The following is a 144,179-nucleotide window of genomic DNA, read 5'->3' as shown; positions in this document are numbered from 1 at the left end:
TTACTGTTGGATAGAAGCTTTTAACAAAGAGTGATGGTATTTTTCGCATTGTAAAACCTTTCGTAAAAAATTAATTTTCAGACAAGAAGCTCCAAATATTTCATAAGTGATAAGAGATTCCATTTGATAGAAGTGGGGGGGGGGGGGGCTAGTATAATGTAAAAGATGTGTGTGTATATAAAATGCGGGTACTTGATTACTGGAGATAACTAGTGACAACGAAATTTTTATTAAGTTCAGTTTTGTTATGTAAGTAAAAACTATTGATATTAAAGGGGGATGTATATAAAAGGGAAATGGGTTTTTTAATAAAAGGTTGTCTGTCCGATAATCAGGAACAATTACTCGTGAAATTAAAATATCTTTTTTTGTCTCAAATTGAAGCTCGGGATTAAAATCTGCTACAATTTTCATTTTATGTGAGGTACCGGTAATGAGAAGTCTTTGAAACGATCTTGCAAATAGTTGATATATATGTGCTTCCTATAAATGTACAAAAATTCAGATTTTTATTGGAAGCAAATTTTCTTTAAACCCGCAATATATACGCTGATAGTACTTTGTCTGTTGCTTCTTACCAAGATTAAAATTAAGAGTGTTGTATTTTGCAAAGATATCACAAGCTTAAAAAATATATGAATACTTAGTCATGACATAAAAAAATAAAATACATTGTACCACATAACCTTTATCTTAATTTATTCTGAAATAGATTTTGACGAATATTCAAGGAAAAAAAAACCCACAGAATTCATGTTTTCTTTCACATCACTACAAACAATCAACAAAATAGAAATCCTTTAATTTTCACCATATAAAATTATTGACTATGATAGGGAACTTTGAAAATTGCATGAGTAGATCTATACAGATTACTTTGTGAATTCAGTGAAATGTTTATTAGCATTATAAGTTTTTTTGTCTGTCGATTTTCAGAACTTAATTGTGGGATAGACTATCTTATAACAAAACTAAACAGAATCTCTTTCTGTATAAAAGCCAGCCAACGCTATTCTGTGTTTGATTGAAGTATCTTATAAGTATATACATGTTATCACCAAACCCACTGGCTTCAATAGAAACTAATCAAAACAGATCGCAAATTTTCTCAAGGGTTTCTAAAAAAGAAACCATAACCTGCCACTGCCGAATATTGAACGGTTATTGACCAATGTATTGTTTATTGATGGGAAGATAATTTCCATCCTGAGAAAATTAACAAGGCTAAGCCTGTTTAGAATCAGAGAAGTTCTGGAAATTGTCTTCTCTGACTTGGAGGGCCGGGGTAGAGGTGTCAGGCTAGAAAAACGGGCTATGAAAATCACATAGCTGACGGACGGAATTTCTCGCTCGTTGCTGATATAGTAGAGCCACATGTTTCAATGTAATAAAATGTTAATCACAAGTTGAGATATATATACTTAATAAACCATTTTGGGGATCCTACAAAAAAATCCCACGCCTCCTTAGTAGAAAATAACACAATTTCTTAGATAGGATTGATACATTATTAAGATTTACAAGGATGATAATTTTTTTTCAGTCGTTGCAAAAAAATCTTAATGTGAAAGTTAACTTATGGGGTTCATTGACAATATAATGTAGATGGTTCATTTTCTCGTGCGAATTGCTTTCCCCCGTTATTTTGAGGCTACATGTGGACATTTTATAGGGTTCGAGATATCAAATTATTGGTCATTAAGAACTCTTTTTAGTCTAAAGTTTAATTTATAGCATCCATACTTCAAAAGCCTAAAATAACTGTTAGGGTCAAGTTAAATTATCAGCGAATGATTTGAACCAGTTTTCTAAATCTATATACCGGCTATTTTATGAAAAAACCCTAGTTTCAGAGGAAAACTTCGGAGTCTTGTCATATTTTTGTTAAAAGAAAGTTTTAAAACCACACTTGCAGACCACTCCTATAATTAGATATGCCGTTAATTGTTCGCATTTTACGTGACATAATTAAAGACCTCACTTTTATTAAAATAGACCTAATGCTAACTGTTAGTCATAGAAACTTGTTTATCATTTTGTCCTAATAGTATTTGCCGTAAGATAATAGATAGTATGCGGTAATATTTCAGCGTAACAAATAAATGTGTTTTAAATATTAATGTCTTTTTATTTAATATTGCATTCCTTTTTTAAAACTTATATCCGGTATGTAAGCTAAATTCCAACAGAGAAAGGAAACGTTCACCAAATAAACTTGGTTTTACCATAATCAGTATGTTAAGGGCATGGGGACAAATCTTCTGCATTTTCATGTATGTACTTTAAAAGAAATTAAAATAGATCTGTATTCACGGGTTCAATCCAATCAGATGTCACAGACAAAATTTCTCCCGAGGTAAAGCATCCCCTTGGAAGATGTACCACATATATAGACACCCTTCCCCTGTGGAAAAGGATTAACTATAGTATTTCTCTTGAAAAGTAAACCATAAATCGACGTCTCTCTATGAGTGAAAAATTCTAAAATGGGGCTTGAAACAACATAAAATCAATCAATTACATTTGTATATTCAATTGGGAATACATCCAGAGAATTGTAAAATAAATAGATTTGAAATTTGGTACATATTTTGCCTGAAACAACTGACTTTTGAAAAATATCATGGTTACCGATCTCGTAACCCTTGAATTTGACTTTTAACCTATACTTTAAAAAAAATAGGTAACACATAGTGTCAATATACAAAAATATTTATGACATTTAGGAGGCAGGTCCGTGATATTTAGCATGATATTCAATTGTACCTGGAAACTTCATGATAAAAGTTACCTCACAAACTGAAAGGCTCCTCGTGGCACAGAGGTTGTGCTGGCGCGAAAGAGGTCACAACTGAAAGGTCATGCAATTGTCCAGTTTTGGTCTTAATTTGCAGCCCTCCATCCTCGAGTGGCGGCATCTCAATATGAACGAAAACAGATCAGGGCCAGTATTCTAAAATGGATCTTTATAAAGAATCAAAGGATAATGAAATATAGTGGTCAATGACTTTAAACAACGTAGTTGAAATCCCTGTGACATAAACTTATCTGTCAGTATTCTGCCTCGGCTTAAAAGTGCTCGTATACTCAGAGCAGTAAATCCTAACAACATGTAATCTTATTGTCGGATAGTTTGGAAAAGGGTGTTAATTTTACAATAACTACTACGATTTCTATTATTCATTTTCTCTAGACTTTATTCTATTTCGCTTTTAGCATTTCATTTCCTTTTGTCAAAGGAAAAAAGAATCTGCTCCAAGACGAGGAGGTCGTGTTGCAGATTTCATTTGATAAAAGGAAATCTGTCCAGAAGGATAGTTTGCTATGTGAAAGGTTAATTATACGACAGTGGTGTTTATTTTGTCTCTTTTTAAAAGCGAAAACAAGTATACAAAGTGACTGTCGTGCATGGAAAATGCTGAAGAACACATGTCGGTAATCAGTTAAAAACGAACTCTTATTAGAACACAAGGAAATATCTTTAATCATTTTGTCTTTCACCAATTAACAATTTTCAATTGCCAATGACTACATGACTAATTAGTCTCTGCGACCTTGACCTTTTCTAAATGACAAGGTCGGGACCTTGACCTCTTCTAGAGTCGATGTTCAAGGTCATGAAACCTGATAATGTGCGGTATTGACTCAATATGTTGAGGATATACAAGCATATCTCCATCCTTTATGAACTAATAAAACGTTAGCAAGAGGGCACAGTAAAACGGCCTTAATATGTTATATATGCAACTTAAACTCGCAAGATAAAGTGACTGGAAACTAACGTTTATATTCTTAAGACTTTACAGATAGATTACTCTCTTTGAAGCGTTGAATCCGAAGAAGTGAAAAGGTCAAACATAAGTATAAACAAAAACATCTAAAGAATTAGATTGGGATAATAAGAGTTATTTCTCACTAATCAGATAATCGTTAATGAGGGAAATTAACATCGGTCAGTTACTTTTTTTGCAACAGGAGGGACTTCAGAACCTGTCAGAACCTGCCCTATCAATTTCCATGCCAATCGGTCGATAGCTTACCCCTGGTGCCATGTTTGGTCTCGGGTTCCATGATCGTAAACAAACGCTGCAAAGACAATACCTATTTCAAGGCTACTCACCTCAAAAGTTGTCAACAAACAAAACAATTATATATAAAAGTTCCAAAAATGCACTCTTTCTATGCATTTGTGAAATAATAATAACGTATATACCGGTATTTCTTTCAAAGTTTTAAAGTCTTGGATCAAATCACCTTTTGCTTGCTTCTCTGTGTCGTCGAGTGGGTGTGTCCCCTAAACTTTTAAACTCCTTCTTTAAACAAAGAAAAACTTAACTTGTTTATATGAGGACGATTAGTTTAGATACAACACTGTGCACAGTCGCAGCAATTCAATTATGCAAATAATTACATACAGAACACCATTTTGCCGTTTTATTGCACATTCTTATATTGGAAATGCCCGATATCTTTGAAAGTGTTTTTTTTTTGTTGTAAATTTTGCAAATTTAGGAAAACGTAACGAAAGACCCCTGCCCAGATTGTCAAGTTCCTTATCTACAGGACTGTGTGGTTCAGAGTCGGGAGTAGAGCCACAGGTACTTGTTTCGTATACGGGACACCCCCGTACTTAATTTTACCACATTAAGGTATCTAACTCAATTTTATTGTGTAAGACTCGGTTCCAAGGTTGGCATGTATATCATTGAAATTCTAATTCAGCTTACTGTTTGCATGGTTATATTGAGCAGTCAGCATGCATTGTTCTCCTATTGTGAAAACTGATCTTATATTTAACCGACCAAGGATAGCCTGATCATAAGAGAAAGGAAAAATAAAATCATTTTTTTAGAACCTAGCGGACAAAAGCTGTGTGTATGATTGTACTGAAAATAATTTGCTATCGTTAATATTACTACATGTATTTTATTCATGACCTCTGATTTATTATAAGCAATGTGCCCTTTACCAGAGTTGTGATACTAGTATACATGTATATACCCAAGCCCTATCAAAATGGTCAGACCCAGTGGTGGGCTAACTTGCCCCCAACTGTTTTCTAAAATACATGTAATCTTTCTCTCCCAGAAGTTTTCTATCATTTTGTGGAATTTGTTCATACATTCTGCAAATAAAATTTAAGTCCTAAAAATTATAATTATATTACTCACCAGTCGGCTTTTCACAAATTTGACTGAGACACGGAGAAACATTTGAGGCTCAAACTACGTGAATAAATGTTTATGACTCAAGGGTCTGTCGCAAGAATGATTCAAAGCCATATGGAGAAAATTAACGTCTCTGCAAGGGAAAAAACTGAAATGCTTTTTTTTATTGGGCTATAATTTAGAAGTAGAGGAAGATAAGACATTCTTTGTTTTCAAAAAGTTAGTTATTGGGTCGACGTTTGTGCGAGAGCAACAATTGGACCCTGCACATGACAGGGTACTTGCTTGTTGGATACACTCTTGATTACTCAGGTGAACATCAAGGCCCATGGGCCTGCGTGAAATGGTCAGCAAGTGGTATTTTTCGTAAGTTCACTGCTAGTTTCCAATACAGTATATGGAAAAATGATTTTCCTATTGGAAATATCGGTAAATTCAAAGGCAATACCTTACGGAACTTAGTCAAAAGGCATTACAACAAACTTCTTTTTTGATAAACTTATAACATTTCATTTCTTCGTGTAAAATTATCTTGAGCTTTTTGTCATTTATGATTAAACCATAAAGCACAGACTCAATAATTTACTAACCAACAGATGTTAAAAATGCTGTAAAAATCTTCATCATTTAGCACTTTTTGTTTAACAATCGCTCTCGTCTTGAAGGTAGTTAACTGAACAAGAATTCACAGATTTAACTGTAATGAGTAATGGATTTCTGTATAGATCTAATCAAAGCAGCCAGATGTGTATTAATCAAATAAATATAAACATCATTAAAATATCAATTGTTAGAATGGAGTATCGCACTGTCAGAGAAAATAAACGCCAAAAAGTGAAATGTGCAAAACCACAGCAAAAACAGGCAAAGAAACCGTCAAAAAGTATAATTACGGGTAATTAAAGGAAGGGGATTCCCGAAATCTCCAGCAGCAGGGATCTATCATTTTAAGCATGTTTTTGATTGTCTTCATCACTGGATGCTGACTATCAAAGACGGTGTGATTCACACTAATACAGTGTGAACTGTGAAATATACAGATTCACACACAGCTATTTACAATACAATATACAACTGTAAAATGTATATTTTGACAACAAAACAATTAAGATAACTGTGAAAAATAGCACTGGAAATTGATGGATTTCATGTGTGGGAACGAAAAGTTATTACTATTAAATTTACGATTTTGCAAAAGATGCATAGAAAGAATTATTATTACTTATGATAGTGCTTTACATATCAATATGTTCATCACTGATGGTTCATAGATTAGGTACATTTTTCTTTAATTCAATATTTAAATAAAAAATTTCAGTTTTAAATTTAATATTTAAGGAATACAACAATCTATCGGCACACGACGTACAAAAATGAACGAGATTTATATCAGTGCTAAAGACGATGCATGCTTTTACAAGATAAAATAAAAGTTACCTATATGCAACATTTACTGCTATATTAAACAAAAAAATATAAAGTTTTATTCAGATCAAGCTGTTTTACATCATATATCGGTCGGGCGGACACAAAGTTACGTGTGAATTCCCTTTGAACAAACACTCTACGCTAAAAGATGCACTGTCGATGATCGCATACTTTTTGCTCCGCTATATAAAAAGGAACAAATGTCATTGAGCGCAAGGTTCTGTTTATAATCGCTAATCATATTTGGTTCATATTTCCTTCCCCATGGAATACGACCATTGAAGAAAACACACCTCTCTGGTTTCAGAAACATGTGGGGACAGCTCAGCCCTGTTTATTTATAAAAGGGAACCTTGCCTTGAACCCATCAATTCGTAAATCTGTTATGAAATTCAATCTATAAAAATCTACAGGCATTACGAAACATGATATCAAACTTTTTATTCGTTTTAATAGATTAATCGACATCTGTGGACTCAAGATTTGGATTGTAAAGCATCCCAAGAGAGATAACTCTAACTCTGTCAGATAGACAGAACAAAAGACATCCAAGTCTCAGAGCGAGTTCACTGCCCTTTAGTGCATATTAATATTTACCATTTACCATGGTTATAAACTCGATAAACCTACAGTTTGCGTTAAAATATTTTTTAAAACCTGTTTATTTTCCTTTCCGCATGTTACATTAGAAAGACATATATATTACAATAAGCATTGTTATAAAGAAATCTATTGCTGCTGGATATCAACTTGATACAAAACAATTTGGATAGGTTGAATTATTCATTTCATCCTCTGATTCCATGAATGTGTGCATTATTTGTTCACCATCTGAATGTTCACATTTATCACTGAGGATTTTATAAATAAAACCCAACAATCTGCATTTGTATTGATCCAAAAGAATTTCTTGAAATGCATTAGTTTTTAGGAATGGATTCCTTTTCTCGTTTGCAACTGTCAATGGTGACTTTTTCTTCAGAAAAGACCTTATTGTCTGTAATATTTCCAAAATACTGGATTCTGATAATGGTAACATTGTTTCTGAGTTCAGAGAAAAGTTTTCATCAGCTACTAGAGAAAGCTGTGATAAAACATCTGCGACCTCCAATTCCCTCCTCACATCACCATTTCCAATGGTGTCGACCTGTTCATCTGTATCACTGTGAGTTTTTGAGTTGTCTCCCTTTTTTGAATGAGGTCTGCTAACCTGAGCCATACCAAGACAGTACTTCAGTAGAATTTGGTAAAATAAAACATCCTCTCTAAAGACATTCATTTCACTTTTGTCAAACAGCCTCTCTGCTCCCTCCTGAAAAAGAAAAAAATTATTAGTAATAGAAAGTGCTCACCCTAGTAACCACTCTCTCCCATGTGCACATGTAGATAAGATCAGCTATTCCATAGAAAAAGCTTTCCAAAGAATTTTGTCTAAACATTAATATTTTTAACATGAATTTCCAGATAGAAGTTTGACCCACTATTGTGGCACCTTCCAGTATCTATCTCCTAGTGTCTGTTTATATGACTACCGGGGTTTGAAAAATAAAATTGGTGATTAATTCCTGCTTTGCTTGAGAGAATTTGGTGACTTTTTAAAAAATTGAATAAAAAGAAATCTCGAGAAATACAAAAAATACTCAAAATGTCAATACCCCCACTTTGATTTGAATATATGCTGTCATGTCAGTAATGGGAAGACACACAGAAATAACTAAGACTGTGCTAAAATTTCAAGATGTCAAGCACGTGTGAAGAGTAGTTGCTGAGAAAACTGCGATGAAAATTTGTCACAGACAAACACACGTCTTTTGAGAACTTTGAACTTGAAAAGCCCAGAGCTCCAGGGACTATGATTTCAACAAACTAGTTTCTACACTACTTAGAACTGATTATATACTAATGACTAGTCGTGTTTATTCTTTTCCTCAGAATTAGATTTTAAAGTATTTTCCTTATGTAATGATTCAATGAAAATATGACTTTCAGCTGCGACTCTATCAGAGCACATAACGTCTTTAGAGATGATCTTGAACTGAAAAGAAACTTGTAACAAAATTACAAGTAGAACTGATTATATACAATATCAGGAATTCTTTTCCCAGAATTAGATTTTTAAGTATTTTTCTTGTATAAATCTTTTAAATGACCTGACCATTGTTTTTCTTGCTGAATTACAAGTAGGCTTGCATATCAATTCAACCCCCCCCATAAAAGGAATAGTTGTTTATGATCTAACTTGAGTTCCCCTCAACCAAGGATGTATTGGGCCAAAACTGATTAAATTAAAATATGGGACCAGTGAGTTCTGGTGGAACATCAGAAAATAACAGAGAAATACTTTTTGGGTTCAGGTGAGCTAAAAAGGTATCAGTTTCAAAAGCCAGAATAACTGAAAATAAAATGAGTTCACTCTACAGTAGGTCTTCAGTGATCAATAAGACCATAAACTGATTCATGAAATTATAATACATATATATCAGTTTTAAAATTCAGCATGAATTTAAAATTAACCGAGTTCCCTTTAAAGTAGGTCTTAACCAATCAATAACACAATAAATTGATTCATGATATGATATTGACATTCACACCTAACATAAACTGATAAAGTACACTGCTATGACTCAAACTATCTTCAGTAACAGTATATTATTGCATTTCATTACAAGTAGTCAACACCATGGCCTTGATCTTTGTAAACCCATGGTGGAGTGTCTTGATTACTACTGCAGTATTTTGGTGAACACAAGTATTTTGGATGTCTTTATTAGGAAATTAGGGCCCTCCATTTGGAGGACTTTGTGCTCTACTTTTATTAAGCTTACATACATCATCTTCCCCAGGAGAACAATAACTGAAAAAGTTTAACAATATCACTGAGCAATGATATGTTATACCCCCCAGCCATAACTTTGAAGTCCTTGTCTAGATTGAATATACACTTGACATGCTGTTGCTTAGGGCTTTCAAGTGCAAGAAGATCTTTAGCAATAACAAAATTTTTGGTTTTGTGATGTGAGTTTGTTGATGACATTCAATTATTAATTTTTTTTAACAGTTGTGACATTACTTTTAGGCTAAACCTTGTAGATAAAGCAAAAAAGAAGTAAAGTTTAATACATACACTTGAGGATTCATTGTTAATGATCCATGATATCAGAGTTAAGAAGCAGTTAACTCCCTTGGTTCCAGCATGGATGTCCACAAAGGACCTCACCAAGTAATCTAAGGTCAACGAAGGCTGGACAGCTAAAAAATCAAAAGGAGAGCTCTACACATTGTATCATATTTTTACTTGCTACCTCTTTTTAATTTTTTTTGAAATGATAAAAAACAATATGTAATTCAGTATAAATAAACTTCTTTTCATGTAACGCAGAACGTTACTCCAAACTTAGTTCTTTGAAGCATGTGGAATAAATCAGAATTACCTGTTTCAATTAAATGCACATATATTTCAAAAGGTTATGACTTGTCTGCTTTATCATTAGTGACTATTAACTGATTTTTAACCTCTGTCATTTCCCAGAAGCTGCAGTGTCTTGCTGATGACCTCTCTGACCTCAGGGTCATCCTCCTGTTGTAAGCTGGTCAACATTTCCCAGAACTCAAACATTCTCTTAGTTCCTGAGGTAAATTAAAAAATATTTTTAAAAGGATCCCCTAATTTTAACACAACAGTATCTCTATTACATTTATTTACACATTAAAATGTTCAAGATATGATGTACGGGGGCATACCTAGAAAGGAATGAGAGTTTCTGAGGAGACAGAGGGCATTACACTGAATCACCATGACAACTGCGAGTTGAAGGTCAGTGATTTTCTCTGCTCCTACACTATCTCTGAGAATGGCCATCCAGGAATCCACAGGTTCCATGCAGTCTTCTGTCTGTAAACAACACAGGAGTCTTCAAACATCTCACAAAAGAGTATCTGAACCATATACACAATATGTATTGAAAATTATGACATGAAAATTTGCAAGATGTGAATGTTGCTTATCATCAAACTACATTCTAGAAACACATTTTCCTTACCCAGTTTTTTAAAACATCTGCTATTATCCAACGAGTAAATCGTATCACAGCTGCCTTTACTTCATCCCTAGTTAACAGAAATTCCTTATATGGATGAAAATTTATTCTAACATTTCTTTCCTTCATAATTCAAAAAATGAACAACATGAACTTTTCTTCCAATAAATTGAATTAACTTCAAAAAAACAACAGATGTTTGTAAAACACTTATGTCCCCCCCCCCTCCCCCCAAATTGGGATTTTTCCAAGGGGCATAACTCTGTCAAAAATGGCGTTATCGTACACAAAACAGAACTTGACCTAGATATTATCTGATAAATCTGTATACTAAATTTCATTTCAGTATGTGCAACCTCTGCGAAGAAAATGAACGGAAACTGCAAATAAGTGAAATTTTTCTAAGTCCAAGGGGCATAACTCTGTCAAAAATGGCCCAATTGTACCCAAAACAGAACTTGACCTGGATATTCATCTGATATGTCTGCATACTAAATCTCATTTTAGTACATGCATCGGTTGTTAAGAAAATGAATGGAAACTAAGTGGACCGACAGACAAGAGCAAAGCAAGATGCCCTCCCTTCTTTGAAGGGGGGCATAAAAATCTTTAAATGTGAATAATAGAAATAATATCATTCATACCTCGAAGATGATTCTATCACAGTCAAGCATTGCTTTAAGACCTTAAGAAATGAAAAAATTGTGATGAATACATGTAAATGTACAAGGATAAATAATAGGTATTATCAAAAAGTTTGTGGATGGGTACCATCAAATTAAAACTGCTTAAGGTACATCAGTGAATTATCACAATCTTTTCTAGTTATACAGGCATTGACCCAGGAAAAGGCAAACTTTTTAAAATCTTTCATAAACTACTGGGAAATCATTTTAATTCATGATATGGTGTGAAAACTGATTTAAGATTGTGAATTTTCTTTGTGATGGTAGAATTTGACAATTGTAAACCACTGACAAGACATATTTCTCTTACCAAAATAAGTCAGTTTCTGATTATGTTTGATGTCAATAAATATTTGGTGTATATAAAGATTAAGAATACCTGTCTTGAATTTTCCTTGATGCTTATATCTTTCCAATCTTTTTTTTTCAACAAGGGATGTAAATCTAGAGCCTCAAATACCTGAAAAGTCAAAAATATCATTTCATTAAATCTTTCATCTGATACTTATTAATGCTAAATAAATTTACTCTTGTCTTCATTTCATCTAAAGTTCATCTGTGTATTAATCAAGTGTAGGTTTACATTTGAAGTCTGTATCATCAAGTTCATTCTGTGGTCTACTCTTTTAAAATATCATTGAGAAATTACTCCCAAATCCTACTCCTACCTTAATTTGACATTCAAAGTGCTGCTCCTTGTACAAAGCCATGTGATACAGAAAAGGCAGTAATGACATCAAACTCTCTGTGGCAACAGATGACAGGCAGTGGGAGAGCACCTGCTTCACGGGCTCCTCCTCTCGGAACAAGGATATCAGAATATCCAGCACCACCAGTCTAACCTCGTACAGTTCAGAGGCTAACAATGTCTGGAATTTACTCAGAATTTCAGCTGACGACGTGCAGTTTCTGAGTGTTAATTGGAGGTCCATTTTTGCAATCACAGTGAGGTACTCTATAAATCCTGGACTGGAACACAACTCTTTTTTATTGTATATTCCTGATAGAAATTCTTCTGATAAGGCTCCACACAGCTTGTTACTAATGTCTGTGGTGACTTCCTGAATCTTTTGCTCTGGAAACTGCCTCAGAACTAACAGGACTTTCTCTGACACCTCAAAGGCTGCTTGTTTTGTTATGTAACATGGATTTTGTCTGTAAAATAAAAAGTTCATTCCTTTATCTAATTAAAGTATTTCATATTTACTTCAAATGATTTTTCCCTGTGTTTTTATCAATCAAAAAAATTAAAACCAGTCAAATTTTCTCAGGCTTTTTGCTTCTGAAAATTTCATAAATTACACGTACAGTAGAACTTCAGTATCATGAACACTGATCTCAACTACCATGTCAAAGTCCCAATCACTTTTTCTTTCTGTATTTCAACCTAGATATCTCAGATCTTCAGATTTCTCTTGCTTTTCCTCAGTTCCTTACAGTTTGAGATAATGAGGTTAAACTGTATCTCTTCATTAGACTACTTGCTGATGCAGTGTTAAAAAACAATATACGGTAAAAGAGATTAGACTACAATGAATAGAACATTGTCCCAGTATCGGATCTCTACTTACACTTTTGATAAATCCTAAATCTTATAGCCTACCTGCTGAGCAGCCACATTTTTTCTTTCCATAAAGACAATCCAGACTCTGAGCAGTTTATTCCACCAGGCATTGTTAATACCATGTCAAGCAGATTTGAAATCTATTAAAGAAATGAAGGCTTCATTATTCACCTGAGTATCATGCTGCAACTTATACAAGACAAATCCGTATACATTAGCCCTCTCCCAATGTCTCATTTTCAATTTATCTCAACATATAAAAGTGTAAACTTTACTCTGAAACTTATAATACATATATATTATTATAACACCTAAGGCCATATAAAATTGAAATCTTGGTTCTCAAGCATAATGATAAATTTATTATACGCCCCCTTATAACTAGCTAAATATAGCAAAATAAAACTTTAAAGATCGATTGCATAATTTTAATCCATAAAACAACGCATAATAACAAGGGACTTTTTAATGCGCAAGAAAAATAACGTCATGTTTCTGTGTATTAAAGAAAATATATCTGTGGTCTGTTGGATCATGAGACAAGATTCGAGTAAATTAAAATTGAGTGATAAAATATAATAAAGACCTAATTTTGGTAGAGGACTCATTGTTTAAATCATCAAAAGCGTATGCATGTATATTTACATCATTAATAGATCTCTGCCACAAGATCAATACAGCCCATAGGATTCAACTCTCTAGGAATGTCACAATTTTGGTCTATCAAGGGGTATAAAACTGAACCCTAACCAGTGAAATTCTTAAAATTTGATAAAGTGAAAATGACACATCCTAATCATGGAAGCAATTGTTTGCTATACGACTTTCAAATTTTGGAGATAAAGTTTTTATGCAGAAGCAGCAACACTCTAAGTACACACCTCTACCAAAGCCCCGTGTATATGGCTGTGCCTAGCCTCTTCTTGAGATCCAGGGATCAAGTTCAACAGCTGAGACATCACAGAACATAGGTGACCTTTCTGCACTAATGGCTGTAAGGCTATTTACAGGACTAGAACTACATCTCCATTCTTACTAATTCATTAAAAGAAAATAAATTAATATGTAAAAGATTAAGTTTTAGACTCATTATTGCACAAAATCTTGTCATTGTTCCTGTTTCAGCTAATAAGGTAGGATTCTTCTCATATTTCTAATATTTAACCAGAAGTCTCTGTCGAGACTGAAGCTCTACTGGTTTGTACTTATAGGAAAGGAAGAGAAAAGTACTTAAGCAGTTGGAAATTGAAACTTTTCAAAAATTTAATGATATTAAGTCTCTTTAAAATGCAGTCTACTTGCATGCAACATTTATATTATAATCAGACTAAAATTGTATTTGGAGTAGCATTTTGAAAGAATTTCACAGAAATTTCTATTTTTAGTAACCACGGCAACACCGTTCATCGAAATCAAAAACCGATATATAGAATTATGTATCTTACTGTAGTCTACTTGTGTGCCAAGTTATATTGAAATCAGACTAAAACTGTAGAAGGAGTAGCATTTTGAGAGAATTTCACAGAAATTTCTATTTTTAGTAACCACACATCGTTCATCGAAATCAAAAACTGATACACAGAATTGTGTATCTTAGTGTAGTCTACTTGTGTGCCAAGTTATATTGAAATCAGACTAAAACTGTAGAAGGAGTAGCATTTTGAGAGAATTTCACAGAAATTTCTATTTTTAGTAACCACGGCAACACCGTTCATCGAAATCAAAAACTGATACACAGAATTGTGTATCTTAGTGTAGTCTACTTGTGTGCCAAGTTATATTGAAATCAGACTAAAACTATGGGAGGTGTAGCATTTTGAAAGAATTTCACAGAAATTTCTATTTTTAGGCTTCATCGAAATAAAAAACCGATACACAGAATTATGTATCTTAGTGTAGTCTACTTGTGTGCCAAGTTATATTGAAATCAGACCAAAACTGTAGAAGGAGTAGCATTTTGAAAGAATTTCACAGAAATTTCTATTTTTAGTAACCACGGCAACACCGTTCATCGAAATCAAAAACCGATAAATAGAATTATGTATCTTAGTGTAGTCTACTTGTGTGCCAAGTTATATTGAAATCAGACTAAAACTGTAGGAGGAGTAGCATTTTGAAAGAATTTCACAGAAATTTCTATTTTTAGTAACCACGGCAACACCGTTCATCGAAATCAAAAACCGATATACAGAATTATGTATTTAGTGTAGTCTACTTGTGTGCCAAGTTATATTGAAATCAGACTAAAACTATAGCATTTTGAAAAATTGTTTACAGACAGACAGACAGACGGACAGACAGACAGACAGACAGACAGACGGACGGACGACTTACTCTCGCATAATACCTAAGCTAAAAATTAATGAAATTTTCACAGAATCAAGTAGACAATATCAGTAAGTGATAGTATCAGTGAAATTAAATTTGACCGTTTTATATTAGAGGCAAGGTCAGGTCAAGGTCATGATCTTTTTCCTTGACATTAAGAATAAAAAATAACTGTTGCCAATCATGTGATACCTACTTCTATTTCAAAAGTTTAATGATTGTTCTTTTTGCATAAAAACATATTACTATATTGGGTCTATAGCATGATATTACCAAATTTACATGAATAATTTAACTTAACTGGATATTGGCTAATCCAAATTTTCTCTGTTTTTCTTAATTTTTTAGGATATATTAGTCATTTTCATATGCTTCCTATATTTAACTTTTTCTTATTTTCACATATAATAAAGTAGTCTTATAAATGTACAAAATGATACAAAAACAAAAAGTTTTGATCGTTTACTAAGAGAGAGAAAATACTTTTTAAGGTTTTTGGCTCAAATCTGCACTTTGATAGGAAGTGTTTAAAAGCTAACAAAGTTCTAGTTTATTTGAAAAATCATATTTATTTGATATATTTTGAAAGTTTAGTCCCTCATTATTAATTTAACTTACATTTGAAAATTTCTCCAAGTCTTTGATTGTGTAAAAATAATAACTAAATTCATTTTTCTATTATAATTTTGAGAGGCAAAAAGAAGATATTTTCAAGTTCCGCCAACAATATAGTCCCTGCTAGTTTTCAAAAGCAGTTTACCATTTCTATTTAAAGTTGTACAGTTGTGATGAGGAGAAAAATACAAATTCACACCTCAATATATAAGACATATAAGCAAATATACTTTGAATGTTTCATCTAGTCAGAAACCAGAGAAGAATCCTACCTTAACTGACAAATAGTTTCATATCTCGACATACCTAATTACATAAGGGATAAACGCTGCCAGGTTGAGAGAAGTACTAGTGGTGACTGATTTCATTTACGGGGTACAGCCCAGGGTGGAGGTGGAGCTGGTCTGTATCACTTTAACAGTTAGACAATTAGTCAATAAAGTCTACTGACTCCTTTTTTTAAGAACAATCACAAATTTATTACGTGGTAATGTACCGGAAATTACATACAGGTAGTATATATTTAGATTCACAAGGATTCTTTATTCTTGAGTCCTCTTTTGTACATATATTCTCCAATTACATGTATTATTTATTCTTAGGAATAAAATGTGATCTACAGAATAAATGTGTGGTAGATCTCGACTACAAAATATCTAAACAAGTACCTTATATTTCTAGTTGCTATTTCTAACTGGTTCAGAAGGAATGGGTAAAGAACTGGATATTGATGGAAAAACTGACGGCCTGTCTGGCTGTAAATATATTGAAACAATTGATGATTTATACTGACAATCTTTTTACCAGTTGTAGAGCCTAGATATCCAGTAAAGTTTGAGTTATATCCTTGACTTACCAGTTTTTCTTTGACATATTTGACTCATCTTTGCTTCTTTTAACTCCAAAAATTCTGGTCATCATAGTGCTCAGTAAAAGAGTGGAGGAATTCCTCACCTACATATTCAAAACTATGCATTAAATCTAAGCTTATTTACCCTGCCAGTTTGAGGAAGAGCAGAGTATTCACAGAATGGGAAAACTGAATTGATCTAAAATAATTAAAACACAGCTTATATCAAAACTGTTTATATGAAAACACACACTTACAGCCCAAAATGGCGACTGAAATCCCAAAATGGCTGCCCTCAATCCATCAGCAACAAAAGTGGTGACCACCTCCCCCAGTCTGGAGTCCTTGTACAGAGCTCTCAGGATGTTAAGGGCATGGACCTAGCATAAAAGAGAAGCAGTTTCTATTTAGATACATGTATTAGTATTTTATTTTTTCCTAAGACAACATCCCGATCAAAAGTATAATTTCAGATTTATCAAATTTATCAAATTATGCTTCCTTTTTCTGCCTTATGTCTTCAGAGAGGGCCAACTGCCATTAAACCATCAAAAAATGCATTTAATTTTTTAAGGAATTTTTTCACTTAATTAAAACGAATTTAACAAAATTAAAAAAAATCAGGCTAAAAAATTTAATGAAAATTTTATATAACTGATTTTTCAACTGATAGGTAGATTAACATTGTAATGGTCCGTTTTGGACGCTATGATACCGTGAAGTTCTTAAAGAAGGGGTAATAAAAATATTATTAAAGAAAAAGTAATAAACATATGCTCCTGAAATTTAAAACACAAAAATGTTAGAATCTGTCGAACACTTTTACAATTTTTTGTATAAAACATTTGTTTCCGTCATATTTTACGGTACTCTGTAAAGTCAGGAGAATTCGTTAATTTTTGGCATTTTGAGATGCCCCCTCTGGAAACAAGCTGATAGAATTTTGTGTTTCTTACACATAATGTACAATATAGTATTATTCATCATATATTATAGTTTGAGCAAGTCTATTGTAGTATTTGTATAATTTGCTTTTAAGTTACACATATAATCTCCAGTAAATGTATGTATTTTGATACATTATTATACAAAAATACCTGGGCTAATTTTCTTCAAACTTGGCATGTGCACTTAAGTCAATGTAAGTTATAAATGGTATAAAAATAAAGAGTTTTGCTATTGTAGTTTTCATACAATAAACCACAGTTGGCCCCCTTAAGAGAGGATTCTCATCAAAACATTTTAATTGTTCCAAGATCAGCTTCATAAAATGCCTTTATATGTTACAAACCTTGGAATTAGACAATTCTTTAGTGTCCTCCTTTAGAGCCAGTTGTAGCAGTTCCCTCATGGTCAGCTTAAAACATGGCCGCCCAGTACTGTTGGGTTCTGTACTAACTAAAGTCTGGAGAAAAGGTATAGCTGTTTCAGTAACTATGCAAAGTGTATAGCAACGCACATTAAAAACAAAATCTGCATAAAGACAGTTGAAAATAATATTAAAAGGCTACACAATGATCTTCAGTAAATTAGTTGTATATTGGTCCATCATTATAGACATGGTCTGAAATATGAGGTAGGAGAGACTTGCTGCAGTAAATTCTACCTGTACAAAGAATGGGATGCCTGCACTTCTTCTGGTAGCACACAGCTTGTTATTCTCATCATCATTTTTAATGTCAGCCATCACTTGTTCTAACCAGAGCTTGGGTAACTGGTGGAGGGTCTTAATGTTACATCTAGTCAAACATATATGGATATTTTTATCAATGAAGAAGTCAAAGAAAAATGTACACTAATTCTTTTAATGATAAGATCTATAGTAATTAAAAAATTGGTGAAAACTGATGACTCCTATGGAAAGTAATTTTACCTCCACAGCATTTCACACTGTTTGACAAACCCAGCACATGCCAACTCAAATGCTCCCCTGTGTATAGACTCCATTAACTGCTTTTTGAAATACTCTCCAATGACCTTATTCTGTAAAAATTAAAGAAATTTAATCAAGGACATAGAAGTAGTGTAAAATAATTACTACATAACTGACATTGACTGTCCTCAGAATCTACAAGTGCCCTCCTCTTACCATTGTTCACTTCTGTAGCTTTAACATAATTGTAGCTACTGTACTGCCTGAAGTAATTGAGTTACAAATTCTGTTCTCAGCATTGATCAATACAAAAATTGTAATATTTTCCTTCTGGAAAATCTCTATTTCCATACTTGTATAGTAAACTCCTTTTCTTAATGATAACACTAGCTCCATACAGTGTGCACGTTATGAAGAGAATTGATTTTAAAAAAAAATTATTATTTGTCAGTAAGATTTTCCCCTCCTCTTCTTTTTGCCCTTAATCTACTTTAACCACTTGTTTCTCACTGCATTACACAATACACAAACCCCTTGTATCTCTTTCTGCTTAGTAGTACCTGCTGAACAGTGAGAAGTCCTATGACTGAAGTCTGTGGTGATGTTATTGGAGCATCAAATGTCAGCTGTCCCAGTAACAATGACACTTCCTTGACATTCCTCCAACAACAGACGACGAGGTACTCTGGCATCAGTGTGACAGTCTCCACACAGCGCTCGGCTTCAGAGCTACCCAGCTTTCCCTCCTTGGCAAAGATGGACTCTACACCTAAATATAAATTTAATAAATTACAACAAAAGTGATACATGGCTCCACAGCATGTGATTATTTATAGGCTTAATCTCAAGACCATATAAGCTAGTGACTTCAAGACTAAAGCTGTCTCTTGTAGAAATCTTGGCCTATCAGATAAATTCTAAACAATATCTGACATAGAAGACTTTAATTGAAGAAACAAGGCAAGATATCAGCAGAATAAGATAAAAACTTTCTCAAAACCTTTGAAATGAGATTACACAAAGCAAACCATAAATCAGAAATGAGACATTTGTGACATCTTACCTTTGATGGCTTCCTCAGGGACGTTCCCCTCAGGTGAGCTATTCTGTACAACAGGAGAAACGATATCTGATATCTCCAGACAACACGACAGAAGCTTCTCCATCAGAGGATGCCACAGCAACAATTCCTCTGTAGTCAGCTTTCTGAAATAGAATTTCACCAGCATAACATCAAGGTCTTGTCTTCCTATGAAAAACAGTAGCTGGTTATCTTATGTAAACAGCAAAAATTGAATATCATTGAACAATCTGTGTATACTATTATCAATCAATATTATCAATGGAGATTAAAAAATATGCGTGTTTGACTACCTATAAAATTAAGTCTTACTTCAGATTGACATCAAACAGGATGTATCTGATGCAGTGTAATGTGGGATACATTGGTTTTGTTGCTGCTGCAATAAACAATCCAGTCTTGGCAACCTTCAGCTGATCCTCTAAGTACAGTAACAAAATCCACAGCAACAGCACAGTCCCCCCTGATGAATTACTATTTTGGAGGGACAATTTCTGGAGAGCTGAGCTCAGACTCTGTGTTCCGTCCAGTATCTCCTTCCACTGTGTCAGGGCAGCAGGAGTTAGGTACTTAGTGAGGGTCTCCTGGGAACTGAGCAGGAAGTCCTGAATCCTAGGCTGTAGGAGTAGGATTCGTAGGAGGTAGGCTCCTGTGGTACAGTCCTGTGGGCGGTTACTGCCAGCTAATTCTAGACCTATGTCTAACAGCTCAGACTCATTCATATTGATCAGCTTCTTCGAAACAAAACAAACAAATGTATCAAACACGACCATGTCAAACTGTTTACAATTCAATGCATTGAAAAGAAATGTACTTTATCTTGAGTAGATTGAATTCTGATAAAGTTTCTTATTCTGCACTTTGTATATCGCAGTACAGCAGATCTGTGTCTGAATTAAAATACCTTGAGATGAAGTCCCTGGTTGAAGCATTGCTTCAGTATATTGAAGGCCTCTTTCTTGTTGTCTTCAAATGTGTCCGTCATACATTCCATCAGTGTTTGGATGTGACAACCTTTCCACTCCTCCCAAATGATATAACCTTAAAACATTTATATACCCTTTCAATTAGAATACTTGCTTAAAAACAAACAGGCGAATTCAAAGAATTATGTTCCTCTTTCTTCAGGGTTTTATTGGTTTAACTGTAATGAAATATTGCATACCGTAATTAAATTTTCTGAAATAGAACTCTTCAGCTAACAGTGTTTACAGCTTCCTCAAGTTATAGAAAAATGATCAAATCTAGACTTACCTCCCTTGTTAGGAGGCTGGAGAAGATGAACCATGATTGACAGAACAGATAGGGCTGTGGTACGTCTGGCAAACGCTGACCCCGGGTAGAGGGAGTGAAGTAAGAACTGGAACAGCCAGGAACCAAAGGTCTGTAAAATAAATGTTACAACTAAGTAACAAGGTACCACCAGGAATTTTATGTACTAACAGAGAATATCATCATACCTTATATGATACCAAAATACTGCTGACTTCTGGATGTGTTTTTCTGGACTGAAGTTTCCTGCACAATGCACCTTCACTCTCTTTAAATCTGATAAACAGCTACAAAGTACATGTAAAATATCTGCTGAAGTTTTTCAACTAAGGTCATCCTCAGTACACAAATATATTTAGTTAGGTCAAATTTTCTGTACAAGCCTTGATACCTTTTTAACATGAGCCACCATGTGTTGTCTAAAGGATGGGGATTGATTCTTCATATTCCACTGGATGAAGTATTTCAGTAATCTGAACTCTGATTGGTAGATTGGTTCTGATGTCTTGTGGTTTTCACAGAGTAAGGCAAATGCATCCAATCTAGCCTAAATACAAGAACATTAATTACATATGTTCAACATTTCAAGCACTTATTCTTATTTCTTCTTAAGGGTACAGTGTGGCAAGCCGTTAATCTAGTCCCCATGACTCTCTCAGGTTAATGTTTTTTTTGTTGATATTCTCTTTATCCCAAAATAGATTCGGTCCAAACTTTTCAGGCACAATAACTACTGTAAATGTATTATATGTAGCATGTACAATATTTGGCAGAAATTGATTTTTGAACAAGTTAGCGTATATTTGATTTAGTGCATTTCTTAACGTTTTTATTAATGTACAGTGGCGTGCCAAAAGTGAAGATAATTTTATTTTTTCTCTATATATTTCATTGAAAACAACATTTTGTAAAATCATAGGTAAATGGTCAATTTTTGTCCAATTTAATTCTTTATTTCAGTACTTAAACCAGAAAATGTGTAGTTATCTTTCTTTAAAAGGTCATTACACGTTTAATATGTAGTAAAATATAGTTCATCACTAAACATCAGTTCTAAAATTCAAGATCAATGTTGACTATATAATTCATTGTGAGTATATGACTTAAAAAATCATGTCACACTTAAATTACAATATTTTTAAATTATCAATGCTTAACAGATAAAAATTATTGTTTTTTTTAACTACAACAATTTCTTGGATTATCAAGAAATTTTTGATAAAATCTGTCAAGAAATGTTGTCATACCAGCGATTTTACAAAATATTGTTTTCAATGAAATATATAAAGAAAAAATAAAATTATCTTCACTTTTGGCACACAACTGTATATACCTGGTATGTTTTTAAAAGACATTTAGCATTGTACTTGAATTAGCGGAAGTTTCTTTCCGCCAAAAAACGCTACAAAAAATACACTGCCAAATGTAATACTTTTACAGTGTGTTGAATTTAATTAAAAGAAAAACAAAAATTTCAAAAATATTACGAATGACGGCATACATGAACTAAATTGAAGAGTTTGATAAATCAGTATCCATTTTTTGGTTTCTACATTTATAATGCCGAAGGACTAGATTTATCGCTAGCCTAGAAGTTTGTTGTAAAATTTACCTGATCATCTGTGTGGCTAAGGGCTTGTTTGACAAGTTCTATCTTCACTACTCCATACAAACAGTGTGACGACTCAGTTGTAGAATTGTCTAACAGCCCCATGACTCGAGCTCTCCTCAAACACATGATTAGGGCACCTAGCTGGTCATCTGAAACTGCAACATTGATAAACTGATACATGCCTGATTATCCATATATAGATAATACATTACTAAAATGTAAACAACTCAAAGCTAATGACCTATAGGAATACACACTATATTAGTTTTGCATCTGGAATTAACAGTAATTGTCCCTATATACCCAGTAAATGATACCTGACTGATTGTCATTACACAGAGATGAAATCATGTACTCCAAGGTGTCTTTTCCTGTTTTCAGAAGTTTGGGGAGGACATACTGTAAATCAGAAACAAATCACCCACTGAGGAACAATTACATTGATAACTGAAATAGAAAAGGATTTGAGAATTACAGTATAAAGTTGTCACCTCAATGACATATGTTCTCTGTTGTGAGTTGTTTCCCATCATGCACTGCAGCATGGGCCACACCCAAATCTTTTGCCACTGCTTCCTGTCTTGTTTAGAAATTTCTTTGAGATGCTCAGTTAAAAGCTTGTCATACAAATCACTAGCCTGGAAAATAGTTACAGACAAGAAATTATAAGGACAGGAATTTAACATCTTATATAAATGACTACTAGTATGAACTGGATAAAATGACATGGTTCAAACTAGGTCAAGACACATCTTCACATAGAAAGCAATCTTTGTATGAAGTATGTACTTTCAACTTATTTCTAGAATAAAGCTGTGAACTGGATGAGAATCTTAGGCAGATGGACAAGGTGTTCCCATCATGTACATTATGTAAATACCATATCATTGTGTTTTGTTAAATAGTGAAAAGAAATTACATAACAAGCCACAGTCTGTTCTTTAAGGTTGTTCAGAATGTCCTGTGCGAGGTCTGGACTGAGCTGAAGTAGTGTTGAGACTTTAAAATTCTCGGCCAGTATTCGGAGTGTTCCATACTTCCCCTTGCTTGACCAGCTGACGTCTAGCAGGAGAGATCTGGTCAGGTCCAGCAGGAACCGGTCCTCTGAAGCTAATTATAGAAACAATTAAATGGACTCAACATTCAAAAAAATTCACGGACTGCACACACTAAGCCCCCCTCCTCCACCCGTGCCACGCTGTTTTAGTGCCATATGCCACTTTTCAGATTATCTGTTGTCACTTGTTGAAGATGTCCTTGTGTTTAACCTTATGTGTGAAGGCATACAGTTAAAATGCAAACTCTGAAAACTTATTATAACAATTCAAGTCTTTAGGAATTTGTATATTAGGCCTGGGAATTCATGTGTAATGGGAGAGGAGAAAAATGCATCAGACCAGACTGGGATTTGAACCCGGGCCCCCTGAATCTCCGGTCAAGTGCTCTACTAACTGAGCTGTTCAGCCACTGGCGATCGAACCCGGCTGACCGCCACACATGAATACAAATCAGATGATTCTTAGTGACACTATGAACTAAATTGTCACTGTAATGATTCACATTGAATTAGTTTCTTTCTGATAGATTTTTGTGTGTGTTCTTTCCTTCCACAAAAAAAGTTTACAGCGAGCAATTACTATTTTTCAAAATGTTTGCAATTTTAGATTTAAAATATTGCAAGCTCCCCACGTATTGCTCTTCCTTAGTAATAGTTAGATCATATTAAGTAAAATTTTAGTGGTTAAGAAGGGGCGGAGGGAGCAATTTTAGATTTAAAATATTTTCATTGGCTAATAAGTCAGCGCGCGGAGTTACTGCATAGACATAAAATCTTAACAATTAAGTGATCAACTTAATAGCTGCTTCCTTAATGGGTATTAAAAAATATAACATCATATTGTACACACAAGTAGGGGGGTACCTCATTCCTTGTTAATTTCAGTATTATAAACACAACAAGAATTTCTCAAAGGTAACAATAATTTATGAACAGATCTCAGAATCAACAAGGTATAAAACATGAGTTGTTGGGCATTGCACAACATGAGTTTTATCGTACACTGGGGTACAGAGCCAAACAAGTTTGACATTAACAAAGAATTAATTATTTAAACATGCTGTGTTTTTAAAAAAATACACATGGATTAAATTATAGGAACATTCTGGATGTTATTCTAAACTGTAAGTAAATATTTTGTTCCTAGAAATATATGTATGTATATCTGTCACAAAAATATCAATTGGTATAGCAGACAAACTGTCACAATGTTAAGCTAATAAACGTACAAATAACTCCCTGAATATGAAAAAAAGTTTGCAACAATTGTTCTATCAATAATCCAGGTATAAGGGTTTCAAGGTGGTAGAAAATTAAATTTCATGTACATTATTTATAGGTCTTACAATAGTTACAACAAGTACCGGTACATTTTGACTATCTAAAAATAATCCTGGTATAATGTAAGGCCAAGAGAAGCCAACACAAGTGAATGGAATGACCAAGAGAATAAGTGAAGAAGCCTTAAGGACTTACACCAATAGGTTAGAAAACAAATCTTTGCTGGCCATGAATTTTTGTGATTTACTGTATTCATGTTTATTTTGACCTAATAGTTTCACATTCTTGATTTTATTATACCTTTTGCATGAGTTGCAGCCTTGTGTACCTTAATGACAGATTCAAAGATGTCCTTGGCAGTAAACCTTATTACCTGTCAAAAATATTGTATTGCAATTACAAAAAAACGTCAATAGGTATTAAAACCTTCAGATACTTGAAAAAAATGAACTGTATAAATTCACTATTTGCATCAACTTTAATTTCCAATTTGTCAGTCTGAAATTGAACATTCTATATTAATACAAAATAAGTTTTTATACAAAGAATGAAAGAAAGTATTGATGGTCATATCTATTTACTCCTTCCTTATTTTATTTGCGAGATATACATGTAACTAATCTGTATGTTATTTACAGTTCAGTGTAACAGAGCCCTTACGTCTGTTGTATCCTCCCATATCATCCACACAAACTTCAGTACCCTCTGCAGCAGCTCCCCAGAACCAACTAACCTCCCCACCACCTCAGGCCCACAGCTATCTGACTTCAAACATGCCCTAGTTTATAAATAACAAATACACATGTACAGTTCAATTTCTCAAAAATAAGTAAATCATGTAAAACAAAAACATTCAGGATGACATACAGAGATCTATTGGTCCACATGAGGACAGTCCGTGCCATCTGAAGTTTCCCACTCGTGTCAAGATTTCTGAAAACAAATTAAATAAGGAACTGAGTTTCTGACATCAAAATATGTACAAATGCAATTTACTCACTTCAGTTTAGGATAAACATTAAACTTGATTTCTTGTACATTGTCACATCAGAGCATTATTTTTCACAAACTTTAAAAGGGTTGTAGAAAAGCATCCAACCTTGAACCAATTGATAATATTTTGTTCAGCATGAGATCCACCAGTAAACTCTTGCTGTCTTTGTTGTGATTTAGTAAGTCTGAAACATCCAACTGAGCCAGAATGCCAAACCACAAGCACAAACAGGAAGTAGGGGAGAACTGGGATAGAACACTCCTACAGAAAGATGTCCTTAACAACCAGTCGGGAATAGGAGTACTTTTCATATCCTCACCAAATACAATGTCCAAGATCTGAAATCCATATACAGTAAAACTCTTTTAGTAAAAACACAGATATTGTGATTCCACAGATGTAGCGAAGATGTCCCAGTGACTTCATTATAACCGAGTTTTACTGTATAGTACAAGGCTATCATACATTTCTGAATCTACACTGTATTTATTTTTATGTTTCAAATTTTTCTCACAAATGATTATCTTATATTGTTTTTATACCAGATCTGCGGTATTCTGTCCTATGGTGAGCTTTAGCAGGAGGGTCAGGCACATGCTGCCACTGGTTTTACAATCCAACAGGAAATTATCTAACAAAGAACAATATTAAAGTTACCTAGGTGATAAGAAAACAACTTCAATTGAATCATTTAAGGGGCCAATGAAATGCCCCCCCCCCCAAAATGTCTCTCTCTCTCGCATTCGTTTTGGAAAAAAATTGGCATGAGAACCAGAGAATTAAATTCATGTAGCCCTCAGTATCAGCATTTCATAACCTAATTTACATTTAGTGCTTCATAAAATAAACAACCTAAATATAGGCATCCTACACACCTGATTTGAGTATCAGCATTATATTTTCAATAAACGTCTGTGCGACAGATTGGAGGTCTGTCTGTGTGTAAGGCCCTGCCCCTCCAATGTTCCCCGTACATTTCTGGACCAGTTTACTGGAGGCTTGTAAGGTGGCCAGACAGTGATGCATGACTTCATTATCCTCCACAGGAGACAGGTCAGTACTAATGATAAAGGTTTACTTTACATTACATGTACAATGAATATATCACATAACTTAAACTATTGTAAAATCACATATTTTCAGGGGGGAGGGGCAAATTTGTCATGGTTTGAGGAAAAAATATTGGCTGTTTGTGGGATTTTGATTTCGTGGATGATGAATTGCTGAGTAATTATGTATGTAACATTTTACATTTCATGATGGACATGACTTTGTGGGTCATACCTCAAAAATAAAAAAATTATTAAAGACCCCATGAAAGTTTGTGATATCACAGTATCAAATGATATTTTACATCCTAAAAAATTGAATTTATATTCGTTATTTTAAAACATTTGTAAATGCTGCACAAAGGTGTACAAAATTTGAAAACTATACCTCTTAGTAGCTAAAAACTTTGTCAGAGCTCTGGTTAAATATTTTAGGACTGAAAAAAAAGATGGACAAACATGGTGATACTGTGGTAGTATAGCCATCTGTTTTGATGGCCATCTAATTTTGGCTTATTTCATTGCTAAATCTTTGTCTCAAATTTTTCAAATAGCCACTAATAAAGATTGATATTTGCACTGTTTGTATCATTCAAAGTCAACTATCCTTTTCTTATACTTTGAAGCATATGAAACCATAGTTTTATAACAACCAAAATAATACACTACACAGTAACTTAGGGAATATATTGAAGAAAATTCTTATACTAATTTTTACCTGGTAGAAAGATCAAAGTAAGACACTGCTCCCCTGCAAAGAGGAAAAACTATGTATCAATATTTATCACATATTTTCACCTTTATCCCGTTGATATAGCTCATGTGATATCGTTTTCGTATCAACACTATGTATTCCTACGCTGCATGACGTAATGTAAATAAACAAATACATGAACATGAAGAAGAGAATGACTTAGTTTGTCAATTTTCACTTTATTTGATATATTTTAACAAATTTTCATTCATGTATTTAAAAAAATAAGTGCTAAAATACTTTTAATTCTTTCATTTTTGTACGAACTATTTCATACAGCGTAATATTATTTAGTACGTTATTTGGTCCGAGGTAACCAAAAGGGAACTTTGAATTAGATATAAAGACAAAATACCCATTTATAGTGAAAAAAAATGTGATAAAAAGAATCTCCCATGGTTTGTGGTTAGATATGATTTTTTATCCAACTCGTTGTGTGTTTTCTATCCCCTCGCCAAGGCTCGGGGATAAAAAAAACACACAACTCGTTGGATAAAAATCATATCAAACCACAAACCATGGGAGATCCTATATATATTAATAACGCTAAGGGAGAGATGGAGAGGAAGAGTTTTAAGTCATTATGTCTATTAAATTAAAAACTTGCATCACCTTTTTGTATACATATCTAAGGCATATAAAGTTTTCCATAACTCTATAAGTAAATATGTATTTATAAATTTAGTTAAGGAAGGGGCAAAAAGGAGAGGGAGAGAGTTTTTAAATTTGTATATATGACATATCAAAAACTTGCATCCCCTTTTTGAGTACACACCTAATGTAAAGTTTTCCATGAGACAGTATATCATGTTCACATTTTGTCGAGCAGCTAGGAGATCTCCCACCTCACCAGTTATCTTCATTAGGACTTCTTCTTTCATCCGTTCACACAGTAAGGTTTTGAATTCATTGTTAAAATTCTGGAATGTACTACAATTAAACTGTACATGCAATACATATATAAGGAATCAAAAGAACTCCAATATGCTCTCTTGGAATAAAACAGGAAAAATCTTACCAGGATAGCTAAGTATCAGCTAAATTGGATTTGTTTACAATTTCAATCATAATATACACTGTTAAATCATAGTTCCAAGATATTTGTGTACCTTGCCAACAGCCTTTTTGCTGTGTGTTTAGGAGGACAATTCAGGTAGATGTTGACTAAGATTGTGACAGATGAAAGTATCTTTGACCCTATGCCTTCTCCCAGAAAACATTCCTGGGTTTCTTTGCATAGCTGGAATGTTAATTTAATTAAAGTGATTATACATAAATTGTATAGGCATAATCTCATTTCATAATAAAAACCTATAGTAGTAGTACATAGAGTTGTGGGTTTTTTTCACCTTGGTATTTTATTTTAATTCTATTTGATAAAATTAAATTAGATTTGTTATGATAGGGTGCAGACACACTGTTAATCTCTCCAAGAGCATTCCTTCAGATTTCAAATACAGCCAGTAGATATATGTATAAATATGTATATACCCTGTCAATTTCTTCAAATCTTATTGTCTCAGATAAAAGATAGTTATTATTACCTAATATCATGTTACTATAAATTCAAATAAAATCTTACCTCCTTAAGAATAACAATTTGTTGTTTTATGTCTTTTGATTCAAATAACTTTTGAAACTCTTTGTTTAATAAATTTTCTTCCTCTGGAACATTTTCGTCTGAAATAAATGTTATGTTTTTAAGTGTTTCCATGAGTAAAATTATATCTACAATGATAATTACTAAAAGGTCATTTTTAGACTGTTTTAAAGTTTTCAGTTTGCACCGACAGTCTGGACTACAAGTTTTCCCTTCAGAAAAGTAAACCGATATAGACTACATCCAGAGGCATGGATATAAGCTATACCTGTCCACCTCCCTGCAAATATTAGTGCTGAAGAAACTAATATATAGTTCATTGTTTCGGGCAGTATTCCAATGGATCAGGACTAAAATCATCATCATAATGTAAAACTGAGCAGGAAGATTTTGCAAAATTTTTTTTTATTTTCAAATACAGTCAATCCTTGTTATCTCAAACTCAATGGGCTGAGAAAAAAATTGAGATACCCGAAGATTGGAGATATTGATGGTAAAATACTTAAAGACTAGGCTGGGTATTGGCCAGAGATTTTGTATTGCGATATATTGTGATATTTATAACTGTATTGCGATGTGTATTGCAATATTTTCAACATAATTAAAATGGCATTTTCTCATATTAACTTCAATTTACCGTAGAATGTACATACCTAAATAAGTAACCAAAGGGGAAAAGAATCAAGTTGCCTTAATTACACATATATACTGAAATACACCCATGCAACAGATTAGAACTGTCTTAATGTTTTGCTTAAACAAAAAAAAACTTTCTGACAACTTTTCTTAATATTTTTAATGATAGAATTCCTGAGTCAAAACATTTTGGTATTACAAAAACGTATTGAAATACAATATTTTTTGTGATTGTATTGCAATATACTGAAATATCGATATTTTTTGCCCAGCACTATTAAAGACCGAGGTTTTCAAACAGTCCTCAGGTAAGTTTGCTGTGGGGTGGAGCTTAATTGAAGCGGGTGAGAAGCCCAGAGGGAACAACGCTAGGTTGTGTATACCTACCAAAATATACAGGATGTTACTTGAATGTATTACCTATTTCCTACGACATAATAAAACAAAGTTAGGCCCCTATTGGTTTTTCTTCTGTAGGTCAAATGTTGACCGTAAAATTCGGAAATAAAGCGGGCAAAATATTTTTTGTTATGGACAGAATACTACTGAAATTCTTTCTTTTATAATTAATAGTTTTTTTTAGATAATGTGACAATTTCAATTATACTGTATTTCAAATGGGACCAAAATCTTTTATTGAAAGCAGGCGATGACAAACGGAAGCAATTCGAATTGGAAGTCTTGTATGCAAAACAAAAGAAGAAAGAGGGTCATAAATAAATCTTTCAATGTAAAACAAACAAAAAAATACTCTGCAATGACTTTTGTCAAAAATTGCACTATGTCTGTATAGTTTCAAACTACACGCTCAACTGTCTCTGTAAGCTCCGACGAAATCTATGCTCACAGCTAGTCGAGATGTCTTGTGCGACTTTTCTTTGAAGTGGCTGATCAGTGTGTCGACTATGATTTTTGATACAGCTGAGCTCACCCCAACAGTCACATTGAAAAACATATTGTTTGGTTTGTTATAAATTTGAGTTATTTTCAGTATAATCTCAGCGAGATGTCGTAGGGACTAAAATATTTGGTCGGACGTCCATGTCGTAGTGGACGTCCGACCAAATATTTTAGTCCCTACGACATCTCACTGAGATTATTTTCAGTACAACTCCTTTCATATTCTTCAAAATCATTTTGAAGGGGGCTGCATTAGAACTATAAGGGATGTACTCAACCTTTATCTGTGGTGGTGAGAGCTTGTCCACAGACACAGAGTGTTTTAGCTAAGTACTGTTTTTAAGGAATGATCCTTTACATCATGGGTTTGAATAAACTGTTGAGCACCAGTAAAAAATGCTGCCCTCTACAAGCGGCTGATGGCTTCACAATATAAGTGAAAAAGCCGTAAGAACAAAAGCAACGAACAAATTGAAGATGGGGAGACTAAATTACCTTTGACTTTGTATACATCTTGCAACAGATTATCTCTGACCAGATCAAGACAATCCAGATATTCCTTTTTCTCTAGTGCCGACATTTTCAACAAATAGCCTAAAATGTTTATTAAGAAAGTTGCTTGTGGTATTCTCTTTTGGTAAGTATCATGTTGACCGATTCAGCGATGTTTTCCACCAAATGGCAAATGTAGTCTGACAGCAGCATTTTCACTCATGTGGGCCGCTGTACCAGTGAAAACTGTCGCTAGTGCTCAGTGTCGCTCTGAAAAAAGCGGTAGCCGTGCAATTCGACACTCGTATAATTAGACCCCGAGAAAGTTGTAATCGCCTTATATAGACGCAATTAGTGTTTAAAATGAAGTAAAATCGAAGTAATAAAGTTCCAAGACTGTTAAAGAATTCTGGTTTTTTGAATATTTTCAGCAAAATCTTGAAAAATAAGTGTTTGACATTCGACGCTATTGCATCGCGATCGGCATCTGATCTGGGCTTTCATGTGATACTTCATCTCTAAAATTACATAAGAAGAAGTGCAATATATGACTAATTTAATTAGATATTTATTAATTGACTGAAAAAAAAAACTATTTGGGAAAAGAAAGCGACAGCAGAAGTGTACTATAAACTGTTTAATGTTTTTAAACATCGAGATCGGCATCCAACTTAATCAGCTGTTTGCACTCGAGAGAACAATATTATGATTAGTAAACTCGCAATCAAAACCGATCTATTGTAAGTAAGACAGTATTTTAACAAGATAAAATAAAAATAATTATCGTTTGTTTTGCCGATAAATGTAATGTTAGACACAAGTAAGGTTAAATTATGGTCTCGCCACTTGCAACCAGTATAAAGTTGCGACGCGAATTTCCTCTATTTATTGTGGTTTTAATGTGTCTATAATGCTGAAAAGTTTTTTTTTTTTCTTGTACACAAAGACTAATGTGGATTTTCCCTATGAATGTTTAGGTGTTAACATTCTCTGTCATAAATTAAAAACTGAGCAGTTTTCAATCATTTTTCATCATATAGTTTTTGGTTAGATGAGTTCTGTTCACATTGATTCATTTATACAGTGTATATGTTCAATGATGATCCATGATAGGTGACATTCAGTAAATTGCGTCGATTTAAGCAAAGGGACTTAATTATGATAAAATAGTAATATCATTTATAGTGATGTAGCATCTTTTTTTTGAAAGTGTGTGTGGTGGAGGGGGGCTTTCAATGAACATTTTTAATACAGTAAAACTAAAAGTTATGTCTGGAAAATAGAGGTGGAGCAAGCCCCCGGCCCCCTGTTGCTACGTACTGATTTACTAAAAAAGAATATAACTTTGTGAAATTTTCTGATTGGTAAACTCATATATTTTAAAATAATTTACTTAATTGTAATGAATAATTTTTTTTTTTTAATACAATAATTTGAATGTTTGTCATAAACACAAAACACATTTATTTCAATAGCCATTATTCTGAATATTCAACAATATAAATATCTAAATGCAAAAATAAATAATTATTTTTATATATATATACACTGTAGATGCATTTTATTTTTGATATAAAGTCTACAGAAGTCCATTTGAGTCATCTTTGGCTCCATTTGGGTAAATCGACACACCGTTCAGTAAGATGCAATGTCACTGAAATATTGTTAATGTTGGGATAGACAGTTCATTTTCATTACAGTGATGATAAACTTAGATTTATAACTTCAAACATCTATCAGCATGATCTGAGTCTAGAGTCCACACACAATATAAAATTATATATCATACAAAGAGATGAAACCAGATAGTAAAGTGAAAAAAAAAACATCTTGCATATGCACTACAATGCTAGACAAGCTACCAGTAAGACAACTATAAAAGAACTTGCCCAGTATTTGACGACAAAATCGCTTAGTTTGGTAGATATTTTATGCGCTACTTAAGCAAAAATTGACATATTTTGTGGGGAAAAAAATCAGAGAATTCTATATACATGTATCGGTCACTTGGTAGCTTACATTTTAGAATGGCTTAATGCTGTTTAAATGCAGTACAGACTGTAAGTCTGTTACGAAATGCAGTGTAACTTATGTTCCATATATAGTAGAGGGCTGATATTTGGACACATATATTACGAGATGTTTAATGTACCGTAAAGGTCAATGTCATATCAAGAGGTTAAAGATAAAAAGTATTAAAGATAAAATATTGTGATGAAATATCTAACACTATCAGTTCAATTTTCCTTAATCTGACACAATTTTGGGACCCATTGGAATCATTCTGTTGATTTTTTTTTTGTAAAAATTGAATTATACAATTTCTCATGAGATAACTTTATGTGTAGCATAGTTACTTGTGAATTATTTTCAATTCTGACACTTATATGTATGCTCTATTTTTACATAATATCTTAATATTCAAATTTACCAGTATCATTATAACTAAACTTATTGAATTCAAGTACCAGTAACAAAAATATTGTCTTTATAAACAGCATCATGCAAGTTTTCAATAAATTAATTGATAATGTTGAAAAACGTTGAATGTCTGATTTCACAACTTTCTTACAGACCATATTTCAAACTATGTGGACAAAAATGTGTGATCGAATTTCTTTCATATCATATAAAGAAGAGATTTTGTATCTTAGAGCAAAAGATCAAAGTATCAGAGAAAATGAATTTGGGGAAAAATTGACCTATCTATTTTTTACACTTTAAATTAAATTTGAAATCCATTTAAAAATTACTATAAAATCCAAATAATTCATTAGTTTGTACACATGTTGTAAGTGTTTAATGACAGATTGACAATTGTTTAAGATATTCAAGAAATTACATTTTAACCTGAAATTCAATTGAACGGCTTGATCAAATAAAATTTCTCTTAACATACATTTTTTCTTACTGTACTAACATTTATTATACTTTTTGCTAAACATTATTCTATAAAAAAGTGAAGACAATATAAGTATAAGAAAATGAGTATTGTTAATAGACATGATAGAGCTATGCTGAGAGTAGGAGTAATTTCACTCTAATGATCTGATGTCCCCTTCGGATCTTTTCCTTTTATGGGAGAGGAGAAAAACAATGCTGACCAGACTGAGATTCAAACCGTGGCCCCCTGAATCTCTGGTCAGGTCTCAAATAACCAACTGATCTATCCGGTCACTGGCGATCTAACTGGGCTGACTGCCACATTAAGGTTCTTAAAGGTCTTGGTTTAAAGACCCCAACCCAGGATCATCCCTGGCAGGCTCTCACTTTTAGTTCCAGGGTATATGGCACATCACCAAATGTGACTAAGCCCCACCACTTGCCGTACAACAAACTTTCATTGTATTATCTCTAAACTTGTTGATGTTTGCCGAAATCTATATTTCAGCCATGAATGAAAAGCTGTGTAAGTTTCAGACGCTAATTAGGTTACATCACCTGACTGAAAGACCAAGGTTGGCTGAGAATCTTACTATTATGACCAAATTTAAAGTTTTTGTGATGGACAGAACTACAGATTGACAGAAGTACAGACGGATGAGATTTATATTGTCCCCCCCCCCACTTTTGCAATGGCAGGGACAATAATATACATGTATTTGAAAGGTTTATAGAATAAGAGAACTGCACAAGAACACTTTTTTATTACACAAATAGAACTTTCATTGATTTAATGATAGGTAGACTTGTAAATAATAGATGATTAAAAATGAGCAAAAAATACCTTTTTTAATGTTCTTCAAAGGCCAAGATAGGCCTGTATGAGAGGTATAGTATAGAGTATGAAATGCATGTAAAGTATATTTTATTGTTAATAGTTTCATGATAATTATGATAAATAGACAGATACTAGACCAATTATTTTGATGGTCCTAGTGATACCATTTTCTTGCTTTTGGGCAACAATTTAAGTTTTTTTGAGTCAGTTTATGGATCTTCTAAATTGCTGTGCTGTCGCATGCATGGTGCAGTGGTTAGAAATTTTCTAGAGTTGCCAAGTAAGGGGTTGGTTCTTATGTTGTGGTTTCAAATCCCACTGTTGGACGTGGAGACTGCTCCTTTGGATGAAACAGCATGCATTGAGGTCTTGTGTTGCAATAGGGTAGTTCATAGTCAAGGTGGAGTCTACAGTCAAGGTTCATGGGGTAGTTCATAGTCAAGGTGGAGTCTACAGTCAAGGTTCAAGGGGTAGTTCATAGTCAAGGTGGAGTCTACAGTCAGCGGGTAGTTCACAATAAAGGTGGAATTTACAGTAAAGGTTCAAAGGGTAGTTCATAGTCAAGGTGGTGTCTACAGTCAGGGGAAGTTCATAGTCAAGGTGGAGTCTACAGTCAAGGTTCAAGGGGTAGTTCATAGTCAAGGTGGAGTCTATAGTCAAAGGGAAGTTCATAGTCAAGGAATAGTTCACAATTAAGGAAGTCTACAGTTTGGAGTGTACAGTCAGGGGTAGTTCATAGTCAAGGTGGAGTCTACAGTCAGTGGGTAGTTCACAATAAAGGTGGAATTTACAGTAAAGGTACAAAGGGTAGTTCATAGTCAAGGTGGAGTCTATGGTCAGGGGTAGTTCATAGTCAAGGTGGAGTCTATAGTCAAAGGTAGTTCATAGTCAAGGGATAGTTCACAATTAAGGAATTCTACAGTTTGGAGTGTACAGTCAGGGGTAGTTCATAGTCAAGGTGGAGTCTATAGTCAAAGGGTAGTTCATAGTCAAGGGATAGTTCACAATTAAGGAAGTCTACAGTTTGGAGTGTACAGTCAGGGGTAGTTCATAGTGTACAGTCAAGGTTCAAGGGGAAGCTCATAGTCAAGGTGGCGTCTATGGAGTCTACAGTCAGGGAAAGTTCATAATCAAGGTGGAGTCTACAGTCAAGGTTCATGGGGTAGTTCATAGTCAAGGTGGAGTCTACAGTCAAGGTTCAAGGGGTAGTTCATAGTCAAGGTGGAGTCTACAGTCAGCGGGTAGTTCACAATAAAGGTGGAATTTACAGTAAAGGTTCAAAGGGTAGTTCATAGTCAAGGGATAGTTCACAATTAAGGAAGTCTACAGTTTGGAGTGTACAGTCAGGGGTAGTTCATAGTCAAGGTGGAGTGTACAGTCAAGGTTCAAGGGGTAGCTCATAGTCAAGGTGGCGTCTATGGAGTCTACAGTCAGGGAAAGTTCATAATCAAGGTGGAGTCTACAGTCAGGGGTAGTTCATAGTCAAGGTGGAGTGTACAGTCAGTGGGTAGTTCACAGTCAAGTTTAAATCTACAGTCAGAGGGCACTGTATATAATAAAAACTTCACAGTCAAGATGGAGTCTACAGTCAGGGGGTTGTTCACAGTTAATGTGGAGTTTACAGTCAGGGGGTAGTTCACAGTCAAGTTGAAATCTACAGTCAGAGGGCACTGTGTGTAATAAAAACTTCACACTCAAGATGGAGTCTACAGTCAGGTGTTATTTCACAGTCAAGGTGGAGTCTGCAGTCATGGGGTTGTTCATAGTGAAGGTGGAGACTACAGTCAGGGGGTTGTTCATAGTCAAGGTGGAGTGTGTAGTCAGGGGGTATTTCACAGTCAAATTGGAGTCTACAGTTTGGGGATACAGTTAAACTCGGTTATAGCGAAGACACTGGGACCTATGAAATAACTTCATTATATCCGTAATTCGTTATATCTGTATAAGGAATTCGTTAAATTTATATAGCTGGGGATCCAAGATAACTTTGCTGTATCTGTGAATTCGCAATCTCCGTGTTCGTACTAATCGAGTTTTACTGCACTTCATAGTTAAGGTGGAGTCTACAGTAAAGGGTTAGTTCATAGTCAAGGTAGAGTCTACAATCAGTGGGTAGTTCACAGTCAAGGGGTAGTTCACAATCAAGGTGGAGTCTACAGTCAGTGGGTAGTTCACAGTCAAATTGGAGTCTACAGTTTGAGGATACTTCATAATTAAGGTGGAGTCTCAGTCAAGGGGTGATTCATAGTCAATGTGGAAACTACAGTCAGTGGGTAGTTCATAGTAAAGGAATAGTTCACAATCGAGTCTACAGGTTGGAGTTGTTTATAGTCAAGTTGGATTGTACAGTCAGGGGGGTAGTTCACAGTCAGGGGTAGTTCACAGTCAAGGTGGAGTCTACATTTGGGGATACTTCATAGTTAAGGTGGCGTCTCCAGTTTGGGGTTGTTCATAGTCAAGGTGGAGTCTACAGTCAGGGGGAAGTTCACGGTCAGGGGGTAGTTCACAGTCAAGGGATAGTTCATAGTCAAGGTCAAAGTTCATAGTCAGGGGGGTTCTTTATAGTCAAAATGGAGTCTGCAGTCAGGGGGTAGTTCACAGGCAAGTTGAAATCTACAGTCAAAGGGTAATGTGTGTTATAAAAACTCTATAGGAATACTCTCCCACTCCAAATGTAGAGCTTTAGTCAGCTGTTGCAGGGTCTAGGGATGTGATTGTCTTTGGCAAATGGATCATGTCAATCCCTTTTGTCTAATGCTGCTTAGTTAGGCTTAACTCTCGAGGTGACAATTGCAGAATCAGGTTTCTGTTGTTTTGCAAGAATGAGGTTGTCATTGCAAAATTGAATAGGCGTGTTCAGGTAGAACATAGTTAGAGTACCTTTTACCATCAAAGACCTTTAAATACGAACCAAATCAGTCTTACTCTTGTGTAATACCGTTTTTCATTCCACTAAACTACCACCACCACCTTTTTTAACGTCCTGGAGGCAGTTTTCTGTCTAATGTTCATTACGAAACCCTAGCACTTCAATAACAGGCTCTCTGATAAACATTCTGGACTAGCTACACCAAAATGTTCAATGGTGATGCTTTGGTCATACTCCATTGATCTGAGATCTTTGAAGTAGATATTTGCATGGAGTGCTGTGGGACCAGAACACTGGCATGGGTAATCCTTTTGCAATAAGTCTTAGTCAGTTGAAAAGGGTATTGCTAGATGATCTTTGCAGTTTAGGGATAATTCATGCTGTAGATGATGTCACTGTTTACATTCACTTTTACGTACTAGTAATTCTCTGAAGTGATTCTTTGCTGCTGATATTACACGTGGTATCTCGTATTTTTGCGAACATTTAATTTGGTGTTGCATTTTTATATTTTATAAATGCTGTGCGTAACATATGGTGCTGTGCGTAACATTAAAACCTCTTGCAATTGAAGACTGGGGTACACCTGCTTTACCGGTAGCCCATTTTTCTTCTTATGCTACTAGTGTGCAAGATTCAGATGCAGCATATTTGGAAAGCGTCAATTTTTAGAGGAACACAGATTCAAAATAAAAATAACGCATTTTACTGGAATGCATCATATCTATCTAAAAATAATCTTCAGGCCGTACATGTATAGGGAATTGCTATGTAAAATGTCAGCACAAGTTCGAAAGAAAGTGTAACAGATGGGCAGAAATGCAAAATGACACAAGGGTGTCCAGTCTCAACACTGCTCCTTTTATTTATAGTGGAAACAATGTCGAAAAAGATTCACAATTCGCCAGAATTAATAGGCTTTACTAAAGAACTCGTGCTTAGAGAATAAAAAATTCTGACTGGGAAAAATATAAGAAATGCAGGAATAAGTTTAACAATATGAAAAAAATCGCCATTGAAAATTATCATAATAACATAGAGCATCATATTACAGACGCAAGTAAAAATAATTCCAAACTTTACTGGAAGTTATTGAGAGATATATTTAAAGTAAAATCTACTACCGATATTCCTCCTCTACAGTATACCTCTGTTAATGGTGACGCACGTGTGGCTTTTACAAATGAAGAGAAAATAGATGTTTTAAATGATTATTTTGCTTCTATCTCTTGTATTGACGAAAACGACGCTATTTTACCTAATTTATATTCTGTGTGCAATAACCTATTTGATACAGTCTGTATTGATGAACAAGAGATTATAGATATTATTTCAATTATTCCTGTTAACAAAGCAATAGGTCCAGATAATATTAGTCACAAGATGTTGAAATCTACCATATATACTATTGTAAAACCATTATGTTTATTGTTTAATAGGTCATTAGTTGATTGTATTTTTCCTTGCAAATGGAAAGTTGCCAATGTTCTCCCTTTATTTAAAAAAGATGATCCATCTGTTATGTCTAATTATAGACCTGTGTCACTGTTAAGTTGTATTGGTAAAATAATGGAACGAATCATATTCAAATACTTGTATAATCACTTTCGTGACAACAATCTTTTTTATAAATACCAGGCTGGATTTTTACCAGGTCATTCCACTGTATATCAACTAATAGAAACATATGATACTATTGTTAAAGCCATCGATGATGGTGAAAATTGTTGTATGATATTCTGTGATCTTTCTAAAGCATTTGATCGTGTGTGGCACAAGGGTCTCTTGTTCAAACTTAGAACTTATGGTATAGAGGGAAATATGTTTCATTGGTTAAAGAGTTACATAGAAGGTAGATCACAAAGAGTTTTATACAGAAACTTGCTATCTGACGAAAAACCTATACACGCCGGTGTCCCTCAAGGCTCAGTGTTAGGACCTTTATTATTTCTTATATATGTTAATGATGTTGCTGAAGAAATGACAAGTTTTTGTAGATTATTTGCAGACGATAACTCCCTACAACAGTCATCTAAAAATGTTAATACTATTGAAAACAAACTGAATTCTGATCTTAACAAGCTAGAAATCTGGTCGAAAAAATGGCTTCTTAAATTCAATCCTACTAAAACTAAAGCAATATTTTTTAGCCTGAAAAAAAGTGTTATTTATCCTAAACTTTTCTTCCAGCAAAGTCAGCTAGAATTTGTTTCTTTTCATAAACATTTAGGAATTTTTTTCTCGCAAGATCTTAGTTGGTCTACACATATTGATACTATTCTAGCCAATGCATATAAAAAATTGGGCTTGTTAAAAAAACTTAAATTTGTTGTCAACCGAAAAACTCTTTCACTCATGTACACAACCTTCATTAGACCACAGTTAGAATACGCTTCCTTGGTGTGGGGTGGATGTAATATAGGTGACAGCGAAAAATTAGAAAAATTACAATTATGTGCTGCTAGAATTGTCACAGGATTAACTCTGTTAGCTTCTAAAGATGCACTTTACATTGAAACTGGATGGGAACCATTACATGAAAGAAGGAAAAAGACCAGACTAACTACAATGTATAAAATTGATAAAAACCAAGTTCCTGAATATCTCGCAGATATAATCCCTAACTTACGATGTAATTCATCAAGTTACAGTACGAGAAACTCGCAGAACTATAACATACCCAAATGCAGATTGCAAGCTTACAAATCAACTTTCGTTCCCCTTGTTATTGAAGAATGGAACTCATTACCTCTTAATGTAAGAAATTCTCCCTCGTTATCTATTTTTAAAAAGTCTATTTCTTTCGATAAACAAATGCCACCCTCTTACTTCAGTTATGGAAATCGACGCTTAAATATAATACACACGAGGCTCAGACATAACTGTGTGCTTAATAGCGATCTTTTTCGATGTAATGTAATCTTGAGTCCACTATGTTCTTGTGGAAGAGTGGAGGATACTCATCATTATTTCTTCTCATGCAAAAAATATACAGAAGCCAGGAAAGAATTTTTTGACAAATTTTTGCGAATGGGTAAATTACACACTGTCGATACTCACACTTTACTCTGGGGAGACAAATCGTTAAATGATTTTGAAAATGAATACCTATTTTCTATTGTACAAACTTTTATTAAAAAGTCAGGACGATTTGGTTGATACAATAATTATTTCTAATTGTAAATCTTATACAGCATGTCTATGACATATGAAATGTATTCTACTGAATGTGTTTTACTCTGATTATTATATATTATTATTATATTATTATTATTGTTATTTCATTTTAAGCTGAAACCCATGTATGTAAATATGTTTGACACAATGCATATGTAGGGAGAGGGCGTAATAAGTTTTTAGAACTTTTGCCCAATCCCATTTGTAAAGTATAATCAATAAAATATGTTCAAATCAGAGAATAAAAATCCTACAACACGCTGCAGACGATACACCGTTCCTTTTACAAGGTATTAAATTTATACCATATTCAATAAAAATAACCGATATCAATATAGTAAGATATATATCAGGAATGCAACTCAATAAATGAAACGGGAAGAATACCGAGTATGAAATGATATGACATTAAATTATATAATACAAGTATCAATAATTCACATGCCTAACAATACCAGTATGTTGTGTACTTAGTACATCCCACTAATTATTTTTAGAATCGGTAGGAGAAGAAAGTAGTGCAGAAAAATTACAAGTTCCCTAATTTGCAGATTTGCATAAAAAATTGTGCAGATTTACTAAACTGGGCCTCAAATCTGTTGATAAGGAATATATCTGTCCTTCCAAGAAAGCTTGGGAAATGTAATTTATCAAGATGATCAGCTGAATTATTTTGTGTATTATAACGCCGGTGTGCAAAGTCTGAAATTCCCCTAAATATGAAACTGCCATTTTGAAGAGCGACACTTATCCCTGATGCTCATAACTAATTCAGAATAATTATTTCCTACGATTTTTTCCTCTAGAATTATTGACTTATACCTAAACGATGTATATCAAGTAAGACTGGCTTGAAATTTTACTGTATACCTGTTTTACAGACGATATATAAGTCAGGTGTGAGAAAATAGGAAACTGCCATTTTGAAGAGCGACACTCAGCACTGATGCTCATAACTATTTCAAAATAATTATTTTCGACAATTTTATCTTCTAGAATTATTAAATTATACTTAAATCATCTATATCAACTGAAACCGGCTTGAAGTTTTACTGTATACCTGTTTTACAGACGATATATAAGTCAGGTGTGAGAAAATAGGAAACTGCCATTTTGAAGAGCGACACTCAGCACTGATGCTCATAACTATTTCAAAATAATTATTTTCGACAATTTTTTCTTCTAGAATTATTAAATTATACTTAAATCATCTATATCAACTGAAACCGGCTTGAAATTTTACTGTATACCTGTTTTACAGACGATATATAAGTCAGGTGTGAGAAAATAGGAAACTGCCATTTTGGAGAGCGACACTCAGCACTGATGCTCATAACTATTTCAAAATAATTATTTTCGACAATTTTATCTTCTAGAATTATTAAATTATACTTAAATCATCTATATCAACTGAAACCGGCTTGAAGTTTTACTGTATACCTGTTTTACAGACGATATATAAGTCAGGTGTGAGAAAATAGGAAACTGTCATTTTGAAGAGCGACACTCAGCACTGATGCTCATAACTATTTCAAAATAATTATTTTCGACAATTTTATCTTCTAGAATTATTAAATTATACTTAATTCATCTATATCAACTGAAACCGGCTTGAAATTTTACTGTATACCTGTTTTACAGACGATATATAAGTCAGGTGTGAGAAAATAGGAAACTGCCATTTTGAAGAGCGACACTCAGCACTGATGCTCATAACTATTTCAAAATAATTATTTTCGACAATTTTATCTTCTAGAATTATTAAATTATACTTAAATCATCTATATCAACTGAAACCGGCTTGAAGTTTTACTGTATACCTGTTTTACAGACGATATATAAGTCAGGTGTGAGAAAATAGGAAACTGCCATTTTGAAGAGCGACACTCAGCACTGATGCTCATAACTATTTCAAAATAATTATTTTCGACAATTTTTTCTTCTAGAATTATTAAATTATACTTAAATCATCTATATCAACTGAAACCGGCTTGAAATTTTACTGTATACCTGTTTTACAGACGATATATAAGTCAGGTGTGAGAAAATAGGAAACTGCCATTTTGGAGAGCGACACTCAGCACTGATGCTCATAACTATTTCAAAATAATTATTTTCGACAATTTTATCTTCTAGAATTATTAAATTATACTTAAATCATCTATATCAACTGAAACCGGCTTGAAGTTTTACTGTATACCTGTTTTACAGACGATATATAAGTCAGGTGTGAGAAAATAGGAAACTGCCATTTTGAAGAGCGACACTCAGCACTGATGCTCATAACTATTTCAAAATAATTATTTTCGACAATTTTATCTTCTAGAATTATTAAATTATACTTAAATCATCTATATCAACTGAAACCGGCTTGAAGTTTTACTGTATACCTGTTTTACAGACGATATATAAGTCAGGTGTGAGAAAATAGGAAACTGCCATTTTGAAGAGCGACACTCAGCACTGATGCTCATAACTATTTCAAAATAATTATTTTCGACAATTTTATCTTCTAGAATTATTAAATTATACTTAAATCATCTATATCAACTGAAACCGGCTTGAAGTTTTACTGTATACCTGTTTTACAGACGATATATAAGTCAGGTGTGAGAAAATAGGAAACTGCCATTTTGAAGAGCGACACTCAGCACTGATGCTCATAACTATTTCAAAATAATTATTTTCGACAATTTTTTCTTCTAGAATTATTAAATTATACTTAAATCATCTATATCAACTGAAACCGGCTTGAAATTTTACTGTATACCTGTTTTACAGACGATATATAAGTCAGGTGTGAGAAAATAGGAAACTGCCATTTTGGAGAGCGACACTCAGCACTGATGCTCATAACTATTTCAAAATAATTATTTTCGACAATTTTATCTTCTAGAATTATTAAATTATACTTAAATCATCTATATCAACTGAAACCGGCTTGAAGTTTTACTGTATACCTGTTTTACAGACGATATATAAGTCAGGTGTGAGAAAATAGGAAACTGTCATTTTGAAGAGCGACACTCAGCACTGATGCTCATAACTATATCAAAATAATTATTTTCGACAATGTTTTCTTGTAGAATTATTAAATTATACTTAAATCATCTATATCAACTGAAACCGGCTTGAAATTTTACTGTATACCTGTTTTACAGACGATATATAAGTCAGGTGTGAGAAAATAGGAAACTGTCATTTTGAAGAGCGACACTCAGCACTGATGCTCATAACTATTTCAAAATAATTATTTTCGACAATTTTATCTTCTAGAATTATTAAATTATACTTAAATCATCTATATCAACTGAAACCGGCTTGAAGTTTTACTGTATACCTGTTTTACAGACGATATATAAGTCAGGTGTGAGAAAATAGGAAACTGCCATTTTGAAGAGCGACACTCAGCACTGATGCTCATAACTATTTCAAAATAATTATTTTCGACAATTTTATCTTCTAGAATTATTAAATTATACTTAAATCATCTATATCAACTGAAACCGGCTTGAAGTTTTACTGTATACCTGTTTTACAGACGATATATAAGTCAGGTGTGAGAAAATAGGAAACTGCCATTTTGGAGAGCGACACTCAGCACTGATGCTCATAACTATTTCAAAATAATTATTTTCGACAATTTTATCTTCTAGAATTATTAAATTATACTTAAATCATCTATATCAACTGAAACCGGCTTGAAATTTTACTGTATACCTGTTTTACAGACGATATATAAGTCAGGTGTGAGAAAATAGGAAACTGCCATTTTGAAGAGCCACACTTTTCACTGATACTCATTCTTCATAATTATGCGTGTTTCTCGTTATTTATCTGTTAAATAAAAACTGGTTGATAGAACTTATATACATTTTCAACTTATATTTTGATAAATTACAGATATTTAAGGTTCGTTACTAGATTTCAGTTCTCGGTTCAAAAACAAGCCCTACGGCATCCAGGAGCAATTACCAGCTGATATGAGCGAGCGAAGGAGACATCTACTTCCGGTTATGCACCGTCTTCGTGCCGAAGGTAAGCGCGTGAAACTCGTTAGAGACAAACTTATTGTAGACGGCAAGCCTTATATCCCAGACGAGTCTGAGAAGCACCCAGAGGAGATGGAATTCAGAACTGACGAGCAACCACCTGACCCAACTGCAAGTGGCAACGCTTAGGGACGCGTTGAGAGTGACCGCAGTGAAATTTCAGTACTATCTTGGAATATAGCAAGATCTCTATCCGAAAAACTGTCTCATTTTGAATTTGTTTCATTCATTACTAGTTACGACGTTATCTGTCTTTGTGAATGCTGGATTAATCCAGACGATGAATTTCATTTGGTAGGTTACGAACATTTCATTGTTCCCAGAAAAATAAAAGGTGGAGGAATTGTAATTTTTTATAGAAGTTTTTTATGTTCAAGGATAAAATTAGTTAAAAACTTGTTTGATAGTGTAATTTGCTTAAAAGTCGAATGTGAAACCCCAATATTTTTATTTTTTTGTTACATTCCTTCCGAAAATAGTTCTTTTTATGAAAAGGTTGATGTTAATTTTTTTCAATTACTAGAGGAATTGTATAGTGAATTTAAAAATGAAGGTCAGGTATATATTTTTGGAGACTTTAATGCTAGAACAGCGGAGCAAGATGACTATATCAAACACGATAAACTTCTACGAGACGGCTCTTATTCAGATTTTTTAAAAGATAATTACGTCGAAGATAATGTTCCGATAAAGCGTAATAATATGGATAAATGTGTAAATGGTTTGGGTAGAAAACTTTTAGATTTTTGTAAATCTACTGGCTTTCGAATAGTTAATGGCAGAATAAATGGTGATGAAGTAGGTAATTTGACTTTTTATAGTAAAAGAGGTTTTAGTTTGATAGATTACGTATTGGTTGAAAGTACTCAATTATCCAGTATAAGTAAGTTCAAATCAGGTAATTTTACAGTTTTTTCTGACCATTCACCTGTTTCCTTTAGTGTTTCATTGAGATATTCGACCATTCAGAATAACGAACACGTAGTAAACAATTGTCACGGTAGAGTGAATGCGAGGTCAGTTAAGTGGAAGGACGAAAATTCTTGCCTTGTTAAAGATTGTTTGAACAATAAAATACACGAGCTTCAAAGTATTGTAGATGTAGAGTTTACTTCTATCGAGAATGTTAATTCTTGTGTTGATAGCTTCTGTGAATTATTAAATACTTGCGTACTCCCTTTCTGTGATGTTCGTGAATCTAACCCACAGCAAGGCATTAATACAATAAAAATATTTAAAGAATATGAGGATAAACCATGGTTTAACGATAAGTGTAAACATCTTTATAATGAGTACAAACAAAAACTAAATGTGTTTAATGTAAATAAAGCATCAGAAAATAGAGAGGTTCTTTCAAACGCTAAACAAACTTACAAAAAATTTGAAAATAAACTTAAACGACAGTACAAACGCCATGAGGGCGATATGCTTACTTTTTTGAAGAAACAGAACCCAAAACAATTCTTTAAACTTTTTAAAACGAAAAAGACAAAGCATGTTGATTGTAATTTAAATTTAGAAGATTTCTTCACTCATTTTAAAAATCTCGGTTCTAACACGGGCGACAACTTGAAAAAAGAATTCTATTCGGATGCTGTATACGACGAGTTGGATACAGAGATTAGTTACGAAGAAATATGCACAGCAATTAAAAAGTTAAAAACAAATAAAAGTTGTGGAGAAGATTGTATTGTTAACGAACTGTTTATGAAATGCCGCGACGAATTGCTCCCGCTGCTACATAAACTCTTTAATAATATTTTTAACTCTGGTTTTTACCCTGAATCATGGTCAAAATGTTTCATATATTACTCCATTGTTTAAAAAAGGAGATAAGAATGATGTTAACAATTATCGTGGTATATCTATTGTAAGCTGTTTTGGTAAATTATTTACAAGTGTTCTAAACAATAGGATACTGGAATGGGAGCACTCCTATGATATATTGACGGATGCACAATTTGGGTTTCGTAAAGGAATGTCAACAACTGATGCTATTTTTGTTCTGCAATCGCTTATAAATAAGTACCTTTCTATAAAGAAAAGATTATATTGCTGTTTTGTTGACTTTCGAAAAGCATTCGATTCTGTTGATAGGATAAAATTATGGCAAAAATTATTTCATTTAGGCATCCAAGGTAAAATGTTAAAGATAATCAAATCCTTATACAATAATGTTAAAAGTTGTGTTAAATACAATGGTTTCCTCAGTGATTACTTCCACAATGATATAGGTTTAATGCAAGGGGAAACATTATCACCAATATTATTTTCATTATATGTAAATGATTTCGAGGTTGGTTTTATATCAGATAACTGTCCATATATTGATTTACAGATGTTAAATTTATTCATACTTATGTATGCAGACGACATGGTTATTTTTGCTGAATCTCCAGAAGGCTTACAAAAAATGTTAAACACACTGTACAATTATACTGAAGAATGGAGCCTTTCTGTTAATGTAACAAAAACAAAGATTGTTGTCTTTAGAAATGGTGGTAAATTACGCAATAACGAATCCTGGTTCTATAATAATGCTGAATTAGAAATTGTGAATGAATTTAAATATCTAGGTATGTTATTTAACTTTAATGGGAAATTTTTAAAAACGCAGAAGCATGCTGCTGAACAAGGAAGAAAAGCTATGTTTGCTATTTCAAGTAAATTAAAGAGGTATGAATTTAATGTAGAAACTCTATGTTCAATTTTTGATACATATGTATGTAGCGTGTTACTTTATGGAACTGAGATATGGGGTTTTCATAGATGTTCTGACGTAGAAAAGGTACATTTAAATTTCTGTAAAAATACTCTAGGTGTGGGGAAGAAAACCTCAAACAGTTTGATTTATTCAGAGCTCGGGCGTTTTCCATTAGCAGTTACAATGAAATTAAGAATTTTCAAATATTGGATCAAACTGAGAACAACTGAAAATTGCATTCTTAAGTCCTGTTATGAAAGCATGGTATTACATAATGACAAATGGATTTTACAAATTAAAAAAGAATTGTCCCTCTTAGGTCTAGGTCAACTTTGGACAGAAGATAATTTAAATGATAGATCTTATCTCATTATAAAACAACGACTGTTAGATGTTTCCAGGCAAGCTATATTAGAAAATATATCAAACTCTTCAAAGTGTAATTTATATCAACATTTATTTGACAATTTCTGTTTGCAATGGTATTTAACAAAACCTATTGACAAAAAATTAAGACAGCTATTAACAAAATTCAGGTTATCCAATCACACGTTGAATATTGAAACAGGTCGACACCATAACGTACCTAAAAATAACAGATTATGTACATGTTGTAATCTCCATGATATAGAAGATGAATTTCATTTTATTTTGAAATGTCCATTGTATATTGATATAAGAAAGAAATTTTTGAAAAAGTATTATTATACTAGGCCTAGTGTCTTTAAATTAATTCAGCTGTTAAGTTCTCACAATATTAAAGATCTCGTAAATTTGGGCAAATTTTTGAACGAAGCAACAATGTTAAGAAAAAAATAAAATTGATGTATAGAATTATTCCCATGTATGTGTTCTTTACGTTCACTCTCTCTGTATGTTTTTTCTTTTTGTTATTATCATGTTTGTTGTATAACTCTGATGGGCCAGTTGGCTTAAAGAAATAAAGAAACTGAAACTGAAACCTCCGTTCACACCTTTAATTGGTATCAAATTATCAATCGACCATGGGGAGCTATGTTTGTTAGTTATTAACAAACAGGTAATTTTTGACACCTGTCTGAGATAACGCCCACGGCGCGGTTCACACCTATTAAGAAATGACTGAGGGACTGTGGCATGTTTTTTCTTTTTTTTTTAAATACAAGTATCTGTTCAATTTACCGCGATTAAATGTGTAGCCGTTTATTCTCTATAATATAGAAATTTAAAAGATCGTTTAATAATTCTATACGAGGTAAAAAAAAAATATGAAAAGTTCTAAAATTTTAAAATTTTATTTGTCTTGCCTTCTTTTAAGATTAAAATAAACAAAGAAAACATAAAAATCTACGACTTTGGATACTATTACCATGGAATTAAATTCAGTGGGACACCGCTTCGATTTGAAGCGACCGAAATCCCTAGGCATGCGCAGAAGCCAGTGCTCAGTGTCGCTCTTTCCCCTATATATTCTATTAAGAGCGACACTGAGCACTAGCGACAGTTTTCACGGTTACACCGCCATCTTGTCAGTACCGGGGATATTATTTTTATTTAAAAAAATACATTAAAAAAAAGAAAAGAAGAATCGATTTATTTACTTCAGTGTCAAATACGCAAAAAATTATTATTTTCCACTGTACTTAACTCAGCTTGAAAAAATAATAACAAAATCTTCTCTGCTGAAAACTACAACAAACACACTTCCGGTTTGAAGAAAGTGATCGTCTGTCAACGTGCAGGGAAAAGATGTAAGAAATTAAGTTTTTTTCACCAGAATTTGTGAAAAAGAATCTTCGGTACAGTACATGTGTTTATCTTGACTAGCTTTACACAAAACCTAGCACTTTATCCAATAAACAGTTTAGAATTACGAAGCAAAGAAAATCGAAAAGGGGGAGGTGCATAGGTGGTGTAATAAGAGCATGACTGAAGTAGCTTCAACACTAAGTGCAGTCATGAGTGCTACTAGTAATTTAATAGAACTCTTAACAATTGAAATGGAATGAATTTTTTAAACCTTTGCTGAAAACATCAATACAAAAGTATGTCATCAGTGATAGGCCTAAGGGGAAAGCAGTTAAAGACGGAATTTCAAAATGTTGTTTAAAATATCAGAGACATAATTTTATATGTCTCTTTTGAAATATAAAAGTCCCTTTTAAGTTGTCAAAAATGTAACACGTTAGAAAGACTTCACTGTCAATAACATGCAGTTGATTGGGAATTTTTAGTCAAAAAACTGGGAAAAATTAACCTTCTACTTTTACTTCTTCCACACTGCGGCCACCATCATTCACTGATGACACTGCCACTTCGGTGCACATGCCAATTTTAAAAAAGTAAAAAATGGTGCTTTACAGTTCAAAAGTGCTTTTTATGGGAATAGTACCATTTACTGGTACCAGTTATTTAAAGAAAAAAAAAAGCACAGCTGATTCTCCTCTTTTGAAGAACAAGGTATAGATCGTAACTGTGGTACTCTCTTTTGCAGGGCAAAATGATATAGTTTGATGAAATATGACGTAAAAGTAATTGTTAAAGATACGTCATTTAATTATCTGTCAACAAAAATTTCGCCAAACGTTATTATTTTGCCCTGCAAAAGTGTACACTGCAGTTACCGTGAAGGGGCTAATGGTTTCCATACAAATTCTGCCCTGTAATTTTATAAAAAATAAAACTGGTGTAAAAGTTGAACACTCTTGCTTCCTGAATAGTTGAAATTCAATGCAGAAAAATCATACAATTCATTTTCCTCACAGTGTTGTAAAATGCTGATTGTGACATCATAAACATGTGCATTTTCCCGTATTTTCTTAAAAAGTTGCAGAAGACACCAATTTTCAATGGAATTTTCTTTCAGTTAATATTGTACACAGGCATCGCCCACTAAGATTTTGAGATATGTGATATTTTATTGACTTTTGCACAACATATACTAAAAAATTAACTGTGCATGGACACTATTTTCTAAAGGAAAATTACCCTTGAAATGGGCTATTTTAAGGCTTTTTCTGTTTAAAACAGAGAAATGCATTACATTTAATGACGTCATATATGCAGAATGGTAAACTCTCATGCCATACTCTTTCCTGATTTGTCACAGTCATAAACTTAACTAATATTTAAGCCAGTTTCAAAACTTTTTGATGACATAACATTTTTAGGGCTCAATAAAGCTAAAAACTGTACCTTCTTCTTACATACTGGTAATACATGTATTTTAATTTTCACAATTACATATCTCACAAAGATTGTATTATTCATCTTTAAAATAGCTTATATATGGTGGCATATTTCTGCCTCCTACATGCAAGATAATATATTAATGCAAGAAAAATATTATGCTCCTCCTTTATATTTTAATAAAATATAGTCGAGCAACTGAGACAATAGATCTGTGATAACAGAAAACAAAGATATTTTTTTAGTGATTTCAGAACAATGGACATCTCTTCCAGATAATTCTGAATATTCAGCTTTTGAAGTGTAATGGTTACAAATACATGTATGTAAATGTGTAGCACAAGATGTAAGAAAGTAGGCCTGTTGCAAACCTTATGGTGCATTTTTATAATGAAAGTGCATCAGTTTTTATGCTCCATAATCAAAGATTCTGGGGTGTGCAGTTTTTTTTCCCTGTCCATCAGTCTGTTTGTCTGTCCAGAAAAACTTTAACCTTTGCCATAACTTTTGAGTGGGTGGGGGTATGGCTTTCATATTTCACAGGTGTATTTCTTGTGACATGACATTTCTTTGGGTACCACCAAATTTGACCTCTTGTCCTTGGAGTATAACCCACTTACAAAAAATAACAAACTTTAAGTATTGGCCATAACTTTTGAACGCTTGGTACTAGGGCTTTCATACTTTACATGTGTGTTCATTGTGACAAGACCTTTTAAGGGTATAAATATTTTTTACCTTGACCTTAGAGTTTGACCCACTTAAAAAAAAAAAGTTGAACCAACTTTTGAACAGGTAGTTCATGTACTAACGCTTTCATATTTCACATGTGTATTCCATGGGGCAAGACTTTCCTTTGGATACACATGTACCAACAATTTTGATCTATTCACCGTGACCTTGAAATTTTATTTGCATTTGAGAAACTTTAACCTTTGACATACATGGGCATTAGTGTTTGACAAACACATCTTGTTTTTCTTTAAAATAGAAGTCTTAAATCTTTTGGTTTTCAGTTGACACATAAATCAACTAGTGCATTTTGATAAAATTTTTATGTGTTGTAAGCTGCTCAAGAGAAAAAATATATCATTGATGTATTAATGCATTGATGCAAGGCCCTTTAAAACAGTATTGTCTTTGCTATAGTGTCATTTACTTTTGGTCCTATATTAGCTTTAGGTGCAGTGAATTTTTCAACCCTGTTTAACGCCTGCAGCAGAAAGTCTCTTTGAACATGAGCTATGTGAATAAGAGGACCTATTGATCTTGGTAAGGATATATATGAAGCAGACTTACAGAATACCACCAACAGTTGCTTGTGGTATTGATATAGTGGAAGTGCATCTGTGCTTTTTGTTAATTGTCTGAAATTCCTCTTCACCAGAAATAGTTGCTGGCTAATTAATATGCACTGGCTTTTGCATGAGAAGAGGCCATATGATAGATGTATGTGTAATTATTTCTGGTGGAGCATGAAGTGTTACATGTAATTGATTTTTGGCTTGGGGGATAGCTGGTTTATTGATGAGCATCCAGGTAGAGCATGTGTATGATGAATAATATTAATATTCCCCAACATAATTTCTTAATTAACCATACTAATTTGAGTATCTTAGCCTTTAAACATTAAAAAAATAAAATTATTCACAAATGTTTTTTTTTTTTTTTTTTAAATTGATTTTCCATTATAATTAAAAGGAAAACTGAATGAATTTTAAATTGACGATTCCTTAAGGGTCCAGATTTGTTTTGGGTCAGCTAGGACTTTCTAATCACGTCTTCTAAAACCTTGTTTTTTTTTTAAAATTGGTCAGTAGAGATGACAGAAATCTGCTTTATGGTCAATCTTTTGTATGAAAGTGACCAACCATAATTAATGCTGTCTTTGCTTTATGGGGTAAACACATTATTATGATTTAAAGTGTCAGTGAAAAGATTGACCTGCCAGCTACTATCAGGAACAAAGACAAATATGACAATAGCACCTTTAAAGATATTATCTGAAATTTTTAGAATTCCTTATCCTTGCTGATACAGCCTAGCACTTTCTCATTTTAAAATACATTTTATACAAAGCATTAAGGTTAAGTGGAAAAAATAAAGCTATTAAGAGGTATATATTAAGACTAATAAGATATGTTTTATAAAAAGAGATATTATTTTCTCAGTTGAAAATTTCCTCTGATGCATCATTTGATGCATGAGTTTAAATACTTTTCATGTTGTTAATGAATGGTTTTCTCATCATAAAAAAAATCATTTTTTAAAGGAACAGGACAGCAGAGCCATAGCAGAATCACTATAAGGTAAGACAAAGAATACCCATTTTATTCATATGTTTAATATCAATAAATCCGGGCAAATTTATTGCATAACATTGCTAATGGAACAATATGTTTTGAAGTTTGTTTTTCTGCATGCCACTGAATAGTTGATATCAATTATATCTTAATTGTGATAAATTACTCTTAACATTCCATTATTTTCATTATTTGGATGCAATCAATAATTTCATTAGGTACAAACTGCTGATTTTTACAGTTCCTAGGTGATTTGTTATTGGTGTATTGTAGCTTGCTATATAGGAAGTCTTCCTTCTATTGTCAGTGGCAGGTTTCTCTTTGGCTCCAGTGTTCTTCAGTTGGCCAGCTAAATGAGTTTGTTTGGTATCTTTGCCGGGAAGACAGTGAACTGCTTCTCCATCTCTACGATGATATTTAATGGTTGAATGGGTTACACCGGGAATCAGATCCCACAGATTGGGAGATAGATCCCACCAGGATAAGGTGCTCCTACCGAGATTAAAATTGTATGAATTACAAATTATTCTGATACAATCTGTCTTGGGGCACTTTCTTTGAAGTGGACTAGACATTGACTAATTTGCACTTTGGTCTGGATTTTTTTTATGTGGACTTATCCTTTTTTGCAGCCATTTGCATACAAATAAAATTGATAAACACACTACCATTATAAGTTCAAAAGTTTTATCAGGGACACAGCATTTAATTGAATGAAGGAACCATTTAATTCTAGGAATCCTTTTGTCTGTCTGTCTGTCCTTCTTGCTGTCCATCTTTCTGTCAGCACTTTTGTTAAGGCATGATAATTTTAGCAGTTTTCAATGAAATGATGTAAATTTCACTATAACACCAAGACACCCACCTATAATGTCAAATCACTTTGTCTGTTTGTCTGTACAAATGTTCTTCCATTTACCATGCTTAATATTTTAAAAAGTTTATAACAGATGTTTTTAATTGTTGAAGCAGGAACTCTGAGTATTTTTTAGCAAATAAATGAGATTTGAAGAGGTTGACAGTGAATGCTGAGAATCAATACCTATTGCATTCAATATTCCATGTATGTATTGTAGTGATTATTTGAATTAGTTTTAAGTGCATTGGCAGAAGACAATAATTTGTTTTATTAGTCCATATTTTTACATAAATACTGCAGAAGCACATATTTCCTGGGGATAAAATTTTGTAGATTTGTACAATCAAAAAGTATAATGGGCATTGAATTTTTGTTGCTTCGAAAATAAATATTCAATTTATAGTCATATAAAAATTTTGTGTGGGATTTCATTTCTTTGTTAAAAGTTAACAAAGGAATAAACAAAAATGTAATCCCGGTGTATATTTCTGCTTTTACAAGTAGAACCAGGATTCCGTACATACTGTAAAGGTTATGACCATATATCACTAGGCAAAGAAAACTCTTTCAATATCAAAAAGTACAGCTAGGCCACCAGATGATGAGGTTACACATGTTTTCATCACCTTTGAGATTTAATGAGGAAGTTCATAGCATTTTGTTGGATAAAACATAAATGAGGCTGTAGGTCTTAGAATGTTAATTGTAAAATCTTTTGATAGCTTCATAGTATATCATTTAATTCTAAGATCCAAAGTCGGTATATGCTAGCAGTTTCAGATCTTGTGGTTCATGGTTGAGAGAATAGTTTAGAAGATCAATGGAAATGGAAGCAATTATTGTGAGAGGGCAAGAAATTACCAAAACCTTAAAAATATCATTTTGTGGTTTCTTTTTTTTTTTACCCACAGTGGTTTTGAGAGAGAGCTGTTATGGGGAGTAGTAAGGAACACATTGTATATAGATTATTATGGGGCTGGCGGTCAGTGCCCCCCTAAAAATACCGAGGGATCTTTATGTATTGATGAATTATATGCAATCCAGACCTGTGTGTGTTGTGTGTAAGAAGTGGAATTAATAGGCAAGGGTTGGTGTTCAGAAAGACCAGTGGACATTGATTTTGCCTTAGTCAAGATGTGGTGATCTATCACAGATTACTCTTTTAGTGTATCAATAAGACAGTTTGTCAGTTTAATTGTTCCTGGGATAACACATTCAAGTTTGATTCTAGTGAAGGAGATTTGTCAATCATTAATTCGCCCTGCATGTATTAATACCCAGAAGACTCTAGCCAGTTAGAAATAGAATGCCAGTGTGTTTATATCAGCCAATTTTAGTGACTTTTAGAAGTTTTGGATAATTTTCAATATATGCTCTGCTGCCAAAGAGAATCGTAAGCATTGTGTAAGAGTTTTGAATAGAATATTTTTCTTTGTATATATATATACTGTGAAAAAAATTCTGCAGCTTTGTGGGAGAGATGGATAAAGTGATTCAGTGCTGGGAGGTAATCTCCAGAAGGGACTGAGATTCTGAGGACATCATGTCAAAGGACAAACCGAAGGAGATGGCGTCCCCCCAGGCCCTGGACGGGGTGGAGTGGAGGGAGCGGTGCCTGTCCCTAGAAGCCTCCTTACAACAGTTCAAACATCAGGTGGCCCGTATCAGGGAAACCCTCGGAGAAAAGGTGAGACAGTCATTTTTTTTCTCAACAGCCTATTTTTACATGTCTGGCTTTGAAATTATCAATTAATTTGTGTACATATACTTCTTTTATGAAAATTTCATTGAAATTTCAATGTATAAGGTTCTATTACCTGTCCAAAAAAAGAAGGGGGCTCAATGAACTGGACTCAGTAATGAATTTTTCCCAAGATGTGTAGACTTGAAAAGTACCCAAGCATTCTTTTACTGAGATCTTGGGTTATTGTACGAAGAAATTAAGCTGCGATATTTTTGTTTTTTTTTTTTAAATAAAAAAGAAATTTCATATGCACCCCTTTGTGTACAGAATTAAAGTTAATAGTTATAATGAAACAGGAAAGAATATTTCAGATAGATATTGTAATCTTTTGGTATTCACTAATCCTTTGAAATGTGGCAATTGTTTGTACATGATTTATACCCCAATTACTTTTGATTTAGAACATAATCTTAGTGGTATGAAAAAGAAGAGATTATATTGCCTTTATTCTGTTGCTTCTCTATTCAATGAGAATAAGTGCATCTGATCAGAGTATCAATTATCTCTTCAGTTTATTGATATGAGCATTTCCCTGATTGGTCATTACATCTACTGGAGTCCATCTGTATGCTCCTCATACCCACCAATAGAGTTCAAAAGTACAAAATGTTGTCAATCTCCAATATCTGTTATTTCATTTACCAAAAATAACAAAATCAATGTGAAAGAAAAATGAGCTGACTTCAGGGAAGAGATATTAATACAATACTTGCTTAATGAATTTAAATTACTGATAATAAAATAAATCTCTCCTCCATTAGCTGAATTAAAGTTTATAAATAGTTTATGATACAGATTAAATATAAAATATTTTGACATATATAATGAAAGATACTTCCACAATATGTGAATAGTTCATATTGTAATTCTAATATATATGATTCTTTAGATAATGTTCCTTCTCTCTCTCCTCTGTAAATTGCTTTCTCTCTCCCTCTCTCTCTCAATTGTTCTCACTCAGATTAGCTGTTTGAACTGCCTCCCTAGAGCCCCTGGATTATTTGTCTTTAGACAGATGGTATAATGGGGTTCTGTGAAATCATAACTTTGTAGTCTTACAGTTGTCATAGCACTGCATATAATGTATTGAACCCTACTCTCCTATATTTCCCTATGCATGCACAGAAACCTGACATGTAATGAGAATGCAGAAATAACATTTTGACAATGTTATCAGCTAAAGGGATTACTCCTACTGATAATGTTTACACATGGAAGGATTTCAATCAACATTTCCTCTCTATTCCATGACTCAGTTCAAAAAAGGTCAAGCTGACCAAAGAAGACGGCATTCTTTCATAGCCTGCAGCTTGATAATAGAGGATCTCCTTTTAATAATTCCATCAATATTCTGTTATTAGCTTCATAGCAGGCCAGCTATAGTGTTATTGGAAATATTTTTCATGCCTTTCATCTTTAGGTCCTATCTTCTGTATCTGTCATGGAAAGAGATTAATTTGGTGTTACGGCAGTGTTTGGAGATGTGTTGTCTAGTTGATATTTCTAATTATGCCCATCACACTGGTTAGATAATGAAAAACGTAAATCATTCTGGTGAGGGTTGCTGCTGTGACAGTCTGCATTATTTTATGATGGTGTAGATATTTTCTGTGTTATTAGTAGGTTTTTTGTCTTTCAACGGGATAAAAAGAAGAAAATGTATGCTCACCAGATTGGCCTCAGTGGGAATCTTGACAAAATAAGATAACGCTTAGTGAGAAATTTTCCCACGAGACAATTATAAAGAAGATTAAACGGGTTCATTTAGCTGGTTTTTTTAGTATTAATAAATAAAATAATATTTAAACATTTTTTTTATTACTCTCCTGAGCCAAAGGCTCAATTAAGTGAGCTTTTCTGATCACATTTTGTCCGTCCATCCGTCCGTCTAGCTGTCTGTCTATTATCAGAAAAGCTGAAACATGTGGAAGCATCGTGGGGTAGTGTAGATTTTAAGTTGTTCAAATCATGACCCCGGGGGTAGGGCGGGGCCACAATAGGTAGTACAAGGGGGAATTTTTGGTACTGTAGATTCCTAATTAAACATGGGAAATTAAATTCCGCACAATCTCGCGAGAAGCATCGCTCGCGAAATAATATTACTTGCTTTTATATGGTGTTGAACTCCATGTAAATACTGTTGATTAACTGTCAATTCGCGAAATATTATTCTCGCGATTTGACGTTAAAGAGACAGTTTGCGATAAAAAGTACTCGCGAAAAATAAGGAATCTACAGTAAAGAACAGCATAGTCAAAGCTTCTCAGGTGAGCGATATGGCCCATGGGCCTCTTGTTTTTGTTTTTTTTAAAAATCAAATTTGACATCATTGAAAATTTTCAAAATCATAATAAATCAATAGAACAAAGAGTCACATGTACAAGCTTTTATGACTAAGGTATTAAAACATGATGTAAAATCTTGAAAAAATTTCAAGAACAGCAAAGACATGAGCTGTCATATCTATGTGGAAGTACATACAGTTAGTATAGATAGACTCTTTTACTCTCACCTCCTAATCATGAATCTACTGATGAAGAAAAAGAAGCACCCTAGTTACTTAGGTGACTGAGCATTGTGGCCCATGAGCATTTTGTTTTTAATCATTTCCTTCTGCTTAATTTTTAGCTGTACTTGTCAGAGTTTAGAAAAGTTTTTGTGATAGTAAGACTTTGAGCTGTCTGTCTGTCTCTCTGTCTATCTGTAAAGAATTTTCAAAATGCTGCTTCTTCATTTTTGGTCTGATTTCGATATAACTTAGCACACAAGTAGACTACTTTAAGATATATAATTTTTTTTGGTCAGTTTTTAGCTATACTATTGCTATCCTTTTTCGTCCGTCGTTGTTTGTTAACATATGAACATTTTCAGCTTCTTCTCTGAAACCACTGAACCAATTTCAACCAAATTTGATATACAGCATCTATGGGTGAAGGGGAACAAAAATCTTGAATTTCATGGTCCCTGCCTCCCTGGGGCATGAGGGGTGGGGCCAAACCACTAAAATTTATGAAATCTTTAAAAATCTTTGTTCTTTACTCCTGGACATCAAGCAAGCAAACTGTTAGCATGAATGTAATAAGCAGTGAGTCCTCTACCAAAATTGTGAAAATTATGGCCCCAGGGTCAGGGTTTTAGGGTGGGGCTATATAGATTATATTGTGAAAATGCATTATTTCTTTCAAAATCTTCTCTGCTCCTGGGTATAAAATAAACTAACTAAGTACATAGTTATGATGAGCAAGAGTGCCTCTTCCAAAATTGTGAATTTCATGGCTCCAGGATTAGTGGTTCCTTTGCAGTGGGGTGCACAACTGGTTATAAAGTGGAAGTGCATTTTCTCTTTTATTCTGATCTACCTATGGGTATTTAGTAAATTGAGTGAGCATGCTAAGTTTATAATTATGATAAGCAATGGTGCCTCTTTCAAAATTGTGAATTTCATGGCCTCTGGTTTAAAACAGAACCAAATTCAATTGTTGGAAAGTTGTTACATGATACTCAGGTGACCTATAAGGCCCGTGGGCCTCTTGTTTATTTCATTGAATGGCTACTAAAGACAGCAATTTCTGTCAAATAATTTCAGATCACTACTCATACAGTTTTGGTCTGATTTTAGTATACTTGACATGCAAGAACACAATAGCGAGATGCATAAATCTCTATGTATTTTTTTTTACTTTGATGAAGGGATGAAAAATGGAGATTATAAAGAGTATAAAAGCTCATTAATAGTCCATTTAAATGACACAAATCAGAAGAAAGCAAAGTCTGTAAAATTCTTTCAAAAGACTACTTTTCCTACAGTTAACCTATTAATTGTAATTAATCTTGCCACAAAAAGAAACTAAATCAAGGATCATTAATAGTATTCTATTTATTGCTGTTGGATTGTTTCAAGTCGAAGTGCTACTTTTCTCTTCTTTTGTTCCAAGTAAAAACCAGAAGAGCAACAGTCTTATCAGAGACTTCTGGTTTCTACTCACTTTAAAAATAATGATACCTGAATTTGTTTTTTTTTTCAACCATGAAATATATGTATAATGAGTTTAACAGTGACAGGAAACAGGGTGTATATGACAAAGCTGTCACAATCCTGGAGTCTTATCTTGTTTTTGTGGCGCATTACATCTGTTTGTTACAGAAGCAATAATGGTGAGGAGCCAGATGAAAGTCATCCCCTATTATCTTACAACATGTAGTTCTTGGAGTAAGGAGTTTGGTCTTTGATGTTTTCTTAAATATTTTCTCCAAGCACTTTGTATGTGAATAAATTTTTACATGCAAGTAAATAAAAGCTTAGAAAAATGTCCCTTTCACATATAGTTTATTACACCATGAAGATCACTAATATATTAAAGATTCCTCTTTTAGATAAAGTAATTTGATGTAAAGTTTTGTAATATGTATTTTCTGTGTATAGTGGGAACTCAGTTTGAAGAACATTTTTCTCAATATCAAGAATATCTTTATGATGCTTTGAAGAAAATATACTGATATAGTAGATATGTCTTCAATTCGAAAGATAACATTCTTTTTAAATCGGTCATGGGAAACACCACATGATGTGTGCACAAAACTTGATGTATCATCACGGAACAATAACAAAAAACAAATTCATTATTGTCTACTAGGGCAAAAAAAGTAAACAATAATGAGGAGCCCTCTGATACGGAATTTTGTTTGCCGTGGTCTGGCCCAAAGCCAGATTAAACCAAACGGCATAAAGGCTGCCTGTCTTGGTGTGGCACTGGAAGAGATTGGTCTGCCTCAGGATGCTGCAAGGTTTTCGATTTCTGTAACCTTAGAACTTGCTTTTTTCTAACTGTGTGGCATTCACAACGACACCGAAATAATGGCTCAGTTTCCTAGAATTCCCCGTGGGCATTATGTGTGGGTATGTTACTTTTGATGTTGGAGTCAACAAGCTTTGCTATCATCATTGTTGAGTATCACAGTTTAATTGGTTGTTGATATAATTGTAATTGAAAGATCCTTTTATTTTAAAAATGTTTATTGGTTAATTGTGTCTTTTGGGATATAATAAATGCAATGTTTGCTGCAAATTACTATAACCTTCATTGGCACATAAAAATTGAATTTTTCATGCAACTTAGAATTGCTGTCAACCAGCTAATTTTTTTTAACCATGCAGTTTTGGCTTGAATAGACAATTTTTACTGTATCATGATGTCATATTGAGCTACACAGTATTGGTTTGTGTGTGTGTCGTGCAATAAAAATGTGCAATGCCAGATAGTTTTGAAGAATTTTAGCAGAGTAAAGGAAGCAAAATGTTCCATAAAGTTTACTCGTTTATTCCAAGTTTTTTCTCATTCTTTCACTTTTTTAATTATTTAAGACACGTACTCTGACAAACTTGAATGCATTGCAATTGGCAGGCAAAATGTTTAATACCGGTATATATATGTTTAAATAACTGCATGGGTCATTTCTATCTGTTTTTCAGTGATAGACAGCGTAATGGGCGGGTAACATTCAACATTACCTTTGTCATTGAAATTGCAGCAAATTCATTTTCAATCCACCTCAGCTACGCTACAATTCGACACGGACGTTTGGAAAACATCGGATTGAAATTGCAGATCGAAATTCTTTTTCAATCCACCTCAGCTACGCTCGAAGGCACATTACTGATTGACCCAAAAGACAGTATAATTTCTCTTTTTGTCTAGTTTGAAGATAATTAATATAAATCAGAATTTTCTGTCAAGTGTTTCAAAGAAATATATGAAGGGACAAATATTTTATTTCTGCTTGGTAAATATACGTGTTCTTAAATTTAAATAAAGTTTTCCAACATTTTTCAGTGAGAATAAGTATAAAACTCATGCACTCTAATAATCCTAGAAATAAAATCTGTTGTCATGTAAACATTACATGTAAGTAATGACCTGACTCGACAATTTTTACCCCCCCCCAGCTTAGAATCAAATATCTCCTGAAAAATAATCTTTGTCCTCTATCATCTTTCGTCCCTAAAAATTATAAGCTAAAACTCGTATTAATGTGAACTTCAAACAAAATGTATTGCAGTTGAAAATAGTTGATTTTTGGACATATATTCACTCAGCTTTGAAAACAGTTCAGGTGGATTGAAAAAGAATTTCGATCTGCAATTTCAATCCGATGTTTTCCAAACGTCCGCGTCGAATTGTAGCGTAGCTTGGGTGGATGCAATTTCAATCCGATGTTTTCCAGATTACGCTGTCTATCACTGAATGTTTTGATTGTAACAGATAGAAATGACGTAAGCTGTATATTTCCAATTTTGCCAGTTAATGTTCCGCGGTCTTATATGTTTAAATAACTGCATGGGTCATTTTTATGTCGACATTCAACATTACTTGGTCATTGAAAGCAGCAACCCTGATATGAGGCCATGATATTTTATTAAATAATTTCATCATGGATGAAGGAGCAGGTTTTTTTTATATTTTGGGCTAAACAATGATTTTTTTTTTGAGACTGGAAAGATACTGGAATTTATAGAAACATCCCCCAGTAATTAATGTTCTTAAAAGCAAATAAGCACTTTGACAAAGTCGAGATGAGCTTATGCTATAGCATATTGGTGTCCCAGTTAAAGTTTTAGGAGAAAGTCCATTCCCAAGGAACCATAAGCCCTTTCTGGACTATACTTGCATTGACATTGCATGTAAGGATGGACACAACCACACTTGCTTCGGATGCTAGATCTGACCTGCATTTCCAGATGAGTTGTCAAGTTAAAGTTCTTGGAGCAGGTCTTGGACCAGATTAAATTTTTTGGAGCAGGTCCTTTCCCAAGTAGCTGTAAGTCCTACCTGGACAAAACTTGCTTGGATGATATATATTAGGATGGACACTAACCGGACTTGCTTCGGATGCTGCATCTGACATACATATTCCAGATGAGTGACAGGGTTATTTTTTTTAACAGTCAACTGCCATTTAACTATATAGCTGTAAAACCTACCCAGATCAAACTTGCCTGTATGATGCAGGTAGGGATGGACATTACCCAATCTGCTTCGGATGCTGAATCTGACCTACATTTCCAGATGAGTGAATTTTAGCCATGCTTTAACCAAATTAGCATGGATGATGTATCTATTGATGGACACTTCCAGACAAGCTTAGGATGCTGATTTTGACCTATGTTTTCCAGATGAGTGACTAGGATAATGTTTTTGGACTAGCTCTGTAATTATATGGCCTGACCAGGCCTGTTATGATTAGACCAGCATGAATGATGAACCTTAGAATTGTCGACACTTCCAGACTTGCTCCAGATGTTTGAACTGACAGACATTTTCTTTGATAAGTGAATAAGTTAATTTTTTTAATCATGTCCATTTCCAAGTAACTATAAGTCCTAATCAAACCAAACTTGCATGGAAATTTATCCCAGGATGCACACTGGCTAGAAAAAAATATATGATGCGAGATTTGCCTTGCTTATAGATAACATTCGTGGAGGTGAGCTTTGTAATCTTTGATTACATATGTTTATTGATGAGATACTTGGAGAAAACAAACAGTATTCAAGCTCAAAAGTCCATGAAGCAATACAAATTAAGCAGAGCAAACACAGACCTCCAAAACATCAGAGGTGGGATCAGGTGCATGGAGGAGTGGGCATCCCCTGCTGACCGGTCACCTCTGCTGTGTGCTCCTTGTCATGATCAAGGAAAAGCGGAAAAATCCATCATTAATTCAGTGTATAAATTATGGATTAACAATTAATGTGAAAAACGTCAGTCAGCATTTAGTTAATATTAATAAACATGAAAAACAAAGCAATGTAATTTCAAAGTGTATCTTAAAGATTAACACAATTATAGTGCTAATGTTAATGAATTATATTAGTAGAAATTAAGCACTTTTGGGTATTAAATTTTCACAGGTACTTCTGTGCTAGAAATAGAACAAACATCTATTTTCCATACTTCAACCCTGGTTGTCTTTAAACAAAATTGATGCCAGCCTTCCAATTAAAAATAAATACTGAGCAGACAAGTTCAATGTTGTTGAAAACAAAAACTTTAGAAATACATTTTGGCTCCTAGTGTTAATGCTGTGATAATCCCCTGAATTACAGAGATGCTGCTGCTTGTGTCAAAAAGTGTCTTAGTCAATTCTTTTTTAAGCTAATTTTTGACTGAATTACATTGTGTAAGGTAATTATGTTGAAAAATTTGCTTTGAGTTGTCAGCTGGAATTTACCATGTGGTGTGTGAGAGGTGGGAAACAGGTGGCATGGAGGGGTTTATCAACCAACTTTCTGAACTCTAGTTCTGAGTTGAGATTATAGGATCTATATGAAGATGATTTATATTAGTATAGTTTTATTATGTTTATTTATGCAATAATTGAGAATACAATAAAAGATGCCAAAATACTAGTATGCTGAAGGGAATAAAGTGGCATTAAGAAATATTTTGGAAATTTTAAAAGTTCAATAACAAAGGATCACTGCACTTAACTCTGGGTTTAAGGTACTTTTCTTGATACCTTCTGTTGCTTTCATATTTTGGTCAATTTGGAACCAAAGTTGAAGGTCTAAATGGTTTAAGTCTGTGACTTAATAAAGAAATGGAAATACGGACATTTTTGTTTGTTTGTTTTTTTTGCCCTTCCTGCTTTTTCAAGTTAAAAAAAAATAAAATTTACCTGTCATTGATTGAAGATTAGGTTGACAAATGTGCATGAGAGGTGAAAGTAATGAAAAAAAAAAAAAAACGATCAAAATGAGCTTGTACAAGTCAGTTTCAGAAATTCATAAAAATGAGCTCGTACAAATCAATTGTAGGAAAAGATGATTTATTTATATGTAATTTAAATTTTTTTTTCTTGTAGATGAAAGAGCTAGAGTTTAAGAAAAGGGAGGCAGAAAGCCGAGCCGAGTCAGCAGAACAAAAGGTAAAAACTAGAAATGGGCAAAAATAGTCATGCAGACATTATAATAAGTTTGATGGGGTGTGGATGTTGATTGTTCTTGAAAAATAGAATATCTGTTTGGAAAGTTATGTTGACTTTGCAGAAAAAAGAAAAGACTTTTATCAGATGGGGCAGCAGCATGCTAAATCTACAGAATAAAAGTTATGCAGGATGAAAAATTGAAACAAAACAAACTAGAAAGGAATTAATTTAGACTACAGACCAAAAATTGATAATTTTAAAATAAATTCTTATGACTAGATAGACCCCCCCCTGAAAACTGATAAAAGGAATCAGTGTTTTTGACTAGGCAGAAAAAAGGTAAGAGTGGTACATTATTAAAAAAAATGAAGAATTTTAGAATTTTAAAAGGGTTACAGAGTCTTAAATTGCTTTTTATTGAGCTTTGAGAGCTAGAAATGTCAAGCTGAAACTAAGGAACAGTAGGTTAGACATTTAAAACTGAAGATGACTAAGCTGTATAAAAATGGAGACAATTCATAAAGGAAGCTGAGTTGGTTCAGCAGCATGAGACCAATAAAGAAAAGCAGATTATTGCTGACTCAGCACTCAGCAGACCAAAAGCCATGACTTACAAAAGGTATGCAGAGTCAAGCTGATGCAGTATAACTAAAGGTAATCCATGTACCTTGAAAGAAGAAGCGAGTCATGTTATATGCATAGTCATGCGGTGGAACATAAGGTAATACCTTCAAAAAAGAAGCTGTCTTGCATGCTCCACAGAACAATATAATTAGGTTTAAGATTTTGAAAGAGAAATCAAAGTAAAGTGGATTCACCAGATATTAAGATATTAATAAGGTACGCTGAGTCATGCCATCCATTAGAACAAGGGTTAACCCTTTAAGTAGGAAGCAGAGCCATGCTGACTCAGCAGAACAAAACATAAAACCTTAAAAGAGGAAGCAAGTCATGCTGATTCGGCAGAATAAAAGTTATTACCTTTTAAGAAGAAACAAGTAATGCTGACTCAGCAAAACAAAGGGTAATACATTAAAGAAGAAGCAAGTCATGCTGACTCAATAGAACATAAGGTATTACATGTACGTTTAAAGAAGGAACAGAACAAAGGGTTATACCTTTAAAGAAGAAACAAGATATGCTGACTTAGCAGAACAAAAGGTATTACCTTTAAAGGAACAAGTCATGCTGACTTAGCAGAACAAAAAACATGTATTACCTTTAAAGAAGAAGCAAACTATGCTAACTCAACAGCATAAAGGGTAATACCTTTAAAAAGAAGCAAGTCATGCTGACTCAGCAGAACAAAAGTTAAGACTTTTAAAGGCTATTTTAAAAGGAATCATGTAATGCAGCAACAAATGGTGATCATACATTTTAATGAGGATGCAGACTCATGCTGATTCAGCAGAACAAAAGGTAACACTTTAAAATGTCATAGAATCGTGTTAACCTGACAGACAAAAGGCAAGACTTTTTCTTCAAACAGGAGGCATGAGGACTTAGCAAAAGAAAGGACAAGAAATCAAATTTAAATAAAACCAATTCTGATATCTAATGGTAGGTAAGAAATCAACCATGGAGACACAATAAGTCTATCAGAGAAAATTGTAAGGCATCGAGAACAGAGAACAAGAGTGCAGTTAGAACAAAGGCAAAGGAATTCAAAGAATCTGATTGTTTACAGAAGAATCAGTGAAAACCAAGAGGGCTACATGATTATTATAGCTTAGATTATCTCCCCAACTGAACAGATGATCCTTAAGAAAATCTATTTCTCTGTCATACCTTGGATTGAGTAAGAATTAGATTGATGGCTCATCATCACATTCTTTGAAAATGGCACTTTCTCCCAGAAGCAATACCTGGTACCTGTGTGGTCTACTAATGTATTAGTGTTGGAGCTTTTCTTTTTTACTGGCAGATGGAGAGAAAGGCATTGCATAGGGTGAAAATGTGACCATTAGCTTGGCTGATGGATTCCATGGAAACCAAACTATTTGAAATATTTTGTGAGTGCAGTGAATGATTTTGGTATATAGTTCAGCACATGTTGAAGTTTAACTGAGGCTTGCGCCAGGCAGTGTCAGTTTTGCTTAATGTAATTAAACAAAAACACATTTTCTGTACTGGTTTTTAACTGATCATGTTTCATTATCACCTCATCAAAGCTTTGGATTTATTTTATAACAGTAAAAGCTAAATCTGACAGTTAAATGCTACTTTAAAATGCTCTGTCTGATAATTTATCAGTGGAAACTGCAAATGTTGACTCTATTAGAATAAAAAAGCACTTTTCATGATTAAAATTAATGATACTTGACAAAAAAATTATCAGGAGATCAGTAATATATGCAAAAACTGTCAGAAACCCCAAGTTTTTTTTATCAACTGATTATTAGCTTAAGGCTAGTATGACACAAAGGACAATCATCATCTGATTTAGGGGGCCTTGACTTACATGGTAAGGACTGAGGTTCATTGATTCCGATTATTGGGTGATTTACATTATCACACAGAATGCAGTAATCATCACACATCCACGGGACCCTGAATAAACCCGGTCAGTGTCAGAGGAATTGATTGGTAGGATCAATTCCATCCAAATTACACACTCCGTCCAATATCCAGTTCCCATTGATTAGCATCATTTCCCTTCATTTCTTGTGTGATAATTTTATTCTTATCAAGGGACTGCATTTATCTAATTTCAGTTGGGGGTTTCTTTTGAATGATACTTTCATTGGATGTTTTATATGAGATTAACACTGAATAAATCTGTGTTACCTAGCCTATGTTCAAAACTTTTTGCACAAGCTATGTACATTGTAATTTGGGTTACTGCATGGTAAATTTTCCAAGAGATTTAATAGAGTCAGATTCTTTGTCAAAGCACTACGGATTATTAAAATTGATTTTAACTCTATAAAATAAAGATTAAAAGTGCTATTATTGTAAAAACCATTTTATTACTGTTTATGATTTTAGCTCACAAGAACCAAAGGTTCCGATGAGTTTTTCCTAAATCACCTGTTGTCCATTTGTCAATCTTTTAAGTAATGGATATATGCCGAATACTGTTCTATATGTAAAATTATCAGACTGTTTGAAGCCTGTTAGGGCCGAAAACAATCTGATAATTTTACATATAGAATAGTATTCGGCATATATCTTACTTTAAACTTTGCCATTTAACATGTATTGATAATATTTTAAAGGGTGATTGAAAAGGAATATTTTTTGAATTTTTAAAAAATGACCTATAAAACAACAGTCTTTTCAGAGATACATTTTTTTTTAACATGTTGCACTGTGTCTTGAACAATAAGTGAAAAACTATTTTGAATTTGCATTATGAAATTTAGGGAATCAAATAATGTATCTGTCAAAATTATTTCATGAAAGATAAAATGAATATTTTTTACTAAGGAATATATAATCTAGCTGGTTCATTGTACAGTTTTCTTAAGTTCAAATGAGAACAATGTAAACAGGTTGTAAAATGATACACGTAGAAGTATTTCCCATTTGTCACTTCTTAATAAATACATTTGAAGAAAAGGATTTCATGGCAGCAAAGATTCTTTTCCATTAGCACTTTTATGGAGAAAGCACTTTTAAGGCTTTTACAGTTATCCATTTACTAAAAGCTGTCTTAATTTACATATGCAAGGCTTTCGGAAGGTTTCTTCACAAAGGATTCACATTAGATATATAATTCCATATTCAGAAATACCTTTCAGTGTACAAGTATATATTTAGCACTGTCTGACATTATTTTTGGCTTATGTTAATTTGACCTTGTCACTCTGTACTTGTGTATCAGATTATCCAAGTATATGTCTGCCCTGAAAAGAGAGCATCTATATAAAAAAGAAAAAAAATACTGTCTGGGCTCCTAATCTGCCGAATTGTGAAAAAAAATTATCATTCACCATCTGGGATGCGATTCTTTAACCCCCCTAAAATTTGACTATACAGTAGTTTGATAGTTCTGCAATATTTGGTTAATTTACCATGGATATCTTGAAAAGAGATCTCTGATATTCAGGTTACCTAATTCATATTATTTGTATATATTTATATGGTGCTATTGTATAGCCGAGTCAAATGAACCGAAAGAGACGCATTAAAAAATGTGTGTGTGTGTGCAATTTATATGCATTCTGTGTGTGCAGTCACAGTGTGGTTAAAGGTACATTTACATAGACACATCAACTCATTAATTCTTCATTGTTAATTGGACTTCTACAGTACTCATCATGTTTTGTTGTAATGCACAAGAAGCTTTCATTATCCGAATTCAGAAGGTAATGAAATTTTCACATTGATTTTTCAGTTAGAGTTTTGTAAATTTATATTGTTAAATTAAATTATAAAATGTTTATTATTTTATTTGTTTACTTAATTTTTTGATATGTGGATATTGAAAGGATATTTATAGTTACTGTAATTGACTGTTCCAATTCCAGTTAGAATTGTTGAAAGTGAAATGATTTTCAACTTGGGGTAAATTTCATTTTAGCCACATGGTATGAATTTTTTGGTTTTCAATGGTTAGAAAAAGAAAAGTTCATAGATATTGATGAAGGATTCTACAATATGCACTTTTCAGTTTGAAATAATGAGATATCTGGTAATTCCTTAATTACCAGATAATATAAAAATTATTTGATTAGATGAAGAATTTTTGAATAATATACATGTAATCCTTTATTCATGCCCTGGTCATTACTTGCATGTATACATTTGTACTTAATAATTTGAAAGCAAATTTTAAACAGTTGAAATAGTGCAGGAAAGTGACATTATTATGCAGAAAACAAAAATAGAATATGTCAAAGAATCAAAAGTTATTTTCATATCTCATTAATAACTATTGTAAATTACCAGAAAAGATAAATCATTCAGTTTATTTCATGACATTTTATAATAAGAGAATTAATAGAATTCTCTCCTTTTTTCAACAGAATTTTTTTTTTTTTTTAGATATATATTTTGTAATTTTGAACTGTTAATGATTTTCCCCCTCTTTCCTCTGTTCAGTGTATGATTTGATATTACGTGGATTTTTTGCATGTATTAATTTTAATACATTAATACATACATCTGTATAAAAATTTAAAGTCTGCAAACATACTGTTGAAGAATAATGATAATAGGATGACTTTCATCGCAGGCTTTATGATGCACTTCTACAGTGGTTGCAAAATAACAAGATTTGATTACTGGCCTTCATTAAGTTTGGAAGAACTTTTGCCAGCATTATTATTGTCTGTAGACTTGGAAGAAATATTTAATAATATATATTACAGTAACTTGTTAGCCATGGGCAACAACCTACGCTGTCAGAAAGTGTGACCACGGTTATATTTTACTTTGGCTAAACAATATATTATCAATATTATTAAGTTTGGAAAGAGCAAGGTTCATTCTGGGTCTCATTTGATCCTTTTTAAGTCTAAAAATAAATCAAAACTTAAAGTTAGGTAATATATCACCTACAAAGGACATCAAATTTACATAGCAACCACTTGCTACATCGAATCCTCTGATATCTAAGTTTGAGAAAACGAGGTTTGACTATCTATACATTTACAGCTACAGCTGATGGAGCAGCAGCTTGCAGCACTACAGTGGCAGCAAAAGGACCCTGAGCACAGAGATGCCAAGATAGAGGACTTAGAAAGGACATGTCAGGAACAGGCCCACACCATCAGATCTCTACAACAACAGTTAGAGGAGCAGGAGAAAGCACATGTAAGTCATAGGGAAATCATAGGGGAATCTAGTTAGAGGAGCAGGAGAAAGCACATGTAAGTCATAGGGGAATCTAGTCAGAGGACCAGGAAAAAACACATGTAAGTCATAGGGGAATCTAGTTAGAGGACCAGGAAAAAGCACATGTAAGTCATAGGGGAATCTAGTTAGAGGACCAGGAAATAACACATGTAAGTCATAGGGGAATCTAGTCAGAGGACCAGGAAAAAGCACATGTAAGTCATAGGGGAATCTAGTCAGAGGACCAGGAAAAAGCACATGTAAGTCATAGGGGAATCTAGTCAGAGGACCAGGAAAAAGCACATGTAAGTCATAGGGGAATCTAGTTAGAGGACCAAGAGAAAGCACATGTAAATCATAGAAATCATAGAAATAGACCAAGAGAAAGCACATGTTAGTCATAGGGAAATCTAGTTAGAGGACCAAGAGAAAGCACATGTAAGTCATAGGGGAATCTAGTTAGAGGACCAAGAGAAAGCACATGTAAGTCATAGGGGAATCTAGTTAGAGGAGCAGGAGATAAGCACATGTAAGTCATAGGGGAATCTAGTCAGAGGACCAAGAGAAAGCACATGTTAGTCATAGGTGAATCTAGTTAGAGGACCTGGAAATAGCACATTAAGTTTATGGTCTTGAGGCCTAGCACATGTAAGTCATGGACTTATGCTTATAACTCGACTAGATCAGTAAAATCAAAAGTTTATGAGGATTTTTGCTTTCGTTTGATCAGTAAAGTTTAGAGGATTAAGATCTAAGGGTTATTTTAAACAAGAGTTTATGTAAAACTCAAAATAATTATTTATTACCCTTTTTTCTTCAAATTTGCTTTGTGGGAACTACTCATATTTTTGAAGTCAATACTACATTGTCAAGGAATTTTATTTTCAAGGTTTGTTTAAAATGTTTTTATAAATCCAAACTGTTGTTTTGATGAAACAAAACTGAAGGTCACTGAATTGTGGGTTATTATATAAACCAATAAACTAAGATCTGTGATTTATGTGTTTACTGCTTTATGCTGAATAATCTACTTTCAATTATTACATCAGGATCTTTCAGTTATCTTGGGAGTGTAAATATCCAGCATAGGCTGTGTATTCAATTAGAGGGAGCTACTAAAAACTACACAGGGCATTATTGTACAAGTCATGAAAAATTGATACAGGCAAGCTACCATGAATCTGATACAAGCATTTATTGAAGTGATCAATTTTGTATGTTCGACAATTTCTAGGACTTTTCAAACTATAAAAGAAGTAAATTAAATCTTGCATCAGAGTATTTCTATCAGGAAAAGAGGATCATTAATTGAATTTATTGGACATTCAAGTTTTATTTTTTACTGCCAAGTATTTGCTAAAAAAATGAAATCTGAGGTCTGTAACTTCAAGGACCTTTGTGGTATTTTTATACCCCCCTGATATAATTTAACAATACCAAGGAAATAACTTGATAGTCATTCATTCAGCTATTTGGATGTTGTAGTTTACTATTTCCAAAACCCAGGGGCATGCTGATGCTGAACAAAGAAAAATTCTGATTGTTCTAAAGAAAATACTGTATGCAGGGACATTTTTGCTCCATTTTATTTTCACCTCTTTGCAATACTCACATAAGGAAAATAACCCTGTATATATAAATAAGCAGAGAGCAAACTATTTAACTTTATAGGTATAATTTTTTTTTAGGTTTTACACAGACAACAAGAAGCCAAGACTGTGGAGGAAAAGGCAGGAAGGATTAAAGAATGGGTGACCGCTAAAATACACCAGGTATATAAATTAACCTACACAGAATAATGGCATTCTCATTAATAGTATCCATGTAATTTCTTAGAAGAACAACTGATATTCTTTTTAGCAGATAACAACAATGAAACTAATTTGTGACAAATTCAATAGGAGATATTTTTTCTCATTAAATGATCATATATTTTATATCTCGTAGTAAAAATCTGATTAATCTGTATTCCTAGAGAAATTGCTTCATGATACATGTTACCATTTATTTGCTTTGTTCATGTTCTTTGAGTTCACTGACGAAATTCCATTAATTTTTTCTTATTTTGTAAGATTGGTAATATACCTTTTGCTGCTGCAATTGGACAGAAATGTCAGAATTTGATATTTTAACATATCAAAAGAATTGAGATAATCATCAGATTGGAGGGAAAGAATAATTGCTTATTGCTATTCAATATCAATAAATAAATGATCATTGTATTAACAGAAATATTCAGAAGATTGAGAGAAAAATGGGAGAAAAAACTCACTAGTTTGCTCACAAAAGATTCAGTTTATATTTGATAAATGACATTTTTATATACAATGGAATGATTAACACTACCTGGTAAATTACAATTTTCTTTTTTGAGAAATGATATGCTGCTCTTTATTTTTCTTGTCATGTAAATCATATAGAAGTTCAGAAGTTTTTCTCATTCTTGAAAAAGATATATACTTAGTCTACAAGAAAGTACATGCTGCAGGCTTTATAAAACGAATACCGGTACATGTATTTATCTTGTTTGACTCTGTAGCAAAGCTCTCCGGGTAAGAAGGCAAGGTGCAGTACTTTATGACTACCAATTAGTATTGACTAAATTATCCAATGGAAACAAGTTAATGAGCTCTGTTTGACAATTATGGAGCCAAAAAATCCATATAATTTGCCTTTAATGATCAGTCTTCCTGTTTTCTTTCAATAATCTTTGCTTTATGTCTTATACAGAGTTTAGTTTTTGTACGTTCTTGATAGGAAAATGTCCCTGGCATATTCTTAAGATTTTGTTTGTTAACTTATATTAGTAAAGCATTGCATTGTTTTTTATTTTTTGTTATTTTTTATTTATGATTATAAGACAATTTACATGATTATTAGAAAACGAAGATAAGTTAACCTATTCTCATATGATTTGATAGTACACTGTTCACAAATAGTTTACTAGCTTCTCTTCAGATTTAGAAATTTGATAAGTTTCAACTTTATATTCAGTAGGATTTTTAAAAATCAAATTATTAAAACAAAGGATAATTGAAAAAACGACTGTCATTGTTCTTGATTTAGATGGACAATCAAAATAAGGAACTTCTCCATGAGAATGAATTACTACAGGAACAGGTGGACATTCTTAGAGAGAGGCTGCAGGCACTTCCTGCCATGGCATCCAAGGAAATCTTCAGACTTAGTCAACAGGTCAGAAAATCCATAAAAATATAGGCTAATTCATTATTTACCATATGCTATATATCATATCAAAAAGAGTTTCTGGGTGCTTTCTAGGACAATTTGATGGATGTTTAATTCAGTGCATATCAATTTGAATGCAAGAGTACTTCATTATTTTTAAATATCTATTTTAATGATTACCCTTTCTACATAAATATTCATTTTCCTTGCTTATCAATTTGGAATTTATAATCGATTGTTCAGGCTGTGTAATTTAAAGGAAGATGATAATGAAATCAAATTGTGTAATGACCTACTAATGAGTTTCCCTTTAACAGGAACTGTTCCCTGGCCTGTCATCAGAAGCCGAGTCCTCCTGTGTGTCCCCTGATTCCAGACCTGTATCAGAGTTTACCAGCATTTCTCACCTCCTGGGCTCCAGACCTGTCTCTGAGTCCAGCTCGAGGCCCTACTCTCGCCCCGTGTCCGAGGTCAGTCCAGTACGCAGACTCTCCAATTCCTCGTGGACAGAGTCTGTTAAAAAGGTCCTGAGAACCCACAGTCTTTCCTTGCCTCAGGCAACAGATGAACAAGGTCAAGAAGTGCCAGACTACGCCGAGTCAGACTCTGTGTCCATGTCAAGTTCAAGGTCAGCTTCAATGACATCAGATGAACCTCCACAGATTCCAAAGAGACCCTCAAAATCCCTAATGGAAACTCTGAAAATGGAGGAAGGGTCTGATGGAGATAATAATAACGACACATGTAGTATAACTCCACCCTCTGATGACAATGGACAGGAAATCACGGCCAATGTCTCAGATAGTGATGATAGTATGGTGGACATTGAGAATGTACCAATATACCAAGAGGTGGATCAGAATCATGAAAGTACATACGAACCAAAGAAAACTGCCCCTCCTCAAGTTAAAATAGAAAGAAAGGTGTTCCACGACGCTCACCTGATGGACTCTCTGATCAGTTCTAGTAATGGCAGTGAGGAACTAATAGGACATACCAAAGTCAAAATCACTGAAGATATCTTATCATTAGAAGTAGATCAGAATGGTGTAGAAATAGAGGAAGAAATCATTTCAGTTACAGTAGAACCCGATTATGCAGAAGTCTGTAAGAAGAGTAAGACAACCAAGGTCTCTGCAGCATTACCTCAGGTCAAACCCAGCTCTCAGATGAGCATGTACAAAAGCAGTCCTAATGCTGTAAGTGCCATAGCAACACTACCTCGAGTGCGTTCAAAGGGTCAGGCTAAACCTGAAATCCTGTACAGCAGTGGACGCATGCTAAATCACCTATCTCAGGAACACCACCCCACACATGTCCTCGAGCCACATATAATCAGCCCCACCAGAAATAGTGCACTGCAAGCCACAGACTCAAAGAAATGGGTAAGAAGTATATGTTTTTGAATTACATTCACCAACAAATCATTGTTATTTCATGGCTTATAATGTGATTCTATTTTGCCCTGCCTTTACATGAGAAATGGAATTGTTTGCATACAGTAAAATGCAGATGTCAACTGCAATGCTTCATTAAATGTATGAATACAATAAGCTTTTTTCACTGACTAAACTTAAAAATTTGCATAAACATTAAGATTTAAACTTGTTATTTGTGAGCAGGACAGGAGAGCACACACAGTACCGAAACTCAAGTCATCAGACACAACAGGTAAACTTTAAGATGATTTGGATCAGTCAGTCCAGGCTTCTACATGAAACTAATGTTAGAAAGGGATAACAAGCAGAAAGAAAACAGAGAAAGAAACTTGTTGCATTGAACATGTAGTCTTGTACCATACAATACAACTGATAAACATTAATTGCATCTTAGAAAATACAAAATGTAGTCAAAATGTTGTGTCTATAAAGCTTTCAAAGCAGTAGATGGCCAGTACCAAAACAACAATACAAGAATTTTTCAGAAATGAATACAAATTATACAATATATTTACCTTTGATGTCTCAACATGCAAATTTTCATGCATAACCTTTTTAGCTCACCTCAATGAAGTCGAGATGAGCTTATGCTATACCCCCGGCGTTGGAGTCGGTGTCCCAGGTTAAAGTTTTAGGAGCAAGTCCATTCCTAAGTAATTATAAGCCCTACCTGAACCATACTTGCATGCATGATGCATCTAGGGATGGACACTTCCAGACTTGCTTCGGATGCTGGATCTGACCTACATTTTCCAGATGAGTGTCCAGGTTAGAGTTTTTGGAGCAGGTCCATTCCCGAGGAACTATAAGCTCTACCCAGACCAAACTTGCAGGGATGATGCATCTAGGGATGCACACTTACAGACTTGCTTCGGATGCTGGATCTGACCTACATTTTTCAGATGAGTGACCAGATTAAAGTTTTTGGAGCAGGTCCATTAATGAACTATAAGCTCCGTACCCTTACCAAACTTGCATGGATGATGCATCTAGGGATGGACACTACCAGACTTGCTTCGGATGCAGAATCTGACCTACATTTTCATTCCCAAGTAACTATAAGCCCTACCTGAACCATACTTGCATGCATGATGCATCTAGGGATGGACACTACCAGACTTGCTTTGGATGCTGGATCTGACCTACATTTTCATTCCCAAGGAACTATAAGCCCTACCTGGACCAAACTTGCATGGATGATGCATCTAGGGATGGACACTACCAGACTTGCTTTGGATGCTAGATCTGACCTATATTTTTCCAAACAGACCAGGTTAAAGTTTTTGGAACAGATCAATTCCAATGAACTTGAAATCCTAGATATCTGCAGTATTAACAAAGTTATGAATATTTGTTTACATGTTTTTCATGCTAGATGATTAGAAATGTGTATATGCCATGTAAGGGGTTAAACAGAACGTGCAAGAATATTTTTGTCGGGATAAATACCCACTATTAAGAAAATATGATGTGAGATTTGCATTATTTACGCTGCTAACATTTGTTGAGGTGAGTTTTGTAATCTTTGATTTCCTATGTTTTTATATCCCAAAAATTTACATATCATTATTTATAATTTTTTAGACCCAGCAGAACTAAGTGAGGTTGCTAAGATCTACAGAGAATTAGATGTCCCAGTGTATGCAACTTTAAAAGGAGTAAGTTATTTTAAATGAACAAAAATATTTATTCAGCCCGAGCAATACTTTCACATGAAGATGCATACAGTAAGTAAAAATTTGTTTATGTTTGTAGAAGGCAGCTCAGATCCGCAGTACCCCGTTCACAGATGATGATTCCGAGTCGTCGGACAATGAGGATGTAACAGAACAAATAGATCTCAGAAACTCAGAATCTCAACCTTCCACTCTCAAAATCTCTGATTCCAAAAAACTACAACAAAGCAGCTCAGGGGCCATCAAAAGAGGTAGGATTAATAGGCAGATACAAGGGATATAGTCTGGCTGATTTTATGCCCTAGAGAGAGCAACAGAGTGAATAGAGTTTATGATTATGAAGTGCCTGTTTATAGAATAGATGGTATTGTTAAAGCTCAATATTTACATATTGAATTCTGATTAACATTTGTAAAAGAAAATGACTATTAATTACTGTTTTCTGTTTTAAATAAAACCTTTAAAAAAGACAAAGATGTCATGATTACTTATGATATTTAGTTGAATTCTGTAGGTGTGTCCTGTCCGTCTGTGTCCTCAGAGGTTTCCTGTGATTATGCTGACCCTCCTGATGAGACTTCTGACAAGAGTGACCTGGAGAGTTTAGAACCCGAGAAAAAACTGCTTCGCTATACCACGGATAGCCACAAACAGGTAGACAAGGATTGTTTGTGTGACACAGTTATTAAAAGCAAAATGTTCATACAGTAAAACACACTTACAACAAAGTGCTGCACCAGGAATGACCGATTTTGTTTTGTAAGATCCGTAAACAGTGAACAATTTTTTTTAAAGTCATTGGGGAATGAAAATCACATTAATGTGTCAACTAATTTTAAGAATTTGATGTAAGCGTGTTTTACTGTACATTTTTTGATTTTCATTACACAAGAATTTTGGGAATAATAATGAAAAGCATCAAATTTGTGATCTTGTTGTATAGGATACACTGGAAAAGTTTGGCTATCTGTCTAAATTAGGAGGAAAAGTCAAGATGTGGAAGAGACGTTGGTTTGTTCTTCGTAATGGAGAGTTATTCTACTACAAGTCTCAGGTTATTAATCAATATAAAGGAATGTATAAATATTTTTCATACAAAAGTAATACTGTATTTGCTATGTCTTGCGAAATTTGAAGCTTCAGCATTGCAGATATCAAATTCAATTTATTAAATTGCAAATGCAGAAGTCTGATTGATTACTTTTTTGAAGGAAAAAATTCAAAAACTACAATGACTGACCCAATTATAATGTTCCTGATGAAAATTTTACTCTATAACATGAAACTTTTTGTAGCATGATGTTCTACGCAAACCTCAGGGAACAATTTCTTTAGATGAACAAACTAGGATAGATAATACCAAGGGAGAAACAACTTTCCAGGTAAGTGTATGCATTGTATGTATTAGATATAAATTTTCAGGAGATCTTAGTCATAATATGTTGAACATTTTTATGATAAAAGTGACTTTATTTAGGTTTTAAAGTAATATGTTATGAAGTTTCAACTATTTTTTTTTAGATAAGCAATTCCAAGAAGACATACTATTTCAATGCAGACACATTAGCTGACACTGAGAAATGGATAAAAAGTAAAGACTAGTATTTCTTGATATTCCTTACATAAAATTAATGGCTTTAATGATATAAAGAAAAAAGCATACATCCATGCTTTAATTTTTTTCTGAAATACAATGTACCATATTTAGAGGTTTTGTCTGACTATTTATCACAGTGCTACAGAAGGTATTGAAGCGACATGCCACAGGGTTTATCTTGGACCAGCTTGACACTAAGGCAGTGTCCAGAGGATGGCTTGTTAAGGTCAGGATTTACTGCTGATTCATACCCTAGCACAGTTTTCTTCTATTTTGCTGCCTGTTGCAATGTTTATATATAAATGTGTACCATTTATTGGGCGATAATTAGATTATGGTGAAAATTATCCATTATATTTAGTCTCAAAATGACAGAAAGATTATAAAGAGATATAGGTGCTTATTAGATTTAAAATGAAATCAGAATTTTTTTAAGTAATATAGAATGACACTTTTTTATCTTTCTGTAGGCAAAACATGGAGTAACAAGAAGATGCTGGTGTGTGCTGTTAGGAAGATATTTCTTATATTACAAAAACAAAGCAGACAAGGTAGTACAAGCATTATTTTACCAATACTTTAAAAATAAGACACATTTATAAATAGATTTTCCTTTGGATTTAAGAAGTTTTTTAACAAGCATTATTTGATGTACACATTTTCCAGACTCCCTCTGGTCAGATCCACTTGCGTGATGCGAGGATTGAGGATGTGGATAGCAGCGAGGATTCTGACGATGAGGCAGACAATGATGTCATCAGTCAGTATACCATCGCTATCTGGCCACCATTCCAAGGACCCACCTACCTCATGCTACCCAGCAAACACGAAAAGGTGAGGATGGTTGAGACCAACAATTCAACACTTATTCAACCATGATGTAAAATTTCCACAAACCAATAATTTTTTTTGTCAAGCCATGAAAACTGAATAATTTGAAAATATTTGTTGTATTACCCAGGATTCCTGGTTATACCACCTGACTGTTGCTGCTGGAGGAGGAACAGGAAATGTTGGTACAGAGTATGAACAACTCATTGCAAAGGTCATGGAGGTCAATGGAGATCCAAGTAAGTCATATAGACAGAGCTTTAATCTCACTTCTCAATTGTCTATAAATGCTAGAAGCTGTTAAATTTTACATGCAAATGATTTTTGAGACAAATTTCTTGTAACTTTTTGTTCTCTTTTATTTAGACTCTTTATACTGGAAACATCCCATGATGCTTCACACCAAAGAACCACTCACAAAACCTTTAACAACACTTCCCTCCGAAGATCTGCAGGAGAGAGCTCTGGATCTGTCAAGGGTGAGTACAACTCAGGAAAGATGGCACTCTTGAAAATCAATAATTAAGGTCTTCCATTTCCAACGGAAGACCTTATTGTTTTCGTTCGGTTTCTTTTTCCCTATTATTATTATTTTTTTTCTTACCGATTTTTGTGCACGCGAGTTCTCAGAAACGGCTAGGTCGATTTTTATGAAACTTTCAGATCTGATAGACATTTATCTGAACCTTATTGGAAATTTTTTATATGTACGTCGTCACTTCCGGTTGTGAGATATGGACGATTTACTGATTTTTAGAGGGTCAGCTTGTCCTGGTAACTCCTCCTAAACGACTTAAGATATTGAGTCAAAATTTTCAGTGAGAGTAGAGGAAGGTTTGCTGAGTTGCATATGAGTTGCAAACTTTTCTAGCATAAAAGGCAACGGAGATCTGTGGGGCCCAAAAAATGTCTCAGAAACATCTCACAAAGTTTGACACCTTTTATTTCATATCTTTTTACCTGTTCATAGTTTGTTAAAAGATATTGAAGAAAAGTTGTGCATAATGTAAAGAGCATTTATATTATACCAAGAAAAAGGGGCTGACCCCTCAAATTAGGGTCTCTGAAGGGCAAAATGTCCTTTAGTGATATCTCTTTAATGAACAATATTTTGTTATAAATTACTGAAGCAAAAATGTTTATCTTAACAATTTGCAACAATATATTATAAAATTATGATCATAAGTACAAAATTAGGAGCCATAAGAGGTCAAAATGCTTAATCTTTCCATTCTTTATACCTCCAAAGGGAGAACTATTTTCATAAGGAATATTGAATAAAAGATGTTTAGAATCGTATTCTAAACAATAGACAACCATTCAACTTTCTGCATTTATAGTTTTTTTAATGTTATATAAATGAAAAAAAAATTAATCACATAAAAGAAGTTTTGATATCATAATGTTTTAACAAAAATTTAAGTCAAAATCATATCTCATCTTATCGATAGATCGGACGGAAGACCTACTCGTTGCTCGCAACGAGATCTCATCTAGTTTTTGCATACTTTTTATACCTTTTTTTTTTTTTAAATGACTTTGTGTTGGTTTTGCTTTTTTCCGGTATTAAGATGTTACTTTGTAGTTAAATACTGTAAATCACTTTTTATTTGTGAGAACTTTATTTTCGCGTAATTATGCGAGACAATGCATTCGCAAAAATTAAATTCTCGCGTATTAAAGTATTCCTTACAATTACAAAAATGTATATAGAGGAATTACAACTATTCATGAAAATTATGCTTCGCTTACAAAGAGTCAATGACAATCTCGGGAAAATAAGGTGTCGCGAAAATTAAGTGATCTACAGTATTATAAATAATCATTTATTTGATATGGTTTTCTTTTTCAGGATATAAATGACTTTATCTACACTCCCATTGATTCCACTAAGCTAGAACTCCATGTTGAGTTGGCTCAGGCTATCCTACAGACCTGTCTACAATTCCCTGAGTTACAGAACGAGTTCTACTGTCAAATGATCAAACAGCTGTCAGCTCATCCTGTCACCCACAAAACAGCGGTACAAGTGAGATTTAGTCCAATGAAAAAAAAAATTAAATCGTTTATGATTCATCATTCTAATATTTCTTAGAAGATAGAAAAAAATCACATGTAAAAGCTCATGTATAGAAAATAATATCCTTAAACAAACTTGTGCTTCATATCAAAGAGGTTAACTTGAAGATAAAACTTGCTGTTTTGTAGAACCTGCTGTTGTGTGGTAAACATTCCTGGTATCTGTGCCACACCACCCCCACCTCCCCCACAAACTCCGTATCAGACCTGTGTGAGGGGAAGCTGAACCCCATCACCACTGTGTTCCTCCAGGGCTGGCAGCTGCTGTCCCTCTCCACCTCCCTGTTCCTCCCCAAACAGTCCATCATGTGGCACCTCAAGGTCCACCTACAGAGAGTGGCGGATCCAAGGTAGTGATATCTTACAAGGATAAAGAATGGCTGACTATCAACAGATATAAAATGTCACAAATAATAAATCTTTACCATTAAAAAGTTAGATTTAGTAGGAGAGTTCATAGATGGTGTAAAATCAATTACTTTGAGAATTTAATAAAATGAATTCAATAAAAAGAATTCAAAATGAAGGGGTCAATGAAACATTTAAATTGTATGGAAAACAACTGATTTCATCTTCCTGAACATTTTCCTTTCTTTTACATTGTTAAAATGATTTCAGGCATGACATGGGAAAATATGCCATTTTCTGCCAGAGAGCATTAGAGAGAACCATACTGAAGGGAAACAGAGATGCCAGACCCTCTCGTATGGAGATTATGTCCATCTTGTTACGTCATCCCTACCATCACTCTCAACCAATCAGCATCCCAGTACACCTCATGAACAATACCTATCAAGTAAGAGAAAGATTGATTATACTTTTTTTGTAGGTATTTTTTTTTGTAGGTGATAATCTGTTTTTAGAAAAAAGTCTAATGTAAAATGCTTATGCTCTAAAGAATCATACTTCACAAAGTTGATGGTCAGGGCAAAGCTTCTTGTCAGATTAAGGTCCTTTATATCCCATGATGAAAGTTGTTGGCCATTTGAATGAGATGGTGGTCATATCACTGAAATGCAGAAACATTACACCTACAATATTACTTGTTTAAAAATGAGATAAGATATGAAGATAACAAACTGTATATGAATAGAGTTACTTTAGAGACAATGAAATTTTATCCCCATGAAACACTTTTAAAATGACAATTCCACAAAATTTTATCCCCACAAAAAATTTGTGCTTCTACAGTATTTCTGTCAACCACATTTTAACGGTAACCATTAAAACCTCCATTGAGATTTTGTATTTGTCTTTTTAAAGCAGCTGTAGCTTAATTTTATTACATACTATTTAATGTTTTTGTCTCTTCTCTGTTTCTAGGTGATAAGTTTTGATGGGTCCACCACTGTAGATGAGTTCACACAGAGCATCAATAAAACTATCAACATTCGTGATTACAAATACTCAGGGTTTTATCTCTTCTCCGACCACCCAGGCAACACAGAAGTAGAACAGTGTCTACAGTTACATGTCAAGGTACAGCATAAAAGTGATAAATCTGGTTTAAATTTCGTAGCATAAGTTGTATTTTGTTTGATAGCCACAAAAACAGTAATTTGAAGACTGTACTAGTTGAAATTTTACATTGAAAAATTATAAAAAGCTTAGTCTTTACATTGTATTTGGCAGCATATATCATTTACAGAAAGAAAATAACCTACAGAAGCACTAAATTATTTTTTACAATGACCTCCCAGAAGGGGTAATGTATTTTTGTAAAAACGTGTAGTGAAAACTTTTTTTTTTTTTTTAACAGGTTTGTGATGTGATTTCGAGATGGGAAAAATCTTACCAAGACTTTCACTCAGGGAAATTAGATAGCAACAAAACTATACGCTTCATTTACAAAAATAGGTAAAATTGATAAATAGTGATAAATTTTTAAGCATTAATTGAAAATTTTGAATTTTCATCATGTCATAAAATGATGATTGTGGTGAAAACTTGAATAATGTGCATTAGAACATGATAGAAAATTTGTCTGCAAATCTGTCCAAATTTACAATTCAATACTTTTATCTGTATTATTGATTTCATGAAAGATTGATAAAGTTGTTGATTCCTTCTATATGATATGCTTATTTAAGTGGTACACACCACACTTTTATAGCTAAATTAAGCAGTCGTTACTTTTCAAATTGAGTATGAATTTTTATTTTTGATCATGCGCTTGTACTCAGTTCACTGTTAGAGACATTAACCTTTTGACTTTCTTTGAGTGTTATGACTGCCAAATCTTTTAACACTTTTTATAAGAAAAATACACGAGGAATATAAATATTTTACATTAAAATGAAAGATTTCAGTTGCTAAATAAAGAATTATTTTGTATGCATAGGTTGTACTTCAAAAGTTTGAGTGCATCAGAGACAGAGAAAGAAAAATTACTACTAGCATATCAAACCAATGAGGAAATCATTTATGGACGATTTCCACTGAACAAAGATTTAGCCTTAGAACTTGCATCTCTTCTAGCTCAGGTATGGAAAAATATGTTTTACTTGTATGTTTTTTGTTCATTAATTAAATGAGAAAAAAAAAGAAAATGAATCAAAAGATCTGCAGTGCTTTTCAATTATACGTTTACAAGTACCTGGAATTTTACTTAAAATGTCGTTATCAATGGTGCATTTACTTTCTGTATATCATTGTAATAATTAACATTTTGATTGTGACCTTGTAGGTAGAATTTGGGGACCTTCGAGCCCCAAGTGAATCTAGTCAGACCAGCAGTAGCAGTTCCTCCCCATTCCATAGTAACATCACCAATCAGCTGTCTGCAGTGTTAGACAAGTTCTACCCCCGAAAATACTCCGAGGCCGAGGAAACCGAACAAAGGTCAGAGAGGCTTCTGTTTATAATTATACAGTATACCCTACATATCTTCTTCCTTAATTGCTTCTACATATACATGTACACTTTTCCTGCAAAAAATCCTTATTGTATATGTATATTACCTTAAAATGGTCTTTATTTTTGAAAACACTGAATATCTATCATGACTGAAAAAGAGTATTGATTAAACTGCACTAAAATCAATGAAGAGAAGAATACAATGCAATGAACCTTTTTATCTTTTTAGATTTATGTGATGTCACATCAAAAAAAAATTTTTCATAATGTCTGGTGAATTTGTACCTGATACTTGTAAAAATTTTATTACTTACATGTAAAATTTTTGAGGACATGTGAATTTACTTTGTTCTATTTATAATTCCTTTAAACCATTAAATTGTATAGGGTAAATTGTTAAGAATTTTGCAAGGTATTAAAAAAATCAATTAAGCTGAATAGAACAAAATATGATTAAAAAGATAGAAAAACATAATTGTGTTATGCTAAAATACCAGAAGCTGACCAGACTTGTGATTGTTTATTACAGAGCTGTAGTTATGAAGTTGTTAGAGAGGTGGACTTCCGTGAGAGGTAGAACCATACAGGACTGTGTCAGAGTGTATTTAGCTGTTGTCAGGAAATGGCCATACTGTGGGGCAAAGCTGTACATGGCTAAGGTAACCACTGGACATTTTACAAAATACCTGTTGAAAAATTTTATGGAATTTGCCCACATACTTCACTTTTAAACAAAGTGTTTATTAATTTTCTTTTGTGTCCTTAATTCTTGTTTTCTTAGTTCTCTTATTAAATGACTAAATAATTGCCCATACACCCCACTGTGGATTTGAATTCCCCCAATTATTATCTATATACATTATGTAAATGATAAAACTTGCACAGATGTGTATTATAATATTTGATAACTTGACAGATAAAGGGATCCACAAGTCCAGATGATGTTTGGGTAGCTGTACAGGAGGATGGAATCTCAGTCCTGGAGCACGCCACCATGGTTAGTCAATATTAAGGTTTTAAAATTAAAATTGGTTTTATAGTACTTACCGGTATGTGATATCAGGAAAAATTATCTATTCATATTTACTCATGTGTCTTTTGTAGCAACCACTGAACACATATGACTATCGTTCAGTGATCACATTCGGAGGATGGAAGGAGGATTTTATGTTAGTAGTGAGTCAGCTGTTTGAGTCAGCTCCACACCATTATGAACACAGAACAGAGAAACTTCTCTTTGCCATGCCAAAGTTCAAGGTAAAACCTCTTCTGGCCTTGAAATAATGGTACAAAATTTATTTATGAATAGATTTTCTTTAATGAGTTGTAATCCATCGTCTTTGTATTCACAATCTCCTGTTTTCTTTAATCTTAGATATTGGATTTGACCCTCCTCATTGCAAGTTACATCAATGCTCGTGTTCAAAGGCCATCTCCAGATACAAGTCCAGATGTCTGAGTTTAAAATTCAAGATCTTTAAAAAATATAGAAGGCTATTTTCAGACTTTTTTCTCTTCAATTGAAATTTTTTTGAACAATTTTAGAGTGCAATATTATATGTTCATGTTCAAGTGTTCAGCACAATTAATTGATTTCTCCAATACTCAGGTATATACAACCACTGCAATGTTCAAGTGTTATATTTAATTAATTAAAATGTTTCAAAAAGACAAATATTAACAAAAAATCTATAATAAAAAAAATTTTTATAAAAATATTTTTAGACTAGTGCACTAAAGCTGTCACAGGTATTTAGAAGAAACTTGTTGAGAAAAAAATTATTTTTTAATTTATCATTTTGATTTTTGCAGGATATTTAGACTATTACTGTTATATGTTACTATACAACTAAAAATTAAGAGAAATAGACGATGCATACATCAGTGATGCATATACTGATATACTTTGTATACTTTCTATTCCTAGTGCATTTTTTTAACTTATAATGTACTCAAGCAGTTTTAGATAATGATAAAAGATTTTCTATATACTGTTTGAGATTTGATAACACTTTAGTCAGCATTACACCTTAAGAGATTTCTTGATCTAGTCTGTTTTTATCTCTGTTATTGTTGTGTGTTCCGATCTTGTTACTGTGTTATCAGAACTACTGATCAGGGTCTGATTATAGGGCAACTTGTTCTCTGTTACTGGAATACTCTCTGTTAATAGCTGTATCTTTTTCATTTGTCAGTGGGATGCTGTGTCTGTTCGGCACTGCATCACACAAGGCCACTTGAAAAGAGTATTGATCTGTTATTTTTTCATTGTTACTTAACACAGGTACATATGTACATGATCTAGAAATAATAACAAGACATCCTCAATATGAAGTTTAATATCAAGTTAAAATGTACATGTAGTTCACATTTTCTGCCATGTTGAAGAGAAATTTAACATTTCATTTTGTTCATGATATGTGTCAGTTTTTATTGTCTGTCTCAATGGCTGAAGTATAACACATCCTTATACATGTAATAAGTCCAAAGATTCTATGAAAAGAATTTCCATGATAAAGGAGGTTATAGAATGTTGTGTTCCATGTTTACAAGTACACGTATGTTCATTTAATGAAAGGAAAGCTAAAACTGACCAATTTCAAATTATTGTTGATATTTTAAAAATAAAAATACCATTAAAAAATGCAAAGATTAAAAAATTGTCTTAATTGATTCTGTGTTTACTGTGAAAAACAAATTGTCACATATTACTACAGTAAATTAGTAAAGTTTCCAGAGACTGATATGTTGATCCTTAGAACCACAGGCTAACATATTGTCTTTTGAGAAGGCCAGACATTGAATGCTGTCCTTGTGGTAGGACAATACAGCTAAAGGCTTGAATTTCTTCACACCAAACACTCGTACTTGGTGATCCCAACCGGCAGTGGCTAATATTTTTTGGTCATTACGAATTTTTACGTCGTTAAATCCAGGGTTTTTCACTTCATAACTTGTTCCCTTGTTAATCTGGTTATCAGTAATGTTCCAGGTCGATAACGTCTTACTGGGAGATCCACAGATTCCAAGATTAGCACCAGAGCTGTAGTCAAGACACATCACACATTCCTCAAAGAATTTAGCCTTGTCCAGGATTCCAGAATGTTTGCAATCCCATAAACCAATGGAACCATCTTCATATCCCACAAAAAATTGAGATGTGTCGGAAATTGACTTGATACTCATAGTCATTCCATGTTTACAGCCAGAATCAAGGAAATGTCCAACTTTCTCCCGAGTTTTGATATCGTATAAATCAACTGCTGATGTTTCCTCACTGGGAAGAGCCAGTAAATTGTCCTGTTTCAGCAGTGCACCAGGACAAAACCCCATCACAGATGTCTGAATGTTACCTAGAATTAGATCAATATGAAACATTTGAAATAATAAGGTACTTGGCAAATTTCTTACACAAATAAATTACAAAATATATACAGAATAGATGTATAAGTAGCCAGTATACCGATATATCTTGGTATGTGGAAATTACCTTTTACATGTAGTTTAATGCAAAGTAACAACATAGCTGCGTAAAATGTCTAACACTAACAAAGAAGTTATTAAATAATCATTTAACCTGTAATTGTCCAACTTGCTTCTGCAGCTTTCCATATATTAGCAATGCCATTTCTTCCAAACGTCACCATCTCATCACCACTGATGAACTCAATCCACAGAACGGACTGTCCAGGGTGGGCAGCCAGTGTTTCTAGTGGTCTATGGGTCTTCATGTCCCAGATATGGATAGTTCCTTCCTGAGAACCGGAATAAAGCTTCTGATCTGCCTGGTCAGTAAATTTCAGACAGGTGATGGGACTGCCACTCCCCCTCAAGGTGAAGGCTGGATCTGGGGCACCTGGGGATGAAGTCATTTTGGCTCCTTCTGAAATGTAGTGTAGTATTTATGGTCTTATGGATCACTTGTTGATAAAAAAATTCTTGTAATATTCAGTGTTTTTATAATTATGAGTGAATGTATGAGCCAATAAGCCCAATTATAAATTGAAAGCCCATAGTGAAAGTTCTTGACTTGTATAAAACTCGGACTTCATTAGATGCCAATGAAACAATTAGTTAAAAAAAAATCCTGGTAATTTGTCTACATCTGTACATTCACTTCCATTAAAGTAGTCTCAAACCAGACATTATCAATTGGACATGAATAGTATTGTATATTAATCAAGACTGTGACCAAAAAATAGACTGCATTTCAAATAACCAACCTATTATACAGGTATTTTCAAATCTTCAGTTTGTCTAGAAATTTATACTTGAACAGATCTTAACAAAAATGGTCTTGGAAAATAAACCCGAATTGTAAACCAGAAATAGTGAAATCAAATATACATAAACTTTAAAAGACAGCTCTTTTTAAAAATAAAATTCCTTATTAGTATCTGTCAATGAAAATGCCAAATTTAGTAATTTAGCTGAATTCATCATTGATTGCCAAATTTGGGAATCTTATGGGGTCAAATTAATAACGGCAAATAGTCATTATTCTTGGATTAATTTTCTCCCCTCCGTTTACTATAAGCAGTCATCTTTTAATAATTTTCAATATTGAATGTCTTCACCAGTCCAATGCGTAATACGTGGCAAAATCAGTACTTTTGTTGTCTGATATAAAAACAGGACACCACATTTCTTTCAAAACTTCATTCAACACAGTTACACTTGTATTACAAAAAATCATCATACATGTATTTATCTTTTAAAGTATTTTATCGTAGCATATAATCAGAATGGTCCAGAATCACTTAGATTTTAACAGAACACTGAAGGGGTCCATGATTGCTTAAACTTTCACAGAAACAATCCCATAACACCTTGGTGAGGTCACAGGGTCAAAGAGCTGTAGCAGTTTGGCATCTTTAACAGACTCCTGTAATGAAAATTATGTATATTTATAAGTAACTCAAGAAAAGAAATTGGAGTTTTTTTGGCGTTTTTTTTTTAATCTACAATGAAATCTTTATGAATGCATTGAACATAAACCAGTGTGATGCAAGAACTGAAGCTGCGTAAAGGGAGATAAATCTGTTTCTGCATCCAAACAAAATGATAATATACCTGCTCGAGAAGAAAACAAAGCCTGTCCAACAGAATGACAGCTTCAATGCAGGGAGCCAGGGCAGTCTTCAACTGAAAGAATGCAGCAAACTTCTTCTTCTGGTCTTTGTACTTTTCACAATAGGAATCGATAAGCTCCTCAGTGATCTATCAATATAAATTTGTTTATAGTTTTTACCCATCTGATTACATGTGTGAAAGAACACTTTTCTATTTACATGCCATTCAGAACAAATTTTGTCAGCTCTTTTCTACAGCTTCATCACTTTTTACCATAACTTTCAAGTAAACTAGGCATAAAATTTTATTTACGATAAAGGTGAAAGTTATATCTTTGGGTCATGGCCCGATAATTGTCAAATGTCAGGGTAAAACAGTTGTTGGTATTTACCATCTTGGTCATAATGTTTCAGCAACACAACTTATTTAAGCTAAAAACTTACTCCTCCTGTAGGAACTCCTAGCTTGACAAATGCCTTTGTAACGTATTCATACATCCCCTTGCATTTCTGGTCTAACTTTCTCAGCCCTTTCCAATCACTTCTCACATATCCCAGCTGATCCCGAAGTATAACTTGCAGCAACATTCTGGGAAACTGTTTAGCAAGCACCTACGCAAACAAAACATAAGAAGACAATTTAATATATAAAATACACAATGTAATGGAGTTCCCAAGACTGGGTTATGAGAGATATACCTCCTCGTCCTGGGCGCGTCTGTTGACGGACTGAGAGGCCAGATTTCTGGCTTGTCTCCCGATACCAACTTTGTTTCTCTTTAAAAAGTCACTAAGAGGAAAGCCTGGAGCCTCAATCATGTCTTCTACAAAATGATGTTAGAAACATAGGTTATATTTCTTTTACAATAATTATATACCAATAGATAAAAATAAAATCAAAACATCATCTTTTCACTAGTCATGGCTATATGATTGAATCTTTATCAAACTGACACATATAAAATGCACTTTTTCCTGAATGCACTTATATTAATGTTAAGCTAGATGTACCTTTCTCTTTAAATGGACTGGCAACAAATTCCTCACTCATGAGGTGATAACAACAAGCTACATTACACAGGACTTTGGCATCTTCTGACTCAACAAACAGTCTTAACATATTGGAACCCAGACCACCACAAGTATGGAGCCCTGTCAGCAGAACACAGTTTTTCCTGTCCCATTCCTGATCACTTCTATCACAGCAGACTGATTTGCCCTGTTCAGTTGAAGAAATTTCACAGAAATCTGTGGATGATGCTCCCTTGCCTTTTGTGTGTGCTGAATTCTGTGCCAAAGCTTTGTTTACTATGTCACTAAGGTTGGAGTCTGTGTGTATATACATGGTAACAGGAAAGTGGTTGGCTTTTAGTGTTGAAGATTTTGTGTTGACTTTTTTATGAGAAAAATTACTACTATTAGAATTATGCTCACATTCTATATTAGTTTTGACTTCTGTTTGAGATTTGCTTAGATGTTCTTTCCCCTCTCCTCCTTTACAGTTGTTTTTGATGGTCGCACTATTTTGAATTTTCTCTGCCAGGTCTGAGGAATCACAAGTTACTGGTAAACTATCTTTGAAATCTCCACTTATTTTACCATCACCAATTTCCCCAGAATCATCAAATAAACCGGAGAAGTCTGTAAGGAGTTCATCAGATATCCCACAATGCAAATCATCAGATTTTTTGAAGTCCTTTTGTTGCTGCATGTCTTTTTCTAGATTTAACTTCTTCATAAGTTTTTTCTTCTTTTTACCTATCTTTCCTGGCTCAACTTTATCAGCTCGTAAAACTTCATTTCGAGTTATTCCCTCCCACTGCCGGGATAGTATGTCTGCCCTCTTTGTGGCCCCTTTTGTGTTGATGTTTTGGGCATCTACACCAATCACACACAGTTTATGCTGGAATGCCAGGTGTGTACTGAGGTATCCTTTACCACTCCCTAGATCTACTACCTAAAAATACACAAAAAACATAAGTTACCCTTTCATTTATTTTTCAAAATTTTCAGTTTGATTTCTCCTTTGATTTATGTTAAATTTAAATTTCACATAAATTCATTTTTTTTTTACAATAAGATGATTTGTTCTAGTTAGGTGCATCATTATTCAAGTTGTTGATACTGGCAATACCATATTTATAAACTAACAATTTCAAAATAATGAAATATATCCTGCAGGTTTACTTACCACACTAGTGTCATATTTCTTAGTCAGCTTAAAACACAGTTCTCCCATTACCTCTACTTCATGAGTCTTTTTCTGATTCATAAATGTGGAAATAAACACAGAGTTTTCATTTGCAGCATTTACATCTTCAAAAAGATTTTCAATCTGTGAAAGAATGCCCAAGTTTTGAAGACTGTTCCTTTGTGCATCATATAAAAATGAATACAAGTTTCCATGAACCCAGTGAGGGGGCAATTTCTGCATCTCAGGTGAATAAATTTCACTAATTTCACTTTCTGTCTTTGTTGTATCCAGATATTCACATTTGAATTTCCAAGAACTTGGATCAGATCCATCTTCTCTACAAGTCTCCTGTTGGCTTAATTTCTTGTTATCAATTGTATGACTCAAGACTGATACAAGTTCACTAGTACTGAGGGTTTCAAGTTCTTTTCTGATGGACTCACACAAAAATGTGTGCCAATGATTGTTAAGAATAAAGTCATTAGAATGACAGTTTACAAGGGGGAGGTAATTCGATAGAAAATCCAAAACATTGATCAATTTTAGTTGAACTAATTGTAGTCTATTTGATTTATCATCCATTTTTTGCTATATAGTTGCTGGAATTGTATTACAATCTCCCAAAATTTGTGTACAGTGAATGTTGGTCTAGAACCTGGGAAATTAAAATATTGTGAATTGCAGCAAATTTATCAAAATAAGAATGCTATTCTAAAATTTTGGTGGCATCTCTATATAAGTGAAAAATTCTCAAAGAGACATTAAACAAATACATTCAAACAGCATCTGAACCCTATAAATGAGTTCATTGTTATCTGAACCCCATAAATGACTTAATTAATGAGATCATTGTTTATATCTGAACCCCATAAATGAGATCATTCATTGTTTCAAAAGATTGGAGGAGAGACTTTACAACAATTCTCTCTTAGACTTTATGAAGCAAAATCAACTGAAATAGGCGTATATACTCTGATAATTTATATGTTTTTGTCCTAACTACTCAAATTACCAGCTGTACACTGGGAATCCAACTTCAGTCCAAATCAACATTAATTCTCCTACAATCTCCGAGTACTCGTGTGTGTATCTCAGCTTTGAAATATCGTGCTTCATCCCGGTCGTGCAGAATCATAGAGGCATAAATATATGAGCAGTAATTTAAAATAATTTCATCGATTTTGGTCTGAAAGTGAAATAAAGTATTACATTTGTTTTTTCACATGTCTGCATTCAAGATTTATGGCATCCCGATCCCGATGACTATTTTGTCTAGAATAGCTGCAGAACGTTGGTTTTATATACAGACCCCGTTATGCAAACAAAAAAAATGTTCAGCGCAAGATTTTTTGCACAATTTGGGGGAGGGGGGTCTCTCCACTTTCCAGCATTGGTAAACCCACTATCTTTCACACCCTAACAAAATTCTAAACACATTCTTTTACCAATCCTATTTTTTATCCACCTCCTAACCCTTTACTATAACTATAAGGCCTATCTGAACCATGGATGAATGACCAGGATGATGCATCATGGAATGAACACTCTTACACTTGCTTCTGATGCTGGATTTGAATTGCATTTTCTGGATGGGTGACTAGTTTGAATTTTCTTTCTTTTCTTTTCTTTTTTTTTTTTTTTTTTTTTTGATAAGTCTATTACTAAGTATAACTGAAAGCACTATGATCAGATCGATCAAAATTGCATTAATGTTGCATCTTAGGATGTGCACTTCTAGTTTAATGTGGAACTTTGCCTCATTCGTTGAGATGAGCTCTGTAATCTCTGATTATCTATCTTTAACGTTTAAAAAAGTATATACAAAATAATGCTGAGTAATTCCAGCATTACTATGAATTTTATAAAGCAATGCATTACATTGCCATTAAATGTAATGCTTTTTTTTAACATCACATATAACTAAATTAATTATACATCAAGTTCATTACCATTACATTTAGCATTATCCCAAACCTGACTCGATCTTTATATATAATGTAAAGATTTATAAAATCGGTGAAACATATTTTTTCTGGGGGCACGCTCGACCTTTAGAAGCAAAAAAGTAACACTGATAATTGAACGAATTTTGTCCACTTTCTTGAAAATAACGGAAAATCCAAATCGTTTTTTTTTTATCGAAGTCATAAAAGCAAGAATAACCGATAATCTGCTTTCAAACTTTCAAATTGTTAATTCACTTTTTTCAAATACAATTCTTCCAATTGTGTATTTATCTAGATAGTTTTAAAATCTGACTTTTATGCTGGCAAAAAAATATGCTTTTATCTTGTAAAGGCACCGTATAGTGAAGCAAGTCAATCAGACCATCCCCCGAAACTTTAAATGGTCATGTTATGTCTTTCTCGTTCTAGTGGACTCAACTTAATCAGTTAAATCCCTGTTCCTCGTTTGATCACAACAAAGACGTTTTCAAATCAAAAATACTTGTATTTTGAAGTGTATCCAGCGACGTAGCATCATTTTTAAAGAGAGGGGGTAGCCAGAGAAATGTTTTACTTTTTTCAGTTCCAAACTTTATTACTACAACACTACATTACCCTTTTTTAACTTTACTGTAAAAAAAAAAAAAGGGGGGCGTCCTTTCAATAGTAAAAATGGGGGGGGGGGGCTGTTGCTACGTGCAATGTATCCGAAGCTAGGCTATTGCTACAATGAGCTTGCCTATCATTATACTGTATTTATATACATATGTGCATGCATATATGAGTTGTTTAAAATTCTGAATTTTTTTTATAGAATTAAGTCAATTTATTGCAAATTTTGTTGTATTATTTACAAGATAATTCAATTTACGTTCAGCTTATTAAAGGTTCGGTTAATGACCATTGGTGAATTTTAAAATGGTTAATCCCTGCTTAATTGAACACAACGTAATTACAAAAGAAAGTCCCACATATCAGATAATTAACATATCGATAAATCTGGCACAACCAGGTAAAGCACTCAGTGCTGTTCAGAAAATCATCTACATCTATATAGTCGGCATTGTTTTGATAAAAGCGCGAATATTTTAAGAATATACACAGTATATAGAACATGAGCCAGAAACAGGCGCGTGCTGTTGTCAGATTTGGAATTCACCTCAGCATTTTGTTGATGGTTCGGCTGGGAGAAAGTGTGTGTTCATAATGGTGGCAAAAAGGAAGTATACGGCAAACAGATGAAGGATGGATCCACCTAAGATTGTTATCACAAAGGAAAAACTCCAGGGAGGTTCGCTTATTCGTAAAACTTCCATTCGTGTGAGTATTTAACAGATAATATACGTAGTTCCAAAGCATTCCAAATATTGCTGATGTTTGTTTATTTGATGTTTATCTTCTTTTCGTTTATGCATATCCGCTGTATTGATAAACACACTGTACGTGTTAATTAATTAAACGTGGCATATACACTTACAGTATACCTAGAGTTCTAGATCTGTATTGTGTAGGGACAGAGGAGGGGCAAATAAGTTGTTTAAGGAATCACTGTCTAGTTAGTATAGTATGCCAGGGCATCAACAATAGTGGGAAACATGGTATAATTTGCATAATGGGTGAAGCCCGTTATGCATAAATTATCCCATGTCTCTTGCATACTATACTATAACTAGACAGTGATTCCTTATATTTCCATTTCATTGTGAAATAAAATTGTAGATTTAGACTTTAAAAATGCAGACATAGATTTAAATTACACGAGGATTCCCATCCTAATTTCAATAGTCTTCGCCCACTGACGTCAGACACAACGGCAGTCGCACGAGATTTTCATGCATATTTAGCCTCCTTAGTGTCAGACTCAGAGACAGATGAGCACGAGATTTGCATGCATATTAGGCCTCCTCAGCTCCTGACCTATTGATCTGCCTAATTTTCATTCCGGTAGAATAATCAAGAAATTAACTCCGCTAACTTTCAAAGAGTTATCACAGAGAGAAAAATTAGAAATGGAAGTATTACGTGATATATGTTACACCCATATAAAAAGTAATCCACTTAAGTATTTTTTTTTTTGACGAACTCAAAATGATAAAAAATATTGAGTCGATTAATTTACAATATTAAAACGAAATTCCCTTTTTATTAATATGCTTTTGGGGAAATGCTGGTCTTAATAAATAGAATTTTGTCTGAATTTTAGGCATTACCCTTACAGAGAATTTCCATGATTTCGATTAATCCATGACAGATCAAATAAATTGTCCTTTCATAGAACCACCATGAATCCATGTTTTTTTCTTATTGCAGAGAATTCCAACGAGTCAAACGATATTGTTTTTAAAGAGAATTCCAATTGACCATGTAATTGAAAGAATAAGGTGTTGTTCTTTCAGAGAATTTCTATGAATCCTTAAATTGATATTGTTATTTCAGAGGAGGGTATCGCTGAAGGAAGACAGACGTCAAGAAAAATACGGGACCTTAACAGGAGAGTATGCTCGGATTAAAAACACCATGCTTCTGGATCGTGGGGTCCAAAACACACTGGAGTCATTGCAGGAGCGGTGGAGAATGATCATGTTCATGTACGATGACTGCGTGGAGATGATCCAAAGCAGACGACAGAAGCCACTCTGCAGACGACAACTGATACAACGACGAGAACTGATAGCATGTGTCATCATATATTCTGCTCTCTTTTTACCTGTATTAATTGCAATATTTCTAACGTATATCATAGTGTTATAATTTAGTTTATAAGTAATATGTTGAAAGTTATTAAAAATTAAAAAAGGAAATATAACCAATTACAAAGTATTCACCTTTAACATGAATAAAATGCATTTAAAAAAAGATGTATTTTAAAAAAAAAAAACGTTTACCCCCGTAGCTTTTGGCGAAGATTGAAGTTTCTCAAATGCAAGTCAAACTTCCAGGTCGTCAGAGAAGAAAATGTTCTTACCCAAAGAAAGAACTTGTCTTGGTGAATAAACCAAGAACTATAAAAGCTTAAGCACCATCCATTCAAAAATGGTCGAAAAAGCTTTTTTTGAAATTTGGGTCACAACTCCAAGGTTAAAGGGTCTAAATACAGATATACCCAGAGGAAGGCCCTGTCATAAGAAATACTAATGTGAAATATTGATGCATGAGCACCAAATGTTCAAAAATTATAATCAACATTAAAGTTTTTCAAAAGTAGGCCAAACTCCAAGATCAAAATAGGTCAATTTGTTAGTATCCAAAGAAGGATGTTGTCACAAGAAGTATACCAGTAAAATATGAAAACCCTAGCATTAACAATTCAAAAGTTATATCACAACTTAAAAATTTTTCAATTGCGATTCAAACTTTACGGTCAAATTCAAAACACTTAAGATATTAATATCCTTGGTAAAGATCTTGTCGCAATCATACACAGGTGAAGTACATGTATGAATTAAGTCTTAGCACCAACTTTTCAAAAGTTTGACTTAAAAAAAATTGCAAAAATGTGTCATACTCAAAGGTCAAGAAATGAAATTTTGGAACCAAAAAAAAACATTTAAAAAAGTCTAGTCCGGTTTCTTACTGACTCAAATCTTCATTTCACTTAAAAGCTTAAGTACCTCGTGATTTTCATCAATTATATAAAAAACAAAGTGGAAAAGTTTTGTGGAACAAATCTTATAGAAAACCACCTTTATTTTATTGCTGACTCTTCAATCAATTAATACATATTTATCATCAACACGAAGGGACTCTTCACATTATTTTCCACAACATTACACACGAACAATTAAGTTCTTATGGACGGGAAGTATGAGAAACTTCAATTCTATTTTGCTGACTTGGAGGACTTCCTTGTGAATGATTTCATGAAACTTCCGCAGATGGTCGATATTCATCACATACTTGCACATTTTGAGATAACAGAACTAATGGTGTACTAACTTTGTTCATTAGACATATCACAGTAGATGTAAATTTCTCCACATTTTAACCAAGATGGAGATGCATCAGCTGCGAAGAAACCGTTATGGAGAACTATTTGACGGAGATGTAGGATCCGTGCTCATGTTCTCTGCAATTCTTGGGATTCTTTCGGTGGCCATTTTTACCTACGAGGAGAGAGGCATGGGTGATGTCACCGCAAATCTTGTGTTGGACATCATCTCCATATTGACTTGCTTCTTGGGTCTGCTCGTCACCGTATATCTCATTGTGTCGGTGTTCTGCCAACAAGAAGAATGGATAGGGTGCAAGGATTCGCGTATCCCGACAGTGACAAAAGTAAACATGGGCTTTCTGTGGTTCTTTGGTATTGTAAAGTGTACCTTCTCGTTCATTTACATTATATTTTACTTACACTGTAAATATGCAGTACAAGATGAGCTGTTATACTCCCTTTTGGTTCATGGCTCCGTGAACATTGTATTTGTTCTTGTGCAAGTCATTTTTATGACATGTACAAGTCGGTATACATTCATATGTTCCGCCAAAATGAAATATCTCATGTCACTCATTGCGATAGGAAACCTAGTGGACTGGATAAGGTCTATTTTGTTCAGAATTTCAGAAAACAGAGATTTGTTGTTAAACCCTGATGAGAATGGGACTTACCAGGTAAACTGTTCATATGTGCAGAGCGACTCAATTAAAAAATTCGCCAAAATCACCATGCCTTTCAGGCTGCCCGTGACCCTAGAGTTTGCAGTTCTGGCAACATCCTTCGTTTTTGGACTGACCGAAAGAAAAACTATTCCAGGTTTAATTAAAAATCCTCGTGATTCTCATCTGTCTGGTAACTGTAGCCATTCGACGAGCATTTTACAAAAATCGCTGCCAGTCTTTTCCTTCCCGAAAATCAAGATCTGTCTATTTCTGGTCACTGCAGCTGTCTGGAATATCTCAACACTAGTTATTCTGCCATGGACTACAATTGCACCTAGTTCTAATTTGCAAAATATAACCATAGGTTTCGTATGTTCTATAAAATTGTTTGTTCTAATGTTAATTTTAGCGATAAATCACAACTTTTTCCGTAAGCTGAACTTTGTCCTACACACCAAAGATGTCAACTTCAACGAGGTGGCGTTAACAGTGAGTTCTATGGCAGTCATTGCTTTCAGTGTATCTGCCATTGCTGTAGAGGAGCGCGGACCATATTTCATCGTCTATAGAGTCTCCAATAGTGTAGGAGTCCTCTATCAAACGATTTTCATCATCGTGGGTCACAGATTTGAGGACCTAGGAAACGACCTTGACATTTCACAGAACACCAAGCTTCTGATACTGCTTCTATCCAGCATCAACATGTCCAACTGGATGGTGAACTCATTGGTGGGTCTGCAGGATATCGGCATGGCAAAGGACCGCTTCTACCGAGTCATTCAGCTAATTTTGTACCCATTTTTAACTTACTACAGATTTCAGTCTTTCACAGAACTTTTGTCACTTTACGAGCAAATAAAATATTAAAAATTTATTAATCTAATTATCGTGATGTAAGTTAATAATGGGCTTCAAGGGCCCATTCTGTTTGAGTGTAACACTAGTTTCTGGGTGATATCTTGAAAAAGATTTTTTTTTATTATTAAATTCAGTTTTCCAACGAGATTAGTATTTAAGACTGAAAACTATTCACACCACTTAATGCCCATATTACGGAAGTCATTTACGATCGAAGTCCTGTGTTGTTGGTGCTAGCAAGTTAAAAAAACTATTGTAAGCACAAAACATACCTCTTAAAGCTGAGGACTTCCCGATACGAGATTTTTTTTCCGCTATATAAGGATCGTCTTTAAACTGATCTTACAGATAAAAAAAGATGAAGTGAAGCATTTCGTTTATTAGGCTCCGTTTATTATTACTCAATTTGAAATCGATTCAAGCTTTCTTAAATATTTGAACACACTTTTTGCATGTACTATAGTATTTTTCACACTAGTTAAATGACGGTGATATCTTAGTTCATCAATACTTAGTTCTCGATCTTTGAACATACGGGTGCAAATCGCTGATTTACTCTATAATAAATGAAATACATGTAGATATAATAAACTCAATACTAGCTGCAAAAATGTAGCCCTCTTCTTTTTTTATGGGAGTAAACATCAGATTAAAAAAAATTGGAGAGGGCTACATTATTGCAGCTAACTCGGCACATGTACTACTTTTTACACCTTTATAAAATAACATTTTTAATTTAAAAAAAATTAATGAGCATGAACTTTTTCTTGATGTACAGAGGGGTCATATACACATGTAATTAAAAATAATACCAGTACACTTCGAAGGAAGATTAGGTACAAACTACAAATCTTCCAGGGTTAATAATACGGGAAGGTATATATACATGTACAGTAGTGTATTACACTGGCCCTCTCACTTTTTTCCCCAACATTACTTTTACTATTAAAAATGTTCACTGAAAGGCTCAATGACATTCCCCTTCCCTAGTTTGTACTAGGGTAAAGTGATACAAGGGAAATGTAGTATTGTATGCCAAAAAATGGTACTGAAAGAAATCGGCAACTGAAAAAAAGTAAGCCTCTTCATTTTATAATAAAATGTTGTAGAAGTCAAGCAAACCAAAATATATAAAACTATTTTTCAATATTGTTTCACTGAGGTGTTATGTGCGAATTTAAAAATAAATTCTATAATTGATAAATATTTTATAGGCGATTAAAAATTTGAATAATTATAAGTTTAAGTTTGATTCGTGATCCTGATGCCTGTACTTATGATAAAACACAATATATTTTTGGTTCACATTCTACTGTTTTGTGATCTATATATATGTGTCTCAGGCTGATACAGGATATGATTATTATAGAAAATTTTAATCTCAATTATATACAGTATATTACTTGATATACAATATTCAAGTAAATGTTAAAATATATCATATAAAATGTACAATAAATTATATCAGCATAAATTCTGTTACCAATAATCCCTATGTGCTGACATTTCAATAAATATACAGGCCTATCTATATGACCTAAAAAATATCAAAGAGATTGCAGACAACCTAAACCGAGTATTTGTCAAATATTGTTCATTGTATACTGAATGTCCTCTGTTGCTTTGTTCAGTTTATTCATCAGACGATCTCTTTTATTATGGAGATATCGAAGGCGATAAGCTTTTGCCTTGTAACCCAGGTAGAACCCCAAGGCAAACGTCAGACCCGCCAAAACCAGGGCCGTGGTGCCAGATACTTCGCGGAGTCTGGCCATACTTTAGGAAAAGTCAGGTCCTTTGATCTACAATATAAAACATGAGACTAAGACTAGTGTATGTTGATATATTATGTTTTAACATGCCTAAGTGAAACACAAACGAAAATGAAAGTAGACGTAAAAGCCTACCATGTATCTACAAAATTTGCGGAATTTGGCACAATTTTATAAGACATTTTAGATCATCGAGTCATACCCTGTCGGAGAATGGGATGAAATTTTAGTCAAATGGATTAATACAAGTGGATTTTACCAAAACTTGTTCACAACAGCTTACTTTCACTTTGTACTCATGACCTGCTACACTGTACTTGGTGGCTCATAATATTTTTTAAAGTCAATGTAAACACAAAACATTGTTTGACTATTTCACTTTATATCCGTTGAATCAATTAAATGAGTCCATACTTACCACTTCTTCGCCAGAAACACTATATCCTTTTCAAACAGATCTACATAAGTCTTCCAATACTGTCCGTGTCTTCTCTCTCTCCGGAAATGCTTCCACTGAATAATAAAACAAAAAAACGTCATCAGATTTACTGCAAATAAATACTATGAAACGGTTGATTGAAAATGCAAAAAAATGTAAAAGATATATATCCTATAAAAAAAAAAAATGCTACCTCCCCGGCGGGGAATCGAACCCCGGTCTCCCGCGTGACAGGCGGGGATACTTACCACTATACTACCGAGGATTGCATACTTACGGTGAAATTAATATTGTTTTGATGAATCAAAAGTTGACTATTACCAAGCCTACTGAAAATTTATTGTTAGGCCTAACTTACGCCATTCTACATTGATTTTGTTGTAAAAAAAAAAAAATAATAATAAACCTGCTCGCCTTATTACCAAGAGTTACTTGGTTTAACTCTTGTGATTTTTTCGCTTAGTTACCGTATATACAGTAGTGATACTGTTTTAGCTCACCTGAGCCAACAAACGTGTGTCGCGCAGCCACTCAGGGTCAAGCTCACCACAATCATAGGTGCTTTGTTTCAGAATGGTGTTTTTCTAGGTTGTCTCTTGTCTAAATAGATTACATGTAATTTATCTATTTTACTTGACAAAAATGCTTGAACACATATGTTATAGTAAACCGGGCCGATATCACATTTCCCTTTCATAGTCCTTATAAATGGTACAAAAAAGTATTTTTGCGTCAGTCAATTTTATTTATGTCTCTTATTGACATGTATATCCGACCGTTCAGTATAGATAATATGACCTTTTATTATACTTTCATGTTAAATACTAAAATCTGATTGGTTTAGACGCAGTTAACAATCCGTTCTATTACCCTCAGCCTTAACAACGCATGTGACAACGGGTAACACAACGGTAATGCCACATGCGTGGATATTATGCGCGTACGGTTCACCGTAGAATTCTCAAAACGTCAGTTGCGCGTTTGAAAGAACTGGAATAAACTTGACGTCACTAAAAGCTTGCGTCCGATGTACTTGAAAACAACAAATGACAGACGAATCATGCGCTTGCGAGTGCAAAAATAATGAAACTTTATATGATAAAAGACTCTTAGAGTATCAAACAAACAATAAAAAGGTCAGTAAATCTTTTTAGAAGTAGCGAGGAGTTTGAAAGCTTTCTAAACGTGAACGTAAAGATGATCGACGATTTTTTTCTTTTTTAATTTTTGTATAATAAACACATATTTTTGCCACCCCTCGGAAAACCATTGTCAACCTCTGCTGACGCGTCGGTTGACAATGGTTTTCCGAGGGGTGGCAGTTTCAACTGTTACCCTCCAAAACAGGCACCATTTATATAATATTGAGGGGTACCCATGCTAGCGTCTCTTATCCGCAACTCCTCCTATACCACTGAATAAAATTGAATGATATACATACATGTACTTTAACAGATTCTTTATTACATAATGCTACTGTACACCTCCTATTTTACTTTTTGAACTAACACTTGTTTTGGATCTCCCAGGGTAAAACAAGGACTTTTTTTATATTAGACATTTAAAATTCAAAAGAAGCGTAAAAGGCTTTTTAAAAAATTCTTTTTGATTAGTATATATATCGGGTAAACTCATCAGGGGAGTTCCTATATGTATAGGGGCCTGCTATACGTACCTGCGGACCTTAATATCTCGATCTATAACATTATGTTTACCTAAGTCCTATAGTAATTATATACTTCTTAGCTCTACATGATAAAATATAGCATTTCTCGATGTTAGCTTTGTAACCCACTGCCTTGTTCCCCTTTACAAACATAAGCAATCACCTTAACCGGTATCACTTATAGTCACGTTTAGTCAAGTGGTTGCATGTTGTTACATTGATCGTCACTCGTGAGACTAGACCCGTGACATAGAAATGTCAGACTTGGACATTGAGATTGGAGAAGATGGTCTGGAGATAGAGGTTAAAGGGAAGGCGTTGTTTTGGATCGTTACGTTCACATTTCTAGCAGGGTTTGCTGTCGGTGTCTATGTAGGATTAAAAGGAGGACATAAAATAGACAAATTGAAGAAACGTTAAATACTTCAATAACAGAGGTCCCATGGATTAATCGAAATGAAGTGATATTTAGGACTGTTTTTATGGAAGCCGAATGATGTGTTGGATATAAAGTGTTAGATGGTATAAACATTGATCTGACATCCTCTGTACAATTTCTGGATTATTTAATCTTCCGGATGTTTAAAAATTGTTTTTAACAATATTTATTAAAGATTTTCAATTTTTAAGATATGATCTGATAAATTTCATAAACTTGATAACAACGCCAATGGCCAAGATAAGTCAAAGGATGAAAAAAAAACCTGCAATAATTGCATGTTCATACTTGAATGTTGTTTTAATAATTATCAACTCGCAGATTCTGATATTTGTATGTATGATAATTGTTTCAGTTTGTTTGTATATCCAGAATACTGCTTTGTCCAACATTGAACAACATTCTTCAGTCATGGTTTTATTTTAATTATATTTCTGTTAATTCGATTTAACAAAAGAAAATGTTTATTCTATACCAGCTGAATGACTTGATTTTTCTACTTCCGTATATACATACAGAAAGGAAACATTTGTGGATTTTATTTAAACCAGGTCCGTAGGACAATATCATTTCAGATAGAACGGTTTGTCTAGGTACTTGATTGATCATGGCTATGAAGTACATAGTTTCCTGCAAGATAAAATGCATGATAAGCAAATTTTAATATTTTAACAATGCAGCAATAAAACAAACACCTTTTTTAAACAAAGAAATAACTAGCGGGGTATTTCAAGTATTTAAATACAAAATTTATACCATTTTAAATATTGTAAAAATCCTCCATCGAGATGATAAAAGAATAATAGAAAGCTTGTACATACCCCAAAATATGGTTTACATTCAACAGTTCTAACAAAGTGCCACTAGGTGTTCGCAGTTCTTGATGTTGTCAGAAAAATCTTATAAAATATTTGATGTGAATATTTATACAATATTTATTTTCGAGTCAAGCAATTTGGTCTCGTCATAATTTTCTGACCTCCACCATCCCTATGACCTTTGGACAAAGGATTCATGTGCTATGGATATCTTTAGAAACAACATTTTACACTCTAGAAATCGAAGTTCCTGGTGTATATAGTTTTGTCCTGTCCGTCGGTATGTCTGTTTATCTATTTGTATGCAAAAACTTAAACATTGCCCGTAAGTTTTAATTGGTTGGAGCTATAGCATATTCCATGTGGGGCTCTCTTTGGGTATCAACATATTTGACCTCTTGACCTTAGATTTTAATTGACCAAATTTTGCAAAAATTTACCCAACATTGACTTTGTCTATAACTTTTGAACAGTTAATTGGTGCTAGCCGCTTTCATACCTCACATGTTATATTGTGATAAGACCTTTTCATAGGTATAAATAATTTTGACCTTGACCTTTGAGTTTGATAATCTTTTTAATAAATTTAATCTTGGACATAATTTTTGAATTTTTATGTATCCCATTGACAAGGCCTTCCTTCCAACAACATTGACGATGGAGTTTGACATACTTTTGAAAAACTTTAACATTGGTCATAACTTTTGAACAGATTCGATATTTTTATGCCCCCCTTCGAAGAAGGGAGGGCATATTGCTTTGCTGCTGTCTGTCGGTCGGTCTGTCGGTCCACTTAGTTTCCGTTCATTTTCTTCGCAACCGCTGCACAAATATATATATATATATACAGATATATCACATGAATATCTAGGTCAAGTTCTGTTTTGGGTACGATCGCACCATTTTTGACAGAGTTATGTCCCTTGGACTCAGAAAAATTCCAATTATTTGCAGTTTCGGTTCATTTTCTTTGCAGAGGTTGCACATACTGACATGAAAATTGGTATACAGATTTTCAGATAAACATCTTTGTCAAATTCAGTTTTGGGTACAATCGCGCCATTTTTGACAGAGTTATGCCCTTTTGGATTTAGAAAAATTCCAATTTGGGGGAGGGGGGCATAAGTGTTTTACAAACATTTCTTGTTAATATAATTTTTTACATGTGTATTTTTTATGACAAGGTCTTTCCCTAAGTACCTTTGATTCGACCCTATGACCTTGGATTTTTACCCACGTTTACAAAATTTTAATCTTGGCAGCAATTTATTAATCAATAGTGCGTGAGCTTTCATATTTTCTTTGGGTAACATCTTTTTTTCATCCCTCGACTTGCATTTATAAATTGAGAAAAATCAACCTTCTCTAAGAGCTGCCACACGGGGACATAAGTGTTTCACAAACACTTCTTGTTTTCTACATATTCCTATGCAGAACTTTGATCCACACTACCAAACCATGATTCGAATATATACTAGTATTACATGTAACGACAATGTCTCAGGACCCCTGACATTGCCAGAATGTACTTCACCTCACAATTTCTGATTTTAGCAAAGTTTGGAAGAATTGAAAACTATATTTGATATTTTGAACAAATTTCATTCAATGAAACAAATTAAGAACTTTTAAACCATGTCATAATTTTTAGGCCTTGATTTTGCATTAATTTTAATATCGAAGTACAGTGTTGCCATGAAGTCTAAAAGTAGAATTTTCTGAGAAATAGATTCCTACATTTTTTTCCCGGAACCCCGGAATTTGCAGAGCAATTATATGTTTATACCAACCCAACTGCAAGTGCCCTTTGACACCCCCCCCCCCCCTTCGAAAGCAAATATTTGTGTTCAGTTGGTATCAAAAGTCAAAGAAATAAACGCCTTACCCCCACCTCTTTTCCCCAAAGAAATAGGTTCACCTCAAAGGTTGTTGTCTTCAAGTAAGGCAAAGTCCCACATTAATCTAATTATCTACAAGTGTACATCCCAAGATGCAACATTTCTGCAGTTTTGATCTGATAGGGTTGGCTATTTCTTGGGAAAAGACTTATCCAAAACTTCAAACTTGTGACTCATCCAGAAAATGTACTCAGTAATTCAAATCCAGCATCTCAGGCAAGTTTTAGAGTGTTCATCTCTTGTTGCATCATCTATAAAAATTTGGATTCAAAAAAACATTAACCTGCACCAAAAACTTGAACCTGCTCCAAAAACATAATCAGGACTTATTATTTTAAAATGGGACCTACACCAAAACATTAACCTGCACCCAAAACTTGAACCTGCTCCAAAAACATAATCAGATCATTCTTTTCCTGATAGTGCAGCAACTGAAAACTTGGCTGGTACAATGAAACACACTAGAAGCATCCTCCTTGCATCTCTGATTCATGTAGGTCCTAGAAGTACTTAAGAGAAAACTGCACCAAACACTTTAACCTACAAAGTGAACACCGACATTGGCACAGAGGGTATCAAACAAGCTCCCCCTAACTTCACCGAGGTGAGCCGAAAAAGAAAGAACTCTTTTTTTCTTCCTTTGAGAGCTAATTCAAAACAAAGTGGTAATGTTTTTACATCAAACTTTTATCATTCATTGATAAAACTTTTCACAGATACTTGATGTTGTTTAACTACTTACACAAAACATTCATCACACACTTATTCATTTCAAGTAACAATATTAAAAGATGACAGATTGTTTATAAATATTCATTGAAACAAAATCATTAAACTGAAAAAATGAGTCGAGAAAACACATCAAAGACTTGCATTCTATATGCCTCTCATAAAGTCAAACATTCTGGATAAACTTTTATTTTAAACATTCAAGTTTTATAAGGGTACATGTATTATGTTTGGGAACTAAAAGGAATGTAAACAATCACTCTAAATAAACCCATAGTACAAAAATAGCTATTTTATAATTCCTTTTTAAAATTTCACTGGCAATTTCTGCTATTTTCAAAGTTCTAGAAAATATTAAGTGCCGAACAATATTGCATAAAATTCTTTTGGAATTTTTTGTCAAAGAAAGTTTTCATTTCTAAAAATGTCATTTTGAAGAGTGAAATTGCAACTTCAACCTGCAGAAATTACCAGTTAAAGTGTTGTATATAAAGAGAAATAAATAATCTAAACCCTGAACAACCAAACAGTAATGATTACACATCAAAAAAAAAAAAATAATAAAGAAGCAGTACATGTAGTTCTTATACATATACATGTATTTACACAGAGATCAGTCCAGGCCTCTTTATTCTACAATATGTTAAACCTGGTAATATTGTTAGATAAAACTTGCATTAATTTTCTATCATTATATCTTCATAACTTATGAAAAGTTTAAGAATATTCAATCCTACTATGCACTTAAACTTTAAAACAAGCAACTTTTATCAGGGTTGATAAATATTGCAATTTTTAAACTGAAAAATTGATCATCCTGGCTAGCAAGTATTTCAGCACATTTCACACAATGAGTGAAAATTACGAGGACTGATTAAAATATGCAAATAACAAAACTTAATCTTCTGTGATTTACATTCAACAAAAGTGATTCTAGTATGTGAAACTTTCATCAAATATTGTTAAAATACATCATATGTACATGTTTTGAATGGGAACACCTTTGGTTCATCATAGAACATACACACTCTCACAAAAGATCACTATGCACATTTTCAAACTTGTGAATAAACTTACACTTCTTTCAACATGTTTATTTACATGTAGTTGCCTCATCATAGATCAAAATGAAACATTTTTAATGTCACATAATTTGACAATTTTAAATCGCAAAAACTTTCTCATAATTTTGGAGTAGGCAAAAATAATTTATTAAAGCTAATTTCGAGGGAGAAAAAAAAAGATTAAAAAAAATCATTTTCAATCAATAATTAAATATTCTTTATTCCAATTACAAAATTTAACATCTAAAATAGATATAAATTACTATATAAACCAATCCCAAAAATAAGAATTTGCTCTTGAATTTTAGTAAAAAATGACCCCAGAAGCAAAATAAATAAAAATGTTCCTAATAGTCCTATATTGTTGTGTGTTCATTCAATGAGTTTCTTGGCCTTGAAAAATCTCCTCAGATAGAGCACCTGCCATGTAGCTAGTCCAAGTAGACAGCACATTGAAAAGATACTGAAGTACATCACACGGGAGTGGGTGGATTCTGAAATCAGATCAAGATTATTTTAAAACAAGGTGTGGCGAAATTGTATCTACATATAGACTTTGGCAGAAAACATTAGTTATAGTCTGGGACAGATGAAAGCTGTCAAGTCTGTAAATTATTATTTAAGTTTATACAGTGTACTTGATTATTTTCTTGGTGAATAATGAGTTTGTCATAAGCCTGAATTCAATATATCTGTGTCCACTATAAAGGCTCAAACATTAAAATACATGTGTTTCCTATGTATTAATATCAATTTTACTATAATTATATCTATACCCTATGTAGACATATGGGTGTTAGATATGTAAAGCATTATCTACTTAATTTGTATTACAGCAAAAAATACTTTTCAAGGCTACAAAATTAGCTCCAGCCCAAATACCAGCTGGAATTGCAGACATTTACCATTAGTGTCTCTCATCATTTTTTCTCTGGCTTTCATGTACTCAAAATCATCTACAATAGACTTTGATAAATCTTCTAATCGTCTCAACTCTACTTCCAATGGTTTCAGCTTTTCTGCTTTAGCTAGCTGCAACATAAATTCATAAGGTAAATGAAGAAAGGCCTATTAGAACATTAGTTCACACATTTTTGTGTAGCCTACAGAGCAGAAGAATTTTTCGTTTGTTTGAAAGTGTAAAATAGTAGTAATTCAAAATTTTTACCAGATTTATTGCATTATGTTTCTCATAATCCTATTGTATTTTTACCGGTAAATGGTAATGTAAATCTTTATCATTTTTATTTGTGATAATACATTTTATCTATCAGTATTTACCTCATCATAGCTCTTAGCTTCTACTCCATGTTTCATGTCCAAGGAAACCTCTCTATCTGGACTCTGGCCACCTTAAACATACAAAGAAAATTTGTAAGAAAGTATACTTACATAAAATGAACAGATCTGGGCTTCTTATGTTCACATATTTACTATAATTATATACCTTAATATTGAAAATTTGAAATTTTTGTATTAACGAATTTGTTAATTTTTTTTTTTTGGATGTTACAAATTATAGATACAGTAAATTTACAGGTCCCTAGGACTTGGATTTAAAGGAGTTTTACTGTAAATTTTATCATGTACATATATTCCATAATTAATCTTGTTCATATAAATAGCTAGCCATAAGTTATATAACAAGTACTTACCACCTGGCATTCTATTGTTAAAGCAGATTTCAAACATGTCATACTCCTCTGTTGTGAAAGCAAACTTTCCTTTCTTTGCATCATCTTTCTGATAAAGAATATGGCCCTTGGAATCTGTCACCTAAAACATACAATTTAATAATGTTAAAGTGGTTATATTGAAGGAATGAAAGTTTGACAACTTCTGTAAATTAGAAAAATGGCGAGTGGAAACTTTGACGATTTACTAGTATCTAACAGTGCCCTTTTACAGGAATGCAAAAGTTAATGAGTGAAAACTTTGATGATAATTAAAAATCCGTCAAATTTGTCAACATTTTCACATCATCCAAGTTTCACAAGGGACAGACAAATAGAATTTTGCAGTACTTGCCCTCGGACAGGTTACCATTGTAAAACTACTTGTCCTACCAAAAAACATGCTTGTCCCCCCTTTTTCTTAAATTATACAGTAATGAAGCATTGATATAAAATTATTTCTTGAGCAGTGTTGAGTGAGACACTTAAACACTACAGTAAGACCATCCTAGATTTAAAATCACGAAATTCTTCCACAGATAAATTTAGAGAGAAATGTTGTATTTTAAGGGGTATTCTTTCTCAAAATTCTGCAATAAGATACACCTTTTTTTAAATTAATGTTGTATTTATTTAATGGAAAAGGTGAAGATATCGGACAGTGATCAATCTCATAAAACCTAAAAACAACACAAATCTGTGAACAGAACACTACTGCATGTAATATCGATTAAGAGATCATGGCAGAGTGCTTGCCAGGGAACAGCAATCAACAACAATTTTAACACCACAAGCATCTGTATTCACAGTAATAATTTAATATTTTGACAATAAATGTCTAAACTCTCATACACCGTTTTTGACGACATCGATAACTTCATGTTTTACGACATCTGCATATTTTAACATGGGTAAATTCTAGAGGATTCCAACCATTCGATGTTTGTATGTACAGCTGATGCAGTGGTTAACAGCAGCGAAAACAGGTGCTTTGCTGTGATTTATACTTTAAAAGCGATAACACAAAAAAATATTTGAGTATCGTACAAGATCTTTTTTTGTTAATTGGAAAATCACTTGTCCGCGGGCTGGCACCTGTTATCAAATACTTGCCCGCCAACAAAAAATTGTTGTCCCGGACGTCGGGCAATGCTATTTGTCTAGCCCTGTTTCAACTTTTACAGTATTACGATATATACCAGATATTAGTGTAACAAATAAAAGAACTGAAGAAAAAAACTATTTCCTTTCTAAAAGCTTGGCAACATATATTTAACAGGAAAAAGTGTCCACCATGAATACTTAGCAAATTGTGTCTCACCGCAAACATTGTTGTTGCAGTAACAAGACATTCCAAGAAAAAGATAAAATCCTCTTGATTTTAATTGATGTATATAACAGATAAATAGTAAATTTAACTTGTTTGATTTAAATTCGCAGTGTTCAGACTTTGATTTGGTAATGCAAAAATACAGAAAACTCCATGTGATGGCAGAGTCTGTACCTAGCAAATGGCACATGTGGTTTGATCAGTACAAATTAGTTTAAAACTGAATAAGTAGCTGTGTTCGCTTTAACAAAGGCAGCATCATTATATTACATTTACAGTTTTATGAACATGAGGCTAGCTACAAATGACCTTATTGTGAAAAATTTTAAAGTAAACAATATTCATTGCACTGTTAAAGTTTAGTGTTTACATTTAAAAACAGTTGAAACTATTACTGTTCCTAAAGGAATTTAACCAATTCTCAAACATTTTACACGTAGATTCACTCTTGAATAGTTAGATATATAATATATCTGTACCAGAAGCTGTGTTTTGTGACCTGGCACATCTGAGAGTTGATATTCGCCGGTTACCAAAACATCTTTATGAATCTCTTCTTTAAGGCATTTCTTTTGATTTGCGCCCAAGTGAAACATGAGCGAATCTACTGAAACAACTGTCAAAACAATCAAAACGGACAATACATGCAATACATCCATCTTGCACAAAAGTCTCGATAAAACTCTGAATATGGTCACTCGTATTAGCACGTTTGCTTGCTAACGTGGCATTCGTGAGTTTTCGTTAAAATCCGGAAAATAACTTCCGGTTTAGTTGCATTCGCTTGAACGCGTTCGTTTGATTTTCGTACAGTTTTTAGTCTAAATAATATTGAATCGATTTCCTTTTCTAAAATTATAATTTGTCAGCTTTGTTTATAAAAAGTCATCTATAGCGGTTGAAAAATAGAACAAATATATAAGTGGGTAATCTTTGTGGGCTATCGAATTTAAAAAGTATAACTTATCTAAAAACAAGATCCCATAGACGCTTCAAGGAAAGAAGGAAATGTATTAAGATTCAAGAAGTAAACTAACATTGAACAGAATGTCATCGAAAGGAAAGTATGTAGTGAAAAATTATTTTCCCTTATAATAGAAACGTGAGGAACGTAATATATTATAATGTTCGAAAATTTGTTTGAATTAAATCGCTATTGTAATTTTAAATTTACCTTAAAATCTAGCAAAAACTGCCAACTTTAGAATTATCTGACTATGGGTAACGGGATGTTTCGCACCTATGCATGGTTCGTGCTACGATGTTTCGCACCGATTCCGTTTCGCGCTAAGATGGTTCGCCCCGCATTGTTGTACAAACTGTTAAACATGTGCTAGCCTACTGAAATTCGTTGAACAAAATTTTAGATTTTAAACATGTTACATGATGTAAATTTTGATATTTTTAGAAACATTTTTTTTCATTCAAGATTATATTTGTTGCAGAGACATAATTATTTATGTCTGCGTTTGAAGTAAACATATAGATATATAATATGTTTTACGGTGTGACCGTTGGGGCGAGCGCAGTTGTACCATCAAAAACACTTGAGATCAGCCATTTCGAACGTCAAGCCGCACGAAGGAAATCTACTAGCTGTGACGTCATACGACGTCACAAAGCTCGTCGGAAAGCTTACGGAGACAGCTATTTTCTGATTTGAAACTATAGAACTAGTGCAATTTTTGTCGAAAAACATTGCAGAGTTATTTCTTGTTTCTTTGAAAGATTTCTACAAACTGAAAGCCTGCATTACGTTATTATTTATTTATTTATTCGGCAATATTCACGCAAAGGACATTGGGTAGTGTAGGAATTCTGGGAATGTTGCACAAAGAAATTTGGCTGACGTATGTAAATTTTGAATCCGAATTTCCTTTGTTCTTACACGTTATATTTGTTGCTCGCTTTATTTATGTCGCTTTGCGAAACATCGATATATATAATTAATATATATATGAATTATTTTAACACCACGCTAATTATAATACCACCATCTAAGTAAGTAATTTGCTGGTTTTGACTAGCAACACGTCATTTAATAAATTCTCACCTTCTGATCTCCAACTAATTACAATAATTGAATTAAATCCTCATGGAATTTGATGAACTCGACCCGTAAACATTGGCAGTGAATATTATTAAGTTTTGCAATGGAACACACAACATCTGTATATGTACCGGGTATATCTTATAATTGATAAATTTTTAAATTTTGTTATAATTGGGTTCACGATCAGCATGCCGCACTTATTTAATGTCCGAAACCAGACTGTCATGTAAAAAATTATTGATTTCCTTGGTAGCTTTATATTGACAAAATAGATAGAATAATCTATCATTAAAATGATAAATGTCCTACGGACCCAGTTAAACAACAGAATGCACTTTGTGTATTGGCCGCAAAGTAGCAAGGAAATAAAAATAACTCAAACTTAATACAACTCAGTGTTTTCCCTTTATTTCAAAGTATTATAATTTGCAGCTAACTGTAAAGTTTCACTTTACGTCACGATCTAGTTGACAGCTGCGCTCAGATAAATTGTACACGCCTCTTAACCGCAAGCTTTACAACTGGAACTTTGTTCTTATCCCTGATTGGTTGCTTGTGCAACAGACTATTTCCATGTCAATGTTGATAATTTGAGTTGACCGATCACGTGAATTGTTTACGCTGGATGCATCTGACGAAAAAGATCGTGATGTAATGTGAAACTTTACAGTTAGCTGCAAACTATAATAAAGGGTTAGAGATCAGTTGTAACAGGCTAGGGGCAGAGGTTTAGGAACAGAATCTCTATAGACCTTACAACAAATTTTTATTTCAAAGCAGCATTTTTGTCAATTGAAGTGGTCAATTTTGCCGGTAGCCGGTTCTTAGGGAAAACACTGACAAATGTCATATTCTATGAAAGAAAGTTCTGTGTAAATATGAAGCAATAAAAACCGTTGAGAAAATAAGTTGAATTTTCGTCTTAATGTTGATAATTTTTTAATAGGTTTAAAGCATACAATTTATTACAAAACTTCAAGAAGGTTTGTTTCAATTAATTTGGTAGTTATTTAACCCAAATCCTTAAAGTTTTATATTTTCAAAATAGTTTTGGAGAGATTTTGCAATTCTTTGCTACATCGAGAGTATATGGGAGGCATTCTAGCTGTGGTGAGGGGTTGTCCCAAGACATGTACTGTGAAATCACCGATTTTCATGGGGGGTTCATTTTCGTTGTTTTCGGGGTCTGACGAGACCCACGAATTCATATCCACCACGAAATGTAAAATGTTACATACATAAGTAATCATAAATTCTTGATCCACGAAATCAAATCCACACAAACTAAGATATTTTCTTCAAACCATGAAAATTTGACCCCACAAAAATATGTGATTTTACAGTATTGCTTATGCAATACTCTCCAAGTGCTTGTTTGTATTGAATTTAACCAGACAAATCTTCACAAATAAGAGAATAATTTATTCAAAGTTGTATATCTGTTGTTAATAAAACAAAATTATTCTACGCAAGAGGTGTTACATGTAAGACAATAATTTTTATATTTCTTCAAATGTATCCAATGGCATATGCATATCATCCTCACACGGAATCAATATTCATGATATATTGTCCCAGCCCAACCTCAAGTTCATGTGCCATATAAATAATAGGTACTATCTGGATTTTTATGCAAACATTGTGTTCAAAACTTAAAGCTTTTGAATTTACATTTCTTATAATTAATTTAAAACTTATTTGAATTTGAAGATCACCAGATTTTACCATAAGACATTAAAATGTATATTTTGTACATATAAACCTAATATGTTATCTTTACAGGACTGTCTTGGTATTATTAGAAAGTTTAGCAGGGACAAAACATAAATATGTACGCTTACGGCCACGTATTGATGGACCAGGAGAGGCTGTACTGTTTGATCCATTAGGTAATATTTACAAATTGTTTCTTTTTAAATGTTATCAAGATTTCAACCAGGTTTTTAACATTCAATACCTTTGTGATGTATCTGACCTCCTCATATGATGTACATATAAATATATACCTGGATTGAAAACATATATTATACTAGTAAAAGATCATCTTTTAAATAATGTTTGCTTGTCCTCTCCAGACTAAAGGTAAAAAAAAGTTTTGTTGGCAGGTAGGTGGGTGAAAAATTTGTTTTTAATCTTAAAATATTTGTCGACAGAATGAAAATAAAATTCAGGAGTAACAAAAGTATTGTGGTCTGGAAGGTTCAAAAACAGTTTTGAGTTGCATCATTCTTATTTCTAGCCATTTGGTAAGGAGAGTACAAACAAACTTTTTTTTTAAACATGAACTAATGATGTTCATATAAAACCATTTTTTTTTTATTTAATTTTTAATCTTTTACAGTGAGAGAAAATGTGTTATATAAGGAAATAAAGAAAATCAAGACACTAAAGGATAAGAAGAGAGAAAAAAGTGGATCTAAAAGATAAAATGTGAAAATGAACATAGAAATTGTGATATATATGAATGTTGTGTTTATAATACATGTATTTGCAAACACATCAACTGATTTGTGAAGTGGACTTAACAAGATGACTGTAAAGAGGAGGACTGATATGCATTGAGCAGAGTATGTCTATTTACACTGCCTAATAAACATTGAATCTACAAAAAAATGTGTAATGGGGTATAATTTGTTTGTATTGTTCATAAAATTCAGTAATTATCCATTACTGTAAAATGTCAATAGTGAGTTAGTTTCATCCTCACACTTCTCTTTAATAAATCCAGTCATAATGTCAATTAGTTTATCCTTACAATGAAAATCTTATGATAAAAAACTGTGTCTTATTACTGTGATTGATCCCCCCCCCCAACAACAAAAATTAAAATGATTGAAATCTTAAAATAAAACAAAGACCCCCAGATATCCAGGGTGTCATATGCCTGTGAGGAGTTAACAGAGAATATCTTTTTTGTGTGTTGTGCATACTACTGTCAGTATTGAGATGAAATAATAAAACCAGAATAAAGCTACAGTTTCTCCTTTATATTGACCCCTTGAATTCTGTCAGTGCAGAGCACTGTAATGCTTCAAAATAATTTTGTAATGGTTCAAAATAAGGAAGTTAAAAATACTTAAGAAATAGCGGTTGAGACTGCTAAATAACGAATACTTCGTTTTTGTAATACATGTATGTTTTTCATGATATTAACAAACTATATTAATAACTTCCTAAAGCAAATCAGTAAATATGTAATAGAAATCTAAGAGTACATGTATTCCGCAAAAGTACCAATACCGAGATGTAATCTCCGATATCTCCCACAGGCACCTGAAGTGACCCCCCTTTTTTTAATGAAAAAAAAATGTAAGAGTGTAAAATATCTCAAAAATATAAAATTTCCCCGTCAAATATTTTTATTATACCGAATAGGGCCATTCTTTAAAATTGAGATAAGTACAATCTGCTTGCATATAACGACATATAGATGTGTTTGACGGGGAAATTTTATATTTTTAGGGGTATTATCCATACTTCAGGTGCCTGTGATATCTCCCACAGAAGTTATTTGTCAGTAGTAAAATCAACGTACGTTTTATTCTTCTTAAAATATATTTTCAGAACTAGGTTATCAAAATAATGTTTGAATAATCAGGCGCCGATCCAGGAATTTTTTCCAGGGGGGTCCACCCCAGTCAAAAAAAATTTCCAACCCAGACATTTCTTGACAACAAATTCCAGGGGTCCGGACCTCCCTCCCCCCCCCCCCCTCCCTCCTGTAGATCCGCGCATGGAATAATGATTTATGATACTAGGCAATAAAATGGTCTGATATGATTGATGTTGACATCTGAGAAAACTTACTGCTAAACTGGAAAATAATTCGGAGGGGGCCCACGCCCCTTTTGCAGCTGTGCAAATTAATATTAAAGAAACACCTCCCCCAAAACTACAATGTGATTCGAACACTTTCCTCTTTATATTTATATAGAATGTCCGTTTTAAGAGCCTCTTGCAAACCACTAGGTCACTCAGTCACACATTCATAGTAACTTAGAAAGCATATACAGTTCTCCACAATTAGCAGGCGTATTTGGACTTGTATTTCATATAACCAGTCCATAAGTAAGTTATTGAGTTAACTTAATTTTTTATGTAGATAGGATCTTCGTACCACATTTTTGCAAGACTCTTAAAGTAAAAAAGAAAAAAAAATTGCCTTTCGTCATTCGTTCTAAAAAAAAAAGTAGGATGACCCACTCTTCTTTTAAAATGTAGATATTGTGAAAATTAATTGAGCCTCCTGCCATTTTGTTGGGTTAATCAAGGCATTAGCAATGTATGCAAATGTTAATAAGAATTACATAAATTCATCAAAAAATGAATTTGTGAAAAACAGATTTGTTAATATTTTATCTTTCATTAACATGTAGGCATAGGGCTCGGCTTATCTCCCAGTTTCCTTATTTCGGAAAAAAATAATAAAAAAAAATTACATGATTTCATGCATTATAATATTGAGAGCTTTACTTTTATACTTAATCACACATTAAATATGATTTATAAAAGATAGGCATCCTGGTTCACCCATCTTCTTTGGAAGTTTATAAGGAAGGGGACTTATAGACCGAAATGCTTACCTGATTAATGTATATCACTAAATTTTCACAAAATCGTGATTTTTGCAAGACATCTGGGGGTGTATGTAAGCAAGACAAGCCGTCTATTTTATATTCAAATCTTTAAAGATGTGAGAATAAAAACTTGGGAGCAATGATTTAAAAAGTATTTTGGAACATAAAGTAAAATACGGTGAAATGTTAAAAACAGTGAATGATGGTATCCGAATTGGCTGTGGACACTGGGGGAAACAATGGGATTCGAATCGGACACTTGCCAAGCGATATTGAGAGGATTCGAATCGGACGTGGATACATGTAAACTTGACATATACGACGATTTTGATATGTCAAAAATAAGATTATGCAAGGTTAAATTGTGTTAGTAGGCAGATCCGATATTTTATTCGCCCTTGTTCTTCGCAAGATCCACCTGTCGATTCAGTGTAGTTTCTAGAGTTATTTCCCGTTGTAAGTGTCAACAACGAAAAAGAACTCGACCAAAAACGGAGCTGAGGTGCGCCGACGCCTGTGACAAATAGGACGTTTCTGTAACCTGACGAGATAATGGAATACACATGAGAGCTTCCAGTTTTTGTCCTGCTTAAGCAAATCAGAGGTTCGTATTGTGTTTCGAGGCTTTACTGTAATAACTTGTGCAGATTAGTCAACAGTTCAACACACTGTTCAACTACAATGGCCTGACTAAGTGACTGTACAATGTACATGTTTAAACTATTGTGACAGTATCTTCTGCAGTTACTTTCTCTCAGATTTGAAATTGATGTAAAACGTAAATACTTTTAAATCCTTTAGCACTAAGCACAACTGTTGTTTTTGCCGATAGTAATGGGTTCAGTTAGTAAATAACAAGATAAGGAAGTCCTCTTTTTACAGTGTGCGATGGGTGACTGTGGATTACTGTGGAGTGTCATGTGGGCCGTGATTCTGATCGTGTTTGGATGGCCGATTGGACTGATCTGTGCGTTATTTTATTGTCTCCTAAGCCCGTGTGCTGCCTGTTGTCAAAGCTGTGCAGAACTGATAAACTTGCTGGACCGTGGTGTGAAATTACCCTTGACGTGCTCTCAAAATATGGTGACTGGAAAATCAATGTGCTAATTTTTTCCTCGTGTTATAGACTGTGACGGTTTTATTTGAAAGGATGCTTACTTTTATTATTATTATTTAAAAAAATATATCTATAGAACTATCTAAACTCAATATGGAATGTATTGCATAATGGTTGCAAACCAGAGACTCATACGAGATGCATGTACTGGATGAAATCATTTGTAATTTAAAAGGATTCTAGAATGTGTATTAATTGACAAGCAGATGACACCTGCCATATAAAAATTTACACACTCAACTTGTTTTCATGCTATAGGCCAAAAGGTACATCAAATAACTCATCCAAGGCCAGGCTAGGTGTATGCATCAGTCCTAGGATTATCTGACAGGCCATTTGTCTACAATATTTTTATAAGTTATCTTGTACTAATAAAGTAACAGTCTTATGCTACCCCTGATTACAGGCACCTGCAACTTTTTTAAAAGTTTAAAATAAAGCCCAAGAATTACATATTTTTACAGTAAAATACAGATATTGTATATTCAAGAATCTTGTCATACAGTGGAAATCTGGAATGTTGTTTTATCCTGTAATGTGTGCGGGAGGGGACAATTTTGCATACAATCATTATAATTGAAAAATCTTCGGGTGCCTGCACTTTGGTATATGCATCCCTAAATATGTCATTAAATTATAACTACACTTTAAAAATGAATAAAGTTTTGCCGGTTCCATTAGAATATCTGTTGTCTCTGTTTGAGATGCATTGTACCTATGGGTTGGAGATAACACAAGAATAAATAAGCTAGATGTATAGCTAGATTTCTAGTTTAGATATTTTATTTCTACTATAAAATACTGACTCTTTTAACAGACGAAGTAAAATCTGATTTGCATTTAAAAATCAAATTATGTGTATGATATAAAACAAAATATAAAAAAAAGTTGCTAAAAATAAATTTCAAGAAAAGTTAAGATGCTATGATACAATGTATAATGAACATTTATGTTTTTTTAAATACAGCCTACAGAATTGAGGGGGAAAATGATGCAATACAAATATACATGTATATGCTTACTGGGGAAAAATGTACAACTTTTGATGATGAAATACCAGCAGAACTAACTCAGACATGACATACATTGTATTATTTGTGGGATAATACTGGTAAAGTTCACTTTTCAGGATGATATTACATACATTACAACAGCAATAAACAGAAGTTAAATAAACCTGATTTCATAATGTGAGCAGAATGCAGTCTTAAACATCAAGGGATACATGCAGACAGATACAATATTTACAGCAAATAGATACAATATGATACACATTCAAATACAGGAGTGAAGAGATATTCTACCAACATGGATCACTTGTAGCTGCAAAAGTTAAGGGCTTGCTTATATCTTAGCAGCAAATGTACCGTATTAAATCCTGACCTGAGGTGAAAGTGTCCTTAGTACTGAGTACTTATATTAACAGTAATTGATAGATGTCTCTCATTTCAGCTGTTTTACATGAAATATGCCTTACAGTCTTATCACTATTAAAATGGGGGAAAAACTTTATGAACAATGCTGCCATTTGATAATACAAATGTACTAAAAATATACATATTCCTACAGATATGGTACAATATTTACAAAAAATCTAGAATTGTTCAGAAGTGCATTTGTATTCTAAACATGAACTGAAAGAATGAAGGAAGTGAAGAAAGTCACAGAGAAAAAGATGTTTGAGATCGAAATCTCGAGATGAAAATTCACACACAATTGAAAATGATAGGCTGTCCAAAATTAAATCAAACATCATATGGCAAGATTTTGAAGAAATTCCTGTTTAAGACAGAAAAAATTAACATATCTCTATAAAAAATATACATATATATATTCTACTTTGCTAGATTTATAAGCAACTAATATATATTTCATAGGAAAAGACACATTGGGGCTTTTAAGAATTTTATATGGTATACTCGCATACCGGTATGTTAGCTTTTTATTCAAAGGGAATAAACTCATTTCTTTGAAATTCCTCTCCCAATAATAGGCTTTGAATTTTCAGATGATGTTTAACATACAATTAATTTTAGACAGCCTGCCGGTGAATTCAGTGATGATTTGATGTATAAAATGTCAGAGACTAGGGGGACATTTTGTCGCCTGTTTATAAAGTTATGACTTGATCCCTCTTCTTTCCATGGCAGTGTGGAATTTAGCACTTGATCTTTTGGCTGTTTGTTCTTTCCTTCTGTCATCCCTAAAAGCCAAAAATAAAATAAATTTACATTAGAAATTACCTACTCATATTTTTTAAATTACATGATGCATAACGGTAATATATACATTATATGGTTTGAATTAAAAACCCAGTTGATTTCACATCTCCTTTGTATACAAGTACTTTCACAGCTTACTTCTTAATAAAATGTGAAGACTATGATATCTAACTAAGGATTCTTAGGATATTGGTTTAACCGTTTAATAAAAACCATTTATTATGGAAAATATCACGGAAAGAACAAAGTAATGAAGAAATTATAAAGGGATCAATGTACTTCAAAAGGCCAAGATAGAAAATAAAGAGAATGTTGCATAGATTCATTTTTGCTTTGTTTTTTTTCACCAATCACCATGATCACACAAATTATTTTGTTTGAGTTTAATACCCCAACCCCCACCCCACACAGCTGAGCTCAAAATAACTTTGTCTGTTTAATTTGTCCCATTGCAAATTCTCCTACTGGTGAGAATGGCAAAATATTAAAAAAAAAAAAAAAACAAAAAAAAAAAAAAACAAAAAACAAAAAAAAAAAAAAAACAAAAAAAAACCCCCAAGAGTCCCATGGAACACATTGCTCACCTCAGTAATTTTGATGCCTTTCTTTACCAGATTTCCCCCCTTGAAACACTACTGTGCCCCCTTCCCCTGTCATGATTTTAACACTTTAGAATCTACACTACCCCAGGATGCTTCTGCATAAGTTTCATCTTTTATGGCTCATAGGTTCTTGAGAAGATTTCTACAGATTTTTCCTATATATTTCTATGCAAAACTTAGATTCCCTATTGTGGCCCGCCCTACCCCCAAGGGTCATGATTTTAACAATTTAGAATCTACACTACCCCAGGATGCTTTGGATCCACATGAGTTTCAGCTTTTATGGCCCATTGGTTTTTGAGAAGAAGGTTTTTCCTATATAAATTCTACGTAAAACTTGGATTCCCTGTTGTGGCCCCGCCCTACCCCTGGGGTAATGATTTTTATAATTTAAAATTTACACTACCCCAGGATGCTTCCACATAAGTTTCAGCCTTTCTGGCCCAGTGGTTCTTGAAAAGAAGATTTTTTAATGACCCCCTCCTATTTTTGTCTTTTCTTGATTATCTCCCCTTGTAAGGAGACTGCCCTTCATTTTACAATCTAAACTCCCCATCAACCCAGGATGCTTCCCCTTTCTGCTAAATTTGGTTAAAATTGGGCCATTGGTTCTTGAGAAAAAGTCGAAAATGTGAAAAGTTCACAGACGGACCAAAGGATGAAGGACAACAAGTGATCAGAAAAGCTTACTTGAGCTTTCGAGCTAAAAATTGGAATAAAATTTGACATCTTGAACAAATTTTCTCTATTTAAACTTAGCTGAATGCAACTCAAGGAAAATGAGGTGACAAGGAAAGTCAAGGCAAAAATACTAAGACAGATATATTGTTTCATGTACATTTAGATTTCAATTTGGATAAAAAATCCTCATACCGTGTTTGTGTGTTAGGGGTTTTGACACTGCTGGTGTTGGATTTGTTGAATGCAGCCTGACTGTTGAAAGGTTTCAGCTTCCCTTTATGAGCCTTCCAGGTCATTGGACGTGCTAGACTAGCCTGAAGATCAAAGGTCGGTCTCTTGGCTGACATGGAACCATTTAAAGTGTTGTTAAGTGAGGCATTGAATTTGAATGGTGTAGCTGAAAAAAAAAAAAATTACAAAAGTTAATTTTCTACCTTACCAACAATCTTTAATTTTAGTACATGTATGTAATTAAATTCAAACAAGGTAATTTAGAGAAAATATGTCCACCATTGAAGGAAAAATAAAATGGGTGAATAAAATGAAGAAAAAAGCAGATGGAGAAAGAATAAAAGTCAACTTCGGTCTTTTAGTCTTTGACCTTTGGCTTTTTTTTTTAGTAAAAAAAAAATTCATGGCCTTAAGATTCATTGCTATAATCATGTGCAGTGGAAAAACTCAGAACGAAAGTTATCTCCTGAAATACTAGTATGTGTGTGCAGTATAGAAATATCTGATCTTGGTTTTTGGCCTTTAAACTTGAAACTAATAGGAGTGTTTCATATTGAAATTTTATTGCATAACCTCCAAAAGAAATTCATTATCCCCAGGAAACCATTTATATAAGATATGAATTTCTTATTTTGACCTGATGACCTTCAATTGTGGCCTTTTCTACCCAGAGGATATTATATGAACAAATTTGAACTAACTCAACTTAAGAATGTTCCATATAAATAGGAATGATCATGGCTTTGTTGTTCTTGATAAGAAGCCTTAGGCTCAAGTGAGCTACCACATATACTCGCTTTTAAGTCGGTCTGCCTATAAGTCAGTTGTATTTTTGAAGCTTACATTTGAGTGATTAAGCTTCTAAAATACCCGTCTTTTTATAACTCGCTTATAAGCTATAAGTCAGACATAGAGTTTTGAAGTAAAGTTTAACTCCCAAAAATTCGACTTATAGGTGAATATATACGGTAAAGAGTTGATAATATCATCCTGATATATTGTGCTAAGACTTAATATGTTGATGGAGCAACCGTTAGGGCAATCGCAGACACTTACCCAGTTTTAATTTAGACCAGGCTTGTTAAACCGCTCATGCCATTTGCTACCTACAGACTCTAATGTCACTGTGTGGTATGTATATTGTACACGTATAACCAAATTGAAGTTTGAACTGAGGGAATTTTAATCAAAAATGTTTTCTCTTCACCCTGGCATTGATTTACCATGTTGCAGTGACGAGCAATGCTGCTTGCTATTAGAACATTATGCTTCCTGGGCCTGTTACTGTAACATGCAACTGAGTGTATTTTTCAATAAAGCTTACTCTTTGATTTGTTAAATGCTGAAGAAGCAGACTTCCTGGAGGGAGTGGGAGATGAAAAGTTCAGGTTCATGTTCTTTGTGGAGAATACTGTGGGTTTGAACGACTTGGTAGCTGAACTTGTTCTGGGTGACTTCCTACTTTCTGAGAAGTTCAGGTTCATCTCCTTGGTTGAAAGGACACTTGGCTTAAAGGGTTCTGCATTGGGTGTTTTGGTGATAAATTTCTTTTTCTGAAAAAAAAAATCAGCATTCAAACTTGTGAGACTCTCACTTATTATTACTTTAACTGCCTCGGTAAGAGTCAATGCAAATAATACCTTACTGTGAATTTATTTATATCAGAATAGAATAACAGTATTATCTACAAATTTATAAACAAAAACACTGATTGCATCTTCACTATATTACATTGTTTAAAATTTCTTTGGTAATTTTTAAAATTGAAGATTTGAAATTGTATTTAATTTTAGTTAAAGCAGTGTATGTAACTGTATGCTATACATGTACTTCAGGATTATTCTCTGACAAGTATTGGCCTTTCAAACAATAGTTTTACTCCCAGACAGGATTAATTTAAACAAACCTTTTCATCCACAGTTGCTGTTGGGGTTTTGTAGCTCTTCAGTTTATTCACCATAGCTAATGTGTCATTCAGGATCTGTTTAGTCTTCTTCACAGAATCGGCATAGTTTTCATTTCTTTTTCTTTTCTTTTCAAGGTAGTCATCTATGGATTCCATCTTCTCAAAATTTCTTTCATGAATTTTCTTCCAGTCTTTATTTTTCCCTACAAGTATGAACAGAGTTTCCGAAAACCAAATATTTCTATCAGTCATTTGGACTGATGACTTAATGTGTTCTACCAGTCCGAAGCATATTCTATCAGTCCGAATAAATTTTAAAATACACAGTGTATATTTCATGTCAGATGTAATTCAAAGAAAATGGCATTGAATATGTAAAAAAAATTGTGGACAAACATGATTGTGATACCAGGGTTTTGCAACTATAATTAATTCAAGCATGGCACCAGCTCACACAGGCTTGTGGCAGCAATGAAGTCACTAGACCCAAGTAAATGTTAGAGGAAAAGAAACAACTAATTAATATTATAAAAAAAAGTTAATTCTTGAAAAAGAAAACTTCTCAAGATTTGTAGAATTCTTTTTGAAATTTAAAGTTTAATTCTCACTTGTAAAATTGAATAATATATAAATAGCAGTTATGAAAGAAATTCAAAGTAAAAATTAATTCTAAATTATCATTACGTTTTTTCAGAGGGCATTGCACATCATCACCTATATACTGCATGTGTTTACCAACAGAGGAATGGAGGAAATTCGGATTAGGAAAAAACGATAGTTTTTGTTAGTAAATAAGTCAAGTAGAACTGCAAAATGGATAAGATTATGGATATTTACGAAGAATAGGAGCTTGCTGCATTGAAATTTTCATTTATGAAGATATTGCAATAGATTAGAATACAATAAATTAATCAGGACAAGCCCTCATCACAATCGGTCACACGGATCGATACTCTAGCGAATTTTATCGGACATTTCGATTTTCTATCGGTTTTGCCGGTAGGACCGATAGTTTTCGGAAACTCTGTATGAACATCAATGATAAAATTTAACTTTTAGACAAAAGATGATGGCATAACAAATGCAAATTACATCAACATCAAAAGTCTTTATGGGATACACTGAGATGATGTACAAATGGATGAGCAAATTGCAAAAAAATCAATTTTTTGCATATTTAGTAATAACTTTCACAAAAATAAAAGAACTCAGCCATTCAAAGGTTATAGGCAAGGTTAGTTTTTGTGAAGATGGACAGAGCAAGAAATGTATGTCCATAAATTGTCAATTATGTGGGTATAAAACTCCCCCCTCTGACTGTGAGACCCCAACTCTAGGGTTAGAGTTTGTACTATAGGATCAAATTCAATGTACCTGGGGTCACTGGCTTGGAGTCTTTTTCTGCTTCTTGTTTCCTCTTGGCAAGAAAAGCTGCAAATCTGGGAATCTGGGTTTTAGTCTCAGTCTCTTTTGGTGTCTTCATTTCTTCAAAGAACAAAATGCAGATAAAGTTAAAATATATTAATCATTACTCATTAGATTTTCAGGAAGGAATTTTCAATTAATGAAATGGGCACACTACATTCATTCAACCTCCAAACCCATGTCTTACAAAACTTTGTTCTAGAAAATAAGTAACTGCAGAAATGTAGCTCTCTTCTTGAGAAAATTCGGACAGACAAAACAGAGAGCTACAGATCCAGGTGTTATAAAATCTTCAATTTACGCAACAGCTTCTTAAAGGGAACGTTTGGTCAGAATTTAAATTTTTATATATAAAACTGTACCTCTCATATAAAAAGAAAAGCTGCATCTAACAACACTGCACTGCTGATAACAGCAGTTAAATTGGATTTTAATAGCTTAATTGGAGCAGCATGGGGAAAACCTTATCATCGCCGCTGCTGACGTAGAGCAGACAGATTAAATGCCAGATGGCTAGAGTCAATGTGTTTATGACTGCAGAAAAATAAAATTCCTTCTTTCAGAAATAAGCTAATTTAAGCAATTGTTAATTTATAGGAATTAAATTAACATCCTTTTTTGACACATTAGAACTTTAAAAAGTTTTAATTAAAATCATGTAAAATAATACAACCTTTGCAGCTAAGTTTTTAATTAAAGTTAAATCCGACCAGTTTATGGCTTTTTATTATTAATTCCTTCTTTTATTTTCCTGAATTCTGAAACACTAGAAGCATAGGAATGTGAAATTATATTTACTATAAAATATTCGATCCAAAATTAAACTGCACACACTTAATTGGCACATTTTCACAACTTGATTCCGACATGATAGTGTTTACATTTAGAGCCAAATGGCCTGCAATACGTCATAAAAGTGAGGATTGTGGGAAACATTTAGCAAGCGCGATAACTTTATCTCTCAACATGGCAGCCTCCAGCAGCCAGTTTACTCATAACTTTGATGTCTTATTACTTTATAATTAAGTTAAAACAAATGGCAGTAACAGGTAAAATTCATTATTGACCATTCAATGAATGAAATATCAAAAAGTTTTTTTAGACCCAACGTTTCCTTTAATTGCTCACTACGGGTATTGTTTCTTGTATTATTTTTGTTCAACCTTATCCACAAATTTACATCCCAACACATACATGTATTATCTTTGTCAATGTATCGGTTTATTGAATCACAGTATACCATGCAGTGTTTCATTAACAAATTTCTGTAAAATTTACTCAAAAATATACTGTTACTCCCTTAATCATCACCCAAAGAGTCATAATGATGCAGAGAATTTAAGATATGTAAAACGGATATTTAGTAGAAGTCTGACTAGACTGTAGCTCTAGTTGTGTACTTATAATAAAGATGTATCTTAGTATGTATTATTGAAATCCAGTAAAACCTGTAGGAGGAGTTTAGTTTTGAAAGAATTTTTCATTATTATAACACGACAACATCAAGTGAACTGTCAGTACCATGTTATAATTCATACTGTTAAAAGGAAATTAAGCTAATGCTTACCTTTCATTGCTACACGTACATTGTATAGTAAAATTATAAATGGTTTTTTTAATGGAATTAGTTACCAGGTAACTCTTTCCTACCTTTGACTGTCTTTTTCTCTGACCGCGGTGTCTTGACAATGTATGTACTCCTTCTGGTGTGTTCTACCTCGGGGGCCTTGTCAGAGTGTAACTCAGGAGTGGGGACTTTCTCAAAAGTAGACCTTCTCCTCTTTGTTGGTGGCTTTAAAATTATAAAAATAATTGCATAAGACATTGAAAATAAGTTGATAATTTTTTTTTGAGATATTTCATCTGAAACCTTTCAATATATCTGGCAGATATTAAGGTAGAACATATGTCAAAAAAGATTTTGTAATAGAATAATGTAAATAGTAACTTAAGTTTCCCTTATTTTGAAGAAACACAGAATTAGTTACCTCTGGAGTTGGCTCTTCTGGTATTGATCTTTTCTGGTGAAACCCTGACTTAGAGGATGTGGTGTTGGACTGAATTTTTTTGGCTTCAGAGGCTTTTGGAGCAGGTTTTGGTGAACTCATAGTTGTAGAAGTCTTCACATCTTTCAGTTTTCTACCTGCAGGGACAACCTTCACAGCATTAGGTGTCTTCACAACATTAGGTGTCTTCACAACATTAGGGGTCCTCGCTGTGGTAGGGGTCTTGGTTGTGGTTGGAGTCTTTGGGGTCTTCCCTACTGTAGATTTTGGTGTGGCAGTATTTTCTAACTAAAAGATAACAAAGAAAGCATCCTTTGTGATTCTGACATTTAAATACATACTCTTGTTTATTGGTTTGAGAAACAATTTCTATGGCATGAAATTTCACGCCTAATATGTATAAAGACTTCAACTTTTTTGTGTTTTTGCTTATCACTTAGTTAAGAGTATGATTGCATACAGTTGCATACCTGGGGCTTTTCCACATTCTCTGTCTTTGTCTTGAAATGATCTGATAAAGCTTTCCTTAATTTATCTAACTGCAAATAAAAAATAAAGAATTTAATTGAAGAAGTGATTGATATCAAAAGTAGTTTGGGATGAAATAAAATATGCTGCAGAAACAATCCCTTCCTCTATGACTTGCGTACACTTGCAGCACCTACCTTACAACACTTAAATTCCTTTATTTTTGTTATACAAATTTCAAGAAATGTACATGTAGGAAAGATAACATTATACACCTTGTAATTATATTGGCCATCGTACGGTCACAACGACAACATATTTACACCACCATCAAAATCTTTTATCCAAGGCTATCGACTTTTCAACTGTAAATGTACAAATTTGAAGAATTGTACATTTACACTATGTCTTTCTGCGAAATTGTAACTTTTTACATTTTTGTACATGTACCAATTCCAAGAAATGTACATGTAAAGAGGACATAATCGCAATTTTTTTTCTTTAAGGCTGATATTGTGACTCATTCGTAATTTGGTTCTAACTTCTAAAGATACACTTGCCTGTGAAAACCCTTTTTATTACTTGTTTATCAAGCTTTATTAGGGACATAATTAAGTCCCTGGCTTTTTCAAATTCAATGTTTAATCCACCATTTTAACGTTTTTTAACTGCAGAACTGTAGCTCCCCGAAAAAAATACATTGACAGACAGTAGAGCTACAGCGACTGTGCCATCCACTGGAAAAACTGCAAAAAGTTGCGCATGGTTCTGGAGTGATTCTTCTTAATTCTTACCTCAATTTCAAAAAATTCTTTACTCCTCTATCATATACTCTCGTAGTCGTAGTTGACATCTGAACGAAGTGCGTTGGACCGAATTATCTCTTGCAAAGCAAAATGTCAGTATAAATCTAGACAAAATTTTCAATTATCTCAATTTCAGGGCCAGGAGGGCTATAGTGCAGTCGCCAATTCCAGGTCACTCATGGTATTTTATGCCATATTGTAAAAATTTAAGCGCAAAAAAATTAATGGATACACTGGTCATGTAGAATTGGTCTTTCTAACTGTAATTTATCACAAAATTTTGAATATCAACTGTAAGAGAGCATCCGACAATTGAAATTCTAAAACACATGCATTGAAGACGGCGATGTTTCTGCGTTGGTGACGAGCTACTTTCTTTTTTGTTCGCTGCAGCAAGGCTGATATAAAAGTTGTAGATAAATAATAAGAGCTCGAAAGTGTGGTAAATGCATTAAGTTTTAGTTTAAAAATCAATCATAATAATCACTGCTCAAATAAAATTATAATCATTAATAAATCAAACTGTAGTAGTTTCTTCAATTTCAGTTCACGTTATCTCGTGATATGAAACATGCCAAAACAGTCTTCACAACAATTCTTTTTCAGCACATGCCCTTCGGGCATGTATATGGGTCATTTTAACCCAGCCCATTGAAATTTGTACATGCCCTACTCAAAATTCATTCATATAGCAGAGATATGACTGTGCAACAAAAAATAAGGTTTTTATAAAAACTATAAGGACAGTGTTTCTGTTTTTTAAATTCTCTCGATAAAATTGTTTCCAGAGTTTTAAAAAATCAACATTGGCCTGCCTGTCTGCCATTTTCATATGCATTTTTGTTCACAACTTTTGACTCGCATGTGGTCATTAGTATAGCTGAACTGAATTTAATAGGATCATGATCATCATGAAAGCAGTCCACTGCACGTGGTATCTATAAACATTTTGTGCTATGTAATTTAGCAAGAAACACCAAGAAAAAAACCCGGTTATATTACACATTTTAATGATTACAATTGAAAATTATTTGACAGGTTGTACCGATAATGTAACGTAAGACGAATGTAGACTTGCAATTCAGATTAAGACATTACATAGCAAGTTTACACAAATAACTGGGGTACAACAGAAGAAATAGCAAGTAAACATCATGAATCAAAAGAAAATTCACACATGCCCTTCGGGCATGTAATTTGAGAATTTTCACATGCCCAATGGCAAATTAACCAGGTCACGGGCATGGGGCACCCAGGTTATTTCGAAGACTGCCAAAACTCAATGTACAAAACCAAGCAACAACCATGTATTTACTTTGAATATTAAAAGTATTCTAACTGGAAAGTATTTTTCTAAGAAATAAAACTGAGTTTACCCTTCAAATGCATTTTTTTAATAAATAGATTCAATTGTATTATTTAATCCAATATATTTTTCTTAATTCTGCATATTGCAATTTGTTTAGTTTTCTTTTGTTTTAGAAATAATTTAAACATATTTCTATTTACTTTTTTTCCAAGCTGCATGATTTTTTTAATATTTCAACATCATAAATGATAAAAACTGTGTCCAGAAACGAACCATATTACAAGACCATGAAGTCACATGACCCGGAAATGGAGAAAATGATTTGTAACTGTGAAGCTAGGCTTTGCAGAAGTACTGTTGTAAATATTTTTCCCGTGTATAGCTACTTAGAATACAAAAATGTTTTTGGATGTTCGACTCACTATTTGTACTTTCAATACATATATATAAAATATAAATCGAACAGCTTTACAAAATATCAATGAAACACCCTGACGTGACCCAATTCACTGTATTAACAACATTTATAAGGAATGTTTTGTTGTGGAAACAGTGAAAGAATATGTTAGGAACGCACGGTTAGCAGGTCTAGCATAATACCCCGATAAAGGTATATAGCTTGATAAAGCTATATAGCTTTATCAAGGTATTTAAAATACCTTGATCAAGGTATTTTATGTAATGAAAATTCAACAAAATTCTTTTGAAATTAAATACTGAAAGTCGAGTTCTAAGTTTTTGTCAGTGTGTCTACAAGCATTTATAAAAAGAAAGAAAAATAATGTTTTTTTTATACCGATTTGTTTGTGTTTGAAACATGCATGGGTGAATTTAGAAACAACTATGACTATCCGTAATTAATTCTTAAAGAATTTTTTTGAATTTTCATTACATAAAATACCTTGATAAAGCTATATAGCTTTATCAAGCTATATACCTTTATCGGGGTATTGTGCTGGACCTGGATAGTAACATTCTGAGATGAACCGTTTTAAAAACATGGATGGAGAAATAAATTGAGAAACAGTGCACTTTTTGTGCACAATAAGTTTTTTCAATGGGTGGCACTGTAGCTCCTCGGTCTGTTAATATATATTTTTCGGAGCTACAGTTCTGCAGCTGCATGTTTTCATGTTTTGGGTCGTGTCATTCCCATGTATTGTAAACTCAAATTTCTTACACCAATACAAGAGATTATATCCTTACTTTCATGTTGGCTTTGATTCCATTTTCCTTAGCCAATTTTTGAAGTTCATTATACTTCATTTTCTCTAATTTATTGGCATCCATCGTTGAAAATGTGTTTACAGGCACACTATCCGCAAGTTGAAATGGCCGCCTTGTTTTGAAATGGAATTCAGCAATTTCATTGGTCGGTTGACAGGTTTCTTGATAGTAGTACGTACGTTAAATGTTTCGCTTTCCCCCCAAATTTTTTCTATACAATTTCATAAAAATATTGTATATTTAAATCATTAGAATTTTTAAAATATATTATAAAGAACAATAAGTATTTAAAGAAAAACCAGATTAATTTTATCCGAATTGTTATATGAACAGTTTAATGTACTTTCAATTTCACAACAGTCAAATCCAAACCCGATCATGAATTCATGATTGATCATTATTCAGTGATGTGTGACAATTAGTGATGGTGTGCTAGTCAACTTTTCATTTAGTTGTTGTTAATGCTTAATTTTTTTTGCTAAAATGGCTAAAAATCCACAAAATCGCAAAGACTTCCTAAAAGAAGCGGAGAAAAGTGGAAATGCAGACACTATTTCACAGTTGATGGGGTTGTATTTCGTTGTTGTTCTAGCCATTTCTACAGCATGGGTTCTAGGATCATTACAGATGGCATTTTACTGGACATTTCTTCTCTTTGGGGTAATTTTTGTTGTGTGGAGAACTAAATTAAGGCAAATATTAAGAAATAAAATATTTGCAGTGGAATGTCTTATTCACAGAAAAAGAGCACTGCGTCAAGATGAATCAAGTGAGTGGCTGAACTTCATTTTGAATAGATGGTAAGTCAGTTTCATTTATTCGTCAAAAAGACGAATGAAGTAGACATTTTAAATGATTCAAAATGTTGTCAAAAGATAAAAAAATTAATTTGTTCTGTATTTATCAGCCTTAGCTGATTTTTCTATGTGGAGTAACTAATTAGTAAGTGCTTTTTACAGACTGCAAATACTCTGAAGCAAACATTGCAAATGATGAAAAATATGCTGGTGCAAAAAAAATCAGTCAAATGGATTATTTTTTGAAAAAGGCATAAGCAATCATTTGTTTTGATTAATTTATAAGATTCATTGAAATGGTGTTGTATCCTTCAAAATGGTTTCGTTCAAAGATTTTTTGCTAATTAGGAAATTAATTTGTTCTGTATAGCTTTGTAAACATTTAACATATGGTGCTTTGCATGAAAAAAGAATGAAGAGGATTTTAAACAGATCTTTATATCATTTCAAAATTATTTGTTTTATTACAAAGCATATAAACTTAACTCCCATCAATGCAAAAACCTAGGTTGACCACCTAGAGGACCAGTTTATTCATACCTTAATTCACAGTAACTTGGTGTACCTAAACTTCTTATATATATTTTTTTCATTGCTAGTTAAAACAAAATTGTACTTTGAAATTTTATGTGATAAAATTCATTTTTTATCTCTTAAAGTTAAAAGCAGCATGCAATAGACTGGTATTAACAATTCATTTTATATTATCTAAAATTGCACAAAATAACTTCACTTCGTGGTTTGATAAGAGGATTAAAGTATTATTTATAATCAGATTTGGTACCTTTACTTTGAGAAATTGAAACTCAAAATTTGTGCTTGCTGCACAATATATATAAATGACAAATGCAAAATAAACACAAACAAGTTAAATGCTTTGGACAAAAGACATCACAATTAGGGAATCTCAATCTTAGTTTGAAAAGTTCTTATTTATAAAATTTATAATCATTGAAGTTTTTATGTTCATACAGTAGATACTGTTTTCCGGTTTAGTGATGTACAAGTAATTAAATTTTATAGAAGGAAAAAAGGTTAGAAAAAAGCAAATCTACCCTGCACAAAATCTGGATAAAGCCGTAGATATAATTTTGTAGAAGAATCTGTTTTTTCTTGTGATATTTTTTTTTATCAACCCTGTTTTATGATCACCTAGTGGTCATGCAAATATTTCTAAACCTGAAGAAGTCTACAGATATATTAAACAATCTTTTTATAAACTACCTTGTATTTGCCATTAATTTACATTTCTGTTAAGTGTGCTTAAAATATTGCACAAATTCATTTGCATATTTGCTGGTAGAAATGAGAAAAACTATTATTAAGTCGCTGCAATCCAGAGAAATCATATCATTAAATATTTGCTTGGTGAAATTTAAACTGTCATGGACTTTAACTTAGATTTATTATCATGATTATTAAGAATTCATGCATTGAGTATTTAAGAAAAACAATAATTTACAATAAACATAAGTAAAGTATGTCATCCCACGTGATTCAGCTTTAATTCATCATATGATTCATTAACTTAAGGAGTCTGTTTTTTGTTTATTGTTATTTACAGGTGGGTTTTTGCGTCTAATAGTATCCAGGATATTGTGAAGAAACACATTAACGATCGCCTGGTGTCCATCAAGCCTGGATTCATTTGTAAGATTTTAGAACCATCAGTATTTTTATAACTAGCTAGGTTACAGTAATTTGTTCAGGGGATATAGTTAATATACTAAAATTAGGTTACAGTAATTTGTACAGTAAATATAGGCAACTCTATGTATGTAATATACATATGATTGTTAAAGCATTAAATTGATATACATCCTCATAATTCATAAGAAAATTCAACTGAAGTGTGAATTTCTGCATGGATGCATTAGATATAGTCCGCAAATATGCATAAATAGTTTTTAGACAGCTTCAAGAGATGAAGACTTCATTATACTGTGTCTGGCATCTTGAATACAGTTTTGAATTTACTCAACACTTTGAACAACAAATAGCCTGCTTAATATTAAAACGTCCTATTGATCACTCACCCAAAGCAATGAGTTAATGTATGGCCCTATAGCCAGCCAGGGGTACTAAGATCAATAAGAGATCAGATTCATATTATTTACCTGACTGTGCGGTTGACAAAGTTTATTATTGATTTCAAGTTATTTTTGAAAAGTTTGCTTTATAAGTTTATCATACTTTGTAACAAATGTAAATTTATTGATCCAATTTTCAACGGTGATATTATTTTCTCGAACTAAAATGAGAATGAAATGAGTAAAAAACCCAAAATAAAACAGATCACTAATTAGTTGGGAAGATTTGAGACCAGATTGATGTAATCCTACTCTAAATAATCAAAGTGATTTCTTGCAATATCTAAACACTATAGGGACATTTTTTGTTGACAATCTTTTTTTGGAAAAGGGCAGTTAAAAAAAAAGTTTGCAGAGCTCTCAAGCTTCTTCTCTGACACGCAGTTTATGTGTTGTATAGTGTGGAGCAGTTTAATAAATTTTGGTTTCCTTAAATGAGGTGAAAACATAGATAAGAGACTTATATGTGAAGATTACAGGGTGATTTATTTGTCATGACAGATAGATTTGGATATTTACGCATTATATCCAGAGATTGAAAATGTAATAAACTCTGGATATAATTGTCAAAATAAAGAATAAATGATCAAGTAGTAGATGTATTATAGGGTAGTGATTAGGAATATTTATTTTATTGATTGCTTGTGGTTTTGAGATTTAGTAGATATATATAAAGAATTGAAAAGTCAAGGTCATTCTTTGGTTAAAAAAACAGGCCTGATAAACAATTTCTTGCCAAAATGAGAGAGAGAGAGAGAGAGAGAGAGAGAGAAAGAGAGAGATAACATATTTTAGTTCTATCAAAACAGTTTGTCAATGAGCATATATAAACCTTTATAATAGATTAATTAAAAAACTCTATGCCCATGTATTTGAATTTCATTATCAAGAGAGAATAACATTCAAATGTTCCATTTGTTTCAGTTGTTCCTGATTTCCTATTGTTTCTATTTTATTATTAATTAACAACAGCCCAATTACATCTGTCTGCATTCACATTTGGGGAGACCACACCTACCATCCAGCATATCAAGGCTTTTGAGCTGACTGATGGAGCCCCCTTTGGTCGGCGCCCCATTGCCTGGAGCTCCATCTGGAGCCCACCCCCGGGGCTGGAGAACATGTCCTCCTATCAGGTGGTGCTGGAGCTGGACCTACAGTCCCACCTGGAGGATTTCCTTATGATGTTTGTGGCCAAAGTGGGCAGTGGAAGGTAGGTCGGAAGGTCAAATTAATTCCCATGGCTGGAAATATTTAAGTAATGAAGCTTATATCAACTTTTGTTATACAATATAACATAACTTGGGGCAGTTTATGCTCTATAAACTGCTTTGCGGTTTATAAAAAAGCATAAACTGCCCCAAGTTATGTTATGTCATCTAACATAAGTTGAAAAATTGTCTTATTGTCTGCACTGAAATTAAATTATAAGAAATGAAGCTTATTTCAACTTATGTTAGATGACATAACATAACTTGGGGCAGTTTACGGGGGGTCAAGCAGCAATGAGTTCAGGGTACATATGTTTAGTAGTCTAGAGTAATACTGAAAACTATACATGTACAGCATTTAATCGCTCTTTATTGTGGAACTTTTGCATTAACACAATATCCCATTATATTTTTGGTAGTAAATAAATGGTTTCTTTTTCAGGGCTGGACTGAATTTTGATGTTGCTGTAGAAGGGCTGTCAATAACTGGAAATCTACAGCTGATATGTAACATGTCTATGGATGTTCCATTTCCTCATGTTTCTAAAGTCACTGCATCCTTCAGAGAAAAGTAAATACTTTGTTCAGACAATTCTTGTGTAATTTCATAATTAGCTATAAAATGAAAAAAAATCATCCAGAATATTGAAGGTTTGCAAAAATTGCACACATTTTGATAATCCTAGTGCAGACATGAATATTTTCTCCTATTTGTCGTGCAGGCCAGATGTCTGGTTTAATGTAAAAGTTCTGAAGTCATTACAAATCATGGAGGTTCCACTACTGAAATCCTGGATTCAGGCAAATATTGATGATGGAATTACAAAAGGTATGGTCTTTTTGAAAGGTGTTCCTATAACAACCAAGGTTTCATTTGTAAACATTAAAATTTTTCATTACCGTGGTATTTTGTGGTTTGATCAAATGGTAAATTATAATAATATTCTGTATTTTCTCAAAGCCAGTCAAAGAAAATATTAAATCCACAACAAAGATAATATTACAAGTACATTGTATAATGATCTGAAACTAACAAAAAAAAAAATCTCTCACTTTATAGTATAGTAAAAACATTATCTAGAGATTAAAAAATAGTTTTCCATGGTTAATCTTCCTATTGTTTTGTAGCTTTGGTTGATCCTGGAAAAATTGACATTCCCATTGTGAAATATGCAGGGCCTTTGAGACAAAAAACACAGCCAAATTCAAAAACAAAACAGCTAGGTAAGGGTAGAAAAGGGATATTCTGTTTCAGGTTATTCTAATTTGTAATATACTTATTAAATTTTACTACATGTGTAATGGTACAGGAGATACATGTACCAAGATAAAGTGAACATAAATGATTTCTTCTTTTATCGCTCATCCTCTCTCCTTCTACATTATGCCTATTTAAACTATTCAAATGTTTGTTAGCTCATTATTTTATAACTTTTTTCAGCACAAGGAGTTTTGACTATTTCACTCAAAGGAGATGCTTTTCAAAGTGAAGGCAAGTTCTTTAATGTCTATGAAATGTCTCAAATATATGAAAAATAACTTTTGATGTGAGATATTGATAAAAACTAATCATAGAGTAAATTGCTCTAAGAGTATTGGAATAATTTGTTCTTTTTGAAAATGAATAGAGGTTGGAATTCTTGGTGAGTTCCCAAGAAATAATACTTTGCTAGACACAAGTAGAAAAGAGAAATGTGTGGCTGTAGAAAAAAGACCATAAAATGATTTCCATGCTTTGCAATATCTGTATTATTTCAAACACTGTCCTATTTTGGTCCTTTATATGCATATTACGATATAAGTAGTAATGCCGGGAACACTGAGAAAAAATGTTTTTGGAGTAAATTTACAATCCTCTTTAAAATTAAAGAAATCATGAAGTAAACCTTCTTGCCTGTATGAATATGTCAAAGAGAGCTGCTGAAAGCTTTCTCACCAAACAGCTCTATGTACTGGTATCTGATCAAAAAACCATACTAAAAAAAGAAAACAGGATGAAAACATTTTCATAGAAATTTTCTTTATAAAATTTCTGTCAAAAGTAGGTCTATAAATGCTGTATCAAAATAAAGCTATTTAATTATATTTAGCTGATTCAGATATGATTTGATTAAGATAATCAGATCTCTTCAATACCTGTTTCATTGTAGTGTATCTTAAAAATAGTTTTCCTATATACATATATACCATCTTTGCAAAGATTTTGGACAAACCATAATAGCATGTAAACTCTCTTGCCATCCAATTATTTGCTTATAAGCTTATATTGTAAATATACATATATTATTTGGATGCATTAGCAACTGTAGATTCCTTATTTTTCGTGAGTACTTTTTATCGTGAACTGGGTCTTTCAAGTCAAATAGCCAGACTTATAATTTGTGAATGGATGGTTGATCAGCTGAATTTACATTGATTTCTGCACCATTAAAATAAAAGTGAGTAATATTTTTCGCGAGTGATGCTTCTCGTGAAATTACGCGGAAATTAATTCCTCATGTATAATTAGGAATCTATAGTACTCAATCAGTTTTTAAGTACAAGTACAAAGTTTCATGGTTTGTTACAACGCACTTTGAAAAATTACGCACTTTGAAAACTTTTTTCAAAGTGCGTTAAAATTTGGGACCAAGCTAACGCACTTTGAAAAAAATAATTTTTTTTCAAAGTGCGTTAATATCGACCATATTAACGCACTTTGAAAAAAAATGTAAAGATTGATCAATATTCCATCAAATAATCGGTATGATAAAAAACAGATTCTGGTTTGATAATTTTTTCATGATAAAGTCACAGTAGGACCTGAGATATTGACGTTTTAAATATTTAAGGTTTTGATAAAATAAAAGGGAAAATTAAAGGGTCTTGAAAAAAAGAGTGACGATTGTTTAAGTTCATTAATTTGTTTCTTCTTTTTTTTTTAATTGTAGTCTTTGATAAGTAGAAGTAAAGGTGTATAGGGGGCACTAACAGAGGACAGCTTCAAGCAACTTAGCATTTATCATAATAAAAAGGGGCCAATTTGATTGTTCAAAACTATGAAAATTCTTTCTCTCTCATACATTTTACTGTACTTAAAAATTTCTTGTTTTCATCTTTTTTAATTAACTCATTTATTATTGAAAGTTTTCAAGGTTATACCAGTTAGGTAAATACATAATTATATGAATGCTATGAGTATAGCATAGACATCGAGACTGGGCGAAGGGCCAGGGGAGGGGATGGGGGGCTAATCCCCCCACTTATTTTGGAAAGATATATACATCGTATAAGCATTGAAAATGCAGCGTACCCTTTTCTATATATTCGATCAATGCATACTATCTTTGCAAGATATATAACTGTATTCAGCGGCAGCTCACACATATTGGTCCGACCAAAATAATTCCATCATGATAAGTAGATACAACATTATTGTTCATGATAAGAGTAAAGTTGTGTATGTCATACGTTAAAGAAATCAAAAATAACGTCAAAATATCATTAGAAAGTCACTTTCCCCCCGAAATGCAAATAAAAAATATCAATATTCCTACGCTCGCTCCCTCCTCAGCCTTTTTTTTTTTACGTGTTTGATAACAGAGAATAATTAGGTCATTCTTCGATTCATATCTTTTCACCAATGAATTGATAATACTATATCAACAATTGTATTAAGTACATGTTTATAGTCCGTTAATTATCATACAATTTGTTCTTAAAGAAAAAATTTATCATTCTGTGTGTGTATTATTAAATGACGGAATTTTCAATCCCTGGCCTGCTCGTGTGTACACTTTGTAAACTGTAGGGTATGTGTGGCAAAACGAGAACTGCATGGGTTGGAGATTCGGGTTCGTGTTGAAGTTCAGCATACCATTATATATAGAACTTGAATAATGTAAGTAATTTCTGCGACAAATATATTAGTATATTTCAGTTATTTTCAAAACAAAAAAGGTTTTCCATGTTTTCAGTTTAGAATTTTCCGACCCGGTCCTATTTTCCCAACCCGGCCATTTTAAACACAAGTTGGTGCAGATGCAAATGTTAGAACAAACTATATAAAGTTCAACAGGGATTGTATAATTTTTATTAATCAGAATTCGTATTTATATGATCTAATTAAGAAAAGAAAAGTTTTGTCTGACACCGTAACTTCTCGGCAAAACAAAACGTGTTTCTCCGAGCTCGCTGGATGCGTGTGACAGCTCCATTGCACGTGTGTAGACCAAGGCTACAGGTACATGTAGGCCTATGTGTACTGTTTGTTAGGAGACTGGGTGACCGTAATGCTATGGAATCACGATATTTACAACAGTTCCATAATTAGACAGTGCAGTTTTTTTTTATTAACGTCATTATAAACACTGTTAAACATATTAAATCTAACAGTCGAATATCTTTAGATATGGGGTAACCCATATCTATTCTTGTTAGGTTTATTGCTCCCCTCCCCCGTTTGTTACCGACACCTATGTATTGGAAAGATAAAGATTTGGACTGAGGGATCTTATACTCGTCTTCTCCTCTTTTCGACAGGAGTAAATCAATTCATTTTTGAGGTTAGGGTTAGGCTTAGTTTTTTGAAAGATAAATAAGTAAAATAACAAATAAAATCTTTCCATGACTAAAATATTATTTTTTTTCATTTTTATATTTTGCGTAATTTACATTCTGAGCATGTGAGTCTGATCCCCCTCTTTTGTATGTGAAATTTATTGCCTTTGATTTCGTCATTTTAATAAATGACATTATTCATCTCTAAGAGCGATTTTAAGTCAAATTTATATATAGTTAGCAAAAACTAGCTGCGGTGAGCCTTATTAGCATTGGAAGACATAAATATTATTTTTTTTCAAAGTGCGTTAAGTGTCTCCATGTTAAAATATATTGATGTAAACTCTTAAAGCACTTTGAAAAAATTTTTCAAAGTGCGTTGAGTTGGTCCCAAATTTAACGCACTTTGAAAAAAATTTTCAAAGTGCGTTGATATTGTCCCAATTTTAACGCACTTTGAAAATTTTTTTCAAAGTGCATAATTTTTTCAAAGTGCGTTGCCACAATGGTTTCACTTTTATCATCAATGAAAACAATTTCATTTGAAATTTTCTTTTCTATAAAGCTCATACAGATACTTGAAAAACAATACTTATACAGGGAATGAAAAAAATTACTTCCCTGTACCTTTCAATTCATTTATAATTCATTTAAAGTGGATTGATTTGAATTCCAGGGTTCACTGTAGTAACTCTTCCACACACTTGTACACACTGTCAGATAAAATTGCAATACATGTAAATTATATTCTACTGGCATAAAGTAGTTTACCAGAAAGAAATTTTAGACACGTACGAGATATGCTAAACCTGTTTGTGTTATTACTCTAAATATTTGTAGGATAAATGTTCAACTTATGTTCAGAAACAAGTGTTTTGAAAATATACGTCTCTTATATGAATATTTTTGCATATATTTGAGTTGTGAAATCTGAAATATGTTTAACATGTGACAGACAAATTTTGAAATAATGTTGAACACATGATATTTCTTTCTTTTTACATGATTAACATACATTGTCACTATTCTGTATTTAGAATTGATTTGACATTGTAGACAAGAGTGCCGTCCTGTACACAATGCTGAGGATAGGAGACATGAAGAGACAGACTGCTGATCACCTGTGTACTAATGACTGGACGGATACCTGCTCATTCTTTGTCTACAATATCAGCAAAGACACTGTGAGTAAATACATCTCTTATAGACCGTTTTTTTTTTTATTAGAATGTTTTGAATGTTTTACAACTTGTAAATCACAGGTCAATTAATTTAAATGTATAGTTCAAATTAAGGAGGCTAGGGGGTCAACAAATTATTTTTTTATTAACCACCCGATATAACTTAAATCTTGGGATATGATATCTCAAGCTATCAACTATCATTTGGGAAAGAAAAATTTCATAAATTTTAGTTTTCAAATTTGATCATTTTATTATATCTAATCTTTATATGGAGCTCGTCTTCTAAATGAGATCAAAATAGTCTAAAAATGGCCACAACCACCCAGCCTCTTTAAATGGCAAAGCTAGTTACCCATAAAAGCTGTTTTAAAAAAGTACCTGTATACAAATGATATTTTTGTTACATTAGAGGGATAATCATTGCACAGTTCACCATGGTTAAAGTTTATAAGAATAATGTCATATTTTGTAGTTGGTGGTAAAGAACAAGTGTCGTCGATTGTTATCTAATGTGACATTAGACAGACATGATCTGGAGTTGTCATCTTTCCCTCTAGAAGTCAAACCAGTGTAAGCAATATGAATTATCACATTGTATTTTGAGAAGTGTAAACCTCTTAAATTTATTATACCCCACGCAACAAGTTGCGGGAGGTATAATGTGTTTAACCCGTCCATCAGTCAGTCAGAGTGTCAGTCAGTATGTCCTGTTTTTTTTGTCAGCGCAACTCCTCATAAACTACTGCACAGAATTTTGTCAAACTTTGCAGATACAGTTAATTCTCGATAAACCGCCACCTTTTGTAATTTAGAAATCATGGCGGTATAACGAATTTGGCGATGAATTGAATTTTCCATCTTTTAGGAAATAAGACATAGAGTTATCGTTCTTAGAAATACCATTTAGCGTTTCTTTTCTTATTATCACATGTACATGTATATACAAACATATTTCTATATTTGAAAATACTTCAAGTAACTTTTTTAATGTACAATTTTGTTAAAACAAAATATTCAGTTATGAAATTAAGACAAGTACATGTGTATGCATGTAAATCTGCACGTTTGATATTGAAAAAAAATGCTTGGTCGATCGTCGTGATATATTGCCTATAGTACGCAAAATAAGTTCTTGAATAAATTCATTGTTTATGAAATCATAGTTAATGAAACGTTCACAATTTCTGACTTATAATTATTTTTTAAGCAAACTTTGCATTGTTTTTAAAAGCAGAGATCATCAAAATATTTATCGTTATCGGCGTACTTTGCAACGACCGCTTTCGTGGCGAAGTGTTGATTTATAAATGATTTTATTAAACAGAAAACAAAATTGTTCTAACAGTTCATGTTAAAATTATTGTTTAATTAATTTACTTAATTGCACCTTGACTGACTTTGCATGCTTTACAACAGGGATAGTGTCAACCAATTAGCCGCGCTTCACTGACCACATGCACCTGTGGCGGTATTATCGAGATAATTGATACTTAAAAATGGACGTTTGTTGTGAAAACAGGGTGGCGGATGGCGGTATGCAAATTTGGCGTTATAAAGAGAATTTTATATAGCAGGAAAAACGTTCTTGGGAAATCATGGCGATATTGCGAAAATGGCGATGAATCGAATGGCGATAATTCGAGAATTGACTGTACATGTATTTAGGACACATTGTGTAGATATGCAGATTACCAGGAAATTCTGATTCCTTAATTTTTAGCTCTACTGGTCAGAGACCAGAAGAGCTTATATCAAACGTCCGTCCGTTTGCTGTCCGACTGTCTGTAAACAATTTTTCAAAACACTACTCCTCCTACAGTTTTGCTCTGATTTTAATATAACTTGGCACACAAGTAGACTGTACATAAAATAGTGCATCGGTTTTTGATTTCGATGAATGGTGTTGCCATGGTTACTAAAAATAGAAATTTCTGTGAAATTCCTTTAAAACGCTATTCCTCCTACAGTTTTGATCTGATTTCAATATAACTTGACACACAAGTAGATTACACTAAGATACATAAAATAGTGCATCGGTTTTCGATTTCAATGAACGGTGTTGCCCTAGTTACTAAAAATAGAATTTTCTGTGAAATTCCTTTAAAACACTACTCCTCCTACAGTTTTGATCTGATTTCAGTATAACTTGACACACAAGTAGACTACACTAAGATACATAAAATAGTGCATCGGTTTTTTATTATGATGAACGGTGTTGCCATGATTACTAAAAATAGAAATTTCTGTGAAATTCCTTTAAAACGCTACTCCTCCTACAGTTTTGATCTGATTTCAGTATAACTTGGCACACAAGTAGAATACACTAAGATACATAAAATAGTGCATCGGTTTATGATTTCGATGAACGGTGTTGCCATGATTATTTTTTCTGTGAAATTCCTTTAAAATTTTCTATAGTTTTGGTCATGGCAATGGCTTCTTTTCTTAGTTATAAGTACAAACCAGTATGTGTTCTGGTTCAGATGTTTTATCCTTAGATTTATGGCCATATCTTGAATACAGAGATGAATAGTGTATCAGCGCAACTCCTCATAAACCATTGCGCAGAATTTTATCAAACTTTGCAGATATTTAGTACACAGTGTGTAGGTGTGCATATTACTTTATTTTTTCTGGCAATTTCAACTTAAAACTTTGGCCTTACTTTGAATATAGAAATGAAGAGATTGTCAGATCAACTTCTCATAAATTGCTGCACAGAATTTTGACAAACTTTGCAGACATCTAGGACACAATGTGTAGATGTTCATACATTTTGTATTACCAGGAAACTGGTAATCCTTTATTTTTTCTGGCAATTTCAGCACTTTGAGTTTTGGGGGAGGATGGGGTATGTGAGCTTCCTCACTTATTTTGATTGCTTTTATGGTAGGATGAAATAGTGAAGCAGTTTTTTGTAGTACTAATATTAATGTTGAACTTTTATTGTTGGCTCTCAAAAGAAACAATATCTATTCTCAAAAGGA

The 144,179-nt window shown here is 33.3% G+C and overlaps 8 protein-coding genes, 3 long non-coding RNA genes and 1 other non-coding gene across 19 annotated transcripts; 5 read left to right on the top strand and 7 right to left on the bottom strand.

Annotated features, from left to right (window-relative positions):
• Positions 1–7,257: 7,257 nt before the first annotated feature.
• Positions 7,258–31,503, bottom strand: LOC134264030 (tRNA (32-2'-O)-methyltransferase regulator THADA-like). Its single transcript, XM_062746330.1, is given in 42 exon segments — positions 7,258–7,908; positions 9,721–9,845; positions 10,110–10,223; positions 10,338–10,488; positions 10,637–10,703; positions 11,278–11,318; positions 11,699–11,779; positions 11,988–12,474; positions 12,923–13,023; positions 13,765–13,888; positions 13,890–13,907; positions 16,133–16,186; positions 16,188–16,238; positions 16,495–16,581; positions 16,683–16,780; positions 16,934–17,056; positions 17,968–18,081; positions 18,283–18,415; positions 18,550–18,659; positions 19,110–19,318; positions 19,613–19,755; positions 19,943–20,364; positions 20,535–20,671; positions 20,885–21,014; positions 21,091–21,189; positions 21,294–21,449; positions 22,515–22,669; positions 22,832–22,913; positions 23,006–23,152; positions 23,434–23,624; positions 25,153–25,225; positions 25,513–25,630; positions 25,720–25,785; positions 25,952–26,184; positions 26,389–26,477; positions 26,722–26,906; positions 27,284–27,332; positions 27,614–27,646; positions 28,425–28,579; positions 28,759–28,889; positions 29,232–29,329; positions 31,281–31,503. Coding segments are annotated over 42 exon segments (5,832 nt in total). The 5' UTR covers positions 31,366–31,503; the 3' UTR covers positions 7,258–7,341.
• A 17,896-nt stretch (positions 31,504–49,399) lies between these two features.
• Positions 49,400–86,688, top strand: LOC134264025 (pleckstrin homology domain-containing family H member 1-like). Of its 6 annotated transcripts, none has more exons than XM_062746321.1 (32): positions 49,400–49,530; positions 52,145–52,240; positions 53,241–53,277; positions 55,598–55,817; positions 64,737–64,799; positions 70,401–70,559; positions 72,269–72,352; positions 73,647–73,775; positions 74,087–75,154; positions 75,392–75,440; positions 76,793–76,866; positions 76,964–77,135; positions 77,399–77,538; positions 77,828–77,938; positions 78,180–78,266; positions 78,406–78,475; positions 78,619–78,707; positions 78,952–79,032; positions 79,148–79,315; positions 79,443–79,551; positions 79,679–79,791; positions 81,165–81,335; positions 81,521–81,741; positions 82,010–82,187; positions 82,715–82,870; positions 83,151–83,248; positions 83,733–83,874; positions 84,078–84,232; positions 84,777–84,906; positions 85,164–85,244; positions 85,352–85,504; positions 85,623–86,688. In XM_062746321.1, the coding sequence occupies exons 4-32, from the start codon at positions 55,674–55,676 to the stop codon at positions 85,704–85,706; spliced, it is 4,479 nt and encodes a 1,492-aa protein (XP_062602305.1). In that variant the 5' UTR covers positions 49,400–49,530; positions 52,145–52,240; positions 53,241–53,277; positions 55,598–55,673; the 3' UTR covers positions 85,707–86,688. The 6 variants fall into 6 exon arrangements, with proteins under 6 accessions (XP_062602305.1, XP_062602304.1, XP_062602306.1 ...); XM_062746320.1 differs by having other exon boundaries at positions 81,165–81,341; XM_062746322.1 differs by lacking the exons at positions 49,400–49,530; positions 52,145–52,240; positions 53,241–53,277; positions 55,598–55,817 and adding an exon at positions 60,592–60,771 and having other exon boundaries at positions 81,165–81,341.
• On the bottom strand, positions 86,571–92,713 carry LOC134264028 (guanine nucleotide-binding protein subunit beta-like protein 1). 2 transcript variants are annotated; one of them, XM_062746328.1, is made up of 3 exons: positions 92,526–92,713; positions 87,825–88,130; positions 86,571–87,600 (listed from the first exon to the last, which is right to left on the bottom strand). In XM_062746328.1, the coding sequence occupies exons 2-3, from the start codon at positions 88,117–88,119 to the stop codon at positions 86,969–86,971; spliced, it is 927 nt and encodes a 308-aa protein (XP_062602312.1). In that variant the 5' UTR covers positions 88,120–88,130; positions 92,526–92,713; the 3' UTR covers positions 86,571–86,968. The 2 variants fall into 2 exon arrangements, with proteins under 2 accessions (XP_062602312.1, XP_062602311.1); XM_062746327.1 differs by lacking the exon at positions 92,526–92,713 and having other exon boundaries at positions 87,825–88,387.
• LOC134264027 (probable methyltransferase-like protein 25) lies at positions 88,892–92,519 on the bottom strand. The gene is made up of 6 exons (XM_062746326.1): positions 91,511–92,519; positions 90,331–91,276; positions 90,019–90,143; positions 89,764–89,931; positions 89,321–89,467; positions 88,892–89,132 (listed from the first exon to the last, which is right to left on the bottom strand). Exons 1-6 carry the CDS (start codon positions 92,093–92,095, stop codon positions 89,046–89,048), a joined length of 2,058 nt encoding a protein of 685 aa, XP_062602310.1. The 5' UTR covers positions 92,096–92,519; the 3' UTR covers positions 88,892–89,045.
• A 1,892-nt stretch (positions 92,714–94,605) lies between the features above and the next one.
• Positions 94,606–96,269, top strand: LOC134264032 (uncharacterized). The gene is made up of 2 exons (XM_062746333.1): positions 94,606–94,779; positions 95,896–96,269. Exons 1-2 carry the CDS (start codon positions 94,705–94,707, stop codon positions 96,208–96,210), a joined length of 390 nt encoding a protein of 129 aa, XP_062602317.1. The 5' UTR covers positions 94,606–94,704; the 3' UTR covers positions 96,211–96,269.
• Positions 96,270–100,108: 3,839 nt separating this feature from the next.
• LOC134264033 (uncharacterized) lies at positions 100,109–101,643 on the bottom strand. Of its 2 annotated transcripts, none has more exons than XR_009991438.1 (3): positions 101,625–101,643; positions 101,104–101,198; positions 100,109–100,715 (listed from the first exon to the last, which is right to left on the bottom strand). It is a non-coding gene; the product is annotated as an uncharacterized LOC134264033 (long non-coding RNA). The 2 variants fall into 2 exon arrangements; XR_009991437.1 differs by lacking the exon at positions 101,625–101,643 and adding an exon at positions 101,318–101,349.
• Positions 101,318–101,389, bottom strand: Trnad-guc (transfer RNA aspartic acid (anticodon GUC)). The gene has a single exon. It is a non-coding gene; the product is annotated as a tRNA-Asp (tRNA).
• Positions 101,644–106,611: 4,968 nt separating the features above from the next.
• Positions 106,612–111,502, bottom strand: LOC134264024 (transmembrane emp24 domain-containing protein 10-like). Its single transcript, XM_062746319.1, has 5 exons — positions 111,221–111,502; positions 109,394–109,514; positions 109,020–109,090; positions 108,644–108,770; positions 106,612–108,232 (listed from the first exon to the last, which is right to left on the bottom strand). The coding sequence occupies exons 1-5, from the start codon at positions 111,398–111,400 to the stop codon at positions 108,111–108,113; spliced, it is 621 nt and encodes a 206-aa protein (XP_062602303.1). The 5' UTR covers positions 111,401–111,502; the 3' UTR covers positions 106,612–108,110.
• A 213-nt stretch (positions 111,503–111,715) lies between these two features.
• LOC134264020 (uncharacterized) lies at positions 111,716–115,557 on the top strand. Its single transcript, XR_009991434.1, has 3 exons — positions 111,716–111,805; positions 114,577–114,683; positions 115,136–115,557. It is a non-coding gene; the product is annotated as an uncharacterized LOC134264020 (long non-coding RNA).
• A 2,203-nt stretch (positions 115,558–117,760) lies between these two features.
• LOC134264023 (uncharacterized) lies at positions 117,761–118,728 on the top strand. The gene is made up of 2 exons (XR_009991436.1): positions 117,761–117,975; positions 118,254–118,728. It is a non-coding gene; the product is annotated as an uncharacterized LOC134264023 (long non-coding RNA).
• A 1,548-nt stretch (positions 118,729–120,276) lies between these two features.
• Positions 120,277–131,513, bottom strand: LOC134264022 (nucleolar and spindle-associated protein 1-like). Its single transcript, XM_062746318.1, has 9 exons — positions 131,351–131,513; positions 128,032–128,100; positions 127,544–127,849; positions 127,206–127,347; positions 125,505–125,615; positions 124,131–124,333; positions 123,549–123,777; positions 122,186–122,390; positions 120,277–120,691 (listed from the first exon to the last, which is right to left on the bottom strand). Exons 1-9 carry the CDS (start codon positions 131,432–131,434, stop codon positions 120,607–120,609), a joined length of 1,434 nt encoding a protein of 477 aa, XP_062602302.1. The 5' UTR covers positions 131,435–131,513; the 3' UTR covers positions 120,277–120,606.
• A 248-nt stretch (positions 131,514–131,761) lies between these two features.
• LOC134264034 (uncharacterized) lies at positions 131,762–141,762 on the top strand (the record flags this gene model as incomplete). Its single annotated transcript, XM_062746334.1, has 10 exons — positions 131,762–132,171; positions 133,733–133,818; positions 135,231–135,471; positions 135,912–136,040; positions 136,192–136,298; positions 136,598–136,693; positions 136,911–136,961; positions 137,098–137,112; positions 141,065–141,192; positions 141,665–141,762. Coding segments are annotated over exons 1-10 (1,268 nt in total), but the record flags the coding sequence as incomplete, so codon positions are not given.
• Between the last annotated feature and the right edge of the window lie 2,417 nt (positions 141,763–144,179).

This window comes from Saccostrea cucullata, unplaced genomic scaffold (genome assembly GCF_032062105.1).
Source record: "Saccostrea cucullata isolate Sc308-1 unplaced genomic scaffold, CSIRO_AGI_Scuc_v1 ctg339, whole genome shotgun sequence".
In the NCBI taxonomy this organism is placed as follows: Eukaryota; Metazoa; Mollusca; class Bivalvia; order Ostreida; family Ostreidae; genus Saccostrea; species Saccostrea cuccullata.
The sequence above is the reverse complement of the archived record's forward strand: the minus strand, read 5'-3'. Positions and strand labels throughout refer to the sequence as shown.

What these genes read in the sequence shown, in the direction of transcription:
- LOC134264024 (XM_062746319.1), bottom strand. Translation starts at nt 111,400, where the DNA reads ATGGATGTATTGCATGTATTGTCCGTTTTGATTGTTTTGACAGTTGTT. An exon ending in TAACAATAGAATGCCAGGTG is followed by an intron (nt 109,091 to 109,393) that starts GTAAGTACTTGT and finishes TGTATGTTTAAG; the next exon opens with GTGGCCAGAGTCCAGATAGA. An exon ending in AAGCTAAGAGCTATGATGAG is followed by an intron (nt 108,771 to 109,019) that starts GTAAATACTGAT and finishes TTTATGTTGCAG; the next exon opens with CTAGCTAAAGCAGAAAAGCT.
- LOC134264032 (XM_062746333.1), top strand. Translation starts at nt 94,705, where the DNA reads ATGGATCCACCTAAGATTGTTATCACAAAGGAAAAACTCCAGGGAGGT. An exon ending in TTCGTAAAACTTCCATTCGT is followed by an intron (nt 94,780 to 95,895) that starts GTGAGTATTTAA and finishes TTGTTATTTCAG; the next exon opens with AGGAGGGTATCGCTGAAGGA.
- LOC134264025 (XM_062746320.1), top strand. Translation starts at nt 55,674, where the DNA reads ATGTCAAAGGACAAACCGAAGGAGATGGCGTCCCCCCAGGCCCTGGAC. An exon ending in CCACGGATAGCCACAAACAG is followed by an intron (nt 77,539 to 77,827) that starts GTAGACAAGGAT and finishes CTTGTTGTATAG; the next exon opens with GATACACTGGAAAAGTTTGG. An exon ending in GCCGAGGAAACCGAACAAAG is followed by an intron (nt 84,233 to 84,776) that starts GTCAGAGAGGCT and finishes TGTTTATTACAG; the next exon opens with AGCTGTAGTTATGAAGTTGT.
- LOC134264022 (XM_062746318.1), bottom strand. Translation starts at nt 131,434, where the DNA reads ATGGATGCCAATAAATTAGAGAAAATGAAGTATAATGAACTTCAAAAA. An exon ending in AGAGAAAAAGACAGTCAAAG is followed by an intron (nt 125,616 to 127,205) that starts GTAGGAAAGAGT and finishes TGTTCTTTGAAG; the next exon opens with AAATGAAGACACCAAAAGAG. An exon ending in AGCATTTAACAAATCAAAGA is followed by an intron (nt 122,391 to 123,548) that starts GTAAGCTTTATT and finishes TTTTTTTTTCAG; the next exon opens with CTACACCATTCAAATTCAAT.
- LOC134264027 (XM_062746326.1), bottom strand. Translation starts at nt 92,095, where the DNA reads ATGGATGATAAATCAAATAGACTACAATTAGTTCAACTAAAATTGATC. An exon ending in AGAAATATGACACTAGTGTG is followed by an intron (nt 91,277 to 91,510) that starts GTAAGTAAACCT and finishes GTGTATTTTTAG; the next exon opens with GTAGTAGATCTAGGGAGTGG. An exon ending in CAGTCCATTTAAAGAGAAAG is followed by an intron (nt 90,144 to 90,330) that starts GTACATCTAGCT and finishes ATCATTTTGTAG; the next exon opens with AAGACATGATTGAGGCTCCA.
- LOC134264028 (XM_062746328.1), bottom strand. Translation starts at nt 88,119, where the DNA reads ATGACTTCATCCCCAGGTGCCCCAGATCCAGCCTTCACCTTGAGGGGG. An exon ending in AGCAAGTTGGACAATTACAG is followed by an intron (nt 87,601 to 87,824) that starts GTTAAATGATTA and finishes ATCTAATTCTAG; the next exon opens with GTAACATTCAGACATCTGTG.